The sequence below is a fragment of the Dysidea avara genome, chromosome 4 (assembly GCF_963678975.1).
Source record: "Dysidea avara chromosome 4, odDysAvar1.4, whole genome shotgun sequence".
Lineage (NCBI taxonomy): Eukaryota > Metazoa > Porifera > Demospongiae > Dictyoceratida > Dysideidae > Dysidea > Dysidea avara.
This window is the reverse complement of record NC_089275.1, coordinates 20025774-20147669: the sequence shown is the minus strand read 5'-3', so window position 1 is coordinate 20147669 and position 121896 is coordinate 20025774. Positions and strand designations below refer to the sequence as shown.

Here is a 121896-nt window from a genome sequence, read left to right as displayed (position 1 = left end):
TATGGTTTCAACTATGCTGTCTTATGGCTTCATGATTCCTTTGACCCAACTAATGTGTAAATCAACATGTCCTTCATATTTAAGGATTCCAACCTACTCTGGGGTTTAACTTCCATTCCCAGGGTTTAACTACAGTAGCTACCATATCCTCTTACTTTTTTACTTTGATATAGGGCTTCAGTAGGATAGAAGAGCACATAACGTTTTAAAGATCAGGATCACAATCAGGGATATATTATATATATATATATATATAAATGTATACAAAATATTGATATTAAATGTCACAGCTACCAATGTTCTAATTAATGTTGTACTGGCTCTCCACTTCAGTAAACTTTTGTAGAATCTTTTCCTTTAGTGATGCCCTTTTATCATCAGATAAGAAAGCAGCATCAACTGCATTCAGCACCTTTAAAATACCCACACATGTACAACTAAAAATGTTCTTTTTCATGTTTATTAACCATATGCAGACACAATGCACTTCATCATTGCAGCAATGAAGTAAACACTATCAACAAAATGTTTACTAAGCACTACTAAACAGGTGTTCACCGTTGCATTAATAAACATTTAGCTAACAGTGGGCCATGCTACTGAGATTCTACATGTTGCATTGTTAGATTGTATTAGTAAAAACTCTGTATCGTCTAAAATACCGAAATATATAAATAAAAAATATAGCTGCATACAAGCCCCTAGACCTCCAGAATGTCACTATATTTTTAATTGTATACAACTGCGTAACATTCATTACCAAAGATGTGGCATGCTTCGCTACTTTACTAGTTTTAGAAGTATTAGGAATAAAGAGTTAACAATACAGTACACCAACTTACACATTGTTTTATCTGTTTGTAGTCTAGTCCTAACACATCACTAGCCATGACATAATTATCAGTGAGGGTCTTCCTCATGACACAAGGATCATCAGAGTTGATGGAAAAATTCACACCATTGTCACTGTACCTGCAAATTATTAGATGTAGCAAGAACACTCAAAATAATATATCGTAACTTTTGTATTGCGTGAGGTTCACCCATTTTCTCACAACCAGTGTAAATGCTGGATATAGGAGATGTCTGCAAAGGTACAGAAATGAATAAATTTCTTTTTACAGATAATAAATTAATACAATTACTGCAATGAGGGTTTCATAGAACCCCCTCCTCTCTCTCTTTGGATGAGCCTTGAAGTTACCACTTTTTATTGCATTAACAATTTGGTGCAACCACAATTAATGCATCACTAAACAGTGTATAAGTGTTGGTGGCTAAAGCACTCGTCATTACCTATCTGTAATCACCAGTGTGGATCTGCCAATTAATTACCTCAATCATTACCACATATTAAAGGCAAAAGCCTCCAAATAATGCAAAACTGTGGTCAGTGTTAATTGGGCCGTTGCTGTTAAAAAGTAACATATTACTTATTACTTATTACTGCCACTGCGATGAAATGCATTACAGTCACATTACTTCAGTTTATAAGTAACTAGTAATATGTATGTTACATTACACATTACACAACGTATAAGGTACTTCTTATGTATGTAATTATCTCAATAATGTGTCAGTGAAGTAATGTGTTGGTGCATCAGTACATGTTACATAATATTGTTACAGCAACATTCTTTGTTACTGCATCAAGTAGTAATATTACGTAAAGTAGTGCACTACGCAGTGCCCAACACTGACTGTCGACTGCAAGTGCATGTTTATTTAACTACTTGTAATACATACATATTTTTGGGGAGTGCTTTAAGTTGTGAATGGTGCTTTACTCCATGTCTAAGTTTAGGATTTCTTTGCTTACATTCAGTAAGTCCACATGACACTTACATAACACTTGCATATAAATGTACTTGCAATAGCACGTTTTTAGTCTTACCTCGAAGTGAACATTTAATTTCTTAGCCATAGCTAAAACTTCCTCATCCTTTACCATCGTGTAGCCATGACCTATCCTGTCAGCACCAAGTACTTCAATGGCCTAAATGTGTATATACACTACATTTATTTCAATATTAACTTGCTTACTCTTTTGATATTAGCTGCAGGTCCAGCTTCCCCAGCATGAACAGTGATATTTAGTCCCAACTCCTTAGCTTTCTATAACAATGCTTTACATGATTAGAGCCAACAACATAATGTATTCTTACCTTAAAAGCATCAATGTGTAATTGATGCAAAGGTAGCCACTCACCACCACAAATGTCTATACCTGCCACACCCTTATTACGGTAACGTAATGCTAGATCAACCATTTCAGCTGAATGTTCTGTAGTAATTTTATGCATAATTTTTATATAGAAGACCTTAAGCAGATACAACCTGTATATACTGTATCATACAATCCATGTAAAAACAGCCAAGTTGTATAAAAGGTGCGGCCTTCAAAAGCCTGGGTGAAAAAATCAAAGGTGGCGGTCATGGAATGGATGCAATTATGCTAATGACAATATATTTTAATAATGGTTTTGCTTATTATTAAAAATCATTAACATCAATGCAGCCATTCCATGGCCTCCACCTTTGATTTCACAATTTTTTACCCATGCAGGCTTTTGAAGGCTGCACCCTTTTACATGGATTTTACTTCTTTTTGTATTGTACATACTCCAAAGCCAACCATAGAATAGGCTTTGAGGAATGTTTTTACACAGATCATTGCTCTTCTTATCTACAGATGCAATGATGATAGTAATACAGAATATCCCTATCAATCCGATACCAAAGCCAAAGGATCTAGCTAGCTATGCAATAACCAGCCACTTATCTAATACTGATTATTGCTCTTTAATTTTGTGCTTGCTTGTTTATGGCTGGCATTAGAGTGTCTGTATTTATGTTTTATGTTGTTTTTTTATGGCATTAGAGTGTCTGTATTTATGTTTTATGTATCCTGATGAGCAACTTGTTTGTATAATTCTGTTTTTACAAACCCTTTCACAGCCGAATTTTGGGGTTAACCTAATCTGAAATATGTGATAAATAACACTTCTACCCGGTATCCCCCATCTCCTAGTGCTACAAGGACCTTATTCTACATGGAACGCACACTGACAGTTCTATACAATGGCGATGACAACAGTGATGACACCAAAAGTCGACTAGAACACTCCATAGCATCCAGAACCTTTCCTCCTTTGTGTTATATCGCCATTTCCATGCTTGATTTATAAACAATTGTAACTCAATGATACTACCTCGCACTGTTTTATGTTGTTTTTTTTTAATGTTTTTGAGGGTTCAGCTCAATTTATGTTTTTTTTTTACAAGGTCTTTAGTAATTAAAACTATACAAGTACCATTCCTCGTATTTTTTGAGAAGTTTATTTTTCTCTCAAATACATGAAACAATCTACCACAACATCTTATTGAAACAAGCTCTATAAACAACTTAAGGCAAAGATGGATGTGTACTGGACTGACAAAATGTAATATAATGATTTGGCATACAAGCTGTTTTAGTCTTTTACAATAGTCATACAGTATTAGGGATCATGGAGGTTGGCACTATCTCACAAAAATATTGACCAGAAACCAACCTCACCTTTATGACACCTTGGTATAACCAAGCCCAAAAGTGTCTCCTAAATGCTACCAATAAGTTGCTACAATATTTTATTCAGTAGACTTTCTACTGACTGACTAACTGACTGATGCCTTCACAGCCGACTTTCGGCCAGCTGTGTGCGTGCACCTGGTTAAAAAATATACCTATGTAGTTCCCTGCTACTCTGCACATTTAGTGTGTGCAACATCATTAATGTTTTTGCAAAAAACATAACTAGAAAAGTATTTAAATTGTAATTTGAAAATGATAGAAAAATACATGAATATTTATTGACTTTAAATTCTCTGTACACGTGATTGCAGTTTGCATTGTTGCAAGGCCAGGCAAAGCTGATTCATAGTTTCTCATTACCTGCCTGCATCACCTTCTACCCTGCTGCCTCTAAATTCATTACTGCTATAATAGATCACATGTGCTAGAATTTCGATGTTTAGACAAACTAGCTATCATTTTCAGCTACTCGATTATGGCTAAGGCTACAGGCTTGATATTTCCCTGTTAGACGTTGCTTCATCCTAAAAGGTGCCATTTGGCATACTGAAGTATGTACGTACAATACATGCATCATGGACCTACCATTGTCCTACTTTGTGTCCCATCTATCTTTGCTGACAGCCCCAAGGTGTCAATTCATGGTAGCACATGATGGTTTCCCTATATTTGTAACAGGATTGACTGCAGAGACACTTCTTGTACTGCTCTTCATTTGTATAATGCTGTGTAACGGGCTGAACATAGCCGAAAACAACAAGTAATGCCACTTCACATAATCATACAGTACGATAGTACTGTATAGTGGGGACTACAAAGGTTTGGGTGTGGCCCATGAAAATATCACCCAAAAAACCAGCCTCACTTTCCCTGACGATGATGAAGCAGTATTGGTTAGGTAAAACTAAGCCCAAACAAGCCTTCAGATCAACCCAAAATGCTTTCAACAAGTTGCTATGAATTATATTTTTGAAAAAATGATTAAATGGAATTTTCTGGTGACTGACTGATGCCTTCAGACAAGTGTAACTCGATAACGGCTAAGGATACAGGCTTATTTTTTCACTATTCTACGTCGCTTCATCCAGACACATGCCATTTGGCATATCGCAGTACGTACAATGCATTCTTCATGGACTTACCAGTGTCTTCCTTTGTGTCTGCTGACAGCAAAAGGTGTCGATTTGGTAGTAGCGCATGATGGCTTCCCTTCATAACAGAAATTGTCCACAGTGGCTACTTTGATTGCAGAGGTGCTTTTCAAGCAGTTCTTGATTTGTAATGCTGTGTAACGGGTTGAACATAGGTGACAATGAAGCATAATGGATACTTCATTCTTCACTTTTCAAACAATAATTGGTAGATGGGATGTGTATGGAAATGTACAGTAGGAATATAACACATCTTCCTTGTTTTTTTCACTAGTTTTTATGACTATAGCTATATGATCCCTAGTCAAACTAAAATTTCCTAATTTCTCCTTGTACTGTTTTGTTTACATGTTTTGTAATATAATTATGACTGGTGAACCCGTGCATACTGCATCAAAGAAAGAATGGCACCAGACTTAAAATGATTTTGTCTAAATGCATGCCCCCAACAATTTGAACATTCAACTAGAGTAGGGACCATAGCACATCAATAAAAAGTACTGAAACAAGCTGGAGTAGTCCATGATATTAAATCACCGTAAAACAGTAAGAACTCCTACATCTGCAGATATACTAGTGGAAATTTAATCCCTAATTTAGGCATGGGTATAGGAATTAAATGTCCACTAGTATATCTGCAGGTGACCTCCCTAGTTCACTACTTCCTATTAAATTTAAACTTCCTTGTACTTGATATTTAAAACATGCTTAATACATAGTTACTATTTCACTGTGTAAATTAAGCAGCAAAAGTGGTAGACATACTGCCCTATTAAAGTTTTTTACAAGCAATATCCAAGAAAGTGGAAGGCCTTTTCTCATGTTCACTACCAAAGAACCGAATGTTTTAAGTACCTTAAAAATATCTGTATAGCTCTGACAGTTTAGGAGATATATTCCATAGGCGGCTCCAGGATTTTTGGTGGCTGGTTTCTGATCAGGAGCATAGCTAGACTTTTGGTGAAGACCCAAAAAAAAGGTAAATGCCTGCTGAGAATAACTGCCCTTCACTAATAGTATCACTGATAAAGTACATAAACTCCTTATCTATAGCTACATAGCTTGCTAAACTGTTTCTCTGAATATACTGCGACTACTTTGTTAGAGTGATTGACTGCTCTACATCTTGTACCCTTACAAATCCATGTAAAATATATTTAAATATACTTGACCGGTTTCTGGAAACATCAGGAGCCGCCTCTGTATTTAAATGAGTATGTGTGATTTAAAACAGCATGGTCATTTTCACATATTTCAGATACCAAAGTGGTTCACTAAATACCAATTTTAATTTAGCAATTACATTTTTCTTGTGGTTTTGTGATAGCCACATTCATGAAGCCAAACCCCATACCAACACTTTTGCACTGTAGACAAGCACTTATGTGTGTAGAAGTATAGACACATGCTTTGGTTACTATTGAGGTACTTTCAGCCTTATTTTGTGTACATTTCTCATTTTCTCTTACTAATAACACAGGTGTGGGTGCAAGTTGACATACTGGTCTTTTTGTGAATTTAGTGATACCAAGGTATTCTTCTCATGTTCTTCAAAAATGCATCTCTAACAAGATATATGAATGGCGCTATTGCAACATAGCCTGTGAGAATTTTGTTCAATGCCAAAGTATATATAGGCCAGGGCTATGTTGTAACACCATCACTCATATATCCAGTTACAATATCTTTTATTGCTTGGATCCTACTTCATTTTTAACTTGATACACTAGTTTGTTTAGCTTTTTTGTTACAGCATACATATGATATAAATGTGTGAGTGTTCTATTAGAATGACTTAGTTAGCTGATGGTACGTACCTGGTTTTTAGAACTAGCACAACATCAACTTGCTTTTACTATATAGTGGCCACCTTTCTCATGCATACTTGCCTTTTTTAAGGCTGCACCTTGGTTGATTAGTACTTCTTGCAATCCCCAAAAATCAGACATAGGATTTGTCCGTTCTTTCATACACGGGCATGTATAGCAAAGTAATCACAATTCAAGAAACAATGTGTTCACGTATACTGTGAACAGCTTAACTGTGTAGCTTAATTGTGTTTGTGTCTGTATACCAATCGCCAGCTCATTTACTGAACATTTGAACTGATGCAAGCATGTATCTCAATCATACTATTTAAACACATTAATATTTTTTGGCTTTTGTAGTAGAACACTTTTATGATTTTATGATATAGTAACTATTACTGAGACTTGTTTGCAACCAGCCAACCACTAAGCTATAATGAGTAGACTATTTGCAGACTGATATTCTATTAGCAGCTGCGTGACAAAATATCATCTCTTGTTCACATACCTCAGCCAGAAACTTTTCAATAGCTATAAGGACTACTGCCACAAGTCTTGACAATAGAATAGGCTTGTTATATTTCTATTACTATAGACACATATAACTATCATTTCACTGACCAGGTTTTGTGTACAGTAAACAGATAATCATGTTATATTCCACTCCAAAATCTTTTTTCCCCCTGTCTAGTCCACTCGCCACTGCATCAACAACTTCATCATAAGTAATTTGTGCAAATTGTGAATAGGAAAGCCATATAGGAGAAAACCTCAACTCTGAATACATTACTCCTGCCTCATGACTAGTCTTCAAAAAGTTATATGCTAGCATTTCTATTGCCTTGCTTGAACCACTGACAATAACAAAACATAACTAAGCAGTATAACGTACTACAGTATAACATACCCAACTATATCCACAGTCGTAATTAAAGGCTTTAAGTAGTTTTCCAAAGATGACTGGGGTCCACTCAAGGACACAAGGTTCTGAAATTTCTCTGTGTCATCAAAAGGTAAAGGTATTTGACGCTCCCTAGAATATATTATACATGTACGCACATACAAACAGAGACTGCATTACTTTGCTGTAGCCATCACCGTCTGTAGTTCACAAGCACCTTCTAAATGAACATGTAGCTCCACCTACACATGTGATCACACCAAAATGCGAACTTGAAATGCATATCAAGCATCATGACTCATCAAACAAAATAAGAACATTAATAATAATTATATTACAATGAAACACATCAAATTTGAGGAGTTTGATCTAACCTTAACTGCCAATTACAGTGCACATCATTCAATATTAGGGCTGGGGGATAGTATGTGCATATCGGAATATCGGGATAGTATCACTATCGGTATCGCCTGTATCGCTTGAAAATTTACTATCGGACAGTAATTAACAAGTAGAATACGGAGAAATATCTGCAAAATACTTTAAAATAATAACTTTTTGGAACAAGAACCAGTCTAAAAGGCTGTTTAATATCTTATGCAAAATACATGCATGGGTACATCCCTCCTTACAACTCTCTTTGAAGGCAACTAATAGGAAATAGGTGAATTATCACTATCGTTTTACTATCGTCTATCGTGAACAGTGTCTTGATATCGTTCGGACAGTGAAAATTTCACTATCGCTCAGCCCTATTCAATATTGGCCTTTTCAATTATTAAATTGCTTATCATAGTAATTTGCCATGCAGATGATTATTGAATATTATATACTCTCAGTACTACTTGACTGCTCTATTAGAGCATATGACTGCTCTATTAAAGCATATCGATCTAGTTCCCCTTTTGCTATGTGCACAACTAATTAACATTCAGTCATTCAATGCCTCCCTCTATCATAAAATGAGATCGGATTTACATTTCCACACATTTTACATGTCAGCAAACAAAATATTGTACCAGTTGACTTTTTACACTGATTAAGCTGCTTTTTGTATCAAAATATTTTTTGTCAGATACTGTAGCTTCACTCTTTGAAAGTTTCAGACAGTTATATGATAAAAACTTACAAAGTTTTAAAAATTTTTTGTAAGTGAAAACTATCTTTTTGCAAAACTAGTCACAAATAGTGATGAAAACGTGACTATTAAAATTCGATGTAGCTACCTTGACATTTGTGTGGGTGGTGAAATGGGAAACAAGCACTAATTATGGTCTAATCATGACCATAACCCAACTAAGCATTAAGCATAATGACAGCATTTGCTGTATAGAAGAGAGTTGTTAAAGGCTAGGTAGGACTGGCCTGCCTATGGAGGGTCATGCTCTCCAACTCTCACCTACCCAACTTTGACACAGCTGTGAGTACTGCCTTATGAATAAAATATTTTACCAGCACTTGTATGATCATAAATATCAGGATACATGATAATGTGTCATGTGGCTAAGGCAATTGGGCGTGTGACAGACAAATGTATACTTCACAGGAACCAAGAAAATGATATTTTCGCGCCTTCATACCTCAGTAACGGCTACACAGAAATAGCCTATTTTTCTGCAAAAATCCCTTGGGGTGGAACATCTTCCATTCCAAAGTTAAGCTAAATTGGTCCTGTGGTTGTTGAGATACACACCTTCAAAGTTCATCTTATTTTCTCTTATTCTTCTTTTGCTATTAATTTTCTTTTCTCAACACTTACAAAAATTGCCTAACTCATGCAAGTCTTATTGAATTCTTTTAAAATTTGGAGGGTGTAAAGAGCATAATTATTATTATAGCAAATGTATATTCCAATTTGTGCATAGATTGGTAGAAGTGGTGAAAAGTTGCTAGCGATTTCCAAAATTGTAAAAGCAAGAGAGAAAACCATCATGATTATGATTAAAATATGTGCTCTATTAGAGAAGTGCACAGAAAAATGTGAGCTCTACACTTTTGAAAAAAAAGCCAGTTATATACCAAACATAATGCACATGTCACATGATTAAGATACTCTAATAGAGCAGTCAGTTTCGCTGTGGTTTGTTGTCACGTCTACCAGTTAAACTACTTATGCAAACTAGTTGTAGAGAAAAAAAAGATAGACAAAATCCATCATAACTACACAAATACAAAAAGAAGTACGCAATCCAAAATAGCTTCAGCCCAGCTGTAAAAAAGGGTGCAGCCTTCCATAAATATGCTAGTATGAAAAGACATATCAAAGGTGGCAGCCAATGCAATGATAATGTGTATACTGCCACTTGGGCTTAAATTTAATTTCCTCTTCGTAACTGTACAAACAACAACAAAAAACACTGTTAGACCACAGAAAGGTATTCCACCAATGGCAGCAAGCAGACTCCAAAGATGGGCCATACTTCTGTCTGCATATTTATGACATCAAGTACAAACAATCCAAAGTACAGGGTAACGTGGAAATGCTGTCAGGACTCCCAACTGGACCTGATCACTTCTTTGATAGCAAACAGAGCTTGAATGTAGTTGTAAAGGACAGTCAAGTGCGTCCATTTCAGCCACCAAAGTTCAGAAGGCAACAAAGGATGATCCAGATTGAACTCCTCTCATAGCCATAAACTAAATGTGGAACTGATCTTTGGCACACACAAATAAAGACAAAGCTTGACTTGCTATGTACATCCAGAGGAGATCAAACATTCACAATTAACCAAGACTACTCCAAAGAATTTTCAGATAGATGACAAGGTGTGGGTTCGGAGTTATCATGCATACCACACTGGCTCCCACACAAAACGCTGGAACATGTAATTACTGTATCTTGTGAAAGTCAGGACAGAAGTGGAAGAGATATGTTGACAAGTCACAGCTACGCCACATAAAGTTTTCACTGACTGAGAACATTGACAGTTTTGTTGACTTTTCAAGCAATAGCATTAGTGAACAAATTCAAACACCACATAATGTTTCTGTAAAAAGAGTTTATTGGTCCACCTACTAAGATGTATCCTCTCTGCAGTAATAGACACATGAACCCCGGATAATTGTGTTAAAAAGGAACTTGATGTGGAGCGAAATGATATGCATTCTTATTGTGAAATCAGTGGCGGATACAGGGGGATTGCAATGGTTTCAGCTGAAACCCCCTCTAAAAATAGCGCGCACCCCAAATTTATTGACGACCCGTTGCGTGGGTGATAAAATCACCACGGGTTATACATAGTGTGTTATAGTAGGACTATCTACTGGTGTAATTTCATACTTTTGCCTTTGAAATCACAATTACGGCATCCAACAGCAGGTTGTGACTTTTTTTTTGGTCTTTGACTTACAGCTAGGCTGAACTTGAGTGGAATTTGAAACCCCCTCTGAAAATTTCTAGATCCGCCATTGGGAATACTTAGTATGATGTTTGTGTGAATAATTTCTTTCACTGTAAATGTCTTGAAGGCAGATGCAGTCACCATCTGGGTATTTGCGGTAGATACTGTATTAACTTGGTTACATGTTGCAGCGTTTGATAAAATCAATGCAGTGACTATTTACGCTCAATGTTTGAAAATGATGCTAAGCCCTTAATTTTAAAAACAAATATGACACCACTCAAGTGCAGCTACTATTGAAGGTGAAGTAAATATGGTAACTGTTCATTGCACTGGTATCCCAATTGGCACGCTTAATTTGCCAGAACATTTGTGGTTGTAAGGGCTACTTTCATTTGTCAAAACGGTTTCAGATTTTCAGTCCACTACCAATTTCGTAGGAAATGACCTCAAATGGTATTTGCTCATCTCAACCATTTTCCTTGATGTTTTTCACAACTTACTCTAGTCATCCTTTCTGTAACAAGAACATCATCAATATAACAGGCTCTTTATATAATCACGCAATGAAAATAGCTGGTGATGAGGCCTATAATTAGTCAGACCCTATTTCCTCAGGGGTGACACTTATCAAAAGCATTCCCTTCAGAAAGGGTCTGGTTGCCTGCCCATACCATTTTTGTTCTGGATTTTTGCTTTGTCATGTGCTAACTGACTTTTAAGCAGTCCGAGAAGCTGTTGATACTACAAAGTCAAAAAGTGCATTAGTTCAGTACCTCATGCCACAAAGGGTTTCTTTGTACTCCTTAGAAGTCAGTTAACAACAAACACGCGACAAAAGTTGACGATTTTACACAACAAAAATCTTATGGGAAGACAACCAGACTCCCGGAAGCTTATAATTTCTAATCCATAAGTGCCACTCTCGAGAAAATAGGATCTGGGGTACAAGACAATGTATAATCCTAAATACAACTGGTGATAAAAACATTAAACTCTTTGCAGGTGACCAGCTATTTGCTTCCTCATTTTGCATGTAGCCTTCTGATCAATTCAAACTTGTGAACTTTTGCCCACCATTCAAAGAAACATGAGGTAGGATATTGGTATTACATATCTATGGGTTGCTAATCACCACTTATAGGGCAACTTTACCAGAAGCCAAGTATGGTCTTCTTGAAAAATGCTACACTTACCACAAGTCTATATATGACAGTAATGGTCTATGGATAACTGACAAGGTCAGTCAGATAACTTGTATGGGTGCACACATAGTGATCATGTAATAAACACATATTTGTGCTTTGTGGTGCTTATGAGCTCCTGGTTATACTTTTACAGCATTCTGGGGCTGTTTGACGTTACTTGTAATGCTCACAGTGCTGTGATCATTTTGATCTGAAAATTAGCCATCAAATATCATAATTCGTCTTAAACTAATAAAATTTAATGTATGGCTATTGAAAATCACATAAGCAATGCTACAGACCAGATAGGATAGGAGTTCAAACTGAAGTCAATGCAACAGTAAGCTACAGACCCCAGCAAACTATGGATGATTCTCATGACAGCCAGTTGCACTGAAGCCATCACACATTACCGCAAATTACCACAAGTGCTAGGCTGTTCAGTTGTGTGGACCACATCTTCTCACTAACAAAAGATGCTGCTGCTCCTGCATCGAGTTCCATGTCACCAGGGGTTTGCCATTTAGTTCAACTGGCACTTCATAATTTTTTCAGGAACAGTTCATGACACATGAAGTAAATCAGAGGGGGCAACTTTATCAGATTTATATGTCTCGACATCCTGCTGTAGGGAGTCATTGTCAATGCAATCAACATGTTAGCGTTTTCCAGTTCTTTGGCATCTTTTCTATTATTGGCTCTGTTGTGTTCTCATTGTGGTGGGAGCTTTGCTTCTGCAACCTTTGGCGATATGACCAGTACAAAAGTACTTGTTGCATTTTGCAGTTCCTATAGGCACTAACTGTACTACAGGGTTTTGAGCTTCCGGTTCCTATTCAGTTTGTTAAGCTCTCGTTGCTCACTCCAGATGGGTGTGTTTGCATCTCTTTAGCATCTTTCTGGGTGACTTCCATCCCCTGAGCTAGCCTTAGGTTTGGTATTGAGAGTAGCCTTCATTGCATCAGAGGTGACTAACTGACTCCACAGACAAATCAGTTACACAAAGCATCATTGAGAAAGGCACCAATTTCAAATTAGTCTGCCAAATACTGATTCTGTGGAAAGTTGAGTTATGCTCACAGAAATGGAATTGCTCTGCATTTTTTATAGGTTTGGGCTTGTAGTGCTCCTTCAACACTTTGTAAATTTCTTCATATGTTACTTCACCAGGAGCTGCAAGGTTTGCTAACAGTTTAAATGTTGCTCTACCCATCATGGTTAAAATCAAATGTTTCCTTGGATCATTGTCCTTGATACCATTTGCCAATAGAGACGTTTTTAGCAATATAAAATCCAGTCATCTGTTTCACATCAATAGGTTTGGGTGCTCCAATGTACTGCTTAATTGTTACCACTTGTTATTTTAGGATTTAGAGTCCTAGATACGGTAATACAAAGTCACAACATTTGCAAAGTCTAACACTGTTTTCACATGTACATTCAAAAAAAAGAATTCAATCCAAGTTGAATAACCCACTTTCAACCCAACCCATGCAGTTTCTGTTCACAACCAATCATCAGATGATGGTATTCATTGAGTGATAATTGTCTTCTAAGCACTTTATGTATTCACCAAAAAACACAACTTGCTTTCACTTTTGCAGACCCAAGTTCAGGGTTTAACCCTACTGCTTTTTTAGAGTTGAACACACTAATGATATTTTATGAGGTTAATACATTCATAACAACAACTGAAACCTGTTTGCTTGATCATTCTGACCTGAAAACTGACCTGTAGTTTATCTTACACAATGACTTTTGATAAACTTCACTCTAGACAATAAGTTCCACACCTTTTGCATCGCCACTCATAATGTCACTGTACGACTGGTGACATTATCCACACTTTGTACAAGTGACTAGTGCCTTGAGGGCTACCAGTGGTACTACTGTCCAAGGGTAAGGATAACTGTTCTGCATGTTATAAAGATTTTTAAAAATGTCAGCAGTTACTGAAAGTCATGTAGTGGCACAAGTTGTGCATCTAAAATATGGAACAATTTCCAGTGCTTAGAAAGTAGTGTTGCTCAGCTAAGTACTCAGTGATCGGCCATGGCAGATACTGATTATAACGATAATTCATAATTTCTAGTGCTCGATAATGGCAATTTCTTTAAGACATAGTAGAACACCTTATTTGGCAGTTTTCCTTGCCTAGTGTAAGTCCTATATTTTCTGTGCCATTTTTTCAATACAAGATTGCACGTTTCGCACAACTTGCCACCCATCGAACAGGGTCAGAAGATAGTAACCAATAGCTGTATATTGATGGTGTGTAACATACTGAAGTGGGAACTGTGCGACTTACAGTGGTGCATGACTTACGGCCCTATGCTACATTAGCTATTACAGTAAAAAATGAACTAGTGAAGGTCACTACTAAATGTAGTGAAGGTCACTATTGATGTCTGCCACAATACTATTTTTGTGTAGTGATGTTCACTACTATGTAGTCAGGGTCACTACAAAAGAGTATTGAAAGTCACTAAAAAAATAGTGAACGTCACTACACAAAAATAGTGAGTATTGTGGGTTCATGGCAGAAAGTAGTAGTGAAATTCACTACATTTTACAGCGCATGATTAGCACCAGACCAAACAGGATAGCAGTTCAAACCAAAGTCGACTGTAGCTAACCCCAGCATTTTTATACACTGGTGCATGACTTACGGCCCTATGCTACATAGCTATTACAGTAAAAAATGAACTAGTGAAGGTCACTACTAAATGTAGTGAAGGTCACTATTAATGTCTGCCACAATACTATTTTTGTGTAGTGATGTTCACTACTATGTAGTCAGGGTCACTACAAAAGAGTATTGAAAGTCACTAAAAAAATAGTGAATGTCACTACACAAAAATAGTGAGTATTGTGGGTTCATGGCAGAAAGTAGTAGTGAAATTCACTACATTTTACAGCGCATGATTAGCACCAGACCAAACAGGATAGCAGTTCAAACCAAAGTCGACTGTAGCTAACCCCAGCATTTTTATACACTGTGGTCAATTCACCTTGTAGCTAGGACTGGATACTAATATACTATTATAGGTTCTGTTGACCCAGTAACAGGCTTATGATCTTGAAGCCATACTTCATGTTCACCTATGAACAAGCAATTTTCACTCTATCTGTGTCAATTTGTTCAGATAGTATGCTGTGCCCAATTTTCATTTCAACCAGTAGCCTGCATGTGCGACACTCAGTTTACAATCAGCTTGCAGTTCAGTTACACTGACATTTTACAAGTAGCTACCACACAAGTGGTGACGCACATAGAGTTATAATCCACAGCTAGGTCAATAGCTAGCTACTCTATGAGGTATAAAACGTCGCCGGCAGGGAAGGGGTCAGGCAGCACTGAGCTGAGATTCACTTGGGTGTGTTAATAATTATTTTACGCATACCTTTGGAATGGAACGGTAGAGAAGTGCTGTGTCTAGTGGCAGAGTTGTCATTTCGCTTGTTCTCGCGTTTGTTATAGTAGCCGGTAGTACTTATCAGCTATAGGTCTAACTCCTCAGTTTCTTCACAGTCGACGACTCGCCCGTTCTACTGCGGTATAAATAGAGGTGTCAGATTACAACAGTACCGATAGATTTTTGTTATGGACAATGCATGACGTCAAAAGGTGGCACCACTCTTCTGTCTATACCAGCGCCCGCCCCTTTGCATAGATTTACTAGGTTAACTGCACTGAATATTATTTGTGACTAATATATAATTATTCCACTTTCTATAGGCTAATATAGTTGGTATTTACACAAGCCAGTGGCGGATCCATGTAGAGGGGGCGTGGCTCTATCTCTCTTTTTTTTCCCTATGCATGATTGACTGAAATACTCTAATGAACAGTCAGTTACTATTAATAACACTATTAAGATCCTCCACTGAGCACAAATGGGCAGGCAGCTATGTGGCCTACTAGGATTTTTTTTTTTGTAATTTACTCTATACAGGGCCGTAGCCAGACTTTTCTCTGGGTAGGTTCTTTTAGAAGAAAAGTGGACCTTTTTATATGGCATGATGCAGATTCAGCATGCAAAGCATGCTGAAACTAGAGGGTCTGGGGGTATGCCCCATCCCCCAGGAAATTTTTTTGAAAATAAACAGTTGATTTAGTGGCATTTCAGTCAATAAAAATATTATGTAAGCTCAAGACCAGCTATATGGATGAAATCTGGGAAATATCTCTACTGCTACTGTAATTATATCACCTGTACATTCATGTGTCTAAATAATTATATTAGAATGTCACTGTGAATAAGAATGGGAAAGATTGAGCACTCTGTCGTGATGATCAATAGGGGCAGTGGAGCAGAATAAAGAGTGTCTTAACAATGAAATTTACATGGAGTTGAAGTGTGGATGTTATTAGCTATATGGGCTCTGCATGAGGAGGGGTTGCCCACCAACATTTTTTAATATTTTAATGAAAGCTCTAGTTTAGACAATCTAAATATGTTTTGAAGTAATTACATACAGCTTTTAAAAGAAAAATACTATTCTACTAGAGTGATTGTTCTATTACAGTGGTTGACTGCTCTATTAGAGTATCTCAATCTTACATTGCATTTAATACAAGCACTGAATGAGCTACTCGGAGCACACTTAATTTAGCTTCTCATTAGTGGTATTTATAGTAAACTGTAGCCAATGGACTTTTGCCACTGAAAATTTGCACTTGCATACTAAATTGTGGACCTTTTTAGTGAAATTGTGGATCTTTTTAGTGAAATTGTGGCCCTTTTTTCCAAGACCCCCCTCCCCCCCCAAACTCCTCCCAAACCCCCTGGCTACGGGCCTGCCATAGGTTAATTCAAAGCTGAATTAATTCATGAGTGCATGTCACTGATAGCTACCTGCAGTTGCATGCGGCTCTTGATCAATGTAGAATATACATGCATTTTTAAAAAAAAATTCTGATTTAGATATTTGTGCAAAACAATTATTCTACATAGCTATTAGTCCTGTAGCTAGCATGTAAAATATCCATTGCATCTGGAGGCTGCTGTTACTGATCAAATATATGCCTGGTTCAATATTTTCAGTCCAGAGTTTTCCCTTTTGTTTCTGGTTGCTACAAATAAAACTGCTACAAAACATAAGTTATTCTGAATGTCCAAAATGCATCCCCATGGCTTCACCAGAATTTCATAGCTGTCAAATAATAGTCCAGCAGTTAGAGCTGGCAGACAATCTAATTCCTACACCTCTCACACAAAGTGGAGTTATTTCTGTCAATGGAAGCAATTAAGCACCAGCCTGATTAGCTATGCTTTTAATTTCACCTGTTATTATGTGAAGCTGCGTTGCTCAAATTTAACTCGCCAAAGTCACTATGCCCATAATTATGCTCAAAAAATGATACCAAATTGATTAATTTCCATGTTTTGCCATGTCTGAATGGATAGTACTAACTACTTTTTGGCTTGCATGGAACTGCTAAAAATACTGTTGTCAATGAATGTTTAATCAGTTTGTGTATTACTAACAGAGTAAGTCCATAATATACTCTAATAAAACAGTCATGTCAATACTAGAGTTACTGACTATTGTATTACTGTAGATTGTTTTACAACCAATGCCATAATGCATTTCACCAGAATGGTTTTATAGTACCTATTATGTTTAAAATTATGCCAGCATATTATAATAGGCTCATTAGGCTGCTGTTAAGGCAAACAATGCAATACTGCAGATATTAAATTCCAGCTGCAAAACTATAGCTATAAACAATACAATAGCCAGTGGGTAGAGGTCACTTTTACACTGAGGATCACCTGGTGGATGACAATAAGGTTCATTGTTTAAATATTCATAAACACCCATCACTGCATGACTTAGAATGCTACGCTGTAAGTGATCATTAGTAACTTTTTCCTGCCGCTCTGAAAAATGAACAACTCATCTTCATAAGGCTCTTAGTCTACTTGGATTCTTCCAGATAGCTAAGCCAGCAATGTGTTGAGCCATAAATATGGGCTCAGAAAATGGAAATGTGGAACTCACACATTTATTTATACATGTATCTTGTCCCATGTCATTGGACCAATCAGTACTTTCTATGCAGCTTTTCAATTACTGTAGCTACAATATCATAAAAAATATAGAATATATTTAAAATACAAATAAACACTTCTAGGCATACCACCACCATGGGTTGTCAATGTTGTCATCGTATGACTTGGTATGCTTGTTGTGATTGACAATCTCCCACCTCTTCATCCACGGACCATAAATTGTCGTGTCAAATTCATCTTCTGTAGTCTTGCCCATTGCCTCAGCTTGCAGTTTTGTCCGATCAATTCCGGCAAACTTGCTCCAATCAATAACATAATTTGGATCATCTGCCTTACGCATCAGGATGCAGTCTTTTATGCTGTGGAAGCCATTTGGTTTGGACGGATTCTGCCACCTCAGATCTAAGCTCCAGCGTATCTTATCAGAGTGATTCTCAAGACTCCTATGGGGCACACAGTTGTTTAGAAACAAGACTCCTCCATATGGGACTTCACAGGTGACCACATCTTTATCCAAGTCAACACCCAGCGTCTTCACAATCTCTTCTTCACTCAGATCAACATACCAAGTGCCACCTGCACAGCATGTGTGTTTGGCGGTCTTTCCTAGCTTGTGTCCACCAGATACAACCTGCATGCACCCATTACTAGCATTAGTGTCAAGGAGTGGTATCCATGCTGTCGGCTGTAAGGTCTCCAGACATGTCTCATCCAGGTAAGCATTATCTTGATGCCATGGTACCGTCACTTGTTCGTTACGTGGTGTCTTTGTGCGCAAGTTCCAAACAGGATGGCCAGCAATATCTGGACCAATAAATTGTTCTATTACATTCAGTAAGCGTTCATTAGACCAAAGAGTCTGGAAGGCTGGTGGTAAGATTCCTAGTTTGTGAAGTATAACGGCTGTGCCAGGAAATTGCTTCTCTAGTTGTATCAGTCGTTGGTAAAATCCAGCCTTCTCACACTTGTCGTCAATCTTTCCACCAGCAAACAGTTTGTTAGCTAGTCCATCAACTAGTCCGCTGATAGCGTCCTTCACCGGGTCTAGCTCTTCGGGAGTGAAGAAGTTAGGAACCAGCACGTAACCTTTCTCGAAATACTGATCCACTTGCCATTGCTCCAGCTGGCCCGGTTTCTTCTCTTTTGGTTGAGGAGGTTGTTTAGTGTAAGTTTCCGGAGACGCTACTTTACAGGGCTTCGCAGGACTTGCCATTCTTCTACTGCCCTCTTACGTCATTGACCGAAAATCTGCAAGCGAAAGAAATATTTTTATTTTATAAAGACTCGAATTGTATAGGATTGATTGTGGGTTACAACGAGATTCAAACCTATCGATCCACCAGAAAATCGACATGAAAATGTAAGTGTCTATGTTTGTACTTCATTGGGATTTTGTCACTGTGCTAAGGTAATATTTGGCCTGAGCATGAAATTGTACCTTCATGTCAGCAGTTTCCACACCAACCACATAGAGGCTAAAATAAACTTGAGAGCTAGCATAACTATTTCTAACTAGCTGTATATTATTGTATTGAGTCAATCTAGCTTAGATTGCTCTAGTAGAGTATAACTAAAAAAACATTTGTGGGCGGGGGGGGTGGGTTCAACAACTGAAGATCTGCAGATGCAGACTCACACTGCAATTGCATAGTTTGTCAGTCCCATTTCACTTTATTCAAAGACTTTTACTTAGGTTCCTAGGCTAGTGATAAACACCTCGTACAGGGTCTGCCTTCTTTTGTTTGCTCTCCAGTGCCTATCTGGTAAAGTAAAAGTAGCATTTAAAAATTACAGGTTACTAGCCATGCTGTCTACTTAATACACTGTTAGAACATTCTATTGGGTTAAGAATATGACATGACATGACATGCATTTTGCATATGCTAGTGGTAACATCTGGAATTGTCTGTGGGATGGGATTTTAATGTGCTAGCTGCACACCCAGTGTCACTGTTTATTTGTAGTAAAGTGAACAGTCTATATTTACTTGGTTAAACGCCGCGGTGTTTATTACAGTACCTTAGTTTTAAAAATCAATGCAATGACTATTTGAATTCAACCACTACTCAACGCTCTAAAACTATGTTGCAGCCCTTATTTTCAAAACCGATCGTTGTACCACTTGAGTACGTCTATTGTTGAAGATGTGCCAAGTAAATACACTATGTCCTATTGGGAAATTTATTTCAAAAATTGTATGAATGTATAATGATATTAACACACATATTGTAGTTTAGTTGCTGGAGATGTGGAGGGAAGGTTTGAACAGCTCTTCACAAGAGTGGCCAATATCCAGAAGAAGTCCGGACAATTTGATGTGAGACATAAACACAAGATTTATGATGCTTAATTTTCTCTTTCTTCAGATGTTATTGTGTGTAGGAACATTCTTTTCCAGTGAAGATGAGTGTAAGAGTCAGTGGCGACAAATGGTGGAAGGCACCATAACAGGTGTGCGTACTTATTTTGTATGACAGACTTTACGTATGCCTGCTTGTCTACGTGATAGCCATAACTACAGTATACAAAATTATTTACAAGTGAAACGAAACTCCTTTATTCCCAGACCATATATGATATAGTGTTCTTATTAAAGACGATATATTAGAGAGGTGTCCTGATTTAAGGAATCTAAATGTATTGTGGTGGGATCATGGCAAATTTCTGCATTTCAGGGTGTCCTTTTTGAAGGTTCTCACTGTATAATAATTTTACATACATATGTAAATTTGAGGCTAGGCTATTGTACAACGTGTGTGTTGGCCACATGTAGTTCCTTTACCAACGTACATAATGGGTCCCACCTCCAAGGATCACATGAGCTACTATGGTGACCTAGACAGTGATGGTGGTGAACTGATCGATGACATCACCTTCCTTGGTGAGTACCATATGTGGAGTATGGAGACAGTGACTGTGTGTGACATATACAAGTTTTTAAATTTAAGTGATTATATCACACACAGATGGGTGTTGATGCTGAAGGTTTTTTTTGGTTTTTTTGTGGAGAGTGACCTCTTTTTTCCCACACAGGCCTCCAATTATATACCACAGTAAAATTTTGTAAACAAATCACACGCAGCCAATCAACCATGAAAATTGTGAAATTTATATGTTATGGTATTGCACTCAGATATGCATTTGGCCTCACATACTAGAGCTTGGTGTTTTTTAAATTATTTTGTCTGTCCATGTTTCTGTACAACATTTAGATCAAACACTGTACCACTTTAGCATTTGCAAATATCACGTTGAAGGTTCTTTGTTTTGAATGTCTGTGTCTGTGGCTCTGGTTTTTTTTGTGATGCTTATATACATTATTTTTGTGTGTTACCATCGTAAAATTTGGACTATCTATAAGACCAAACACTATTTGCTACTTCTAAACAGGGAATGGGTGGCCAGTCGGTACACTGTATAGGTGGAATAATGAAAGACTACTTTTTGCAAATATAATATAAACAATTTTTGCGTTTTTAATTCATGTCTTTCCAAAAACAAGACATTTTGTTGCTGCTACAACTCGAAAGTGACACTGTAACCTCACACACATTCACGATTATATTTTAATGAGGTCATTATTCACAAAATTCACAAAATTTGTCCCTCAAAATTTTGCTTATATGGTAGCCATCATTGCTACTGCTGGTGGAAGGTAGCTATATTGTTGTATGGTTATACACGTGTACTCTGTGTTCCATAATAATCAACTCACTTCAGGTCAGGCCGGAGTATTCACTACATCTTCTGATCTACGGATAGCCTACCTTAGTGGTCGTCATGACGAAAATAGCTACAGCTCAACAACAACTGGAGATAAATCACTTGTGAGTTTAGCTTGTGATGAGATAAAGTCTGCATCCATAATTTGCTGATAGAGAATCTTACTGAAACTTTGGAGTTTTGCTAATCACACCTAGCATACTTTAAAGCTAAAATAGTCTACCACTCTAGGAAAATTTCCCTTGGCTGGTTGTATTCTTTGTATTGCAATGCATTTATTTTTCATTACAGAGTGAGAATTTCAACCAATCAGATGTGGAGAGATTGTTTTCACATGCTGAGAAGAAAGACTATGTGGGTGTGGACATCCTTCTCTCCTCCGATTGGCCAAGTGATGTTGCCATAGGAACAAATCCACCTGTAAGTATGTAATGTAGTCATTCAAAATCACGTTATCAAAAAGGATGCATAGGCAGTGTGTTGAGCACCTGCTGTGTTGCCCTATTCATAATCAGACCTTCAAGGAGCTTGCTATACTCATTGTTCTGTTACCAAGTTAACAACATGCAATAACATCTCATGACCACAAAGGTATTATTAGCACGTGAAGGAGCTTGTTTCCAGGGAAGAAGGTTGACTGCATGGACACAAGCAATGTGTTATTGGTTATGCCCTCTAAAGAATTTTACCGGTTTTTTCTAATTGGAAAATCCAACTAAGTCTTTGTCTCTTAAAAAGTAATGTGTACAGTATGTGGCTTATGTTATGATATGTAGCCTCTGACTTATATTATATTCTTTAACATGTATTATTCCGTACATACGTAGGATGGAGTTGACATCAGCAAGGTTGGTTGTCAGCCATTGTCAAGACTTGCTACAGCACTAAAGCCACGATATCATTTTGTGTCACTTCATAAAGTGTTCTATGAGCGTCCTCCATACAGGTAAGCTATAAGTAGCCTGCCTACATCTGTATTATATATCATGATCCGTGATACTGTACGTGTTTCACATACACATTTTTTATACGTTGTATGCCAGTATACACTAGAAATATTGTTACATTTGTGGTGGAGACACTTGCTAACTAGATTAGGTGACCTCCTGTGTCTGCATACAGTATATCCCAGCTTTGAAATTAAAATATTTGCCTATAGGTGACCAAATTTGCTAATAAATACATTGTCTGTACAGTGTACAGAACGTATATACAGGCTACAATACAATGGGTGTTCTTTATCACAAAACAGCTGTTTACGTACCTAACACATGTACTCTAGGAATCACAGAGTATTACAGGAGCCAGCACGGCACTGTACTCGGTTCATCTCTCTGGCTAATGTCGGTAACCCGGACAAGAAGCAACGCTTCCTCTACGCCTTCAATATCACTCCTATGGCTAGTATGGAAGCCAGTGAGTTGACTGCTCAGCCTCAAGCATCCACCGATTGTCCGTATGTCAGGACGGTTGCCAATTATCGTCAACATTCACAGGTTGGTTTTTAAATCGATAATATTTAAAAATTAATATGTGAAAATTTTGTTGATAATGAGTTTGAACTATCAACTATTGTAAAATGTGTGTCTGTGTACAAGTATGTGCCAAGTAGAAGAAACACAACAAAAAAAACTTTCAAGGTGAAAAAAGAAATAGAAGATAAAGGGAAGTGGTAAACTTAGCAGAGGATGGTTTCGATCCATCGACCTCTGGGTTATGGGCCCAGCACGCTCCCACTGCGCCACTCTGCTTGTCTGTATGACTTTTGGATTATTTCACATTTAAAACTTTCTGTTTATGTGTCAGTCAGTTAGTCACGAGTTATCACATTATTCCACATCTAAAATGTGAGTTCAAAAAAGAAATAAAAGTGGAAATGCAGAAAAAGAAAAAGTAGCAGAGGATGGGTTCGATCCATCGACCTCTGGGTTATGGGCCCAGCACGCTCCCACTGCGCCACTCTGCTTGTCTGTGAGGCTCTGGTATATTTGTACTTCTCTATCTAGACAACCATATTAATGGTATAGTACAGATAATATTTTCAATGTACTGTACCTGTATAAGGGTATTATACATGTATGTGAACTGTATGTAATTACATACAAATTTGACTATTTAAACAAAAGAGTCCCGCTATATTATCATTGTGTGCATTATGGGTTACTAGTGACCTTTGCCTAGTATCCATGGTAACCACCCTAATGTATACTAATTGTTTGATCTGTTAATGGATAATGTTGTTAGCCAAATTCAAGGGGTGTAACCACCAAATTTGGACTCTACAGTTTACATAGGGTTATGTGGTTTATAACAAAGAAAACTTTACTGACTGAGTGAGAAACCACTTGTTACATATGTGTAGCTGTTGTGCTTGCTAGAGTACATATGTGTTATGCGTATCATGGGACCCCTTTACCTGTCTAAACCAACTGACTACTAGATGTGCATACAACTCTATCATCAAGAATCGAGTACAGATACTATTATTATATAGATTGGTTGTTAACACAATAAGTTTGATTGTATGTATCCTTGTGTATGAAATATTCATGTGCAATGTAAAGTCTCTGTCCTTATACTGTCATTGTGTACATTAATATGTCCACTGTTTATAGAGAAAAGTTTGTTAGTGTTAAGCACAGGCCTCGTACTTTGTAGTACAGGTTCTAGTACAATGTTTGACTACGAATATATCAAAATTTGTCAGTGATAGTTACATGCTTCCAGGAAGCACATGGCTTTTGTCTGATTAGACATGCCAGTATCCATAGTTACAAAGCCTTCGAGAGGAAAAATACCTTCGAAGATAGCAAAACCTTAGAAGGTTTTCCCCAGTCCTACAGTAATATGCATATTCAGCAACCTAAAAGGTAAAGGTGAACCAAAGAGGACAAAAACAAAAGAAAGAAAAACAAAACTAGCAGAGGATGGTTCCATCGACCTCTGGGTTATGGGCCCAGCATGCTTCCACTACGCCACCCTGCTGGTCTGTGAGTTGGTATTGTAATACTGTCACTTTATACATGTAAGCTACCGTATAGAAACTTTGCTGACTAGTTTTCTACTTTGAAATACAGCAGTTGCTTTACTCATGCAATAGCACTATTTAACATTCACGTTAGTAGCATTAATAATGCATCATTCAGCTGTGAAGTGCCACATAAGCATGTTTTTTTCCTTGCTAGGCAACACTCTGGAGACAACAGATATTCTTAGCAACAACAGAGGGTCTGTCACAGTTGTGCCTTGTTGCCCAGCAATAATGTACTTTATCAGTAAACTTTAATGTCAGCTTGTCATGCATAGCCTCACTGAGTCATCTTCAGAGATATTTCTTCATATTCCACAATGACAGCAAAAAATCAACTAGTAACTTTTTTTTCTGACTTCTGAAACTGAAATTGGTTTCATCTCAACTTTTGTTAGCTACATGTACGTTCATGCTATTTACACAATGTCACTGGCCACCATTTTAAACAGAATGCCTCGCAAACATTCATACCTCATCTGGTATTTCTTATGCAAAAGTAAAAAGACAAGCTATGACTGCAGGCACTTGGTGTTAAATTCCAAATAAGAGATCTGAGTGTTTGTTTTATTAGAGTAGTTTACTATAAAATGTGTGACTGTTCTATTAGAGTATTTTGTTTATTTTGAAGTGTTAAAAAGGCTGACTGGTTCCAGAACTAGTGAAACTCCTCTAGAAGTGCACCTGGTGTAATTGCTAGAGTGTGCACTGAACTGCTCGTCACGTAGAATGGAAAACTTAACTGATAAGATGTAAAGTACTTTTGAAAAGCAATGTGTAAATGACCTTTTGCAAATAGAAGCTCACTTGCCTATAGTACACCCTTGTACATATCTTGCTGTATGCATACATTTGGGCTTAGCTGCTGTTCAAGATTATGTATGCAGTACAGTGAGTATTATCAAGAGTTCATAATATATATACTAAGGAGAGTATCCTACTCTCATATACCCCTGTAGAAAGGCGTATCGTGAAGTTATGATGTAACACTTCTGAGTTCGCCCGTTTTTAATTAATGATGTCATTAGTTGAACATTGTATCAGTTGAACATGTGCCTAACAATGTCGCTAGCAACCAAATTAACTCCAGCTCTAAGCATTTCTCACTGAACTACAATCGTTCCTTCATGGGTTAAGACCACTTTGTAGGCGTTTCTTACTAGGCCGTTCATGAATACAGCTATCCCGAGCATTGCGAGTGTGAAATGGTGCTAACGATTTTTGCACTTTTACGGCTGCCCATACGTCACAAACCACAACATCTTGTCGTTATGTCATAACTTCACGATACGCCCTTCTACAGGGGTATATGAGAGTAGGATACTCTCCTCAGTATATAAATTATGAACTCTTAGTATTACACATTTACAAATCTTCGCTAGATGCATACAGTGTAGAGTGTGTACACATGAGATACATGAAAGTGTAACTGTTACACTCTCTATGTACATAGAGCTTGTTGAGTGCATGATGTGTACTTTCCTATAGGCATCTTCTGGTGATCCATCACAGAATTTCTTTTATGATGAGAGAGCCATTGCCAGTAGCAAGAGAAAACATCAAAACCAAAGAGGTACAGTATATATGTGCAGTGTTGATAGATTGTCTGAAGTATTCCAATGATTAAGCAATATGTAATAGTGAAACATCATTGTTAAGGTCGGGTCCCTGTATGGAACGAAGCTAATGAGTAGTCTTATTACTAAGGATCACCATGGGGCTTGCATTACTTGACATGGTCACTATAATGAGGTGGTCTTATAATGAGGTCATGAAGTACACCTTAGCTACTGTATGTTTTGTGGCCTACTTGACAGTTTCACTATAATGAGGTGGTCTTTTAAGAAGATTGTTACTCACTGACATATTTCACTGTATTTCTTTGTGTGTAGTGCATTGTGAAATATTTACTGGTATCCTCTCTCCAGGTAACGATCCAAAGAGACGTGCACCAGGTGAAATACTTGTTATTGCAACTTGATGATGCCTTACCATGTATTTGTTAAAGATTGGGGAAAGCCCCCTGTTGCTAAGGGACCATGCTGGTTCTGTTTGGGTAGTCCAGAAGTTGACAAACATTTAGTAGTGAGTGTAGGAGAACAGGTAATGTGCGCAGTGTAGTGTAAAGTAGTGCAGTGCAAATTTTGTGTATGTATGTATGTATATATTGCACGTGTTTTGCATGTGATGTGCTGTATAACACATCAGAATAGTATTAGAAATTTTGTGGTTATCAAATTGCAACAATATGAAAAGTTTTGTACATTCAACTTGAATAAAAATAGTGGTTTTGGTGGTTATTTGAAACTGGTTGTTTGCTACCAAATTTCCCAAACTTTCTTGTTGACTGGGGTCAGAAGTCGCTTTTGTTTAGTAGCAACATCAAAGCCCCATAGACACCATAGTTTGTATTTGAAGTACACACTGAATGGGTACAGTACGTGTGTTAGACAAAGTGTCAGTGTTAGCGTTTGTAGTTACATGTAGTATGTAGTTGGTGGCTGTTCATGGCACACTGTTAACTGCTATGATGAAACATACACATATGCTGTATTTACTTGGTTAAACGTCGCGACGTTTATTACCTTAGTTCATAAAATCGATGCGGCGACTATTCGAATTTTACTAACACTCAATGCTTGAAAACAATGTTGAGGCCCTTATTTTCAAACTCAATCATGACACCACTCAAGTGTGGCTACTATTCAATGTTTAACCAAATAAATACGATATTTGCCAGTACAAAATATACTCTAATAGAACAATCAACATGCTTTGCATGTTGCAATCAAACACTTGGTGATAACAATACTAAACATGTTTGTAGATTAATTGTTGTAATTCTCTCTCACTACAGTCATACCTGGCACTCCCTAAAGGAGGACTAACTCCTGAACATGTGTTGATCATTCCTATCAGTCATTATGCTTCCTTCACTGAGGCATCAAGGGTGTGTGTGTGTGCGTGCGTGCGTGCATGTGTGTGTGTGTGTGCATGCGTCCGTGCATGTGTGTGTGTGTGTGTGTGTGTGTTTGAGTGCATGTGAAATTGGAATGATTTGTATTTTTACGTACATGTGAATTGATCTGCCTGATGTTATCATCTGCCAACAGGGAGCCATGATTGAAATGGAAAAATATCCTTTAGATTTGTGTACATAATTTTGTTTCTCTTCCCTTGTTTGTTTGCATGTACACTACACTCTCACTTGTTACATGTACACTACACTCTCACTTGTTACATGTACACTACACTCTCACTTGTTACATGTACACTACACTCTCACTTGTTACATGTACACTACACTCTCACTTGTTACATGTACACTACACTCTCACTTGTTACATGTACACTACACTCTCACTTGTTACATGTACACTACACTCTCACTTGTTACATGTACACTACACTCTCACTTGTTACATGTACACTACACTCTCACTTGTTACATGTACACTACACTCTCACTTGTTACATGTACACTACACTCTCACTTGTTACATGTACACTACACTCTCACTTGTTACATGTACACTACACTCTCACTTGTTACATGTACACTACACTCTCACTTGTTGCATGTACACTACACTCTCACTTGTTGCATGTACACTACACTCTCACTTGTTGCATGTACACTACACTCTCACTTGTTACATGTACACTACACTCTCACTTGTTACATGTACACTACACTCTCACTTGTTACATGTACACTACACTCTCACTTGTTACATGTACACTACACTCTCACTTGTTACATGTACACTACACTCTCACTTGTTACATGTACACTACACTCTCACTTGTTACATGTACACTACACTCTCACTTGTTGCATGTACTGTACAATAGTGTGGGGTACAGTGTAGTGTTAACAGTGGAGAGAATAGTTCTACATTATTTAATCCAAGCTCATACTGTGTCTAGTCTTCTATGGTCACCCGTGAACTCTATCCAGAATAGTTTTCTTAACTCTCTGATTACATACAAGTCATCACTAAGAAAGTACTACCACAGTAAGGGTCAGACTTGTGTGATTTTTGAGAGGAACTACCGGTCACAGCACATGCAACTACAGGTCAGTTGTGGAAGATCCACCACTGATGACACCTTCAGTGGCTTATACTGTAAAATTAATGATGAACGTTTGGAAATTTAGTGTGTCATAAAAAATAAATTGGTGGATTAAATGTTGTGGTAAATTTACCATGTAGCCAATACTAACAAAATATCATAGTGTATCGGTGAATATAGTTTGGCAAATTTCACCAAACACGCCAGACTCATTGTTTACTTTCAAGTCACATTGTACAACGACACAATTCAATACTGTATGCATGCAGAGACTTTTGTAACAATTGTTCTCCCTCGTGCAAAATGTACTGATGTAGGTTGTTCCAGTCCCCAAGATGTCATGTGATACACTAAGAGAAGTGTTTGTGGCACACGGCCAGTCACAAGGAATAGAGTTTACTGAACTACCACCAGGAACATCTATTGTTGATGTGAGCTGTGTACTGTGGTGTAGTATGGTTTAATAGACAGTGGGACTAAACTGTAAAGACTGTTCTATTAGAGTAGTTGAATGTTCTATGGAGTGCCTGGCTATGTTTTTCAGCATTAATTATTTCAGAGTTATTAAGTTAACAAACACCAGTTCACCTGGAGGTTAAGGTTCCACTATATGTACATACAGTATATATAGAGGGTCTTCAGTTCTCCCTTATTGTTTGTTATCTGAATGAGTGAAATGGTCTGTTGCTATGTCTGTGTGCCATAAAACAATTTATTCAAAGTTTAAGCTACATCAGTTGACCAATGCATAGATTGTTTATTTTAATGGAAATTGTATCCTGTAGTGTATTACTACGTATTTTCATTAAATTGTGGGTAATGCATTAGTTACTCCAATGTCATACAGTACGATAGTATTGTATAGTAGGGACGATGAAGGTTTGGGCATGGCCCACGATAATGTATCACCCAAAAACTTGCCTTGATTTCCCCTCACAATGAAATGACAGTATTGGTTGGGTAGTCAAGCCCAAAAGTACCTTCAGATCAACCTGAAACAATTTTGTCAAGTTGCTACAGAATTTTTCAATTTATTCAACAGAACTTTCTACTGCCTGCCTGCCTGCCTGCCTGCCTGCCTGCCTGCCTGCCTGCCTGCCTGCCTGCCTGCCTGCCTGCCTGCCTGCCTGCCTGCCTGCCTGCCTGCCTGCCTGCCTGCCTGCCTGCCTGCCTGCCTGCCTGCCTGCCTGCCTGCCTGCCTGCCTGCCTGCCTGCCTGCCTGCCTGCCTGCCTGCCTGCCTGCCTGCCTGCCTGCCTGCCTGCCTGCCTGCCTGCCTGCCTGCCTGCCTGCCTGCCTGCCTGCCGGCCTGCCTGATGCGTTTAGTCAAGTGTAGCGCGTTTAGTCTACTTCTTTAACATAAATGCTTCAAATTTACTTAAGAAGAAAACTTTGGTAAATTTATAACCATACAATACATGTGCTATTGTCTTACTTTTACAGTATGGCCATCAGCCAAGCATAGTACAGCTTTCATTTCCAGGCATACACGTCATTACACAGTATTATTGCACCAACATATTGGAATAAATGTGTTCTTGAAATTCAGCCAGTGAGCTATAATTCTCCATTACAGACAAAATGCCACCTGCCATGCACACAGTTGTATGTATGAACTATACTACTGTCAGCTAAGACACTGCAACCTCATGTGTGCAGGTAAGTAGTCTGGCATAGCCACCAGATCCTGGTCTGTGTCAACAGTAGGTGCAGCTGGAATGTAAGCAGCCAGCCCTTGTGCTTTCTATGAATACAACTACATTATTAGATTCATGATCACTGCAGATCATGATCTTACTAGAATTGTGATATGTATATTCATGCATAATATATGCGAGAGTATTGGTGGTCATGAATTTACAAAAAAAGTTCTCAAACAAGTATAAGTAAAAAGGAATTTTAAACTAGAGTATAGCATCCCAGTAAAAAATATTGAAACAACCTGGATGGGAGTTGTGTGTAATGTCCAATTACTGTAAAAAATAAGAAGCAAATATCCCTTCTGTGCATTTCAATTCTCCATAGCACAGTAGGGATATTCACTTCTTATTGTTTTGTAGTAATTGTACATTACTCACTACTCCGATCCAGTACTCTTTATTGGGGTGCTGCATCATCTCCACTCTACTTACACTTGTATATATAATAGAACAGTCATTTGGTTGAAGAAAAGTTTTGAGATTCCACTCTACTGCACAATTTAGCCAAATTCGAATTAACTGGCTATCTCACATTATATATACGGTGTGTGTGTGTGTACATTCAGTTCATGTTGACGATAGTTGATGAGTTACGTATACAGTGAAACCTTTCTGTGCAGAAGGGTGAACAATCATGTTAAATGAGTCCAGGTGTGGGGTTTCACTGGTTTCCGGCATTTTGGGTTTCACTGGTTTCCGGCATTTTGGGTTTCACTGGTTTCCGGCATTTTGGGTTTCACTGGTTTCCGGCATTTTGGGTTTCACTGGTTTCCGGCATTTTGAAATAAAAAAAGGTAAAGTGGATAAACCTCACAAATTGGCACTCACCTTTGTCACGAAATCACTTCTCAAATGTTTAAGCACCTCTAAAAATAATTATTGGTGTTTCAACTGTGAAACAATGGGTATACAAACTGTTAACTAGTATACCATGCTACACCAGAGTAGAACCAAACTCCTCGATGTGTCAGTAAGGACTTTCCCTTATTAATAAGACCACCTCATTATAGTGACCATGACAAGTAGGTCCCAAACACGGCTAAGGTGTACGTCAATATTATCTCTCTCATAAGACAACATGTGTATTGCTATTGGGACCACCTTTTGATTTCTGTGTTGTCTTCATAATGTAGGCTGTTCAAGCTGGCAGATCATATTTCAACTTGGAGTTTGAAGATCCTCCAAATCTTTACTGTAACATCAGGGGAAAGTTTCCACTTCAGTTTGGAAGGTCAGTCAAGCATATCTTATGTGCAGTAAAGTGTCTTTTAATCAAAGGAAATTGTTCAGTTATTGAAGTGAAATTGCTCAGATTGGTGAAATACTCTAATAGAACAGTCAAGCATCAATTTTAAAAAACCACAATTTGTTAGATTTGTGAACACTCAGACAATAATCAGTCAGCTTGAATGATGTATTGTACCAGTGCCTACAGGTAGCCTTAGTATTCTACAAGGTTTTTCACAAAAACTAGATCTACAAAGACATTGGAAGGTCCCCATTGTCCTCTGATTTAAAGACATGATAAATATTATGACAATAGAAGTTGGTCCCAAAAGGACTTACTCAACATGTTTTATAAAGAGAATGACCTCTACAGTATAATTATTGCAGCAAAACTATAGGTCTAAAAGTGAGTGGCTTCATTGTATACACTACGTACATACAGAGACAATGTATTTACATTACATGAACATACACTGTACTGCTCACAGGGAGGTGCTAGCCAGTGGTCCAGTACTAGACATGACTGATAGAGTGGATTGGAAGGCTTGTAGCGTTTCTAAGGAACAAGAGACTAAGTTGGCCACTAACATGAGAGAGAATTTTGAACCATTTGATTTCACTGTAGATCTTTAGATGAACATGTATATAATATAATATATACATTGTACAATACATTAGTCATACTACATGTTATAGCTGAGCGCTGTTATAGTGCATGGACCATTTTTGGTACTAAACAAATTGATAGCAATAATGATATGCGAGTTGACATGGTCAGGTGGTTTTATTAACAAGGTAGCTCACTGCACATTCACTGCCATTTCTTTGTAAAAGAAAAAAAAGGCTCTGGCTGTGTGAGACTAAGTCAGTCATGTAGCAATTTTAGATTTTTAATTAGACTACTAACTGATCTTTAATAGAGAAGTTTGAAAATGGTAACTACGCCAAAGCTCTGAAACATACAAGTAGGCAACAATACAAAACTTAGCTACATTCGTAAAATAGTAATAATCAAGACATATGGTAGCGTGTCGTGCAGCCAAGAAAGCCGGTGCACCACACCATCTGTATATATATATTGACAGGAAGAAAAAAACATGATTTTCACTCATATATAAGCTTCATGGTCCCTTATTCAAAAATTTTGCATTATCACTGCAGGTTAGGCCACACAACAAATTTTGATTGAATTCACTCCAGCCATTTCACTACTGTGTCTCTTAGTAAGAAAAAATATGGGTCCCAAAGCCAGCCTATAGAGTACAAACATCCACACAAAAACGGACAAGCTGTAAAAAAGGTTGCTGCCTTCAAAAGGCTACAGGAATTAACATCATTGCAGCCATTTCTTGGCAACCACCGTTGATTTCACAACTTTTTCACCCAGGCTTTTGAAGGCTGCACCCTTTGACACATCTTTGCTTTTTGTGCAAATTAGATTATATAGTGAGCAGAGCCCTGCATGGCATAATGACTGAATGGTTGCCATGAAATCCCTGCATTCACCAGTGACGAGCTCTTTGCTACTGCTATCTTGCATCTGAAATAACATTATTGTTTAGCAGTAATGTGACGTGTTGTCAAAAGTTGGAGGACATCATTATGTTGTAGCTATATGCTGTGCTCCAAATGTTATTGAAGGATCAAGGGATACAACTACTCTAATAATCATTCACAAAGAGTAAGATAACCTGACCAGTTAGTGGAAACCACCCATATTTCATGCCTTATACATCTCACTAAACCAATTGCAAAAAAAAGTCATAGATGGGTGGTATACTCCCCCTATTATGTGACATTTACAGTAAGATGAACATTAATTCTATTGGGAAACTGGCTTGACGACATGCACATGAAAGAATGTAGCACATATCAAAATAGACTTGATTCAAGCCCAGTCCTGGTTTTGGTGCTTTCCAATTCACAGGGAAGCACTACAACCTGGATTATAATTGGACTGGACTTAGGGACCCGCCGATTATGCTGGCATATTAATGAGCATAATAGGTACCTGAAAGCATTGAGCATAATGCTAGCATAATAGGTAGAAAACTTGTGCAATGCTATAAATTCTTGCTTATCAAAATACATATCCGACAAAAAGATCGATATACTCTAATAGAACAGTCAGTAACTCTAATAAAATTATCATCTGACTGTTCTATTAGAGTATATCGATCTTTTCTGTGACATGCATTTTGACAAGCAAGGATTTACAGTCTGTGCTTCAACCACTTACTGCTTTCCCATAAAGTGCAAAGTTATTAGAAAAACATGGGAAATGAGGTAAAAATATTGAGCATAATTTGAGCATAATAGGTAAATATTGAGCATTAATTTAAGCATAATGGGTAAATTTTTGAGCAGTGCAGCATAGCATAATAGGTAAAATAATGAGCATAATCGGCGGGTCCCTAACTGGACTGAAATCTATACTCAAGTCTATTATTTCACCATAAACTACACTCTCCTAAGTATGTTCTAAATGCACTAGGAAGTTTCTTGAAACACTATGAAAGTTCAGAATTTTACTGCCAAAATCACTTGTAATCTTCATTCATTGTGATTGTTTTATTAGAGTATTTATTGCCTGCAGCTGGTGTACAGCCAGATACTTTTCTTGTTTTGTCACTTGGTTGGGAAAGAAAGCTTCCCGACTAAATGATAAAAGATCTGGCTAACCGAGACTTAAGTCAGCTGCATAGCAGGCTAGCTTAAATATTCTAGCAAAACAATCACAAGGAGTGAAGGAGATTACCTGTGGAAATCACCCATGCTGCAACTACATGCCTTACAATTTCTCACTAAGCTAACACATGTTTATGCTCATAGATAGTAGCATAATCCATAGCTATCAATGACTTTGGTAGTAATAAAAATTCTGAACAATTAGAGTGTTTCAAGAAACTGCCCAGTAAATTTTGATTGGAATAGACCGTAATGTAGGATTGTTTTACCTGGCTGGGAAGGTCCGGTCTTAGCTGTAAGATAAGACCAAAGAAAATCTATCAATACTAAACCAGCTCTACAGTAAAGTGAACATATTGCATGCCACTACAGTATGACAAAAGGTTATAACTTTTTACTGAGCAGAGGAGTACTGAGTGTATAGAGCTATATACATGCATGATGCTGGCAAGAATTGTGATTGGAAAACTGAAGATTATTCAGTTTAGTCTAAGACATAGTTTCTGGCATAAATATGTCTTGGCACTCCTCTCATAAGTGTGAATTAAACTTGTACTAGTAATTAAGTTAATTACATGTCAGACTTCAAGTAATAATTTTTGAGAGTCAGAGGAATAAACACTGTAATCAGTTTACCTGAGATTGACTTGTAATATGATTGACTTGATCTACAGATTGACTTGTAATGTGTATATATATACATTACAAATCACTCTGTAGAAAGTTCAGCTACATTAAAAGTCACCATGTAGCGTAGCAGAGAGTTCAATTCACCCTGTAGAAAGTTCAGCTAAGTTACAAGTCACCGTGTAGTAGAGAATTCAGCTACATTAAAAGTCACCCTTTAAAGAGTTCAGTTACATTATAAGTCACCCTGTAGAGAGTTCAGCTACATTACAAATCATACTGTAGAGAAATAGTCACCCTGCAGCTATACAAACAAGTCACCCTGTACATTCAACTGGAGAAAGTTCAGCTATACTACACGTCACCCTGTAGAGTGTTCAGCTAAGGTAAAGCCACCCTGTAGATAGTTTCTACGTTACAAATTACCTCGTAGAGAGTTCAACTATATATACAATGTGTACATTACAAGTCTCTGTGTAGACAGACCAATTCTACTGCTTAGGAATATCACTTAAGATTTAAGTGACTGGGATGAGTTTGTTAATCAGAGTCAGATAAAGACTAATCTTTTGACTTGTATCTATACTACATGAAAACATGATTCATTTTCAATATACAGGCATGATGTAATTATTAAGTTATATGATAGCTTTCAAAACTTGATAATTTTCACACTGACAGCAGAAGTGTACTATACTCATGTGCACACTTCCTTCCTCAAAGCAAGATGAATATAACAATGTTTTAATATGATACAAATGAATGAATGTGGCAATCATAATAATAAGTCCGCCAGGACAAGAAGTGCATGTCTGAGCTTGTCAGGAAATTTTTCTTATCATAGTCCTGGTCAAGACGCATGTACATACGTACATACCAGTATGTATGTTAGCCCTTTGCAAGACTATTCTTGGATACATAACACAAGTAAAGTAAATACATTGTTAACTCCCTGCACTCACTGCATGATGTACATGGCTATAAGGCTTGACACAACAGAACAGCTACAAGTATATAGTGATATATATAGGAGTCCACTGGTCCATTTGGTAGCCAAATTATATCAGCCATACTGGCTGGGCTGATGAAATTCTATAGCAATGAGTTGTTGATCATCATCTATATATTGCATTTTAAACTTTAAATCAACCCTTTATCCCAGTTAGACAAATTGACTACATTAAGTTACATCATGCATGTATGCAAACCTACAACTGCAAAAAATTGAAAGGTGTGATGATGTACAAAACAGCAACAAATGCTGCCACAGACTACTCTGTGGTTGTGTGCATGTCTAATCTGATTTGCCAATAATAAATTAAATTTTTCCATGCTGATTATACATACATCTCATCACCATAGCATGTAGCATTATGAAGTCCAGCTTTTTCCAAATGATATTATTATAAGCTATCATGTATGTATACCATGGATGCATTATCTTCTCTACTGCTAGCTGAAGTCTGCACTATATTGCTCAGTTACAATGCAATGCCAATAGCTGGTGTGGTGTGACCAGTCAACTGATCATAGTGGACTAGAGGAAATAAAAAAAGTAAAAGCCTGAGAGGAGTCTGTCCATTATGACAGTGCAACTTCATGTGACCAGCCAGACCAGGTAAGCCAAACGGACTGAAAACACTATACTTGATTTAATTTGTGTACAGCTTTCTGGTACATGTTTACATGATTCAGCAGCATCACAGTGAGCCAAAACAGTTGTCTATAAGTGCAGCCCTCAGTGCAGCCAACCATTCATGTCAGTTTTAAATCCATTCATAAGGTTACCTGTCCACATGCAGACACACACATGTAGCTACAACAATAACTATTGCTGTCCCTATTCAATGTAAGGCCATATGATTGCTTAATCCACAAAACCTGTTTACCCTGTTTTTAGCTGGCATTTTGCAACTATAAAACAGCACTGACATAGCACCTAGCTTCAGCTTGTCACTTTCCAAGACTGCAGGAGCTGAAAGATGATCAACATTGTAGTATATGCTACAGTGTGCATGTTTGCAGTATGTATCACAACTGCAGACGAAAGTGCGGAGTATAACAGAATTGGAACATGTGATGTGAGCAATAGATCAGCTACTTTCATTGTGTAAAACTGTCTGTTCTTTCCAATACAGTTCACCCAAGAGTGTATTTACAAATACACTTCAACACAACACAACTATGGTGAAGAAGATCGAGAAGTGACTCAACTTTCTGCAGATGTTAGCTGGCACTGTGAAAGCAGTAAGATATTAGGCTTTATAGAGTATAATTATACAGTTAGAATAGTGCCATAATGTGGTTACTGCAGTATAGAACCAGTTATATAGGTGGTATGCATATACAAGTACAGTATAGTTACAAGATTTTTTTATTTTCTTCAGGTGGTAGCTTTGGTTCAGAATCAGCTAATGAATTCTGTTTCACCATATCCAGTGCAACTATGAGAATTTCAACTGCTAAGTATATATAGTGTGTGTGTACTGTGAACACTTATTATATCTTTTATTGTGCATGTACTACTGTTATGTGCACTGGTAGTCCAACATGTTGAGGTGTATATGTATCTCTGTGTGTGTTCCAGGTTCGATACTCACTAATACCAAATTTATGTTGTTTTCTTGAACAAGAAACTTTACTCACATTGCTCCAGTCTACGCAGCTGTTTAAATTAGTAGTAGGTGACCTAGTGTCAATTGGGGAAGCAGCCCACCTAACGGTAACATCTATGGGTACCTGGTGTTAACCGGGGGAGCAAATGCCAACTGTATAATTGGTGGGGGTAACTGGGGTTCAGGTGTGACTTTGGGTGCTCATATTCTCATATATAAGGTATGGTACAACCTCCTGTGGGTTGCTAGTCAAAGATTTTGCTGGTGCTGACTTATAGCCACTGAGTATCGAGTAGTGCACATGTGCTGGTTCATTGGGTAGGCATGACCCGTGTGTGTGTACATGCGTGTGTTTTTGATAGTGTGTGTATGGTGGATGAGCATGATGTATATTTCTAACACATTTAGTAACACGGTCAACTACACATCTGATGAACAACAACAACTTCTGGCAGATGCACTTAAAGGAGAGTTCTGCTATGTCCAGACATCTGATGGGAAGATCGTCTCTGTACACTATGGAACTACAGATAATAATGATGCCATTAATATCAAGAGAAGCATTACTAGTACATTCCAGGCAAACTTTGTAAATAACACAGGAAATGTTGAAGAGGTTGATGCTGGCTCTATCCATATCTCACATTATGTGTATGTTAAATTATAGATGCAATATTAAATTAAGCTGTGCAGATGTACGTAATACCTTACAATTGAGTATGTATACTGTTAGAAGCAACTATTATTATAATTATTTTTCTAACAGCTTTGATACTGAATCTAATGGTATAAAGTTCACTCGAACGGTTAGAACCAGTGATCTCATCACAATGGTTGGTGAAGTACCACAAAATGCCCTTGTTTATGACAAGGTTGAAGAATCTGCGTTTGTTGGTCTGATCCTCCAAGAATCACATGGAAAATTGGAAGTTAGAATCAACTTTGGAAATGGTGAAGAATCAGACGAAGACAACAATGACAGTACTTATGATAACACTATGGATTTTAGTAAGCAATTTCAGTCTAATGCAACTTACTCAATGAAAAGGGCTTACTGTCAAAGTAAAAGTAAAAGAGGTGCTATCTTCACTGACCTTTCAGCATCTGATGTTGAAAGAGGGAGCCTGTTAGCAGTCATTGATGTAGGTTAGTATGGACAGGTAGCATGCAGTGATTTTGCATGCAAAAATACAATCATTTTCATGTATATAAGTGTATTTAGTACACTCGCTCTTGTATACACAGCCAAATTTGGACAGTTGAAGATTAGAAAAATCAGAGATGCCATTCCATCAGTTAACGGGCTGTTTGAAAAACTTAAGAAGAATCCCAATGACACTGCACTAGGTATGGTTACACGATGTGCTGTAAAGCTAATATTAAATCGTTTACTCTAATGTAGTGCACAGCTTTAGAGAACTACTAAGGTTAGAAGCAGAACATGGTACTCCATCACACTATACTCCAGCAATTGATCAGTTGATAGAGTATTACAAGAAGGTACAAGCTTATTGTATGTATTAGACTATTTCATGGTCCAAACTATGTAGATGCAATTGTCTCACAAGCCACACAATGTGGACATGGAAACAAGACTACTGATATATTCTTTCCTGGCTGTTGATGGTAGCCTGCGATCACAACAGGTATGAAAGCATGGAGATTCATTGGGAAAACAACATTTGGGTGGGTCTAGGATTTTGCTAAGGTAAGGGAGGATGACACACGGGTAAGTCACCGTACACTCTGAAATGCAAAGCAAGAGTATTCTAAGGAGTGTAGGGAATGCCCTTCAGAAATTTTGAAAAGTCAGCTTATGAAATTAGATCTGGTCATGATCATGGGTAGCAGTTTTGACTGAATTTAACATTGCAAGAGGGTAAATGTCATGCAGTCTGAAAAAGAAAAAATAAAGAATGCATGAACTAGTGCCTCTTAGGATATTCATGTAGGCAAAAGGATAACTCAAGATACTGTAATGTAGCAGTCACCTTATACAACTGTCATGTATGATATAGAAGTTACACTTGTACATCATAGTTATTATTATGGTATAACAAAAAAAAAAAAAAAACTGAACAAACTAGTGCATTTAAAAATTACATTTTATCACAAACTATACTTTTTATCACTAGTGACAAAAAGCAGTGAAACAAGAGATTAATGATGGAATTACAGCATAGCTTGGAGGAAAGTCCATATATACTTAGGCACTGAACAAAATAAATGTCGAGTTTCCCACCGAGCTATGCAGTAATACCATCACTCGTCTCTTACTTCATTACTTTTAGTCACTCAGACCCCTACTTCATTTTTAAACCAGGCGCACGCCCACAGCTGGCCGAAGGCGGCCGAAGGCCGGCTGTGGGCGTGCGCCTGGTTTACTGAAATTGTTTTCGTAAAAGTGTGTGTGTGTACCTATCTACCTATCTACCTATCTACCTATCTACCTATGTTTGTCCGTACGCACCCACGTGAGCAAAATCGTTAATAACGGTAAAAGCAGCTTTTACGTAAGAAGTAAAAGTGAAATGAAGTCTGTATTAAACTTTTGCACAGGTGAACTTTGCTCTGAGGTGGTTTATTTTCGGCGGACTGAAATACGGGTGTGGTGACTTTCCTCAGACTACCTTCCCCTTGAGGTTTTCAGGCATTTAGCAACTGAAAAACAACGGTGCAGGCCTCGTACACTGCCAGGAATAGCCTATCGCTTACGTACGCGAACGAAAATGAAGAGTAGCTTTGAGGCTTTGTCGAGAGAATTTGTGGGAAAAAACACGTTAGTCACACTATAAAACAGTTTAGAAGATAGTTTTGTGCGTAATATGTTGGTAAAAGCGGTTTATTTAACAAACGCTTCCTTAGCAGTGCATAGCAACGTAATTGAACGAATTACGAATATTTCATGAATTACGAATATTTCATGAATTACGAGAAATAGCTAATTATATTATTGCACAACCCAAACTACCCTATTGTAAAGTAGTAATACATAGTTGGTTAATTCATACTAGCATATACTGTCTATAGTTATTCCAGATGAGTTAGCTAGCTGCATGGCGCCTGGTTTTTAGAAGTAGCACAACATCAACTTGTTAAATATACTATACTTCAGAATCTATGGGTATTTGTATAAAAGCACACCTGTTTGAATGATGCTCTGATACAATGAACAGCACTATGCAAAATTCTGAAAGGGAGGGGGGAGGGGAGGGCACTGGCCTTTCTGCCCCCTCTACTACATGGCTACTAGCTTGCTGCTGCAATTACTCCAAACTAATTGAAAAGCTATAAATAATGCATACATACAATATACAAGCCCTGCCATTTCAGTGTGTATATACCACTATCCTGCAATACAAGACAGTGGCAGATTTGTGAATAAGCTTACATGTAGTCTTACTTCATTTTGCCATAAAATTCACTCACAGATCTACAGAAGTAGTAATTCACAATTAGGACACATCCTTCTGACTTCAAAAAGAGTGTCTCATTAAAGTTATCTACTACTGAGCAAAGCCCAGGACAAATCTCTATGACTGTCCATGCATTAGCTAAAAACATTACCCCAACAGTAACACATGCATAATAGCTATACCACTACACTTTTGCAGATACTGGGGTCACTGCTAACAAAGAGCATGGGAGAAGATGAACGAGACATCTTGCTATACCAGTTGGTTCAAATTAAAAAAGCTGTACCTGAATTAATTGATACTGTCATTAATATTAACCCATCAAATGATGATGGCCTACTGCTGGTACTAGGAGCACTAGCTAAGAACAATGACCATGATATTCAGACTGTCGTAGTGGGGGAACTTCTTAGGAGACTTGACACAGCTAAATCATCTACCAATAACACGGATTTAATCATTCTCTTAAACTATGCCCTTGGAAACACTGGCTCTAGATTAGCCATTGATGCTTTACTGTCCAGTCTTGGTCATAATGACACTGACACACAGATTTCAGTCATAAGAGGACTTGGTGTTCATCTTGATCAACTAGTTGTGCAAAAGGCTTTGATAACCTTATTGAATGGAACCAAAGAAGATAATGTCCTTGAAGAGGTCATAGTGGTACTAAAAGATGCGTATGGTAATAAAATACTAGTTAATCCCAGTGAAGGCTTACTGGACACCATAGTGAAGACTGCCGTTAGACTAGAGAACCCCAACCTGTATGAATTGCTCATCAAGTATCTTACACTGGTGGGTACTGATGGAGCACAACAGCATATCAACACAATAAGACAACAGTTGAACTATGGACAAGTTGTGCGTGATAAAGTGAGTGACAATGCAAGGATAAAACGAGGATCAGACTGGGATGAATCCAATTCTGATTACAACTTGATAGCAAGTTATTATCAACGTAGAAATGATGTTACAGACTATCCCTACCACAAAGGATATTTATGGGAAAAAACATTTGGTATCAGTGACCTGAATATGAAGATAGCAACTGGCACATTTGTTGGAGGTTACTGGAGAGACTACACTAAACGGCTCAAATTGTACACCAAAGCTGTAGTCAGAGCTAATGTGTTAGGCTATTCATTCCATATAGCAGATATTGAGTCTTCTGATCGTACTTCTGGTTCTAGGCTGTATCACAGGGTTTATGTAAAATTGGGATCAACTGTATTTTTAAATGTAAACAGTCAACACACTGTTTGCACAAGCTCATCTGGCACGTTATTTTCACGTGATTACACTGTTTTCTCGAAACGCTATCCTGTGTTTGTGTACATAACAACAATTTGGTTTACCCTTAAAGGAATAGTCAGTGTCCAGTTGGATGGTGGTCGCTGTGTATGCCCTTTGGAAGTAAAAGCCTGTGCTAACCTTGTTCCCTCTCTAAGTTTAACAGTTAAAGGAGGAGCATCTGCTTCATTAGCAGTAAGTATAGCAAACTGCCTGAAATAGGCAGATGTGTTATACATGGTCTCCATGCACTATAGGAACTTGTACAAGGAGGAATTGATGTATCCACAAGATTCACCTACTATGTGGAAGGCAAAGGATGTGTTGAAGCATTCGCTAGTTACAGGCCAATTAGTGTTTGTGCTTATGCATACCATGGATATCCTGGGAATTACGTCGATTTTGTTCCATGGTACCAGATTAAAACGGTCTACTTTTCTGGATGGGTAATGAATTTTGACTATTGTGTGTGATGTTACTGCATGCCTTTTGTTATGTATAGTCACTTCACTACTCTTGGGGTAGTCGAAACACATGGAATCGTCAGAGATGGAACATCTATGGCAGTAGCAAATACCTACTATGGAGCTCTTGCACAGCTTTAAGTATCACACCTTGTACTATCTAGCTGGAACAATATGACACTAATAGTTATTTGTGTATGACCACCATAGCCATTTTGTTGACATTAGTATGTGCACACATAAGTAGCTAGGAGAGGCTATTGTAGTAGTTTTATATACAAATAATCCTATTTGTGTAACAATGTATGGATACTGGTAAACTAAAAGAAAACTAGTTACACTATAAAGTGAAGTTGCATTGAAACAGAAGAACCAAGTATGACATGAAACTATACTGACGTATGTCGTACGTATCATAATTAAGGTCCAACAAAGTTTATGATCATGATCTTTCAGTAGGCCAATATTTAACAATAACTACTTAACAAATCACACAGTAGTGCATTCAGCTTCACAATTAGAATGTTCATCTCTTTTAAATTAAGTACAAGCAACAAAATGGTATGAAAAATAGGTACGTACATAGATTGCAACAAAATAGCTTCATTCTTCCTCATTCCAGTTAGGCTTATGCCAATTATACTGGTATAATTTCAAGCATAATAGGCTAGCAAAAGCATCAAATGTTTTGCCAGCATATAGACAAAACTTTTAATTAAATGTGCAATGCATGCACCAAAAATACAAACACACTACACCGTGATGTCTAAACAAAAACAGCCAAGCTGTAAAAAAGTGTGTGGATCTCAAATAGGGCAGAAGTTGTGAAATCAAGGTAGTTCCAAGATTTAAATGGCTGCAATGATAATGCCAATTATTTCTGATGATCTTTAGATTATAGCAATGTTTATCTACTGGTTTGAAAAGGCTTCCCACCTGATCTGTAAAATCTTGCAAAATAATATTGAAATCTTTTAAAACCAGTAAATTAAGCAATCATGCACACAATATTTTGAAATCTGTATACCTATATGCCCAGTTGGTGACCCCACCTCCTCAGGACCATTATTTGTTAGTGAAATGGTCTGTATCTCTTTATCAGTGTGCCTAAAACTACCTGAGTATTTTTTTATTGAAAAGTATGTCAAAACAGCCATGCAAGGGTGTGGCTTTCAAAAGGAATCTATATGTTTAGGAATAACTAACTGCAATAATGTTAATGCCAGTGCACCAGTCATGCAACTGATTGACACTGAGTGGTTAAATCTATTTCAAGTTTTTTGAAGATTTTTCTCCATTCTGAATTTTTGCTATATGTGTGTTCTGATTTCTGTTTTATCTCTGTAGCTAATGCTCTAAGTACAAAACATTAAAGCTGTAATGGTTAAACGATGTGTAGACTGTGTATTTCTACTAAAAGTTTATGACAAAATTGCATTTGTAGTTTTGAAAATCAATGCAGTACTTATCTGATCTATACACAATTCCAATGGTAATGTGCTGCAATATACCCAAAGGCTTTCTTCCCTCCAAGGTTGTTGCAAATTGATTACAGTATGCTTGAGCTATAGCGACTTTTGTGAGGTGCACAAAAAATTAATAGAAATGCAGGACGACCCTTGAAGGAATATATCTCATGCTGACCTCAAATCTGGTATGGAAGTTGTCACCACCTGGAGATACACAAGTGCTTTGAGTGCATTAATTTTAAGTTGTTCATGTGCTTGAGCTCTAGCTTTCACAAGTGTTTGTTTGAGCTGTAAGTACTAAATTATTGCCACATGTCTGACATGCAATGCTTGTTGAGGATGGTTGATAAGTTATGAAGTGAACTTCACTGTGCAGAAGTGTGAATATATACTAGTCCCAAAAGTGTACTTCATGACCTAATTTCATTAATATGACCATCTCATGACCTCACAAATAATACCACCTCATTATAGTGACAATTAATGTCTGAGTAGGTCCCAAACCATAGGTGGTGGAAACGGAGAGCCGTGGACCCCTATACTATTGTTGGGCATTGTTTGCAAGAAGAAGATTGAGATACCCTAACTTAATTTCTTTTAAAGCTGTAAGTAATTACTTTATTTATAATTATTTGCAAACATCTAGTGAAATCATGTACATAATGCAGTGCTTCAATTATTATTAAAATGTTCCTGCAGACCCCATAAATCATATTCGTATTACTATGCTTCAAATTTCACTGTGTAAATTTTGTTGTCATTTATTATTTATTTATTATTAATACTGTGCAGACCTCCATTAGGGAGTATAAAGCACAGATACATGCAAGAAAACAAAATGTACAACATTTTAGACTATATAGCTGGATTAATACATAAATAGTCTACAATCCTTTTCTGAAAGTCATCTACATTGGTTGCTTCAATTGCAGTAGCTGGGAGGCTGTTCCATATTTTGATAGTGGCAGGGAAAAAAGAGTGCAAATAAATGTTTAAGTGGGCTGATACCTGTCTGAATCTGTAAGAGTGCCCTCTTGTACATGTGGTTATTGGCATAGGAAGGTGGTAACTGGAAATGGATGTTTCATTATGTAATATTTTAAAAAGCATGATAACCCGTGAAATTTCTCGCCTACACTCCAAAGATGTCCATCCAAGTGAGTTTAACATCCCTGTGACACTAGACATAAAACCATAATCACCAGTCACAAATCTTGCGGCTCTACGCTGCACCGACTCAACTAAGTTTATGTTTTTATTTGTAAAAGGTGACCACACAACACTAGAATATTCAACAACTGGTCTCACCATAGATATATAGCAGGCTTCTTTCACCCTAGCTGGGCAAGAACTAATGTTTCTTTGTAAAAAAACCCTAACTTGGTTTGCTTTATTAACAATTTTCTTAATATGTTCATTAAATGTTAAATGCTCATCCAGAATAACTCCCAAATACTTTGCATTAGGCACTGATCTCACCTCCTCACCATCCATATGATAACAATACCTTGAGGGGTTTTGTTTGTTTGTAATGCGCAGTAGCTCACATTTGGATAAATTAAACGTCATTTGCCATGTTTTTGCCCATTGTGTTAGTGAATGCAGGTCTTGTTGTAAAATATCATGATCTGCAGCAGAATGTATTGCTCGATAGAGCAACACGTCATCAGCATAAAGTCATGCATATGTAGTTCCCCCCCCCCACCAACACACACACAAACTTTTCATATCAGACAATTCAATGTATTTTAATGTCATTCAGCTACAGTATGAAAATGTACTGTTTGTTCAATTAGAATTTTAAAAATAAAACTGATTCTACAAAAACCTGTTAATTTTAGCAACTTTTATATGCTCACCTGTATAGCACGTATATCATATAGGGGATGGGCGGGTGGGAGGGTGCGGAGGGGAGGGGTGGTGGGCCGTCCCACGCACAAGAAGTGGTTGACAGTGAAAAAACAGTCTATAAGTATCATACAACTGTTTAAATATATACGTTCTTTGATATTGTATATGCATTAGTTTGCCAGTGATAGTTATAAACGACGAACAGAATGTAATGAATTGCCTGCCCATGCCCAATTTGCGCCTTCATTAAAGCACCCAAATGGTGTGTACGAGACTCCAAATCTTTATGTATTTTTAAAAGCATTCAGTGAGATTGCTAACTAGTAACTACCTGTACAGTTGTTGATCTACATCTTGTTCTAGTTATTCATGATCGATCAATGTCTACTTTGTTAAACTCACTTTCTCCATTACTTTTACGTGATTTTGGATTTAGGATTTGGTTTCTAATATATTGGTGTATTTCTGATTGGATTTCTCACATAGCATACAAGAGTCCCAAGGCATTGGCTACCCCTCGCTTTTTACCAAAAGTCAGTTCATCTCTAGTTGACAAAGGTAGTCTGACCATCTAATTGTGATATTAGAATCTAAATTAAATTCTTGATCACAGATACACATTTCCCTTGTTGCTATATGTGGCGCACCACAAAATTAACCAATGTAAACAACCATTACCATACCTTGTAGTGTTTTATTTTGATGTGAATGTGTGTGTGCGCGTGCGTGCGTGCGTGTGTGTGTGCGTGATAAAGATTTTTTTTTAATTCACCAATTTAAATGTGACTGTTTTTTCCACAGGTTTATATGTTGGAGAACTGCAAACAGCTAACTTGAAATTTTTATAAGGTTTGTTGTTAAAATGATCACTGATGGGACCAGAATGTGGTCTCAGTAGTACAGTAAACTTTTATTAATGAGGTCATGATGTACACCTTAGCCAGCTATGTTTGGGACAGGGACAGTGGAGCCAGCTAGCTATACCGTTCGTGACGAACATTTTACACGGTACAAATAATTTTATAAAAATCACCATCTCAATCGGCATACCCCAGCTGAGCACTGATTATTAGCGACGCGCGCGCTATATTGCGTGGGCGAGTTGCAATGGAGAAGCATTCCGTTCTTGAGTGTTTAATTCATCAACTTTTCAATGGTCAATAGTCCTTGTCAATCATGCCATGTATACAATATTAGCTGTATGACAAACAATGAATCCTTCGGAAGCCTGTTTCTTAAGAGGAAACTTTGACTGAATGTGCCCTAGCTCTTTATGACTGCCACATATTGTATGCTCTGGGGTTGGGGCATGACTGATATGGTATACTGTAGGTGCATTATATCCTTTGTAACCATACAGTGTCACATAATATGTGTATGTATGCATATAGGATAGGACCTTAACTTGTTAGCTACTTCAGAGGAAGGCTGATGTTCTATATATCCACTTACACGTAACCATACAAGCTAAAGCTACAGTACATATTGCCAGTGTTGGGAGTAACGCGTTACTTATGTAACGCGGTACGTAATATTATTACTTTTGTGGTACCTAAGTAATATAACGAAATACGCTATAAAAACAGGTAATATAACTCAAGTTATTTTATTTACAAATGTAACACGTTACCTAAGTAATATAGACTAGTTTATACTGTAACGAGTCTAATATTACGTAATATTATTACTACAAGTAACAAAGTTACTAATCTCGTTAGTTATCCTCTGAGTAACGCCTAGCCACAACGAAGTAACGAAGCCTTCTGAATGAAGCTTATTCACCAGCTTCTTACTTATAACCAAGATTTGCACATGGTCCAACAACGCAATCATGTCACGTGATAAGGTGGTAGTTTCACACGTGACGGCTTAAAGCTGTGAACACAAAGTAATATAACATGTAATATTCGAGGTAATATTATTATACGGTTACTTTATTTTATGGATAACATGTAACTGTAACTAAATAGTTCAGCTGCAAGTAATATGTAACTAGTTACTTTAATAAGTAACTTGTCCAACACTGCATATTGCACATATTGTAGCTATAAATGCTAGATACTGCAAAAGTAGCTAGTAGTGAAAGTGTTATAATGCAGCATGACGTGTGTAGAGTTGCACGTGATATTAATAGACGATATGCACACTCTATTACTCGAACAAAAAATGATCAATTAAGCGTAGACGGCGCAAAACTCGACGGTAACTTAAAAGCGGAAGTCCCATACAAAAGTATGGGAAGCAAATGCGGCTCGAGCAATAACTCACCACTCGAGGCCATCTCGCTTGCCATACACTTCTTTTGCACGGAAAGAAGTGTATGGCAAGCGAGATGGCCTGTCCTTAGCTCGAGTGGTGAGTTATTGCTCGAGCCGCATTTGCTTCCCATACTTTTGTATGGGACTTCCGCTTTTAAGTTTAGTCTCGTGCCCAGACCGCTTTTTTCTTTTTGTGTGGGGGCGGAGAAAAAAAAAAGGCGGTCTGGGCACGAGACTATTTTCGAGTTTTGCGCCGTCTACGCTTAATTGATCATTTTTCGTTCGAGTAATAGAGTGTGCATATCGTCTATTAAGTAATTAATGATGGCATCCGGAGAGGACATTCAGCTTGAAGTGGAAGTGGCAACAGCTAAGCCAGTAGTGGATGAAGACGTTCCGATAGTATTAGTGACTGGAGCTACAGGCTACGTCGCCACTCATACAATCCAGCAACTCCTGATCTCTGGGAGCTATCGAGTGCGCGGTACGGTGAGAAGCCTGAAGAACGAAGAGAAAGTAAAATCACTACAGGAGCTAATTCCTGACGCTAAATATCCTCTTGAACTATGCGAGGCTACCCTGCAGGACAAAGAATGTTGGGTAAATGCCGTTAAAGGGTGCAAATACGTTCTTCACATCGCTTCGCCCGTGCCTGCTGGCGTCCCAAAGAACCCGGATGAAGTGATACGCCCTGCAGTTGATGGTACCATAAACGTGCTATCTGCCTGTTCTGAGAGTGGAGGTGTAAAGCGAGTAGTCGTGACAAGCTCTTTAGCATCAGTGTCTTGTGGCTTCATAGGCCACCCACAGCGCCAGGACCATACGTACACTGAGGAAGATTGGTCCCCACCAGAAGCTTGTCCGCCTTATGAAAGAAGCAAAACCTTGGCAGAAAAGGCTGCTTGGGATTTTGTAAAGGATCTACCAGAGGAAAAGAAATTTGAACTTTCAGTTATCTGTCCGGGAGCTGTTATTGGTCCCATTCTTACCAAATCATCTGCCGGAACTTCCGTTGGATACATAAAAGCTATGTTAGCAGGAGAGGTCCCTGGATGTATCGATCTGGCTGTGCCAATAATTGATGTTCGTGATGTTGCCCGAGCTCACATTGTTGCTATGGAGAATCCAGAGTGTAATGGAAAACGTTACCTCCTGGTGTCAGAAAGTAACGTCCTATTTCAGACACTGTGTCAGATGGTTAACAAAGAGTTTGGCCCTCAAGGGTACAAGGCTGGCACGATGAAGATACCCAAGTTTGTCGCCTGGGTTATGTCAAAGTTTAGTGGTGAGATGAGTTTGATTTACCCAGGGATTGGTAAGCGACTGACATATGTCAATGACAGAATGGTCAACGTACTCGGTATTCAACCACGAGACACAGAACAATCGGTCATTGAGACAGGTTACAGTTTGATCGAATTTGGCCTGGTTAAGAAGACACCAAAATATTATGGCCCTGGTGGTAAACCAGAAGCAAAGCAAGGTGATGATAAAGAAGGGGACAAACAACCTGCTGCTGAAGTTCCTCCCACTGGTGGACAAACTAAAGATATATCAGAGACCACTACTGAACAAAGTAAGGAGGAGACTACAGAACAATCCAGTAGTCCTGATGAACAGCCAAAAACTGGCGAGACTAAGGTGGGTGAAATTCAAACCACTGATGACCAAGCTAAAAGTGAAGACAAACAGGAGACTGTGGTCAAGTCCCAAAGTCCTGATGAACAGACTGAAACTGGTGATAAGACAGAGGTCACAGATGAAACTCCAAAACCTGAGGATGAATCTGAGCCCCTGGATGAGTCCAAGCCTCAGGAAGACTCATGAGACAGAAGTAACTATTGTACAGTGAATATGTATGTGTACTGTAACCTTGTACATTTTGTGTACTTTTATAGCTTGCGTGTTTCTACTGTGGAGGTAATGTGTACTGTATTTTTTCTATTAAAAACATTCAAGTAATAAATGTCCATTGCATTTTCCAACTGAGTTGGAAGAAAAAAAACATAGCACACTACTGTCACCAATGTGAGTCCCATTACATTCAGAAACTTCTTTCATCTAGCTACCTTTATTGGTGGTTCCATAGGAAATTTGTATCGGGCTAAAAAGCAGTGAAGAAAAGTATTTTTACAGAAGGTATACAAAGTTGATGCATATATGCATGTACATGTGGTACCCAAAAAAAACCCTGAAATGTAGATACTGATAATCGGTCCATGTCATGGTATTCTTTATGTACATACAATAATAAGACCCCTGAAAACCAGGGCACTTCTCCAATAAGGACAGTCACACTTAGAATGGTCCAGAATAGAGAGGTTATGAGAAACATAAGTGTTAGTTTGTACACACAGTAGCTTCCAATGGACATAATCTTAAAAATGTCAATGCAAGCTTGTACCACAAATCATATCAAGGGATTGATACAGTGCACATATGAAAGCATAAACATGTGATCATTCAGATTTGCAAAAAGGTGTCATTGTTTAACAAATCATCACCATAAACATATCCCAATATTGGCCTGATATAGTACAACCAAACAGCTCGAAACATTTGATAATATAATGCGCTACCTGATGGCTGACAAGTGATGTGGTAGGTCCAGTTTGGGCTTTCTGTGTACAATGGTACTTGACAAGAACTATCCAGCTAACTGCTGCTTGGCCAAGCCCATACCAGCTAAGCCACATGTGAATACAAATGTCCGGCAGAAGTGCTCAGTATACATAGTTGTGACGGCTTAATTATCACCACCTTGAATATATTGTGCAATCTGCACAGTACATAAGAGACTGACACACACACATTACAATATAGCTCACTGTTCATTTCTGTGTATACACTTTATCACACTAAGGCCAGGCAAGGTCATCCACAAAAATTCGGATTTCCATGCAGGCGGGAGGTCATTTTTTATTATTCATTATTAAAGAAAATACTCCAAATCAAGCTGTCTGTTACTATAAAGGTTAGCTAAAGCCTTTTAAGAACTAGTACTTACATTTTACCACCATTTCTGAGGTGCAAGTGACATTTGCTGTGCTGTAAAATGAAAGCCAACCTTCTTAGTATCAAAATACATATACATGTGATTAATAACAGCAATAATGACATTAGAGGTGGTGGGGATATAAAGAGATGCATGTGGGGATGAGAAACAATTAATCAAGTTTGCCTGGCCTATAAGCATATTTTAGAAAAATGATAATGCATAAAATCCCTTGATCTTTGGCATTGGAGATAATGTCACATTCACGACACTCAGCACAGCTGTATTTGCGAATACCCTAGCAAGACATGCCAACCCAGTTACGTATCTAAACCCATTAAGGTATGCTTGCAGTTCAGTGCTTTTTTCTGGTCAGGACCACAACTACATTTTTCACTACAATAACATTCACTTGATGTACAAGCTAGCATGGCCTGCTTTCTTGTCTCAGCAATAAGCTAGTGTACAAAAGTAGTCAATAACAATAACATGCACACACCACACAAACACACACAGTGACAATAAGTGCAAGCGCGGTAATGAGCCTCCAGCCCAGGGACCGTAGTCTTAGAGAAAGTGCATGGCAAAATGAGTGTTTACCTTCCTCAAGATCAGGCGCTCATTAGGGTTACTAATCACCACATGCACCGAACACCACAATCGATTGGCGGTGTGCGTGGCAACGGAAGAAAATGTTGAAGGAAATGTTGAAGGAAATGTTGAAGAGGTTGATGCTGGCTCTATCCATATCTCACATTATGTGTATGTTAAATTATAGATGCAAAATTAAATTAAGCTGTGCAGATGTACGTAATACCTTACAATTGAGTATGTATACTGTTAGAAGCAACTATTATTATAATTATTTTTCTAACAGCTTTGATACTGAATCTAATGGTATAAAGTTCACTCGAACGGTTAGAACCAGTGATCTCATCACAATGGTTGGTGAAGTACCACAAAATGCCCTTGTTTATGACAAGGTTGAAGAATCTGTGTTTGTTGGTCTGATCCTCCAAGAATCACATGGAAAATTGGAAGTTAGAATCAACTTTGGAAATGGTGAAGAATCAGACGAAGACAACAATGACAGCACTTATGATAACACTATGGATTTTAGTAAGCAATTTCAGTCTAATGCAACTTACTCAATGAAAAGGGCTTACTGTCAAAGTAAAAGTAAAAGAGATGCTATCTTCACTGACCTTTCAGCATCTGATGTTGAAAGAGGGAGCCTGTTAGCAGTCATTGATGTAGGTTAGTATGGACAGGTAGCATGCAGTGATTTTGCATGCAAAAATACAATCATTTTCATGTATATAAGTGTATTTAGTACACTCGCTCTTGTATACACAGCCAAATTTGGATAGTTGAAGATTAGAAAAATCAGAGATGCCATTCCATCAGTTAACGAGCTGTTTGAAAAACTTAAGAAGAATCCCAATGACACTGCACTAGGTATGGTTACACGATATGCTGTAAAAGCTAATATTAAATCGTTTACTCTAATGTAGTGCACAGCTTTAGAGAACTACTAAGGTTAGAAGCAGAACATGGTACTCCACCACACTATACTCCAGCAATTGATCAGTTGATAGAGTATTACAAGAAGGTACAAGCTTATTGTATGTATTAGACTATTTCATGGTCCAAACTAATATGCAATTGTCTCACAAGCCACACAATGTGGGCATGAAAACAAGACTACTGATATATTCTTTCCTGGCTGTTGATGGTAGCCTGCGATCACAACAGGTATGAAAGCATGGAGATTCATTGGGAAAACAACATTTGGGTGGGTCTAGGATTTTGCTAAGGTAAGGGAGGATGACACACGGGTAAGTCACCGTACACTCTGAAATGCAAAGCAAGAGTATTCTAAGGAGTGTAGGGAATGTCCTTCAGAAATTTTGAAAAGTCAGCTTATGAAATTAGATCTGGTCATGATCATGGGTAGCAGTTTTGACTGAATTTAACATTGCAAGAGGGTAAATGTCATGCAGTCTGAAAATAAGGAAAAAGAAAAAATAAGGAATGCATGAACTAGTGCCTCTTAGGATATTCATGTAGGCAAAAGGATAACTCAAGATACTGTAATGTAGCAGTCACCTTATACAACTGTCATGTATGATATAGAAGTTACACTTGTACATCATAGTTATTATTATGGTATAACAAAAAAAAAAAAAAAAAAACTAAACAAACTAGTGCATTTAAAAATTACATTTTATCACAAACTATACTTTTTATCACTAGTGACAAAAAGCAGTGAAACAAGAGATTAATGATGGAATTACAGCATAGCTTGGAGGAAAGTCCATACTTAGGCACTGAACAAAATAAATGTCGAGTTTCCCACCGAGCTATGCAGTAATACCATCACTCGTCTCTTACTTCACTACTTTTAATCACTCAGACCCCTACTTCATTTTTAAATATACTATACTTCAGAATCTATGGGTATTTGTATAAAAGCACACCTGTTTGAATGATGCTCTGATACAATGAACAGCACTATGCAAAATTCTGAAAGGGAGGGGGGAGGGGAGGGCACTGGCCTTTCTGCCCCCTCTACTACATGGCTACTAGCTTGCTGCTGCAATTACTCCAAACTAATTGAAAAGCTATAAATAATGCATACATACAATATACAAGCCCTGCCATTTCAGTGTGTATATACCACTATCCTGCAATACAAGACAGTGGCAGATTTGTGAATAAGCTTACATGTAGTCTTACTTCATTTTGCCATAAAATTCACTCACAAATCTACAGAAATAGTAATTCACAATTAGGACACATCCTTCTGACTTCAAAAAGAGTGTCTCATTAAAGTTATCTACTACTGAGCAAAGCCCCTATATGACTGTCCATGCATTAGCTAAAAACATTACCCCAACAGTAACACATGCATAATAGCTATACCACTACACTTTTGCAGATACTGGGGTCACTGCTAACAAAGAGCATGGGAGAAGATGAACGAGACATCTTGCTATACCAGTTGGTTCAAATTAAAAAAGCTGTACCTGAATTAATTGATACTGTCATTAATATTAACCCATCAAATGATGATGGCCTACTGCTGGTACTAGGAGCACTAGCTAAGAACAATGACCATGATATTCAGACTGTCGTAGTGGGGGAACTTCTTAGGAGACTTGACACAGCTAAATCATCTACCAATAACATGGATTTAATCATTTCTCTTAAACTATGCCCTTGGAAACACTGGCTCTAGATTAGCCATTGATGCTTTACTGTCCAGTCTTGGTCATAATGACACTGACGCACAGATTTCAGTCATAAGAGGACTTGGTGTTCATCTTGATCAACTAGTTGTGCAAAAGGCTTTGATAACCTTATTGAATGGAACCAAAGAAGATAATGTCCTTGAAGAGGTCATAGTGGTACTAAAAGATGCGTATGGTAATAAAATACTAGTTAATCCCAGTGAAGGTTTACTGGACACCATAGTGAAGACTGCCGTTAGACTAGAGAACCCCAACCTGTATGAATTGCTCATCAAGTATCTTACACTGGTGGGTACTGATAGAGCACAACAGCATATCAACACAATAAGACAACAGTTGAACTATGGACAAGTTGTGCGTGATAAAGTGAGTGACAATGCAAGGATAAAACGAGGATCAGACTGGGATGAATCCAATTCTGATTACAACTTGATAGCAAGTTATTATCAACGTAGAAATGATGTTACAGACTATCCCTACCACAAAGGATATTTATGGGAAAAAACATTTGGTATCAGTGACCTGAATATGAAGATAGCAACTGGCACATTTGTTGGAGGTTACTGGAGAGGCTATACACTAAACGGCTCAAATTGTACACCAAAGCTGTAGTCAGAGCTAATGTGTTAGGCTATTCATTCCATATAGCAGATATTGAGTCTTCTGATCGTACTTCTGGTTCTAGGCTGTATCACAGGGTTTATGTAAAATTGGGATCAACTGTGTTTTTAAATGTAGACAGTCAACACACTGTTTGCACAAGCTCATCTGGCACGTTATTTTCACGTGATTACAATGTTTTCTCGAAACGCTATCCTGTGTTTGTGTACATAACAACAATTTGGTTTACCCTTAAAGGAATAGTCAGTGTCCAGTTGGATGGTGGTCGCTGTGTATGCCCTTTGGAAGTAAAAGCCTGTGCTAACCTTGTTCCCTCTCTAAGTTTAACAGTTAAAGGAGGAGCATCTGCTTCATTAGCAGTAAGTATAGCAAACTGCCTGAAGTAGGCAGATGTGTTATACATGGTCTCTGTGCACTATAGGAACTTGTACAAGGAGGAATTGATGTATCCACAAGATTCACCTACTATGTGGAAGGCAAAGGATGTGTTGAAGCATTCGCTAGTTACAGGCCAATTAGTGTTTGTGCTTATGCATACCATGGATATCCTGGGAATTACATCGATTTTGTTCCATGGTACCAGATTAGAACGGTCTACTTTTCTGGATGGGTAATGAATTTTGACTATTGTGTGTGATGTTACTGCATGCCTTTTGTTATGTATAGTCACTTCACTACTCTTGGGGTAGTCGAAACACATGGAATCGTCAGAGATGGAACATCTATGGCAGTAGCAAATACCTACTATGGAGCTCTTGCACAGCTTTAAGTATCACACCTTGTACTATCTAGCTGGAACAATATGACACTAATAGTTATTTGTGTATGACCACCATAGCCATTTTGTTGACATTAGTATGTGCACACATAAGTAGCTAGGAGAGGCTATTGTAGTAGTTTTATATACAAATAATCCTATTTGTGTAACAATGTATGGATACTGGTAAACTAAAAGAAAACTAGTTACACTATTAAGTGAAGTTGCATTGAAACAGAAGAACCAAGTATGACATGAAACTATACTGACGTACGTCGTACGTATCATAATTAAGGTCCAACAAAGTTTATGATCATGATCTTTCAGTAGGCCAATATTTAACAATAACTACTTAACAAATCACACAGTAGTGCATTCAGCTTCACAATTAGAATGTTCATCTCTTTTAAATTAAGTACAAGCAACAAAATGGTATGAAAAATAGGTACGTACATAGATTGCAACAAAATAGCTTCATTCTTCCTCATTCCAGTTAGGCTTATGCCAATTATATATACTGGTATAATTTCAAGCATAATAGGCTAGCAAAAGCATCAAATGTTTTGCCAGCATATAGACAAGACTTTTAATTAAATGTGCAATGCATGCACCAAAAATACAAACACACTACACCGTGATGTCTAAACAAAAACAGCCAAGCTGTAAAAAAGTGTGCGGATCTCAAATAGGGCAGAAGTTGTGAAATCAAGGTAGCTCCAAGATTTAAATGGCTGCAATGATAATGCCAATAATTTCTGATGATCTTTAGATTATAGCAATGTTTATCTCCTGGTTTGAAAAGGCTTCCCACCTGATCTGTAAAATCTTGCAAAATAATATTGAAATCTTTTAAAACCAGTAAATTAAGTAATCATGCACACAATATTTTGCAGCACATTATTTGCAGCACATTATATTGCAGCACATTACCATCAATTCCAATGGTAATGTGCTGCAATATACCCAGAGGCTTTCTTCCCTCCAAGGTTGTTGCAAATTGATTACAGTATGCTTGAGCTATAGCGACTTTTGTGAGGTGCACAAAAAATTAATGGAAATGACGACCCTTGAAGGAATATATCTCATGCTGACCTCAAATCTGGTATGGAAGTTGTCACCACCTGGAGATATACAAGTGCTTCGAGTGCATTAATTTTAAGTTGTTCATGTGCTTGAGCTCTAGCTTTCACAAGTGCTTGTTTGAGCTGTAAGTACTAAATTATTGCCACATGTCTGACATGCAATGCTTGTTGAGGATGGTTGATAAGTTATGAAGTGAACTTCACTGTGCAGAAGTGTGAATATATAGCTAGTCATACTGAACTAGTCCCAAAAGTGTACTTCATGACCTAATTTCATTAATATGACCATCTCATGACCTCACAAATAATACCACCTCATTATAGTGACAATTAATGTCTGAGTAGGTCCCAAACCATAGATGGTAGAAACGGAGAGCCATGGACCCCTATACTATTGTTGGGCATGCATTGTTTGCAAGAAGAAGATTGAGATACCCTAACTTAATTTCTTTTAAAGCTGTAAGTAATTACTTTATTTATAATTATTTGCAAACATCTAGTTTTTATTTATTTATTTATTTATTACTGTGTAGGACTCCATCAAGGAGTATAACACACAGATACAAAAACAAAATCAAAGTAGATTCAGATGATTTAACAAAATGTCCTTAAAACAGTTTATAGATGGCTGATTGACCACATCTTCTGGCAAAGTGTTCCATAATTTAATAGTGGATGGTAAAAAGGAAAATAAGTACGAGTTGATTCTTGCTTGTGGGATTCTGAAACGTTGTGAATGACCTCTGGTAACTGATGACATTGATGTTAGTGAGATAGATGGAACTTCCATTTGACAATTGATTATCTTATAAAACATGACTAGTTTGCAAAATGTACGTCATGATTCTAGAGAGGGCCAATTAAGTGATGTGAGCATGTTAGTAACACTACTTCTCCAGGAGTAATTGTTCATTGTATACCTTGCAGCACTACGTTGAATCTTTTCTATGGCAAAAATATCAGATTGAAGGTGAGGAGCCCATATAGGTGAAGCATATTCTAGTATGGGTCTGACAAGGGACTTATAGCAATGAGATCTTACAGAAATTGGACAATGATTGACGTTCCTCCTCAGAAAAGCTAAGGCTGAATTGGCCTTATGACAGATGTTATGAATATGATTTTTCCAAGTAAGATGTTCATCAAATGTTATTCCTAGATATTTTGCCTTGGAGACCTTTTGAATTAGGTGATCAAATAAGTAATAGTTATGTTCAATAATATGATGTTTATTTGAAGTTGTAAGATGTACACATTTAGCTGGGTTAAATTCCATTTGCCATCTCCTGGCCCATGCTTGTAAAGTATATAAATCTTGTTGAAGATGCTCAGAGTCATTGGGAAAATGAATGATGTTGTAAATTAAGATATCATCTGCATAAAGTCTAACAGTACACTGGAGATCTTGTGTAATATCATTTATAAATATTAAAAACAATAAGGGTGCCAAAACTGTGCCTTGTGGCACACCGGAAAGTACTGTAGAAGGACAGCTATTTTCTCCATCAATAACAATTGATTGCGTTCTTTCTGTCAGAAAACTTTTGATCCAATCTAGCAAGTGGCCATTTATTCCATAGTGTGATAATTTGTGACAAAGTCTTTCGTGAGGTACCTTATCAAATGCTTTGGAGAAGTCAAGAAACAAAGCATCAATTTGTTCTCCAGAGTTCAATGCTTTAGCAAAATCGTTCACTGCACCCAGTAGTTGAGTTTCACATGATCGCTTGGAACGGAAACCATGCTGATTGTCACATAGAATGTTGTATTTATTGAGATGCGTAAAGATACAGGAGTAAATAATATGTTCAAGGGTTTTACAGCAAATGCTGGTTAATGAGATAGGTCGATAGTTACCCGGATCACTTCTAGATCCTTTCTTGTGAATTGGCACTACATTAGCTTTCTTCCATTCATCCGGGACAGTACCTTGTTGAATAGAGGCTTGGAAAATAAGAGTCAAAAGAGGAGCCATGAGACTAGCAGTTTCTTTTAGTAATCTTGATGGTATATTGTCTGGTCCTGATGCTTTATGTATGTCCTAGTCTTCTAAAAGTTTTTGGACGCCAATAGGATTAATGTCAGGAGTTGAAATATCTGGTGTGTGGGATCCATGGATAGTGGGGAGTGAATCCAAATCCTCTTCAGTAAATACTGATGAAAAATGTTTGTTTAAAATATCTGCTTTGTCTTTACTATCAGTATACACTTGTCCGTAAGAGCATAGTGTATTGATGCTAACCTGATCTTTACGTTTGCCCTTAACAAAAGACCAAAATCTTTTAGTGAGTTTGTTATGTGAGTCCAGCAGTGATGAAAGATAGTTGTTATGAGATCTTCGACATAAACGTTGCAATTCTTTCTTCAAATTATGATAGCTTTCCCAATCTTTTGCAAGGTTGGATGAGCGAGCAGTGTTGTATCTACGCTGCTTTTCCTTGACAATCTTTTGATTTGGGCAGTTATCCATGGAGTTCGAAACTTGGTTGATGTCTGCTTCTGTGGTACAAGGGCTAAACAGGATTCACAAAGATATTTAAATTTATTCCAAAGAGTATTAATAGGAGTATCAAGGGTATAATCATTTAAAAAACTATTATTGAAGTTTAGGATGACTTCTTCAATTAAATCAAAGTTAGCCTTATGCCATAGAAAAACTTTTCTTGAGTTTAATTTACAAGGTGCTGACACATAAGTGGAAATATGCACAATTTCATGGTCACTAAATCCTGGGATGACCTAGTGAAATCATGTACATAGTGCAGTGCTTCAATTATTATTAAAATGTTCCTGCAGACCCCATAAATCACATTTGTAATACTATGCTTCAAATTTCACTGTGTAAATTTTGTTGTCATGCATAATTGCATATGTAGTCCCCCCCCCCCCCCCCCCCCCCCCCCACCAACACACACACATACTTTTCATATCAGACAATTCAATGTTTTTTAATGTACAGTATGAAAATGTACTGTTTGTTCAATTAGAATTTTAAAAATAAAACTGATTCTACAAAAACCTGTTAATTTTAGCAACTTTTATATGCTCACCTGTATAGCACATATATCATATAGGGGATGGGATGGGTGGGTGGGAGGGTGTGGAGGGGAGGGGTGGTGAGCCGCCCACGCACAAGAGGTGGTTGACAGTGAAAAAACAGTCTATAAGTATCATACAACTGTTTAAATATATACGCGTTCTTTGATATTGTATATGCATTAGTTTGCCAGTGATAGTTATAAACGACGAACAGAATGTAATGAATTGCCCGCCCACGCCCAATTTACACCTTCATTAAAATGGCCTTGCTCAAAGACGATTAAATGTCTATGACATAGTTTTCTGTATAAATACTTTGGTTTGTTTATCATGCTGTAGTATTGTGCTGCTGTGTTACGCTATAATAATATTAATGCTTATATTATTTAATGATGTTTGTTTCTATTACTTTAGTGCACGGTGGGAGGTGGAAGCGTCCATGATGACGATTGGGCAATGTGCAAATAAGGTGAGTGTATGCTTTGTAAAAAAGAAGCCCACGTAGCTGTGCAGGGCTCATCTTCTGTACAGATCAGCTTCTGTACAGTCTTTCATTATTTTTATTTTTCCCGAGGGGTAGCCAACGCTCACGCAAAACACCGAAATGATGTACCAGAGGGGTTGCCAACGCCCACGCAAAGCATCCAAATGGTGTGTACGAGACTCCAAATCTTTATGTATTTTTAAAAGCATTTAGTGAGATTGCTAACTAGTAACTACCTGTACAGTTGTTGATCTACATCTTGTTCTAGTTATTCATGATCGATCAATGTCTACTTTGTTAAACTCACTTTCTCCATTATTTTTACATGATTTTAGATTTAGGATTTGGTTTCTAATATATTTGTGTATTTCTGATTGGATTTCTCACATAGCATACAAGAGTCCCAAGGCATTGGCTACCCCTCACTTTTTACACCAAAAGTCAGTTCATCTCTAGTTGACAAAGGTAGTCTGACCATCTAATTGTGATATTAGAATCTAAATTAAATTCTTGATCACAGATACACATTTCCCTTGTTGCTATATGTGGCGCACCACAAAATTAACCAATGTAAACAACCATTACCATACCTTGTAGTGTTTTATTTTGATGTGAATGTGTGTGTGTGTGTGTGTGTGTGTGTAGTGTAGTGTAGTGTAGTGTGTGTAGTGTGTGTGTGTGTGTGTGTGTAGTGTGTGCATGATAAAGATTTTTTAAATTCACCAATTTAATTGTGACTGTTTTTTCCACAGGTTTATATGTTGGAGAACTGCAAACAGCTAACTTGAAATTTTTATAATGACCATTTTTAAAAATATTTATTTGATTACATGTACAAAATACAAAGATGTATCACGTGATCAAAATAGTTATTAGCATGATTGACAAGGACTATTGACCATTGAAAAGTTGATGAATTAAACATTCAAGAACGGAATGCTTCTCCATTGCAACTCGCCCACGCAATATAGCGCGCGCGTCACTAATAATCAGTGCTCAGCCGGGGTATGCGACTATTGGATTGAGATGGTGATTTTTATAAAATTATTTGTACCGTGTAAAACGTTCGTCACGAACGGTATAGCTAGCTGAAGTATTCAAGAAAGGATAGATCTAGCCTGGTATAACCAGGATTCGTTAAAAAGTTCGCGCCTGGATTGTTGGGGTGAGCCAATATTATCTGGTGTTCCTCAGGGGACAGTCCTCGCTCCCCTATTGTTCCTTTGCTTTATTAATGACCTGCCTAACCGAATTACATCTAAGATAAAACTTTATGCTGATGACGTGCTATTGTATACTATGATTCATTCCCAAGATGACTGTCACAGATTACAACAGGATCTTAACACTTTAGAACAATGGGCAGCTGACTGGAAAATGTCATTCAACTTACAAAAATGTGAATTTCTTAGAATCACTAACAAGAAGCACCCAATACTAGCTCAATACACACTGCAAAGTAAAACTATAAAAGAGGTAACACATGCTAAGTATCTAGGTGTAACTATCGACAAAAACCTATCCTGGTCAGAGCACATTAAACAAATTACTAAAAAGGCCAATAACACCAAATGCTTCTTGCAACGTAACTTGAGCAAGTGCCCTCTCCAAGTCAAAAGTAACTGCTACAAAGCCCTGATTAAACCTATCTTAGAATATGCAGCCACAGTCTGGTCACCCCACACGCGAAGAGACATCGATGCCATAGAAAATGTCCAAAGACGAGCAGCACGGTTTGCATTTAACAACTACTCTAGATATTCCAGTGTCACTGAAATGTTATCTAACCTTAATTGGCCTACCTTAGCCAGATGCAGGAATGAACAGAAGGCTACAATGTTATTTAAAATTATATCTCACCAAATCGACATTAATGCTGATGATTTCCTTTTTTCTAATCCTAACCTACATCACACCAGAGGCCATGATAAGAGATTTTTAACCCCAATGACTAGAATTGACTGTTATAAATTTTCTTTTTTCCCCTCTGCAATCAATATTTGGAATTCCTTACCCCAACACGTGATTGATTTAACAGAGATTGACCAATTCAAGCACAGCCTAGCTGGACTAGTAACTGTTTAATAATTTATCAATGTGTATATATGGTCTTGTGTACAGTAAATATTGTATAATTGTATAAGTTTGTTTTCCTTTTGTAATTGACAGTAGCAATTGTACCCTTTTTGTGCACCATACTCTTTTGAGGTCTGCACAACAATCAATAATAATAATAATAATATTTTCATTGCCAATGGTTCTATGTGTAATGTTAAACCCCCTACTTTGTACCATGAAAAAGGCCGTATTAAGCTGTTACATTTTACGTGAAAGTAGATGTCATGCTGGCCATTCCTGCTAGAACCAGGGAAAGGCCCGGTTTAAAAGTTATCTGACGCTCCATAACAGAGCCTTGAAAACCTGCTTCCAGTGTAGACGCATGTATCTTGTCAATAAAATTTTTTTATTAAAAGTTGCTTAATTGTTGTGAGACCACATTCTGGTCCCATCAGTGATCATTTTAACAACAAACCAAGGTTTGCATGTAAACAGACATTCATGCCTGACGTGTATTCAGTTGTACCTATAGGATAAGCAGGGGTGTAGCCAGGATTTTTTGAAAGGGGGTTCCAGCACCAGCATTGAGTTACTAGAAGCTGGGGTCTGGGGGCACAGCCCCCAGCTGCTGAGAGACTTTCAATATTTTAATAAATCAAAACTCAGCAAATTGCTATATTTTATGCAAAAAGTACATTAATTATGATGCATTAAGTGCCCCTGGGATGAAAGTAGTACTAGATAAAGTCACCTAGTGGAAACAGACAGCATAACACATAGAGACACATATAGTAATCTGTAAGTGATGGTTATATCTCACTGTGGTATAGGGGCCATGAATCCACTGATACAAATGACAATCAAAACAATATAACTATACAAATATGCATAGTGTGAATTCATTTTGCATAACACAAGTGATAAATTACTGGAGCTCTATATCTTTAAACACTGCACACCAAAGCTATAGCAGTATAAGGTCATGCTAAGTTTTACATTTATTGTTGGAATGTCTGAAAAACTTCATATGGACATGGATATTTACATACATGTTCTATTAGAGTATACCTGACTGCTCTATTAGAGTATATCGATCTTTTAAACAAGTTTTGAGGAGGGCTCATGTTACCTCTGTAAATCCTTCCCTGAGAGATGAATGTAAGTTTTATCAATTGTTGTGCTGTGCCATTACACTATATTGCTCACTCATTTTGTCCTGCCACACTAAATGGTGTGTTAGGATCCTGCTTGCAGAAGTCTAAATTTTACAGGGAGGGTTCCTGAACCCCCCAGAACCCCCCCTCCCTACGCCCCTGATAAGTATTGTACAATAAAGTCAAGATCTCTAGTTTCACACATGTATACAATATTAGCTGTATGACAAACAATGAATCCTTTGGAAGCCTGTTTCTTAAGAGGAAACTTTGACTGAATGTGCCCTAGCTCTTTATGACTGCCACATATTGTATGCTCTGGGGTTGGGGCATGACTGATATGGTATACTGTAGGTGCATTATATCCTTTGTAACCATACAGTGTCACATAATATGTGTATGTATCAGTGCATATAGGATAGGACCTTAACTTGTTAGCTACTTCAGAGGAAGGCTGATGTTCTATATATCCACTTACACGTAACCATACAAGCTAAAGCTACAGTACATATTGCCAGTGTTGGGAGTAACGCGTTACTTATGTAACGCGGTACGTAATATTATTACTTTTGTGGTACCTAAGTAATATAATGAAATACACTATAAAAACAGGTAATATAACTCAAGTTATACAAATGTAACACGTTACCTAAGTAATATAGACTAGTTACTGTAACGAGTCTAATATTACGTAATATTATTACTACAAGTAACAAAGTTACTAATCTCGTTAGTTATCCTCTGAGTAACGCCTAGCCACAGCGAAGTAACGAAGCCTTCTGAATGAAGCTTATTCACCAGCTTCTTACTTATAACCAAGATTTGCACATGGTCCAACAACGCAATCGTGTCACGTGATAAGGTGGTAGTTTCACACGTGACAGCTTAAAGCTGTGAACACAAAGTAATATAATATGTAATATTATTATAGTTACTTTATTTTATGGGTAACATGTAACTGTAACTAAATAGTTCAGCTGCAAGTAATATGTAACTAGTTACTTTTAATAAGTAACTTGCCCAACACTGCATATTGCACATTGTACATATTGTAGCTATAAATGCTAGATACTTAAAATGCCAGCAAAAGTATCGTGCTGATGGTTACGGTGGAGTTCTTATAGGAGTTACTTGTGACATTTTGTCTGATTTGATTGATGCACCTCCACATTTGGAAATTTGTTCTGTATCGCTTAAACTATCTAGTAATGTTAAGTTAATAGCTATCTATGCATATAGGCCACCTCGTGCGGATGCAACATACCAAGCTAACTTGTGTAATTACATAATTGACATAGTTGATAAACATCCAGAGGAAACTGTATGTTGTTATGGTGATTTTAACTTACCAGACATCGACTGGGAAAACGGATCAGTTACATCTCACAGATACCCTCTCGAAATTAATGATCTTGCCTTAAACATGTCCACAGAATGTGGATTCTCACAACGGGTCAATTTTCCCACTCGAAGACCCAATACACTTGACTTATTTTTTACCTCCCACCCATCTCTTGTGGAACAGTGTATGCCACATCTCTTGTGGAACAGTGTATGCCACTGCCTGAAATTAGTGATCATTGTGCTATTTTGACTACCATGAAATTATCAATTACCTACCAAAAGTCTGTGGGCCACAAAGTTTATCTTTGGAAGCAAGCTAATTTACAAGAAATGAAGAAAAGTATGGTGGAGTTTTCCTCCAAACTTACACAAGATTATTCTATTGAAACACCTGTAGAAGTACTATGGTCACTATTTCATAACAAATTATTAAGTCTGTTAAACACATTTGTCCCATCAAAGATCAAACACACTAGCAACCGTAAGCTTTGGATAAATCATAAGATCAAACAGTTGAGAAGACATAAACAAAAGGCCTACAACAAGGCCAGACAAACGAATTTATCACTACACTGGACACAATTTAAAGATCTTAAAAGACAAATGCAAAGAGAATGTCGTAAGTCTTATAACAAGTATATGTCTGACATTATCCATGATTCATATGTAAATAGTAAAAAGAAAAAGTTATTTAGTTTCATAAAATCCCTACGGAAAGACTATTGTGGTGAACCAACTTTACAAAAAGATGGACTTCGGCATGATGATAACCAAGCTAAAGCTAGTATTTTAAACCAGTATTTTTCCTCAGTTTTTAGTAATGATGAACATCTCCAACCACCCCCGGATATGGGGCCTAGCCCCTATCCAGATATACCTAATATTGAGATCTGTTGTGAAGGAATCACTTGCTTACTTAATGATCTAGACCCATCAAAATCCCATGGTCCTGATGAGGTACCTGCTAGATTACTGAAATCCATGGCTGCTGAAATTTCTCCTAGCTTGAAGCTGATATTCTCTGCTTCCCTTCATCAAGGTGCCATCCCACAAATTTGGAAACAGGCTATCGTGACACCCTTATTTAAAAAAGGTGATAAATCTAACCCCTCAAATTATCGACCAATATCACTTACGTGTATATGCTGTAAAGTTCTGGAACATATTGTACATACAAACATCATGTCTCACTTCTCTGACCACAGTGTACTCTCTGAATCCCAATTTGGATTTCGTAAGAATTATTCAGCTGAATTACAATTAATAAAAACATCTATGATTTTGCTTCTAGCTTAAACAACAAAGGCCATGCAAACTGATGCCATATTACTAGATTTTAGCAAGGCTTTTGACCGAGTACCGCATCACTTACTGCTCACAAAGCTTCAACATTATGGTGTAAGTGGTAACATCTTGAACTGGATTACTGACTTTTTGGACAGCCGTACTCAGCGTGTGGTATGTGGTGGTGTCACCTCTAAACCTATAAACGTAACTAGTGGCGTACCTCAGGGAAGTGTGTTGGGACCATTATTATTTTTAGCATATATTAATGATATCACCACCAATTTATCATCTTCCTGTCGTTTATTCGCTGATGACTGTATTTTGTACAGAAAGATTGATACACCGGATGATGCTAAAATACTTCAAGAAGACTTGAGAAAACTGGAAATATGGGAAGAGACCTGGGGGATGAAATTCAATATAGAGAAATGCATGATAATAACAATCACATTAAAACATAATCCTTACATTATGGGATACACCCTCCATGGCAAAAAACTGAATCCTGTTGTAAATGCTAAATACTTGGGTATCAATTTTGATAGCAAGCTTACATTCAACCATCATGTGGACACTGTTTGCCAAAAAGCTAATAACACTTTAGCATTCTTACGAAGAAATCTGAAACACTGTAACCAAAGAGTTAAGCTAGATGCCTACAAGATATTTGTTCTACCAATTTTAAACTATGCTGCGACAGTTTGGTCCCCACACATGCAATACTACATCAATAAACTAGAAGCTATTCAGAAGCGTGCTGCTCGTTTTATTGTGTCAAATTACCGCAGATTAAGTAGTATATCACATATCCTAAATTCACTAAAGTTAAAATCCATAGTGTACCACCATACAAGGCTTCGTCTCTTGATGTTCTACAAGATTGTCAATCACCTAGTAGAGCTTCCTATCCCTAGTTATATTGTACATTCTACAAGATGTTTACGAGGAAACGGCCAGGATAAATTCATCAAACCATCTGCTACTGTTGATGCATACAAATTTAGTTTTTACCCAAGATCAATTACCCTATGGAATCAACTACCAATCAATGATATTTTTTCCCTAAATGATTTTGATAGTATTCTTCAATCAACACTGACACATTCAATGAAAAACAGTAATTAATAATCTAAAGACATTGTTTTTATACTCAAATTTGTGAGTTTTACAATCATAAATATATATAAGTAGCTAGTAGTGAAAGTGTTATAATGCAGCATGACGTGTGTAGAGTTGCATGTGATATTAATAGACGATATGCACACTCTATTACTAGAACGAAAAATGATCAATTAAGCGTATAGACGGCGTGAAAAAGAAGTGTATGGCAAGCGAGATGGCCTGTCCTTAGCTCGAGTTGTGAGTTATTGCTCGAGCCGCATTTGCTTCCCATACTTTTGTATGGGACTTCCGCTTTTAAAATTACCGTCGAGTTTTGCGCCGTCTACGCTTAATTGATCATTTTTCGTTCGAGTAATAGAGTGTGATTAATTAAAGGATGGCATCCGGAGAGGACATTCAGCTTGAAGTGGAAGTGGCAACAGCTAAGCCAGTAGTGGATGGAGACGTTCCGATAGTATTAGTGACTGGAGCTACAGGCTACGTCGCCACTCATACAATCCAGCAACTCCTGATCTCTGGGAGTTATCGAGTGCGCGGTACGGTGAGAAGCCTGAAGAACGAAGAGAAAGTAAAATCACTACAGGAGCTAATTCCTGACGCTAAATATCCTCTGGAACTATGCGAGGCTACCCTGCAGGACAAAGAATGTTGGGTAAATGCCGTTAAAGGGTGCAAATACGTTCTTCACATCGCTTCGCCCGTGCCTACTGGCGTCCCAAAGAACCCGGATGAAGTGATACGCCCTGCAGTTGATGGTACCATAAACGTGCTATCTGCCTGTGCTGGGAGTGGAAGTGTAAAGCGAGTAGTCGTGACAAGCTCTTTAGCATCAGTGTCTTGTGGCTTCATAGGCCACCCACAGCGCCAGGACCATACGTACACTGAGGAAGATTGGTCCCCACCAGAAGCTTGTCCGCCTTATGAAAGGGGCAAAACCTTGGCAGAAAAGGCTGCTTGGGATTTTGTAAAGGATCTACCAGAGGAAAAGAAATTTGAACTTTCAGTTATCTGTCCGGGAGCTGTTATTGGTCCCATTCTTACCAAATCATCTGCCGGAACTTCCGTTGGATACATAAAAGCTATGTTAGCAGGAGAGGTCCCTGGATGTATCGATCTGGCTGTGCCAATAATTGATGTTCGTGATGTTGCCCGAGCTCACATTGTTGCTATGGAGAATCCAGAGTGTAATGGAAAACGTTACCTCCTTGTGTCAGAAAGTAATGTCCTATTTCAGACACTGTGTCAGATGGTTAACAAAGAGTTTGGCCCTCAAGGGTACAAGGCTGGCACGATGAAGATACCCAAGTTTGTCGCCTGGGTTATGTCAAAGTTTAGTGGTGAGATGAGTTTGATTTACCCAGGGATTGGTAAGCGACTGACATATGTCAATGACAGAATGGTCAACGTACTCGGTATTCAACCACGAGACACAGAACAATCGGTCATTGAGACAGGTTACAGTTTGATCGAATTTGGCCTGGTTAAGAAGACACCAAAATATTATGGCCCTGGTGGTAAACCAGAAGCAAAGCAAGGTGATGATAAAGAAGGGGGCAAACAACCTGCTGCTGAAGTTCCTCCCACTGGTGGACAAACTAAAGATATATCAGAGACCACTACTGAACAAAGTAAGGAGGAGACTACAGAACAATCCAGTAGTCCTGATGAACAGCCGAAAACTGACGAGACTAAGGTGGGTGAAATTCAAACCACTGATGACCAAGCTAAAAGTGAAGACAAACAGGAGACTGTGGTCAAGTCCCAAAGTCCTGATGAACAGACTGAAACTGGTGATAAGACAGAGGTCACAGATGAAACTCCAAAACCTGAGGATGAATCTGAGCCCCTGGATGAGTCCAAGCCTCAGGAAGACTCATGAGACAGAAGTAACTATTGTACAGTGAATATGTATGTGTACTGTAACCTTGTACATTTTGTGTACTTTTATAGCTTGCGTGTTTCTACTGTGGAGGTAATGTGTATTGTATTTTTTCTATTAAAAACATTCAAGTAATAAATGTCCATTGCATTTTCCAACTGAGTTGGAAGAAAAAAACATAGCACACTACTGTCACCAATGTGAGTCCCATTACATTCAGAAACTTCTTTCATCTAGCTACCTTTATTGGTGGTTCCATAGGAAATTTGTATCGGGCTAAAAAGCAGTGAAGAAAAGTATTTTTACAGAAGGTATACAAAGTTGATGCATATATGCATGTACATGTGGTACCCAAAAAAAAAACCTGAAATGTAGACACTGATAATCGGTCCATGTCATGGTACTCTGGGCACTTCTCCAATAAGGACAGTCACACTTAGAATGGTCCAGAATAGAGAGGTTATGAGAAACATAAGTGTTAGTTTGTACACACAGTAGCTTCCAATGGACATAATCTTAAAAATGTCAATGCAAGCTTGTACCACAAATCATATCAAGGGATTGATACAGTGCACATATGAAAGCGTAAACATGTGATCATTCAGATTTGCAAAAAGGTGTCATTGTTTAACAAATCATCACCATAAACATATCCCAATATTGGCCTGATATAGTACAACCAAACAGCTCGAAACATTTGATAATATAATGCGCTACCTGATGGCTGACAAGTGATGTGGTAGGTCCAGTTTGGGCTTTCTGTGTACCAATGGTACTTGACAAGAACTATCCAGCTAACTGCTGCTTGGCCAAGCCCATACCAGCTAAGCCACATGTGAATACAAATGTCCGGCAGAAGTGCTCAGTATACATAGTTGTGACGGCTTATCACCACCTTGAATATATTGTGCAATCTGCACAGTACATAAGAGACTGACACACACACATTACAATATAGCTCACTGTTCATTTCTGTGTATACACTTTATCACACTAAGGCCAGGCAAGCTCATCCACAAAAATTCGGATTTCCATGCAGGCGGGAGGTCATTTTTTATTATTCATTATTAAAGAAAATACTCCAAATCAAGCTGTCTGTTACTATAAAGGTTAGCTAAAGCCTTTTAAGAACTAGTACTTACATTTTACCACCATTTCTGAGGTGCAAGTGACATTTGCTGTGCTGTAAAATGAAAGCCAGCCTTCTTAGTATCAAAATACATATACACATGATTAATAACAGCAATAATGACATTAGAGGTGGTGGGGATATAAAGAGATGCATGTGGGGATGAGAAACAATTAATCAAGTTTGCCTGGCCTATAAGCATATTTTAGAAAAATGATAATGCATAAAATCCCTTGATCTTTGGCATCGGAGATAATGTCACATTCACGACACTCAGCACAGCTGTATTTGCGAATACCCTAGCAAGACATGTCAACCCAGTTACGTATCTAAACCCATGAAGGTATGCTTGCAGTTCAGTGCTTATTTCTGGTCAGGACCACAACTACATTTTTCACTACAATAACATTCACTTGATGTACAAGCTAGCATGGCCTGCTTTCTTGTCTCAGCAATAAGCTAGTGTACAAAAGTAGTCAATAACAATAACATGCACACACCACACAAACACACACAGTGACAATAAGTGCAAGCGCGGTAATGAGCCTCCAGCCCAGGGACCGTAGTCTTAGAGAAAGTGCATGGCAAAATGAGTGTTTACCTTCCTCAAGATCAGGCGCTCATTAGGGTTACTAATCACCACATGCACCGAACACCACAATCGATTGGCGGTGTGCGTGGCAACGGAAGAAAATAAATACATTCTATTTAACGATCACCTAGTACTATCAGAGGCGACACAATGCCAATACCATCAGGACAAGATAATCAGTCAGGTGCTGCGCGTGGAGTTGATAAGAAAGGAGCCAAAGATACGGGACCAAGGTCAGGAAGTAAATAACAGAGCAAGTTTTTAATGTGCGGAGCTAGTGTGGAGGCAGCAACATTTAAAATAATCAGAACGCCTTTTGAGGCGCGATGTGTGTTGTGAATGTAGCCAGCAGCCGAGCACTTGCATCTTAGATACGGCTGGAAGCTCCTGAACATACCCAGTCACTGTGTTTGTGGGGTCCCATTTTCTGCGGATCATGCTATGATTTGCAGACATGGAGGCCTCACATTTGTTCGCCACAATGTTTTGCGAAACATCACTGCAGAGTGGCTTTCCAAGACATGTCATGGTGTGGCCCTTGAGCCACCTTTACAGCCACTTACTGGGGAGATCATTGCACCTAAGACTGCCAACCGTCAGGATGAGGCTAGGGCAGACATACATGCTAGGGGATTCTGGGGGCAGCGGCAAAGTGCCTTTTTTGACGTAAGGGTGTTTCATCCTAATGCACCAAGCTACTGCAACACCAGTGTCCCCTCTTTGTATCGACGTCACGAGGCACAGAAGAAACGTGAGTATGGTGACCGTGTCAGAGAGGTTGAGCAGGCCTCCTTCACTCCCCTTGTGTTTGCGACCACTGGAGGTATGGGAAGGGAGGCAATAGTTTTCTACCGTCGTTTGGCTGACCATCTATCTCGCCGCGGCTCTACTAGTTACAGTCAGACTCTAGCTTTTATCCGATGCACATTGTCTTTTTCTCTACTTCGGTCAGCTACAATGTGCATACGTGGAAGTAGGTCCATCTCGCATCGCTCCTCTGATGCCTCTCCTGAGATGGGCCGCATTGATGAGCACAGGGACTTTTAAACTTTTATCAATCTGGTCCTTTTATTCAGTTGTCCAGCACGTGCTTTCTTTGTGCTGGGGGTGGTAGGCAAGGGCAGTCCATCCAGCCCGGGGAAAAAAGAAAAGAAAAAAACTGGCCTGGGGTTGCAGGATAGTTTACTGACATTGCTCCAGTCTATTCAGCTTAAAATGGGGACCTGGTGTTTACCATATATGGTGTTTACTCAAGTCCAGTCATGGATTTTTTCTCCATTCTCCACCTTTTCAAATTAACAACTTTAAACAGACTGTAGGACCAGGTGTCCTACAGACCTTCAGCACTTGTGCTGTAAAGCTAAATAAATAAACACCAGCTGTCCATGCCTCACATAACAATTGAGGTTCACACCTTCACCTATGAGACACGATACAATCCAACTCCCAAGTATTTGCTAGATTTGTGTTTTGCCTTCTCTATACACAGTATATCAAAGTTTTAACACGCAATTCTTGTTTACACAGGATTACAGTCAAGTACATTAAGCAGCTGTGCAAGGAACATGGCCTCTACCAGACCCCAGAGTTAAATGATGTCCTATACTTGCACTACAAGGGTGAGTTACATGTATTATCTATATCATAACAATGTACTGTTAATGTGAAATGTGGTGTGGAACTTCTCTATTAGACAGTGTTTACTTGATCAGGGAGACTTTGTTTAAGTGCCCGTATTAGAGAGATGTCCTAATCTCAATATCTAAATCCATATAAGACCACATAAACTTAATTATTAGTTTCTCATCGCCATTTTTCTTACCTCATCAAAGATTTTTGGCACCACTGGTGGCTAAGGAAGGCCAATTAGCACCTTTTATAGTTGGTACCTTGCTAGAGCAGTCTAAGAAAATAGCAATTTGAATCATTGTAGCTAGCTAATTCAGCTATTTAGTTAGTAAAAAAATAAAATAAAAATCTGCCCTCCCGCACTGCTATTTTGAGTACAGGAGGATGAGAAACTAATAATTAAGTTTATGTGGCCTTGGAGAATCGGAGAGACTTTGTTTAAGTGCCTGTATTAGAGAGGTGTCCTAATCTCAAGATCTAAATCCATACAGTAGTTGGAACTATAGGAGATATTTATAATCAGAACATGTGACTGGGCCAGACAAAAATAGGACATATGGACGCAAAAAAAATTGCCTAGTTTTTAAAACTTCCATGACACATAACTTTGTATTAATTCCATCATGCTATGGCCATGCAATTTGTGTCTTTATAAATATTTTAATTGGCTTTATAATACAAGTTACAGAATACAAATATTCTATTCCAGTACTGGTATATGACTGGTTGTGTGATGGGGTGTAGTTTGTGCCACATGCCCTATTTTTGCAAGCCTAGTCACATATAGATAAATGCGTGGTGCACGTTGAGACTATACTGACGTGTGTCAGCTTCTGGCTATCGAGGTTCAATATTTTAGGGTGTCCATATTGATGGGTTCCACTGCATGCAAAGTCAAGAGTCTGTGCACTGGCAGTTCTAAATTGTTACATATAAATTACTTAATTTTTAAGTTGAGAACACTGTCAGCTTTTAAAGCAGTATACTTGCAATATTTATGATTCGATGAGCATACAGAGCATCAGGTGCATGTGAAAGAGTCCATAGACATTTTTAGTAGCAGCAATTTTACTTAGTAAGTGTATTCGCTTGACCAAAAATTGTTTGGTGAGATTTGATGGTGCACATGTTTAGAAGAGATAGCTGGTTGTAAGGTGAAGAGAAAAAAAAATCATTTCCCAGGGAAAAAATCATCCCAGAGAAAAAGAATCATCCCAGCAAAAGTTCATCCCTTGTGGGACTCGAACCCACGACCTTTGAATTATAAGTCCAATGCGCTAATCCATGGGACAACATACTGAGGTTTGTTTTGTATATATTTTTGTGGTTGTCCCTCTTGACTGGATTGTTGTTGAATATCACTATGCTTGGGACCTACTGGTCACTCTAATGAGGTGGTCTTATTGATGAGGTCATGAAGTATACCTTAGCTATGTTTGAGACCTACTTGATGTGTTCACTATAATCAGAGGTGGTCTTATTGATGAGGTTATGAAGTACACCTTAGCTACCATATAGCAAGAAAGTTTGGATGAATTTGCGAGCTGTGTTTCACTAAAGCAAAATCTGCCAAAATGTTCACCCAACAATACACATCTGCCTCTAACAAATTTACCAAAGTTTTATCCTGTCAAACTGTCCAGCTATACAGTACTGTATGTGTGGAACTTACTTGACATGGTCACTATAATTTGTGTCATATGTAATATGTTTAGCTGCTGATATGACAAAATTTCTTCTCACCAACAAACTACGTACCTGTATATTTCACAGATAAATCACTGTTTTGCGGTAATACGACCCCTGAAAAACATTGCCTTGACAAAAGCCACCACAAAACAGTTGCTCCTATCCATATATGTATGCATAAAAACAATACATTCCATATTATTGTCCCAGTGGCACAATAGATTAGTACATTGGACTTCTCATTCAAATGTTGTGTCCCACCAGGGATGAAAGGTCTCAGTTAGACTCTCAGTTAGACTCTCAGTTTATAGTAGTGGTGAACTCTTGGATCCCCCTGCAATGATTTCAGTACGATATAAACTGTGAACCACAAACCAAGTTGGGTATTGTATTTGGTCTAGCCCTTGAGATTCAGCAACAGTGAAACAATTTCGAGGAGTGATTTTTGGGTAACAATGCTGTAGCTATCACTGCCATGTCCCAGAGTATGAAACTCTTATCTGAATCCTCCACTGGTTTAGTAAAGATAAATAGAGAACCAAGCCTCCTTTGGGATTGCAAATTTGGATGAATGGTCTTATTTCACAAAATACTTATATGTTTGGGTAACTTTGGGTTTTTGGACCTACTTGATATGGTCACTATAATGAGGTGTACTTGTGCATGATTTCTGATGAATATCAAATTCATGGGTGAAAGCTTACAATTGCCACAAAACGTATACTTCTACTAATGTGAATATGTAAACATACAAAACAACTTACTTGCAGGTTGTCCCTGTGGCGCAATGGATTAGCGCATTGGACTTCTAATTCAAAGGTTGTGGGTTCGAGTCCCACCAGGGATGGTTTTTTTTTTTTTTTTTTCAAATCAGTCTATGTAGTTGAATTGGCATCAAGCAATTTGGGTAAGGTGGTTTATACACAACACACCTACTGTATAAAGTACTTGACATGATCACTATAATAAGGTTTAGTTGCACATGGATGTGAAGTATTATTCACTGTCTTGTTTTCTTTCAGGTTTCTCTCACATTGAGAACCTAGAGTTGTACACTGGACTGAAGTGCCTCTGGCTGGAGAGCAATGGGATTGAAAAGCTTGAAAACCTTGACAACCAGAAGGAACTGAGATGTCTGTAAGTATTTTGCATGCTACAGCATTGACTGTGATTTATTACTAACCTGTCACCAAAAATTAAATATTCTACAATATGCAATATTGTAGTTTGCAGTAGGGATGCAACAATACGGGTAAATACCATATTGCGTATTGCCTTTAAAATACAGTAGACCCTCGGTTATCCAGCCCCCATTTATCCGGAATTGAAAATGACTGTTCTATTAGAGTATTTAGAGTATAGGTGTGCGTTCTATTAGAGTATTTCAACGGAGCTCTGTATATAAATGTATGGGCTTCAATTATCCGAACTATTCACTTATCCAAACACTTTTTTATCATTGCCTGAGAACAAAGGGGTTTGGATAACCGAGGGTCTACTGTATTGCAATATATTGCTGTATTGCAATATTTGGATTAGGGCCTTTGATGATGTTGAAGTGCTATACTTGTGTAAATAACTCATGGATTTAGACACAGCAGATAGCATTAGTGTCGTGTGGTGTACACCCACCAGTCTAAAGCTGTTAATGGCCAACAGTTATTAAATAGGTAATACAGTACAAGTAGGCAGTACTACAACCAGCACTGTTTGTTTAGGATATGTGGCTTCTAAAACATCAACAATTACATTCTGGTGGCTTTGATACCCGCCCTCCAGGAGGGTGGCAGCTGAATATGCTTATTATCCACAAGCCACAGCCCATTACAACCCTGCAATATTACACAATATATTGTAACACAGCAATATATTGCTATACGCAATATATCGATATGTTTCATCACACATATTGTATTGTGATAGAAAATGTTGCAATATATCGATATATCGATCTATTGTTGCATCCCTAGTTTGCAGCTGCCTCAGTATAAGAGAGCTTAAATGAAGATAATTTAACTCTGGATAGGCTGTAGGACCAAGTGTCCTACAGACCTTCAGCACTTGTGCTGTAAAGCCTTAATAAATAAACTAATGTCCATTTGGTTCCACAAGGGGTACTTTGGATAATAAGTCACTCTCTAGAGTTTCTATGGATATATATACTTGAAATTGACAAGGAGAAAACATCCTGACCGCCTGGCAGACTCCTGTAAGCGTTCGAGCGTGCTGCAGGTTCAAGGCTGCCCAGGTCCAGTCGATGGATTTTTTATCCTTTCTCCACCTTTTCAAACACACTTTATGTAACAACTCTGGATAGGCTGTAGAACCAAGTGTCCTACAGACCTTCAGCACTTGTGCTGTAAAGCCTTAATAAATAAATAATAGTTAAATATTCTAATAGAGTAGACACACCATGCAGTCATATTACCTCACCTACTGATAGAATGAAGCAGTAATTTTGTTAATTTTGTGCAGTAGTAACAACCCAAACAGTGACTCCTTACAAATCATGTGTACTGTGTGTATAGTGTGGGGCAGGTAGTAGTCAAGTGGTTAGAGCATTGACATGGTAACCAAAAAATCACAGGTTTAGTGCCCAGTTACATATTCCCAGATAGCTGGTTACTGCAGCTGTAATTCCTTACCTGAGTAACTTTACTGCTCACTTTTCCAAATGGAAACCTGCTGAAACATAATAGGGGGAGATTTTAAGTGACCACACTTTCACCTGTGAGAGTGTCAATGGTACAGCCTCCTGCGAGATACTATTCTTTCCCCTATGGATTTAAAACCCACTTGCACCATCTCCAGACCCTAAGTAATGCACACATTACAGAGTTTAACTGGGTAGGCAACTAGCAGCTCAAAGGTTTTTGTTTGTATAGTGGATGTGTTTTTAAGGGAGTCACATCATCACTGTTGAGTCTAATTTGTGCACACCTGATAGGTTTCTTCATCACAATCTGATTCGTAAGATTGAGAGCCTTGACCACCTCCAGTATCTGGACAACCTCAACCTCAGCCATAACTCCATCAGTAAAGTGGAGAACCTTAGTGAGTGCTACATGTTACTGTATGGTTGAGTGCCATTTACATACTCATGTAAACAAGTACAATACATTTACAAATACATGTGCATGCGTGGAAGGTGTACAAACACGACTCAGAACACACATTCACATAAATGCATGTACACCCTGTATGCACTACACACGCACACATACACACACACTATGCACGCACGCACACTACACACACACACTACACACACACACGCACGCACACACACACACTACACACACACACACACACTACACACACACACTACACACACACACTACACACACACACTACACACACACACACACACACTGCACACACACACACGCACTGCACACACACATACTACACACACACACACACACACACACACACACACTACACACACACACTACACACACTGCACACACACACACACACACACACACACACACACACACACACACACACACACACACACACACACACACACACACACACACACACACACACTCACGTGCACACTACACACCTCTCATTGTACTCTAATACAATATACTGTACATACGTATATTAATCATTGTGTATGCTATAATTATTTTGCTCCAGGTTGTCTTCCTGTTCTTACCACACTCAACTTGGCTCGTAACAGGTTGTGTACAGCTGATGACGTCAAGGAATTAGCGCAGTGTCCTAAATTAAGGTATGTATGGTGCTAAACCATGTAGACTAATCTATATTGATAAAAGTACCTAATAACTGATTCTGTGAAAGGATATTTGTGAAAGGATATTTGTGAGTAGGCCTGCAAAATCAGGGTACATGAGCACATGAAATTTGTCTACTTCTTCAAATTTTCATGACTCATAATTTTTTGTGGTATTATGCTAATGAAATACAATCTTCAGTCCCTTGTTAAATATTTAATTGGTTATATGATACAAGTTACAGAATGAAATATTTCATTTCAATACTGAGATATGACTGGTTTTGTTGAAGGGTGTAATTTGTACTGCTTTTGCAGGCCCCATCACATTTTATCTTTTTCCATTTCTATTGTAGCTGTGTGGATCTATCTCATAATCGTTTGGAAGATCCTGGTATAATTGATGTGTTCTCTGCCATGCCATGTGTGGTAAGTGACTAGCCTGTTTATAGTGGCCACGTGGACCTCAACATCTCCTACCAAGAAATTTGTATAAGAGTTCACTGGTTAATATGTCCCTTGTGGCCCAAAAATGGCCTGTACTATTCTATAGTACATTTGTGTATGTGAAAAATATATATGTCCTGATATTAAGGGTCGAAATGTACACTATTACAGCAGAACCTGTTTAAGCTAGTCACATTCAGGCCGAGTCAGGATTATGGCACTGTTTTCAATGTGTCTATTTTAAAAGTTCCACTGTACGCTACGTCACAAGTTGTTGAATGAACTGGTCAAAAATACATTATTGTTTCTCAATACAGCGTGTTCTCTACCTTATGGGAAATCCTGCTCTAGGTAAGATCAAGAACTATCGCAAGAACATGATCACCTCTGTTGTAAGTTCTTATGACAGTTCAGATAAGTGCTTGAAGTGCTGTCCTTCAAACAGAAATCCCTCACGTACCTGGATGAGAGACCAGTGTTTCCAAGGGACAGAGCATGTGCAGAAGCATGGTAAGTGTGGTGTGTTATTTGTAGGTGAGAACAGTGTGTAATGTGGCAAGTCCTCAGTCAGTATTATGGTCAGTGCATAAGTTGGTGTGAAGCCTGGTCAGATCACTTTGTTTACAGTAGACAAAATACTCTAACAGAACAATCAACTTTACATTTTATTTAAAGCTTTGTAGCATATACAGTACTTTGATCCAGTTTTCTATGTATAAAATGTAGGCATCCTATGCATATCAACCATTTAGAGGTTTGTATGCTGAGCCCTTATTCCAGTGGACTATAATTCACACCTCGCACCCCTGAATTGTGTACAGCCTATTAAGACAGTGCTCTTGGTCCCAAAATTACTAGTGTTTTTCACCAATATGAGATTATGCTGGTATTATTCCGATAACCAATATTGGATAAATTTCCAAGCTAATAAACGTAGCCAATCCAAATACTACTGCAGGCAAGGGCTGTCTTCAACAGCAGGTTTTACTACAAGCATATTATAAGGTACCTGTTTAGCTTGTTTATAGTGGTAGTAGTGCTACAATATAAGATGTATTTCTGTATCTGCTGCTTTTACCATCATGGTTCCATAATATATTATTTTTCCAACAACCAATTCAATTATTGGTGCAACACTACAAATTACTATTTTACAAACCCCTTAACTAAAGGCATCTCTTTACAAACGGCCAAATATACTCCCCAGTGATATCTAAAGTTCTACTAATAGTGTAGCATAGTAACCTGCCCTGTGTAGGTTACAAGGTGGCATTGAAGCTGAGAAGGATGAGCGGGAGAAATGGATAAACAAAGATATGAAGAAAATGATGGATTCAGTCAAAGGTATTTTGCACTTATAGTAACATAATAAAAGGTAATTGCGTGATCAATAAAAGACTCATGCACACCTTACACATAAACACACACGCACGCACACGCACACACACACACACACACACACACACACACACACACACACACACACACACACACACACACCTTATAACAGGTTAGAAGTTTAATTTGAAGGAGTTTAATTTTCAAATGATTCGAAGAACAGTGGTTCTATGAAAATTTAACTCTTCAAAAAAATGCTTATCAGCACAACACAACTGATTTAAACTTTTAACTACGTCTGGAACTCACTCTGTGCTTGCTACTACATGTGAACTAGTGCCACAGAAGTGTGTAACTGTTGGACTACAGTTTCAATGGATGTGTATACATACTGTGTAACTACACTAGAACAGTAGAACATGTATGCGTGTTCATAATGTCATCGACACTGCAGCGTTGGAGAGGATCCGTCAGAGGGCACAGCAAGGTACTGCCACAGATGACAACCAAGAAGAAAATGACGAAGAAGAATCTTCTTCTGATCGTGAGGTATGTGAATTGCACACTACAGACCAAACTCAACCTGTCTTGATATGCCATACTTATGGCCATTTTGTTAAGGTCCCAAACATTGTAAGGTACACTCTATATGGGCAGTTGGATTTATATAAATTGTCTGCTGGTAAAAATTACCATAAGTTTGAAATGGAATATGCTATGAGCTTGCAACAAGTATCAACTTGTTTCTTGGCTAAAGATCTTCAATTTGGCACCTAGTTTGAACAAATTGAGTGTTGTATGGGTGATATATAGACAAAGGTCACTATTTTCAAGCATAAAATGAACTGTAGAGGATACCAAAGGTCAAATCTGTGATGGCTCCATATCTCAAAATACACTTCATGGTAGGTAGGGACTATGTGCAAAGTTTTGTACTTTTGCACAAAGTGCACAATTTACTCATTTTTGGTAGCTAAGCCGCTCTACTATTAACCGTACAACCCAGTTTCAATGGTTGTAGGGTCAAGGTGATTTTATAGTGGAAACGACTATAAATTGCTGGTGTTAGTAGTTGTAGTAGACATTGTATTCTATTTTACTTGTTTTACAGGATCAACTGGTTTCTCCCACTAGCATATTTGATTATGGGGAAGAGGTATGTAGGTGTGTGTTGTGTGCATACACATGTAATGGACTTCTATACATGCCAAGCCTATGTTGTAAGCATTGATATGTGGAGCCATATTGATGCATAATATGTGTTTGAATTTTTATTTCACCAGCAAGTTCCAGATTTGGAAGATGATGAGGATGATAGTATTGAACAGCAACAGCAACTCAGTTCCAATGAGGTGTGTTATTGTGTCACGATGTCCTGTATATAATCTGACCGGACTGTGTACTAGCTTAACTTACTCTAATAGAACATACAGTTAGGAGTGAACTGGGTTTGATGTACTTGTTATGCCTTACAATTATCTCAAATGTATCACATATCTAAACAGTAGGTAGTCCCCTTTGAGTTTGCTTTATCAAACCCTCTGTATCCTTTTTGCAACATAGTTCACCCGTTTGCATGGTTGTCTTTCTGTTGTTTACTATGTCAGTTTGGGCTGTAGTCCTTCCCTCAACTCCACCCCCATCCCTCACACTGGACACTAGGCCTACGTCAAATATGCCAGCATAATAATAAGACTGTGCCTAAAGTCACAGCACCATGACTGGACATTTTGCTGTTAATGTCATGGTGCAGTCACCCAGAATTCACACACTAGTTGTATGAAGGTAAGTTTTTGTTGAGTTTGAGGTAGGCCTGCGCCAATTATGCCAGCATAATTTGGGACATAATAGGAAGCCAAAAGCATCAGCATGATGCCAGCATATTAGGCAAAATTTTTGTGCATTGGTTATGTGAGAAGCTGAAACTCTGCCTATTTTGCATAATGCAGAATGGGATAGTGTGCAAACATGGTAAAAATCAGATTTACAGCTACGTTGTGAAGAAAAGATTCGTTGAAGATCGATATACTCTAATAGAACAGTCACCGCATAATGAAATATCCTAATAGAATGTTCACAGATGCATTAGGTACTCTAATAGAGCAGTCAAGACACAATTTTATATGAGCATATTTGGAGCATAATGGTATACTAGTGGGCATAATTGGAGCATAATAGGGGAAATTTTGGAGCAATGCTCAAAAGCATAATAGGCAATTTCAAAAGCATAATAGGCTCAGGCCTAGTTTGAGGCGAGCTAGGGTTGGCACGCATCTAGTATTCCCCGAGCATTCTACTTTAGGGCATGCGCCTATTAATATTCCCCAAGCATTCGACTTTACGGAACGTGTCTTGTACTTTAGAGTTAGAGTTAGGGTCGGGGTTCAGGTTTAGTTTCTTCTTTATTTGTATATAGGCTTCTTCGTGAATGACATATATACTAAGGGTGTAGTGTAGCTGGCAGTGCTGGGATAAAGTGGTTAGAGTACTAGGCTAGAGTATGGGAGGTCCTGGGTTTGAACCTCACTTTAGTCAAATTTTTTCTTAGGTTTTTTGTCTAAGTTTTTTTTATTCACGTGACTGCCGTGACTCTAGGGAACGGCCTAATAAACACCATAATAGGCTGGAGTGCTATGCAAGCATAATGCTAGCATAATTACTATGCGGATATTTCAAACTATGGAGCTTAAGTCCTTGAAAATAGATCGATACTCTCTAATAGAATAGTCACTTTGTAGTTAAATACTCTAATAGAGCATTTACTGATTAAAACGTTCCAAGATTATGGTAAGAAATGTTGCTAACCTAGTATAATGCAAGCATAATGGGGGAAACTGAAGAGCATAATAGGTAAGAATTTTGGGAAATTCCTGAAAGCATTTTGGGCAAAATTATGAGCATATTTGACTCAGGCCTCCAGTGGGCTCTTGGCATTCTCTGGCCAACCTTTCTAGATCAACTGTATACATAGCTAACCTATGCTTATAATAGATTACTTAGTAAATTTTATTGTTACAGGAACCAGTGAAACCTGTTATTGAAGACAAACCATCAAGTGATGATTCTATTAATGCCATTAAAAGTAAAGAGGAGCAACCTCCTAGTGAAGAACCAGAGTGGCTAATACCAAGGAAGAAAGAGGAAGATGTTGACAGCCATGGCACTCATCAAAGTCTTTTTTCTACCACCACAACAACTGGTCCAGTCACTAAAGCACCACTGATTGTGGACATGACACAAACTGGTACTGCTCCGGATACTGCTCAGGATACTACACCTCAAATTACAGAACTTCTGTTACCCTCAGAGTTTACTTCATCCACACAGCCAGTACACAAGGGGAGACCATTGATAGAAGAAATAGAAGAGACAACCACTGACAATCCCCCAATGCTGTCTTCTCCCACTGGTAGCTCTAACTTCTTCATAACTGAGTCACATGTCACTAAAGCTGCTAGCTTTCATTCTAAACCACCAGAATCATCACCCACTGTATTCGGAGGTGAATGGGCACATCGTACCAAACCACTTATTGAAGAGATTGGTGATGATGACACTACAAAAACATGTACAGAAAAAATGAAAATTGAGGTTATTGAAGACTTGGAAGATGCTGATAGCTGTGAAATCACTTCACAACATACTGCTAAAGACCATCTGCCATGCACAAGCAGTGAAAATGAAAAGGGAACAATTTCCACTGGCCAAGTTATTAGTGAAGAACAGAGAGATGAGATTACCAAACTAGCTGAGAAAGCTGGTTCAACACTGGATCCAGTCACTGTAGATCAAGACCTACTACAAACACTAAGACAAAAATACCAATAAAGGCTGTATAGTTAAAAGTGTTAACTAGAGTTATACCTCTAAGTATACATGTAAAGGATTGGTGTATCCCTCTGCGGTGTCCATCTTCTATTATATTGTATGTACTGCACACTATACAGGTGATATATACGTACATGCTATGTTCAGGTAATTGTCTTGATGTTATTTTACCTTTGTTTGTAGATGTGCGCAGCTCCGATACAGTCATACGTTTTCACATGTGTAGCAAGTATCATGGTGTTTATGTATAGACTTGATTTCTGTTCACCAATGAGTAACAACGAGGTGGGCAGGAGTGCTATGCCAGCATAATGCTACTATATTAATTAGGTGGATATTTCAAACTATGGAACTTAATTCCATCGATACTCTCTAATAGAGCAGTTGGTAGAAACTGCAACAGAGTACTAAAATGCTCTTTGTAGTGAAATATTCTAATAGAGCATTCACTGATTAAAATGTTCCAAGATAATTGTAAGAAATGTTGCTACCCTATAATGCAAACATAACGGGAACACTGAGAGCACAAATTGTAAAAAATTTGGGAAAATCCTTTGGGCAAAATTTTGAGCATATATTTGACTTGAGCCTACATGCATGACATACATACTGTAAGACATACAATAATATCCTTGATACTTTGGGCATGAATTATGCTCAATTAAACTAGTTGGCTGATGCCTAGCTGATAATGACAGTCCTGTATAGAGTAGTTGTCTGCAGTTATTTAACTAGATAGTATATCGGTTGAACAGGTTTGTTATTTGGGGTCAATAGTATCCCTAAGCTCAAGAGGAAAAAGAATGTCAACTCTGCTGCTTCCCATGCCAAAATTATTGTCAACAAATCATTTTGTTGCCTTATAATAAAGATGAAACTCTTAGAAAGAACACTCTGAAATGTGACATCTTAATACCCAGGAAGCTATCCATTTTAAAGTGTACATACATGAGTACACAAAGAGTACATAATAGGTAACGTCTGTAGAAAGGACACCCTGAAATGTGACACCTTGATACCCAGGAAGCTTCTCCATGACAACACTTGTATCAGTTTATACACAAATAATGTATAATATTACTATATTATGCAACAAACTCTTACATATATGTACACTACCAACAGGCTACTCACTGAGGCATTCTGAACTCAGAGAATGATTCTAGCTTAATACGATGGCTATTGTAAGCCCTTAAAACATGCTATTACTTACATCATGTTGAAGTGTAAATAGCTACTCTTGATTTGTATGACTGTCACTACATGTGTTAATGCTTCCGTTATCACATGTGCAATGACCAGTGCTGGCTATCCCTTGGAGTTACCTAATACATGTACACTTTGTAGATGACTGGATTTTCAGATTGCACTAAACATTATAATCATAATGTTGTAGTTACGAATTTGAAATATATAATTATATAAAATAGACCACAGGACTGCTATCAATTTTAAAAATACATACAATAATATTTTATATATGATTAACTGCTGCTACATAATATAATTATTTTAAAGTAGAAAATTGATCATAGAAATAATTATAAATCACATGAAGTATATCTCTGTACTGATCACTGTAATATTATACTGTTAGCTGTAATGTAAATTAGTGTTGTGACCCACTATAGGTACAGTTTATCCACCCTAAACTGAAACACACCAATTTCTTAGTCTCATGTAGCCAGACCATATTTTCCTTTTGTGTGGGGATGGGGAAAAAAGGAGAAAGGCCCACACAAAAAAGAAGTCATGTAGCCATGGTCCTATACACATTCGAAAGACCTTCAAGTCACCACTGAGTCTGGGATTGTTCAACAGTTTTTAATGCCAATGTTTTATTTTAGACTTCTCGCAAGTCCCAAGTGGGATAACAGTTTAATAAAAGTATATACTTACATGCTCTATAGGTTTGTTAATGCACAATGAAATTACCAGATTATGCTGATACTCAGAGGCAAGGGGGAGTGCTAAGCTAGCAGTGTGAGAAGCACAGTCAGCATGAGGTGTGTGTTTTATCTAGGGGATCTTTGGGGCATGCCCTCACAGCAAACTTGATTCCTTGAACAGATTATATAGCTCTTCTCTTTTTATTCTTACCATGTTTTCATTGGCAATGTATGCTTTAGATGCAACTGCGCCTGGCTGTAGCTTCTACTATCTTTCTATCTAGCACAATATAATAAAAATTTGGAAGGGGGAGGGGGGAGTGCTTCAGCCCCCCATGCACCCCCCTTACTAAATCCACCCTTGGATACTTCACTGTTAATTTGCTTGACTCTCCTCCATATACTAGGCCTACTCCATACCCTAGTGAATATCAGGTAATTATTCACACAAACAGTTGCAATTGCAGTATCCAATTCTAGGTTGTACTATACCATATGAAATTCAGTGATCATGTAGTTGTTTTTTTTTAAATTCCTTTACACATTCACAATTTGTATTTATTTAATCAGTCATGTGTTAATCTTCAGAAGTGAAAATGTCTGTTTGTGGATGATTTTTGCTGTAGGCTGGTCCTGGAACAAGAGTGTCCTCTCCTACATCAGAATATATGATGTGTATACAGTGGAACCTCTCTTATCCGGGCGGTCTGGTACCTACTACTGTCCGTATCTCAGAAATGTCCATAACTAAGAATAACATGCTATTATGCTAAAGTGACTAACTTAAATACAAGTAATGTTGTTATTGCTATCAGTTAGTGCCATGCAGTTTAGTGAAGTCACTACAGAGCAGTCATGGTCACTCCCCTGGGCTGTAAAAATGCATTATCACCTAGCAACCAAGTGGTAGTTATTAGTAGTAGAATAAACAAGCCATCAAACAGGTAAACAGCAGCCTTTAGGCTCCCTCCTTTTGCTTTCATCTAAACCAAACTTCATTATGGTCAATAAACTACAAGCCACATGACTAATTTGGGCTGTCCAGACAATGAAGGTGCCCAGATAATAGAGGTCCGGATAAGGGAGGTTCCACTGTATGTATAATGTTGTAAGACCTGTTGTTGGCTTTCAACTTGAGACTATAGCTAATGCAAGGGGTCCGGAATGCCGTTTGAGACTTGCTTACCCTGCCTGACCATGGTCTCCACCACATGATCAGGGCCAGGAGTGTTGCTATCAGCCATACCACCACCAAGTGGCCATGGTGTGCATGTATCAAGCCTGCTACAAGGTGGCTGACAGCATGGGCTAATACGATGTTATGTATACCGACCATCATGTCATTAACACCATAAGCCAGGAAACTAGAACAATAATATAAGGAGTCATTTACTGACCAAACAACCCATGCCATACTCTATATGGCATACAGGAATGACTGTAATAAGATTATGACATACTACAGTATGTTTTGGGATTTTGAGTAATCTAACTTCTTATAATTGGAATAATAAGAATGACAAATATTACACTTATTGAAGTAACAATTACTCAGCAGTTAGTCATACAGGAAATTAAATGAACAAAAAAATTGATGTTTACCAACTTACGTACATAAAAGCAAAATAAGATGTATCCTTTGAGGAGGACAAAGTGTTATTGTAATCTTATGGTAACAACTGAGCTACGTAGCTGAAAACTTTGTTTGCATCAGTTACTACAACAAATTATCACATCATAATGGAGGTGACTATAGCTACGTAGTTGTTGGCCATCTACACAAGGGAGTTTGTAAAGTGTGGAATATGGAAAAATAGAATAAGCAAAACTTATCTTTTACAGATTATACAATTAATAGTTATATGCTCTATATACTGTATACTTTGTTGACAATACATGACCAGATAATTAAAACAAAATTAAAAGCAATCATATATAAAGGAAAAAAATTGGAAAAATCTATAGGAATGAAATGTTTGATTAAACTACTTCTGTAAGGAATCATTGTTATCGGATAACTTCCCCAAGTGGCATACAACATACATACTCTGATAACAATAGTTTTATCCTTGTTATTACCTCATAACTGCATGACCTTGAATCACGTACTACCAAATGTTATCTACACATAATATATACAAATTTTAGTTCATGATATTGCATAACAATGACTGTTAGCTGTACAGCCAGTAGAAATTTCCAGAAATCCAGTAAAAACATGCCATATGTTATATCACCAAAAGTTGATCTCTTAATGCTGACATCTGATGCAACTATCCTGTAATTCTTTTTGAAAAATTGTAAAGGTAATGTGTATGAAAGGAAGGAAAACACATCATAAGTAAACTTCCTCGCTAACAATTAGTTATATGTATAAACATTCACATTAGATTCTATAACAACATAACAAACACATTCTGGGATTATTCTATATACGTACTTCTACTGGCATAAAGCATCTGCAACATCTAGGCTACTAAAGCTATATCAGGAGGTGCACGAATTTTTACTTATGATCAATAATGGTTGAAAAATGACACTTGGTTTGATTCTTGCTTCTTTTGTTTTTCTGCGGTCTCTATTTTAATTATCATAGCTAAAATACTTTAGCAAAACACTTACAAATGTACATACACTATCATGTAATTACGACATTGAATTATATTAATTGAATAGTTTGGTAATTTCATACAAATATTCAGCTGTTACTATGCATGGCAATCACTACACAAGATGAAGCCCTAGATTTCATAAAATAAAGAAGTTTGAAGACAGAAATCATACATATACGTAATTAATGTAAGTCTTCAGGGCTAGCTATCATTATTATGGCACATGTAACATTTTGAATAGCAACTTTTGCTTTCTACTTGTGCAGTGGTAGTGCTATGACCAGTCCTGACTTGGTCAGCTGGAGATTTAAGAAATATGCTCACACATGACATGCATCCTCAAGCTAATCTTCACTCGCTGGCCCTCAATACAAAATAAAGATAGCTATTTGTAGTTCTTAACATTTCAAACAGATTACGTATAATGTTATATTTTCGTTATATCAAGAGTTCATAATATAATATTATATATATTTAGGTATAGTTATTATGAACTCTTGGTTATATACAATAAGAAAGTAGATCACTTCCCATCTAAACCCCATGCACCCCTTTATCTGTAACAACTCTATAATCTTGTCACATGCACTCCTAATCTGAACACAAACATTCTAAATTTGAAATTCATCTGTCAAGCACAAATATGCCTTTTGATCTTAGCTGGTAGGATTGGTTGTCAGAAAAAGACACATAGGATTGCTGCCAGGCATTGCTAGCTATGGAAGGTAAACTAGCATGACTACTAGAGAACATGTGACATACATTCCTTTGTGTGTTTAGCCTTTACGTCTCGGTCTTCTTTTCTTAGCATGGATAAATGTTGTTGACTCACAAGGCCCATTCTCTAATGTGGTCTCCTTCATTACGCACAGTACTTTTTCAAGAGGTGGAGGGTGTTTCCTCCTCTATTATTGTGCCTTTTTTTTCTTTGTTTGTGGACGGTGAAACTGGTGCAATGCCATTGCGCACATGCCATTGCTCACTTCATTAGATGTGGTCTCTGAGAACATGGTAACACCAGCTAGGCTCTGAAGGAATAACAGATGTAGGGAGGTCAGTGTCATTCAGATTATCAACCTTATAAGGTTGTTTGAGGTGGTGGTAATTTTTAATTATTCCAAGCAACGTCACTAACAGGTGAAGGTTCTGTCTCAGAGAGTATTTTGCAAAATGATACTAGTTCTGTGGACCATGCGTTTGTTGTTTCTTTTTCATTCTTTGCCTTTTTTTCTTAGCCTGTGGAGGATTTTTCTGTGGTGCAACTGTTGCATTGTTTTTATTTAAATCACTGAAAAGCATAGTAACATTGAGCTGAGGAAAATTAACTTGCCAATGGAAGAATTGTCAAAACTGACAAGTCAAAAATTGCCAAATTTGGCCTTGTTTCATACCTGACTGAGTAGTAACAGTCTCCAATGGTAATAGATGTAATAGATGCCATATTATGGTCCCACAGGTGTCAAAAGTATCTTAGCTTTATACAGCAGTTATTCCCTTACTTCAGTGTTGCATAATGGCATTAACAAACAATACCTCACTTAATAAGAAACATGTTGTATAGGATTAGTTTAACATGCAAAAGAGATACAGTACAAAACATACACATCAGTCTTTCTGTCTGTTATCGTTGCATATATCATTATATTCTATAGCCCAAATTTGTGCAGCAGTAGTGGTATCATGCTTGAAACATGATGCTACAACTAGCCTAAAGGTTTGCTACCCTACAACAGAAACAAACGATGTTACGTGTGTTGTTTTCTGTTATTTGTGCTGTTTTGTATTTTGAAAGCTATATGCTACATGGGATAAGTATAATTGATAATGTGACATGATTTTTTTACTTCAGTGAAGTAACTTAGGCTCTAGTTGAAAATACATATTATCAGAAGAAGGCAAGAATGAGATAACAAACCATCTCCGTTCCACACATGTTTATACAAGAAGAGTGTCTCACAAACTATTAGAGAGAGCTAACTATAAGGGAATGTTTTGTGTCGTATGAAGGTCACTTCTAAATCCTGTTATTGGCACATTCAGAATATAACCGCAAGTTATGTACAAACAGGGTAACAATTTGTGGGGCAAAGCCGCAGTGTATTCTTAACAATTGCATGTACAGAACCACAACACAGACACTGTTGAACCATTGAATGTTGAATGTGCCTGAGGTAAAGAATAAATATAAGCTCTTTTCTCAAGGCCTTGTTTCAATATGGAACAGTAGATGGCAAGGTGATATTGTCTAATCAAATTTCATTTTGATAAGTTAGCTGTTCACAAGCCAATTAACAGTTTGTTATGTAAAAGAGGACTCCATTAAAATGCTAAAAATGTGGCTAATGATTTACTTGTAACTGATAATACAAATTATGCTATTAATTTGTTTCAGTGCATATTTCTTCATTAGGTAAAACATTTCAAAACTCAGCTAATTCAGAATTTAAAGCAGTAGAATGTCTCTCCAAATATATTCACTGTTCCTGATGATGCATTCTACCACCAAAGTGCACTTATTCACATATAGAAAATCTAATAAGTACAAAAGAATGAAATATACATTACAAGTGAAACCATACAGTCTTAAATATAACTGAGTTACTCTATTGAGTTTGTAACAGTATCTTGCTTCTTATGTTACTTACAGTAAATAGATAAGTAAGTGTAAATTAGTAATTTCATTAAGAACTGAGATATAGTTTTTATTGACAAGTGGTTTCATTTACCACAGCCATACTAGTATGAAGCCACTATATAAATTATAGAACACATGTTGCTAGACAGTAATGCTATAGTTTACTCATGCATACAGCGTTAAGCTGCACAAAATATGTTGGAGTCACAAGTCAATCATCTTTGAACTGTGGGTGACATATTTGCTTCTTTCTCACAATGAGACATACATCATTCTGATTATCAGATGCACACAGAATGGAATCAATAAGATAGATAGCATGACCAGCAATGCTCTCATATAATTTTATTCTGTACCACTCCAGTCATACCAGGGCTCCTATGACTTATGATACTGCATGGTCCCGAATAAAGGAGGCAAGCTGGAATTACAAATTAAAAGCACAGTGAGTAGTTTTTTCCTTATTCCATCATCTGACTTCAGCATTGCAACAGTTTTATCACCACAATAATAAAAACCTCACACTTCTCATTACAATAAATTTAGTGAGTCATGACTATACTAGCAGGTTTCTGCTGGTGCCTTTTTGTAAACTTCGCCAAGTTAAGTTCCCTTATGTCACTACAATATTACACCATGTGATCATGATCCACTGTCACTGTCTGTCATGCATAAAAAGCTAGAAAATACACTGGGAAGCTCCACAATTTGAATTCATCTACTCCTGATACCAATCACATGATGCACTAGTGACCAGTGCATATGCCATTAAAAAATTTGTCAACAAAACACATAAACACTTTACTATTCAAAAATTCCTGCAGCTGTTAAAGAATTGAAGAGACATTGAATTATGACGTTTACCACTACATTATGTGTCTGAGAAAACTTTTGTAGATCAGTTTTTGTAGCATTGTAATAACTAAGGCATATTATTAGCACACTGGTAACAATATTCACTGTTTGCTTTTCTAATAACAGCATCCGTTGTGAAAATTATTTTAACAGACCAAAGAAATAATATTACAAAACGTTGCATATAATAGTATACACATCTAGCAGTGCATGACATTGAGGAAAAGAGTGTCTAGCCACAAAATTGATTGCTTTAATCATACACTTCATTTACAGAAACATGTCTGGAACAGAAATTAAGCCTTGTTAAGAACACGACATGGTGAATTCACTAGTATCATTATATTGTTCAAAACAGATGACCAAATTTGGCATTTTCATATTAATAATAAAACGAATTTCATATATCTTAAAGCTACAACTGAAAGAACCCGTACAAGTGATTTAAACTGTTACACATTGCTGTCAGGTGTAGTGTATCTGGAGGTGACCTGTAGAAACTTTCAAATGGCAACCTGCAGGCACTGAAATGCTTGAATTGGCCTCCAACAGGTTTGCAACCTACTCTGCTATGGTAGATGACAGCATCACCAGTCTTATATTTTACTACCTGTAATTCACTATACGCCAACAAATGCGATAACCACTCTGACAGGGCTTTACTAAAAACACCATGCACACACTACAATTCACTGTACAGTGACAATTATTAGATTGGCAGAGCTAAACTTGGGCCTACAAATCTTTGTCACTGTGTCAGCAATGAACTGTAACCAACCATTAACACCCAAACCTGATCTATTTGGTAATGCCTTTTAATTTAGTAGTCAATGTATTATACATTATAGCATATGTGAACGTGAAACAGATCACACCAAACTTAAAGTCAGCATTGCTGAAAACTAAAACACACAATAGCTACACACCTACTGATATACTTGGTACTTAGCTTGCATGTAGCTCTGGCATCATAATGGTACTCACTTGATACTTAAATGGCAAAAGCTATAGTCACAAAACACGTTTGCAGCAAACAGAGTTGTGTAGGTAATTGCATTTAACATGTTTCACTGCTTTTGAGGGTGACCAAAATGAAGGGAGGTTGTGTGTGCTGCTTCAAATTGATAGCCCTAAAGTTATTGGAAACATGATTAGGAAAAAAAGCATCATAACACTTGATGTGTACAGGATACTACAACCCTCTATACCATATATGTACCATCAGGTTTCTATTGAGACAATAAAATCCTAGTACGCAGGAATATGACCATCATCACTAACTGGTTACCATTTATAGTTACAACAAATTAAGCATTTCCATGAACTAGTTTTACTTTAACAAATTCAGAGCTGACATCTACTGCTGGTTGTCATATGCAAAACTTGTTAAAAGGTTTCAAATATGCCGGTCTTTACTTTTTAGAACATTTGGACAACATATTAAGAGTATGCAAAAAGCATCATGTGTGTTTTAACCTATCATACTCTCTTTTTGGAAAATTCCTCACTACAGACTTGTTGCAGTCTTCCATTTAATGAGATATTTCACTTTCAAAATACTTCTAGTTACTGCCACAATAAAGCTACAGGAAAAACACTCAATGTAAGAGCTGCAATGTGACAAAGCTCTACTTTAAGATTTGAAAATGAAGATTTCAGACATACCACATTCTAAGAAAATGAAACCATGATACATCATTTGGAGGTTTCAGAGTTTCATTGTAGGATTGCCTTAATAGAGTATTTCCACAATGAAATTGATGAGGTAGTACATGTGCTACCATTAACGTGATGGTCTGCTCACAATTCACTATCAGATATCTATACGTGACAGGATGTTACTGAAAAATGTGAATAGTTGAAAAGCATGTTTTATATCTATACAAGAAGTACAGTTGTAGTACTGCATGTATTGGCCATATACGTATAGGCATACGTATATGTGCACTGCAAAACAGCATACTCATAGCTAAATAAAATTAAAAGTGATGTATCTGATTTGAATATTTACCACATGCATACGCCTGATGTGTTAAAACATTCATGCTTCTATGCAAACTCTAATAGTCTGCCTTAAATCAGCAGTACATTTTAGCATGCACGCAAAATGTTCCAGTGGTAGCAGAAAGCACATGCAGTTGAAAGGACAGTTTAAATAAATCCACATCACGGTTATTGACGGCTATCATATATAGCAACTATTGCTATTACATCTCAATTAGCAAATGATTACTAAGGGTACCCATACAAATGCAGTAGAAGACACATTTTTACACCCACTCAAAGCTCCAACTTTTGCATATCTAATTTCCTTTCTGTGATCACCATGTACACTTTGAGCTATTGCATTCATTCTATTCACTTCCTACACAGCATAATTCATACACAAATGCTGACTATATTTATTCCATCTATGTTTTGCTGTTGGAACTAATAGTCCAAAAATTCTACATCAGCTTAAACAAAAGCAGATCACAGGTCACTATAATAGTAAATAACATTGTAGTCATTAATAGATTTGAGGTTTGTTTTGTCTCATCATAGGAAGTTTTTAAAATAGTTATTTCAATACTGACTATAGACGGGGTTAGTATACTACGTAGTATTGGAACACTATTTTTGCTGTGCTATCCATACACACACACATGTGTGTGTGCTTTTTGTGTTCTCAAAATACATCACTTCCATTCCATTATGCATCAACGTGGTACAAGTTAGGCCACAAAAGTGAAGTAGTGAAGGTTCTAGAAATAAATTGAAATGAGTACACAAAATGACACCGTCTTTTCAATGCACACAAGTTTCACCACTTCCATGCTGTGACATCAATGTTTATACAAACTGAATAATTATACTGATTCTAAGGCCATGAAGAGAAGAGCCGTGAACCTTCTAGAAACAAGCTATTGCAGCCTCATGCTTATATAATACATGCAAAATACTTCCATGCTTTCACATGAATTCACAGACTATACAAAAACTCTGAAGTGCTATACCAGAGACAGGTCTATGCCATCTCATATGTTTATACTAGCCAAATCAGTAAAACTCCATGAATATGACTTGCATTTAATATAAATAAAATCATTTTATGTGTAGAAAAATAAGATTTATAAATAGCACGCACTTAGTATTCACAAGTGAATACATACTAACAATGTAAACCATAGCAACCAACAACTGTTGTCAACTTTTGGTTGACAATTGAATCAAATGTGGTAATCACCCAGACACTTGATATACTCTATTTGTAGTTATATAACGATGAAGTCAAATTCAGAGTACTGTGAATTCAGTGACTTAAATTAACAAACAGTTCTAAGTTTAGTACAAAGTAGTCAAACAACAGGTCATCCATGGATGATAAAACAATTTGTGTAGAATATAATATACATTATATGATTAATTGAATACAATAACAATAAGCTAACATAACTATGTACCAGTTAACATGCAGGAAAATATGCCTGGATTGTAAGAGCAGACTATGCTTTTAAAATACAGGCATATTTTCCTGAATTCAGTCATAAAGAAGTCTTCAATACTGGCAATAAAATTATAGCCTTGTACGATGAACCACCTACCATTGAGTTGATGTGCCATTATATAATACGTACTTGTGCCTTTTCAATGTGAAAGTTCTAATTAATACTATCCTATATAAACACACTATAGAATAGGAACACTTTAAAACAATGTAACACAACATCACATGTACATAACAGCTCAATGATGTAATGCATGTAAGGTTTCCTTTTTACACACAGTGAAGTCAACCTTCTTCTCTGTTCTAGATATTGGAACTCATATAAAAAGGCCTTTTACTGTTTTCAGTCACAAGTAAGAATTCAATTAACACCTCAACATAACATGTAATGGACAGATATGCAGTATATATTTTCTATTCCATATTTAGATAATCAATTTCAACTTATCTGTTGCTCATCATTAGCATGCTTCCCAATCATCACATATATGTACAGACACATACATACACACGCAACATCACGTAGTAAATGTATGTGTAATATAAACAGAACAAGCAGTTACATGCATACGGAAGTGTCAGCTTAAATAGCATCCCTGATGCCAATGTGAAGGAGACATACATGCCAGCAGACATACATCTATACTATCAAAAAATGTAGTAACATTCATGTACATAAATGGTACATGTGGTACACCATCATAAGTATTATTATATACATATCGTGTACTTTAATTTAAAACTAACTAATTGTAATAAAAAGTTCATATATCAAACTGTATTAGTAAAGCTGGACTATCAAGGGTTAGGTTGTCATGCAGTGACAGTTCCCTTGTTCAACACTACCAATTACTGGAATAGCTACACATGTTTAACAATTCAGTAGTGGGAACTTATAGTAGGCACTGGTAACTTACCATTAACACATAACACCACCACATACAAACATACACACACCACACACTTATACAGACTACACTATCATAATCAACAAACCACAACACAGGTCTGTTATGCATACAGTTTATACACATATGGCACTTAACACATCATTCCAAATAAAAGAATTTTCCAGCCCTTCATTATTCTCTCATTATTGACACCTCAAACCATTAAAGTACATTTAATTCATCTTACATGTCACATAATCCACAAATTGCTGGTCTTCTGCCTAAAATTCATTGTTTCTTCTACTGTTTGGTAACAGGTTGTGGTCTTCGTTGAAATAGCAGACCCCATTCACCATTTATCATCATCAACTGATACTTGAAAAGTTCCTAAATTAAGTGCAATAATCCATCAAACAATGGGAAGATATTCAATTACATATAGCAGGGTTTCATTAAGTAATGCTAATACGTAGATGCCTATCCACATATATTGCTCTTCACACACAGGGCCGCCCACAGGAGGATGGGGGGGGGGGACAACTGGGGAATTTTTCCCTGGGCCCCAGCCTGAAAGAGGCCCCAGGAGGCCCCATAAAGGGCTTCTTGACTACTTGTTTAAAAGATTGATATACTCTAATAGAGCAGTCAGATCTAAATACTCTAATAGAGCAGTCACAGTATTCTTCAGAGGAGCAGTGTAGCAAGCCTATAAATAAGGAGGTATGGTTGGTGAGGGGTAGCTATTGTCATTGTCAGCATGTAATGACCTTTTTCTTTTTTTTGGTCTTCAACTTACAACTTGAGCGAAGTTGTGATTCAGAATGGAAACCTCCTTGTTCCAGGGGCCCCACTTTAACTCTTTGCCCTGGGCCCCCTAATTTCTCTGGGCGGCCCTATTCACACACAATGGGCCATTGCTGACTGTATGGGTATATAGAGAAAATCTGAAATTTTAAATGTGATACACAAGCTTACGTAAGCTGCATGGCTCTTTCATGTGACAGAATAATGTAATCTAAACGAACACATTTTCTTTTCTGTGCACACAACACTTAGCTAGTTCCATTTCAAGTGTTCTTCATTTTACAAACACTTCCTACTTGTGATATTTGAAAGAGAAAAAACTTAGTAGGTGGTTACTAATTTGTGCAGTTTGATTGTCAACAATGTTCAACAAGTATTGAAACTACATTAATATAGAGTTTTCCCCACAAGTTAATTGATATTAAAGCCATTCATCATTTGCATTGTTTTGAAACAATCAATTAATGAAAGCATATTAAATAAAAGGTATCTATTCTGACATCACAAGTTTTCCATTGCTTAGCTCCCACAACAGTAGAACTGCATGCAACTACTTAAAATGATACCAAGTCCTAAGGTTTCTAGTAAACTATATTGTGTTCCTGTAGAAATCAAATCCACTCAAAAACAGCCAAGCTGTGAAAAAATGGTGCGGCCTTTAAAAAGCCTGGGTGAAAAAAGTTGTGAAATCAAAGGTGGCGGCCAAAAAATGGCTGCAATGATGTTAATGTTAATAATGCCACCTTTTATTTCACAACTTTTCACCCAGGCTATTGAAGGTTGTGACACCCTATTTTCACAGCTTGAATGGCCACTATTGCTTGAACACCAGGAAGTTAATAGATGTCGTGTGCCAAGAGTGGAATTATTCACATAATAGCACACATTTTTTCGAGTGGGCAAATGAGAACTGAAACTTTATGTAATTTAATAGGTTCTGACGACTGAAATGTAACATGTTCTGCCAAAATGTTGAAGTTTAGCTAATGCAATAGTGCAACAAATACTTATATATTTGGCGAGTAGGTTTTTGACACTGAAACCACCAACAAATTATTAGGGCTGATGGGAAAGTATGTACATCATGTAAGTAAGTTTTCAACAACTCTTAACACTAACACACTCCAGGTTTAGAAGCTGCAATGCATGAGCAGTTATCCTCTACACCAAAGGCTAAAAAGCATGTGAAACAAAACTAGGATTGTTTTGATGTTAGTCAGGAAGCTAGTCACTTGACTACGGCATACATGCAGTCAGCACCCGTTCAATTGGCATTTATTAAAACAGGAAATTGACTTCAACTGGTGAACCCTTTGATGTACATCTTATGCACACATGTGTTAATGACCACTATTTACCGCTTAGTTTGTGCTTGTTTAATATGATATGGATCTGGTATGCATATCGCATGCATATGTATATAATCTTAAATCATCTCCTTGGATGCAAATAAAAATTATTGTGAAAGTTTACATTTATAGCAAGGACACGCAAAAGGGCCAGGTTTACAAGCTTCAAAATGCTAAGCCAAATTTTCTACAATCAGTTTCACAGCAATTAGATGTGTAGCTATTCAGAGCTGTAACATGTGAAAGTCATGGCATCAACAAGGTACGTATGAGAAACATTATACTAACATACTGATACAAATACGTATATAGCAATACAGTGAAAGTGGTCTGACCCTGAGTAACTACATATGGTCTGTGTCTTTTAATAAATGTCTACACTTTAAACTTTTACAATTGTTTAGTAACGAGCTAAAACTTATGTGGATCCTATAGAGATTTATTGCATTAAATAGTTGTCAATGGTTAGCCACTACAAACTGGGTATCCTGCAAGACAATTATGTAGTTAGGTACTCCAGAGTTGTGAAAGCAATGATAATATAAGGAATTAGCTGGCATGTGTGGTATAGAACATGCCATCAGTTAGTTTTCACATATGTGCCAATAAACCCATACAAGTACAGGATTATAAATCATGGAATGGTGATACATTGCTTGCAGCTGAGAAAACTCTAGTACCATACTTCAGTTCAGAAAGTAACAATGTAGAATTAGCATCATAATGAGTGCTTATACAGTTTATAATGAAATTGAACAATTCTGGATAATTGATAAACAGAACTACTGTTGCTAGGCATGGTCAACAAATTCCATTGTTATTGGTGCACACAAGTAGAAAGTTTTCACGTGTAGCTACGTACTTGCTGTATATGCAAGTACAACTCTTATGTACTTCACTTGTGCAAATAGCACATGACTAAATCATGATCAGGCTCTGCTCCAATTGCATATAAGTCCATCAATCAATTTCAACTGTTTTGATATAGCACTAAATATGGAGTGCAGGGCCGCCCACAGGGGGGGGGGGGGGGGGGGGGGCAACTGGGGCATTTTGCCCCGGGCCCCAGCCTGAAAGGGGCCCCTTGAATACCTGTTTGAAAGATCGATATACTCTAATAGAGCAGTCAGATATAAATACTCTAATAGAGCAGTCACAGTATTCTTCAGAGGAGCAGTGTAGCAAGGTTATAGATAAGGAGATATGGCTGGTAAGGGATAGCCATTGTCATTGTTAGCAAGTTATGACCTTTTTTTTTTGGTCTTTTTTTGGCTTTCAACTTACAACTTGGGTGAAGTTGTGATTCAGAATGGAAACCTCCTTGCCTCTGGGGCCCCACTTTAACTCTTTGCCCTGGGCCCCTTAATTTCTCTGGGCGGCCCTGATGGAGTGTGGTTTACTACTCACAGCCGGATGTCAAGAATAGGAAGCAAGTAAACAAAAACATACCTGGTATGCCACATATAACTTTGCACTGCAAGCATATTTCCCCTTAGTGAGGTGTTGAAAAAGTCTGATAACCGGGTAACACAACTTCCTCCATTAACATCTACAACATGCATGACAAATACAATAAACCTGCACAGTAGTGCACTAATGTTGGGTGTGTGCAAAGCAGACAGCTGCAAACAATATATATATAGCCTGCAGCATCAATTATCCCACACAACAAAGATGTTTATCTCAGACTGAATCGATGCACACGCATACACAAAAATGGGAGTTTGCATACTCCTTTTGTTAAGCATTATCAAAACTAAAAGTGTTTTTACTAAAACTAGTACTCACATAGAATCAACTACTTCCCACAAATGATCTTTAACTTTAGGACTTTAAATGAAATTAAGGGATGACTTTAACCAATACAATTAAAGGCACCCACTCATTACATCACATGTTTTTACAAATGTTTCTTTGTTCACTCACACACTTGCAAGAATCCCTATAAGCATATAGAGGATGCGTGTTCATACTTTGTAAGCCTACATGTTGAACTAGCATTCAAATTGATATAAACTAAAGGTTGATACGTACCCATGGATTCTTCCTTGCCAACAGTTTACTAGAGTGTCCTATCCCATAATGCATCAGCCTAAATGTTAACCAACCAATAGTCACCAAAATGTAATTGCACCTTGAACCACATACATTGTAAACAAAAACGCTAACAATGCCTTATCAGTATGAATCGTAAATGTTATTGTAATATATTGCACAAGGTTAGACTAAATTTACTGTAGAACTACGTACTATACACAATTAAAGTCATTGATTATATTGGCCAGAAAAAGCCCAAACCTTCATGATTCCTAATATACAGTGCTATGTAACAGTGTATTTGTGCATTATATGATGTTATAATAACTAGATAGTAAGCAAGTACATATGCATACAGAATATCTTACGTGTTATGTACATCATATTTGATCAGCCGAACAGTCTCTGATATAGCTAGCCAACACAGGAATAGCAACTAACCTAATATTCCTAAATGCGTTAGCATATATTCGTAGTCAGACTGGATTATTCCCCTCACATACTGAAACTTTTAATGTAGTAATACACAAGTGATATCATTCTGCCCTGTCTACAAGCTAGGTAGACAGAGTGTCTATAATATGAGTGTGTATTAGAAATGTGCAACTGCTGTGTGTACGTTTTGTAATTGTAATAAAAGTGTACCAGTAATCTTATAGAGGATAGCCAGATCTGTTACATAGGAACTTGAAAATGGCCAGTTGTATGACAATAGTTTAAAGGTATAATCTAAGCTCCGTTGTTATGCGTGTTTTTTTTTACTTATATAGAAAGTGAAACAAGTACATATCACATTACTGTGCGTATATCACAGCTTAAGTCATTGGTAAGAAATGTTGTGGGGTACCACAGAAATCCTGATGGACACATATTGGTTTCACATAGGTCACGTACAGACCTCTTTATGTAATTACATAAGACAAACAAATATTCTAATAGAGCTTCTAGTATTACAGCAAGGAGAGGACCAGTGTAAACTGACTATATGTGTAACTTGGTTAACATCATCAACTTAACATAAACTAAAAGTTCTACGTGGTTCATTCAATGAGGAATAACTTAATTGAAGCCTATGACATTTCACACATAAGAGATAATGCATCCTTTATGAAAGACAAGTCACTTGACAACCTATTAATCTACTAAGTCCATGCTTGTGCAATAATCTTCGTAAGTTGATTATATTATTAAATATCATGTGCATACAACCATTACAACTGTTAATAGTACATGACTCCATGACCAGTACCACAAATAGATGCATGCAAAATATTAAATAAACAGGGTGGACGTATGTTTAGATGTAAAACAGCCATATGTATTGTATCGGTTTGAAGGTTTCAGTTGTGGTTTCTATTTCAATGGGATATTTGTGTGGAGCTCAGCACATTATTCTTAACAAAGTTATCATACATGTTATGAAACTACGTACAGCTACAAAAAGGGCTTGCAAACCTAACAAAATGCATTTTGAATAGCAAAACATCGCACATATTATTTAAGATGCTTCTTTTAACAAAATCAACACTTTAAACATGAATCCACCTTACAAGCTGTCCGACTACAAAAATCTAATTAACCAATGGGAGAAAATGTATCAAGTTGTACAGGAAACTAGGTGAGTCACTACATTTCTCGCTGAGACACAATGCCAATTGATAGCCTAACTTGCTTTGTCAATGAGCACTTTTCCTGCTTCACTATTTCGACTGGCACATAATTGTCTACAATCCATACACTGTATGATGCATACAAACAAAATTATTGATAGTGCACACACACACACACACACACACACACACACACACACACACACACACACACACACACACAAGTTCATGCTTATGTTGGTAACATGTTTTTCCATGTGCACTAGTGTCATAATCTATTTACAAAATAATGCAGAGCATCCCTTATTACACACGTGTACATGTATATAAACCTAATAGAACTAAACGTAAATGCAAGTCTACTCTATAACATATGTAGTTAGTCAATAAGGTGGTAAGGGACTGATAGGTACATTAACAAAATTCATTGTTGACTTAATATCCTAATTAATGTATTCATGTTAGGGAGCACTGTCTTACATAATAGACAGAAAATTGCAACAAAGAATTGATCAATAAAGATTTCAAGGAATAAAGATTTCAAAATACAATGAGAAAATTTTGTCTTAAGGAATAGTGGTAACGCAACATATATTGCAGATACAAGCTTGACAAATAATGCTCAACGTATACATATGTTCAGCATATACAAGTCTGTTGTACTGATTCCAAAACATGTTTAATACCGACTAAATGTATGGCTACTGCTGCTGTTATTGGCTTATTGCGACGCAAACATGTGGAAGTTTCATAAATAACTGAAAATTGTTTACACATTTTTGGGAAAAAATGCAGCATGTACACATCATGATATGCACTTGTCACGTATGAATAACAAAGCAATGGTTTAATCATTACCAAGTAGCACTATACATAAATTACCAATTGCCTGTGGAAGCCGTCATGTCAGACATGACATTGATGTCAGGTTGACATCAGCACCATTTCCTTAAGTGGTTGTCAGACAAAGTGGTGCTTGGTAGTGTAGAACTTGCTGTGACCTTCTTTTTTAAAAAAATGACACATACGTACAAACAAATATTAAAGATCTTTTAATACCACCGTGAACCTGTAAACAAAGCACATGACAAGACAATGAAATGTATAAAGGGGTGTAAAAGCCATTTAAACACACTGGAATGAATGATGTCATCACATGCAAATTGTATTGCATTAGTCTGCAGACTCAGCTGGCTCCAATACTACACTGAATGACACAGCACTGCACGTACTAGTGTACATACTGTATAGCTGGGACAGTTTGGTGGGAGGAAACGTTAGCAGTGAATTTGCCATGATAGGATTTTAAGAGAAAAAGGTTTGGCGAATTTGTTAGTAGCTAATATTGGACAACAATTTGGCGGATTGTAACTCACTTGCCAAACTTTCTGGCTATACTCTACAGCAATACAGCAGAACCTCTCATCCAGTACCATAAAGTATTGTATAGGCTTTCTGACCAAAAATACCACCCAAAAACCTGCCTCACAATACCTTCACGGTGCCTTGGCAGTATTGGTGAGATATAAATCTCAACAGAGTGACCAAAAATGCTTCCAATAAGTTGTTGCAGAATTTTAATTTTTTTTAATTTAGCAGAAGTTTGCACTGACTGACTAACTGCCTGCCTAATGCCTTCAGAAAAACTTAACTCTGGTCCAAGGCTATACGGGCATGAGGGAATTGTTTGAGTTTTCTGTTGTGACTGGATTGATTGCAGAGGTTCTTCTTGTAGTGTTCAATGAGGTGTAATGAGTTGAAAATGAGGAGTAGTGACACTTCGCATTTTAGTAGTTGAGGCACACATTCAGATGCAAAATTAATTTAATGCCATGCCAAGCATCGTTCTTCCTTTTGATGCAGCATGCATGGGTTCATTGGTCATAATGATGTTATTGGTAAACAAGTAAGTAGAAGGAAAATTAGGAATTTTGATTATGTAGGGATCACTATCATAAAATGTAGGGAAACAAGGGAGGTTTTCTACACCTGCAGATATACTAGGAATGGACATTTATTAAATTCCATCATGAGTAGCTATAGACTGAAGTAGGGATTAAATGGCCACTAGTATATCTGCAGATGTAGGCGACCTCCCTTGTTTCACTACTTTTATAGCTATGATCCCTATATAATTAAACTGAAAATTCCCCATTTTTCCTTCTACTTGTACATGTATAAATTTTGTCATGTAGATGCTAGATATCCTATTTTTCAGAGGTAGTGCTAACTGCATTAATGTCAACTCAGCAAGGATAGAAGTTTATCCCTAATAGCTACAAGGCTTGTCTACTGTCTGAATTATGAGATTTACATTAAAGAGAAGTTCTGCCATATACAACATGTTCTGCTACAAATCTTTTAATTATTTGTCACAATAAAACTAACCACATATAGAAATAATTGTCACATACAGAATTTAATGGTAAGCGATTATTGCCTTTCCTCGTAAGAATAATTATGCTATAAACAAACATACAACTTTACCCTACCGATTGTTGCTGTTGCTGTTGTGCCTGTTGGCTTAAAATAGATTTGGCATAAAGTGCTGCCTCATCTTCAGTAGCCACCTCTGTGTTGTCTTTAGATTCCCTACCAAAATGAAACTAATTCAATAAAAAAGCTGAATAATGCCCAAAGCAATTTCATACAAAAATTGAAACACAAAATTATACAATAAGTGAATACCTCTAAACTAAATGGCTATAATAGCATACAACCTTATAAGGGAAACAGCTGGTACATGATGTAATAAACTAACAGAAGAGAACTGGCTGGGAAAGATACCTCTCTTAGTACACAAGTGATCTTTTAGAAAGATTCACTGTAATAGCAAATACCAAAAATCCAGAAACACTCACATGAATGTGGCATGATCAAACTCTCATCACAAACAATGTAATTCAAAGTAATCCATGCCATAATCTTTCACAAATTTTCATTTTACCATCAAGTATTACCAGAACAATTATAAACCACCATGAAATACCTTGATACCTTACAACCTCTGCTAAAAACATAAAAGCTACGATGGTACGATATGATGGGGAAACTAACTTGTTTAATATTATGAACAAGAGAACAGAGTTGTACAAATTACATTATACTCAGCAGTCTCTAATTTAATGCATTAATTATTCTAGATCTTTCACATTAGGCACAATTTATTTAACTGCATGTATAAGCTAGCTAATAAGACCAGAAGGTTCATTATCAACAGAGTGTTTGGGGTTTTACTACTGCTCAGGGGCGGTGGAGCAGGCCAAAGAGTGAGGGGGCCAGGCCAACTGTAAGTTGAAGACCAAAAAAAAAAAAAAGGTCACAACCTGCTAACAATAGCTGCTCTCCACCAATTATATCTCCTTATTGATAACTACACATACGTAGTTAAGTAATTGCTACACTGCTTCTCTGAATACTGTGACTGCTCTATTGGAGTACCTAGATCCTGACTGTTCTATTAGAGTATCTCGATCTTTCCTTGCAAACAGTGTCCCAAAAAAGTGGGGGGACCATGGCCCCCCTGGGCCCCCCCGTCTCCACCGCCTATGCTACTGCTCCTAGCAGCATGTGGGTTCTTATCAGAATGAATATTGGATCTGTTGACTCAGCATCTGATGCTCCACTGGTATAAAGTTCGGACCACTTCAGGGTCTGTCGTAATGATCTTATACTGTAAAATTTGATCTAATTTCCACAAGTTCAAAACTTTCTTGGGAAAATAACCCTGGGCCTCCTAGTTTTAGTTAACTTTACATACCTTGAATTAGAGCACCCAAGTTCCCCATTCACATATGTACCCTGGCCTGACAAAAATCACCAACCTGATATTATATACATATAGGGGCCTATGTATTATATATTTATTCCTTATAATTACTTTGTGTTTTCTGTAAATAGCTTTAGTTATCATTTCCTGAGTGTAAAAACTGTTCAATTGGCAGCTTTATAAAATATTGCTCTTATAAGTTGGATGTATCTTGAAAGTCTGTTCTATTAGAATATTATGTCAAATTGTTTTACATGTAGAGGACATGCAATAGTATGTTGATAGTTTGGACATGTGTTATGCTCAAATTAGTTAGCTGGTGCCTAGCTGATAATGACAGTCCTATATAGAGCAGTTGTCTACAATTATTTACCTACAGATAGTATATCTGTTGAACAGGCTTGTTATTTAGTGTCAATATCCTATAAAGTTCAAGAGGAAAAGAATTGTTGGCAACAAATCATTTTGTTGCCTGACGATTATGATGAAACATTTGTAGAAAGGACACCCTGAAATGTGACACCTCAATAATCAGGAAGCCTGTCCATGATATCACTTGTATCAGTTTATACACAAAGATCAGTTTCTATACAAATAATATATAATATTACTATATTATGCTGCAAACTCTTACATTACCAACAGCCTCCTCAGTGAAGGCATCCTGAACACAGGGAATGGCCCTACTGTTACAGGAAAGCTATAATATGATGGTTAAAACATAAGTCCTTAACATTTTGGTTGCTGGGGGCCACCCCTAGGAATAGTGGCAACCGTCACCATGATTTATTGAGGATCAAATTACATATACGTATGTACTCATATATATACATATGTACCACTTTCACACCTCAGATCAAAGGAAAGCCAGTGCATATATATCACATATTGCACTGGTTCAGAAAAGTTAACGAGATATACACACTGGTACAGTGCATATATCTCATTAAACCAGTGCATATATCTCATTAACTCAAGATATATTGCACACCTAATAGGAGTGCACACTATATCCAGAAATCATTAGATTTCTTTGGCATTATACTTTATCTCTCTTCTCATATATAGGGAAGCAAGCAAGCTGTGATTGTGGGTTTGAATTTTTCCAAACAAGCTGTGATTGTGGGATTCAATTTTAATACATCAACAGTAGTTTGTTTTTTGCTTTTGTAAATGTAGTGATTAAAGTAACATAATTAACACTATAGTCTCCATTGCTATATTAGCAAAAGTAAAATCAAACTACTGTTTGATGTATTAAAATTGAATCCCACAATCACAGTTTGTTAGGCAAAATTCAATCCCACTATCACAGCCTACTTGGTTCCCTATATAAGAGAAGAGTATAGCAACTAAACATTTTGCCAATTAGGCAAATCTGCATGCTAAAGTAGAACATATTAATTTAGTTATACCATGGGCACTCGTGGTATAACTATTACTTCTTTACCTAGCTATCCACCCTTCCACTGCACCAAGCTCTATATTGCCTACTCTTTTTTCTTAATGCTAATCACATAACATTTTTCTACAAAGCCAGTAGTGTACGTGACAATACACAACAATCATGCAACAAGAACACAATGACACCATAATAGCAAATGAGATTATATGTACATAAGATCATGCATGACATGACAATATATAGATTATATAATATATGATATAGAGAGAATGAGTTTGGATGAATAATGGGCAACTGAGGAAATCATAGGGTGGGCAGTAAGCTCTTCCATAAATAGGGTAGATGAATGAACATAGCATTTGCGACTTAAAACAAGCGATGATAGCAAATTGCTAAGACACGTCAAATTGATGACTAGCAACCAAAAATGACAGACAAAGCTATATCATGAACATTACTATTGGCATAAATTAATAAAGCATTACAGCTACACAACTAGCATCTAATTCACCCAAATTCCTACAAATTTTCCCAGTTGCCTAAGCTTGCCATACTCAACATATAAAAAATTATGATAGTACACAGATAGTAATATTATTGTAGCTAGTTAGAATAACTATACATAGCACAGATATACATAAAGCAGATGACACATCCAGATGGTATATAGCAAATTACGACAATATTAAATGAGCATACAACTAAGTGAGCCTGTATGTGTACCAATAGTGGTAAGCAACATACTAAGCAAAGTTGTTGCAGGACCAGCAGGGACTATTGCCCGAGAACCTATGAGTACCAAGGAGTGTGCAAAATAACATGAGTATAAAGGAGTGTGTAAATATACTGTATATAGCATGAATGTATACAGGTCTGCCAATTGGTTGTATGCAAGTGTCAGATAGTATATCTGTTGAACAGGCTTGTTATTTGGTGTCAATACCCTATAAAGTTCAAGAGGAAAAGAATGTAAACTGCTGCTGCTTCCCATACCATGTTTTTGTCAACAAATCATTTTGTTTCCTGACGATTATGATGAAACTTTTGAAGAAAGGACACCCTGAAATGTGACACCTTGATACCCAGGAAATTTGTCCATGGTAAAGTCCACACACATATATGTACACAAAGAGTACATAATAGGTAATGTCTGTGGAAAGGACACCCTGAAATGTGACACCTCGATAATCAGGAAGCTTGTCCATGATACCACTTGTATCAGTTTATATACAAATAATATATAATATTACTATATTATGCTGCGAACTCTTACATTACCAACAGCCTCCTCAGTGAAGACATCCTGAACACAGGGAATGGCCCTACTGTTACAGTAAAGCTATAATATGATGGCTAAAACATTAGTCCTTAAAACATGCTATTATATTACTTGCATCACGTCAAAGTATAAACTATACATTCTTGATTGAGTCACGTAATGCTTCCATGATCAGATGTATGCATTGAAAGTTGTTCCATGCAGTTATGGTCATCCCTTGTATAAATGCCTACCTACATGCATGTATGTGTACATATATAGTCAAGACCATAACAATTTGTAGGTGACTGGATGTTTAGACAGGTTGCACTGTATATTATTGTGTTATCATTTTATTGAATACCATAATTATGTATTTTAATTTGGAGTTATGGATTTAAACAAATATAAAAAAGACCACAGGACTACAATTAATTTATTTAAAGGCACATACAATGATATACACGGTTAACATGTGATATCTGCTGCTGTCTATGCCTTATGTGGCCCTCCATAATTTTAAAGTAGAAAATTGATCATAGAAATAAATCACATGAAGTATACCTCTGTACCGATCACTGTAATATACAGCTAACTGTAATGTAGATTAGTGTTGTGACCCACTATAGGTAGGTACAGTTTATCCACCTTAAACTGAAACACGCCAACTTCTTAGTCTCACATATATATAGCCATACTGCTTTTTTTTCTTTTTTGTAGGGACAGAAAAAAAGGAAAAAGCCCACACACAAAAAAGAAGCAGTCCTACACAAAAGAACTTTTCTACCCATCTCCACACAAAAGAGAAAAAAACAGTGTGGCTATGCAAGACTATACCACCTTTCAACCAGCTAAAGTGTTTATACTTTTAGCTATCAAATGTGTATAAACGTTTAGGTGGCAAGAAGTCAATTTGTTTACAATAGTTTAAGTTGAATTCATGCAGAAGTTGTTGTGGGCTCCTTTGCCAAACTTCAGTTCACCTCTGGGTCTGGCATTTTTTTGCATTTAGCAGTTTTAATGCATACAGGCTGTATGGCCTTCTCACAAGTCCCGACTCCCAAGTGGGATAACAGTTTAATAAAAGTACTTACATGCTCATAAGAGGCCTATATTGGTCTGTTAATACACAATAGAATGACAAGATTATGTAGATACTCCACTGTTAGTCTCCTCCATACCCCATATGAAATTCAGCAATCATGCAGTTTTTTTTTATTTTGAATTCCTTTACACATTCACAATTTGTATTCAGCTGTCATGCATCAATCCTCAGAAAGTGAAAATGTCTTTTTGTGGATGATTTTTACTGTAGGGACCTGAGCCAGTCAGTGACCTGGTCCTGGAAACAAATGTGTCCTCTCCTACATAATAATATTATATGTATGATGCTGTAAGACCTGTTGTTGGCTTTCAACCTGAGGTTATAGCTAATGCAAGGGATCCAGACTTGCTGATCCCACCTGACCATGGTCTCCACCATATTGTCAGGGATAGGAGTGTTGCTATTAGTCATAGCTACCATCAACAAGTGGCAATGGTGTGTCATGTATCAAGCCTGCTACAAGGAGGCTGACAGCATGGGCTAATACATTAGCCATCATGTTAGCAATAATATTGAAGCCAGCTGGAAACTCATGTATCAAGCCTGCTACAAGGAGGCTGACAGCATGGGCTAATACATTAGCCATCATGTTAGCAATAATATTGAAGCCAGCTGGAAACTCATGTATCAAGCCTGCTACAAGGAGGCTGACAGCATGGGCTAATACATTAGCCATCATGTTAGCAATAATATTGAAGCCAGCCAGAAACTAGAATAATATACTGACCAAGCAATCCCATACTCTATTTGGTGTAGTTAACACATGCAGGAATGGTTGTAATAAGATATGATGTACATGGTATGTTTTGGGATGTTGAGTAATCTTACGTACTTTCTTAATTGGAGTAATAAGAATGGTAAATATTGCATTTATTGATGTAACATTTCCTCAGCAGTTAGCTATACAGGAAACTAAGTGTTTCTTATGAAGAAAATTAATGTTTACTAACTTACATAATCAAATATTGACCACATAATGTATAACATGTATTCTTTAAGGTTGTTATGTTATGGTAACAACTGAGCTACTGTATGTAGCTGTAATAAAAACTTTGTTTGCATCAGTTACTGCAGCAATTAAATCATAATTATTACACCACAATGGAGGTGACTATAGTTGTTGGCCCACTGCATGACCGGATAAGAAAAAACAACATTAGACAAGACAAAACTTATATGTGTGCTGGGAATGAAATGTTTGGTCGAATTATATATTTCTGTAAGGAAACATTATTATCAGGTAACTTTGCCCAAGTAGCATATAACATATACTTTCATAACATTAGTTTTATTATTGCTATTACTCATTATCTGATTCAGCTGCAAGTTTGGCCATAACTGACCTACTGTAGTTTACATGTTGTATACATGTACTGTATATCTCATGTATATCTCATGTATTATCAAACATTAAATATTAGTTCATAATGAAATTATATTGAATAAAGACTTGTAGAAATTTCCAGAAAAATCACCATAATGTGTTATATCACCAAAAGCTGATCTGTTAATGTTGACATCTGATGCAACTATCCTGTAGTCCCTTTTGAAACTTTTCTGTACACTAAATGTAGTGTGTACAAAAGGAAGGAAAACACATCATATAGTAAAGATAACTTCCTAGCTAAACAATCACTGCAAGTTGTTGTATATACGTACATCCATATTTGATTCGTATCTATAACAACACAACAGACATGTTCTGGGGTCACTCTACTTGTGCTGGTATAAAGCATCTGTAAAGTCTAAATGGCTACTGCATGGAGAGAGAAATTATAGCTTTATATCAGGAGGTTGCATGAATCTTACCCAAATGGAGACTCTGAATGTACACACATACTTGATGTTGTGCAGTATGACTTTACAACTAGCTCTATCATCATTTACTACTAGCCACCCAAAGACAAACCTTTAGGGAACATCTTTTAGCTCCTGATATTATTTGCATACAAATATTCAGTTGTTACTATGACAATCACTATACAAGTTGAAGCCCTAGAATTATAAAATGGAGAGTTTGAAAATAGAAACTGTACATATAATTAATGTAAGTCTTCAGGGCTACCGTTATTATGCCGTAACAGGATAGCAGGACATGCGTTAATGCAACAGGTAAGCTAGACAGTATGGCACATAACTTTTAGTCCTATGGTCAGTCCTGCCTTGCCAAGGATCATGGCATGTTCACATTAATTTTGTATTACATACGTACATGCATATGTTGTAGCATCTATAGCTGGAGTAGAACTAAATAATAAAATATCATATGTACATACACATGACACCTAACAACTACACTAAAGAAAGCAGATCGTTTTCCATCTGAATCTCATGCCCCTCATCACTACAATAGTACTTTTTGCTTGTTAAATTACATATTACTCTAAAATAGATCTTGTCACATGTAAGTAAATAGCTCAATTCTGAGCTTGTATAATTGTAGCTGATGTGTTGGAACTTATAATTGATTATCACTGAGAAAAAAGACAAATAAATCCTGCCAAGTGTTGCTAGCTATGGAGGGTAGTAAACTAGCATAACTAGTACTCTACCAAGGAACTTATAATTTTCAGCCCCCCCTAGAAAGCTCATACTTCGCATTTTGTGGAGTGTGCTTCACACACTGTGGAGTGACTTCTACCTGTGTGCCCCCCCTTAGCAAAATCCTGGATCTGCCCCTGATAGCAATGTACATACATTTAATAAAAGACCCTTAAAATCAGCAGTAACATAGGACATCTAAGCATGACCTTAAGGTGTCCACTATAATTCTATTGTATAAGTTATTGTGCATGTCATTAACTATAGGGAATCAACGAATCAGGTTCACACCTATAAATGTGAAAAGACAACATTTGACTGTAAACTGCATCATGTGTACATACGTACATACACTAGAATGTAACCTGTCTTTAACCATGGTCACACCTATCACTTAGCCATAGTCCCTGTATGTATACATCTCTCTAAATGAACTAACTGTTCTATACCATTTCACCCTTCACCTATATAAAAGAGCACGAACCTTTTATCTGCAAGTGACTGGACTCTGTGGATATGACAAGTAGTCACTGTATAATGCATCATTTTCAAGAGGTGTAGTTACAATTTTTCAAAGAGGTCTCCAACTCCAGTACTGAGTTACAGATGTAGGGGCTGGGGTGAAGCTCCAAGACTTTGAACATTTAATTGATTCAAAATTCATGATCAACACATTTCCATATTTCATGTGTAAATTTGAAATTGTGTAATTATCCCTCAGGCTCTAGTGGTCTATATAGACTATACACAATGTACTGACAACAAAGAATAACCATAATTTGAAAATATTATCTTAATTTCTAACTACAATAATAAGGATGCATGCATCTTCAGTTGTACACCCTTGTGATTTTTAAATTGAGGAGGTATATTCTTCTGAGACACAGACTAGTAATATTAGCACATATTCTGACCTATGTTTCAGTGTCCATGCATGGTCTGTAAATATTCTTTCATAAAAATTAAAAACTCCATCAGTGAAATACTCATGTTGAGTTTGTACATTATTGATAAATAAATAAATAACTGCTATATATAGATTATCATAATACTGTATTAAAGTATACTTGACTGCTCTATTAGAGTATCTTTATCTTTCAAAAAAAAGTGGTTCATTCTAGATCATTCCCTGAAGGATGAGTGCAAGAGTCATGCTGCTGTGCTACATCATGAAACCAAACAGCTAGTATAACATGTACAGATAGGCAATCCATGTTTATGAACAATGTAATGGTTTATTATGTTTAAACATTCTTAACTTCCTTGGAATGATAAACAAAGTGCTAAAATGTTGCATCATATCAACTGATGCATCATATCAACTGATGCAATAACACAACAAACAGGTAGTACATGCAGGTAGACCAAAAATTGATGTTTACCAACTGTACTTCTATTTAGTATTAGTTACACAATCATATATTTACCACATATGAAATATGTATCCTTTAGCAGGACAATGCTGTACAAATATTTCTGTGTTACCATAATCTTATGATAGCAAGTATAATGTTTCCTGGGAGACCAATTCAAACAAAAAAGAAGTCATTATAATGCAGTATACCGTTCTGTGTATTGTGTAACTTTTATTGCAAATATTTGGAGGATGAAAATTACATGGCCATGTGCACAGCAGACTTCCATAAAGTATTGTATTATAAAAAGTAAGCAAAGTTCACCCATGGATATGCATGGTAAGTTTCCACAAGCCGATACTATAACTTTTAAATTGGTAGTATCATGTATGAATTGTATATTTTCCTGAAAGCTGTTCAGGTGCAAGCTATGTATTCAGGTTTCCATGTCAAACTGAAATAAAGTTATGTTCTTTCAACTTTACAGAAATGGCTGAAACCCAGCCCCTTTCTTGTAAATCTGATCTCTAGGAAACTGTACACCTGGCTCACTTAGTCATGTGATAATAAAGGTACGTAATAACTTATCCTGGAAGCATTATATAAAAATGGCGGTTTACAATGATAGCATAGTTATATCACGAAGAGGTTCCCAGATGTAATTATATTATAATGATGTACAAAATGCATGTGTTGCCATCTACAAGTCCTTTGTGAAAATTTACTTTATAAGGTAATGTGAACTTAATAGGAAAAGAAACATTATAAATAGTGCATGTGGTTTATCAGGTTTTCCTTTCTTATGACATGACTTATAATTATATCAATCTTACTTTGTCACTAGTTTGAATGCACACATTAGGAGACTTCATTGTACTTAATACACTTAAACTATTTTAATAAAGTAATCGACAAAACACACATACAGTTATTTGCATACATGCAATATAGTTGTTTAACTGGTAGACACTAAAGAATTATTATTTTTTCTGTTCTTTGGCTACCTGAGTCCTGACTATGTAGGCTTGGAATGAATTTCATAGCTATGTATATAATTTATTACAATCATTGCAGTAATATTGGTTTGGCAATTTGTTCTCATCTCAGTTTTAATGTTGCAGAATTTGGTTCACTTTGATATCTGGAGTCTCTTCTTGAGTAAGGCACCAAAGCACTTGTGCACGCATAAAAGTATCTTTCAATAAACACATCATGTCATAATCACACCCACCACTAATTTTTCAATACATTCAAAACATTGAATTATTGAAGTATTAACACACCATTTCTTCAAATGACATGTTGCACAATGTTTGCATGGACACTTATAATGAAAAAACATCAGCTCTATAGGAAACTTAACTAGTAATTAAGTACACAATGTTTCACAAATTAAAATAATAGTATAATGCATTTCTGATCTGGTTTAAACTACTCCTCAAAACACCTCCTTATTATGTCTATGGCAATATCATCCTCATTGCTATAGCACTGTGGTAATCTTGTAACCTGTGCTGGCATATATAGACAGTTGGTCCAAACATTGACCACTGAGCAGAACACATCCACATTCCACAAACAGATCATTATAAAACATTGAATGATACTCACTAGCAAAATTTATAATTAAAATTAATTATATTTTGACCAGGTTTGTGAAAAAGTACCCTTTATACAAGGAGTCAACTGTTAAAAGTTTGGTGTTTGCTGGTAGCACAATGTGTGTAAAACCTAAAATGTTTTCAAATCTGATCACATTATACCTATCATATTGAAGTGATACAGTGGGTGATTACAATGTATGTATTCAGATGCCCTAGTATTGCAATAAGGAAACATCTGAAAATAGAAACCATAAATGTATGTCTTCTAAGCAGCAACACTCTGTAACAGGATTATATCCCAGTGTGGTGAACACACAAAATCCTTGCATACACTATTACCAAATAATTTATTAGAGTTAACAACAGAGGAGAGGATGATATGGCATTATATGTAATAAAAGTAGCTGCAATATTAATAATAAAGTAAATTAGTACAATAGGTGCTTTTTGGAAGTAAGATCAGAAATATAGCTAGTATAATTATAGTGCATAATTTATCCATTTTACTACTATAATTGTCTGCATATTTATAGTGGGATCATAATAGATCCTATAGAAAAATACCGCTGTAAATTGAACTGTGATTTGCAAACATGTCTGTTTACAACTTAGATATCAAGTATAAGTTAGTACGAAGATATATACACAAGAAAGATACTATCATTATCTGATCAAGTGATTATATAATACTACAATTATCCTCATAGGTGCAGTGTATTGCCTTCAAAAATCTTCGAGACTCCAATCAAAGTACTCAACAGACAAAATAGCTATTGTCTACTATTGTCTACTTTTATGGTGGTAATAGTGAGGCAACATGGTGATACCCACCATAGTGTATATATAACAAGTTTACACTGCACCGTGTATGTTGTAGCGTTCAGTTGGAGAAGACATATTGACACATACCTATATATATTTACTCTAACCCACTCTATAAACTCTGTGGTTCCTAGCGTTACACATTTTACGGAGTCCAGGTGGACTTTTCACGATACAATTTTATTAATACATTAGCCACATACCACTCCAGACATGCATACGCAGCTAAAAGTTATTGATAATGTACGAGTAACAATTTACTATTACTGTACTAAAACATGGCATTGTAAAGTTATTACAACACCGCATCTAAAATATCAACACTATTTGACACTAATTGGTCAGGCACAAATCCGCCTGTTGATCTTAGTTGGTAGGATTGGTTGTCAGAAAAAGACACATAGGATGGAAATAGATCCTGCCAGGCATTGCTAGCTATGGAGGGTAAACTAGCATGACTACTAGGGAACATGTGATTTTCAACCATTCTTTCTTCATACATTCCTTTGTGTGCTTTGCCTTTACGTCTCAGTCTTCTTTTCTTATCATGGATAAATGTTGTTGACTCACAAGCTGCATTCTCTAATGTGGTCTCCTTCATTACACATGGCTCTAATTCAGAATGTGGAGGGTGTTTTCCTCCTCTTTTATTCCACCTTTTTTCTTTGCTTGTGGAGGGTTATTGTCAAGTGGAACTGGTTTAATACAGTTGCTCACTTCATTAGATATTGTCTCTGAGAACATTGTAACACCAGCAACTCTAGGCTCTGAAAGAACAACAAATGTGGGGAGGTAAATCTCATTCAAATTTTCAACTAAGGTCGTTTGAGGTGGTGGTAGCTTTCCAAGCAACATCACCAACAGGTAAGGCTCTGTCTCAGAGGGTATTTTTCAAAATGATACTAGTTCTGAGGTCTGTGAGTTTGCTTGCTTCTTTCTCCTTCTTTGCCTTTTTTCTTAGGATTTTCTTGTAGTGCAATTGTTGCATCATCTTCATCACTGAAAAGCATAGTAACATTGGGCCCTATCAAAGCTTGTGCAACAGGCTGAGGAAAATTAGTTTCTATGTCACACTAATCTCTCTCCAAACCTCCCCGAGGAGGCAGTGGCAACTCAGAAGTACTGTCCACAATGCTATCATCAGCTAATACTTCTGATGACTTCTCTAACTTTGTCTTTTTTGATTCTAATTCAGTGGGCTGTGAGTTTATACGTTTTTTTCTTCTTGGCCTCTTTTTTCTTAGGATTCTCATTTGGTACAGCAATTACTACAGAATCATTATTCGATTCATTGGCGGTATCAGAGAACATAGTAACACTAACACCAGTAACAAAGGGCTGGGAAGTAGCATCTGATTGTGGGAAGTCTATTTCATTTTCATTAAGATTTGTATTTGACTCATGTTGAGGTTGGAATGCATTATCCTCACTTGTTACAGCATTGTTTACATCTGCTAATGGTTCAGTGTCTATAGGAGCATTCTCAAATTTGGTCTTTTTTGCATTACATGGTTCTGGTTCTGTGGGCTGAGGGTGTCTTCATTTTCTCCTGGTCTGCCTTTTCTTTGTAGCTTTTGGAGGGTTTTCTTCCTGATTACAAGGCTGCTCTCTCCCTACCTCACCTTCTGGAGTAGTTTCAGGATGCTCTGTCTGAGTATGTGTGGTTTCAGCCATCCCATCATCAGAGGAGGCTGGATCCTTTTCTGCCAATGCCAAATTTGGAAGTTTGCCCAGATATTTGATTTGTTTTTTTCCTGTATTGTTTGACAAATGGATAACATGGCCTCCTTCCACCCCAGATTTCAGCTTCCCTACATTGCTGTAGACAACAGAGAAGATACCTCATAATATGACAAATTCAGCCACACAGTATGCATTGAAATTGTATCTATGAGTACAATAACACTTTGCTGTAGAGATTACCAAAACCCATGACTTAATGCTAACCCATGTTCAGTATCTAACGGTGGCAATTAGCATTAATTGTGGGACTAAACTTATATATATATAGAAAACTATCGTTTGATGTCTGGTGGCTTAATGAGATAACTATGTTATATGTAGTTACAATGTGCTAACATGATTTTTATGGCCTTTGGAGACCTGAGGACAATGTGGTTGAGGGCTATCACAAATTAATTACCAAGGCCACTGGCCAATTGGCATTGATTCACTAATGTCACAGTGTGGCCCTGATACTAATTTGCAGGTTAAACATCAATACTAGCAGCCAGTTTGCTATAGCAAATTTTTAGTACAGCAAGGATTCCAGTCGTATTGATAGGATGGATGGAATGTTATTGCTCACAAGGGATAAATGTTTAATGCTAGTGGTCCAGTTTGCTTTTTTCTCTCGTATTCCTTTGACCATTTAGCTCAAGAAAGTTGGAAGTACCGACAGTTTCTATGCAATGAGGACGATGTAGGTGAGGCTATCCACAAATTAATTACCAAGGCTGCAAGACACATTCCATCTGCTATAGATTGACAGTAAATGTTGAACTAAATACAATAAAATGTTAAGTTTGGGTTGCACCATTGAACTTTTTATTAGTCTTTGGACCAAATGTTATATTATTGCTTTATAATATAGTCAGTGTAAAGAATTATTAGTTATTTTTACTTATGCTATCACATTAAATGACATCATTGTTTCCATTATAGTCAGCCAACTAAAAGAAGAAAAACATACTACAATGCTATGCCACATTTTATGCCTTAAAATGACTTACTGGCTTCCACAGCGATAAAATACAATGCCATGCATTTCACTAAGGTTTCTACTACCTATGTAACATAGAGTCATTTCTTCACTACCATCAGGCATGCAAGCAGAACAAGGTGTATACATAGTATTTGCTATGACTATGGAAATGCATTGGGTTACTTTACAACTCATCACAACTGTAGTGGAGTCCATAGTGTACAAAATAGTAACAAATAGTCAGTTCTTTAATTGTTCTACAACACAGAGAACTTTAAATAAATTCCCATACAAGTAGCAATGTCAACAGACAAAAATCATAAATCAGCTTTGTTCATAAAGATTATGCATGTTCTGTAAGATAATTCAATTACACACAAATCTTAATTCTGTATTACTAAGAGTTCATAATATCAGGAAGTGACGACATATAGAAATGTAATGAACTCTCAGTAGGTCTTTGGAATGATCCAATTCACTTCCATTTGTAATGAGGATCAGTGCATGAGGATGCTTTATCATGTGTTATCCTGGAGACTCATCCTCAGGAATCATGCATCACTAGCTAATGCAATGGTTGTTTGGCTACTATCACCTAATTAGGTAATAAGTTAAACATGCACAGCTGGTACATGTATAATAAATCCTTTTACATAATGGACACATTCAGAGCACCGAATCTTATACCACTTGTAAATTTTCCTGTTATAGACAAAAAAAACAACTTTCGAGGCCAAATACTTAGTCTGACTTCATTATGGAGGACTGGTCACTATTTACTGTTAATTCTGTAGATTTGAGTGAACAAAGTCCTACAGTAAGTATTCTATGAGCAACATAAAAGCAATAATAAGTAGCAACTTCAGTAAGTAACAACTTATAAGTAACAACTCTTTTGTCAACAAGCTTTCTGTATGTGCATAGGGTATGTGAAATGGAAAACAGAATGAGCACACACACAACAATTAAACTTGTACACAGAAATCATTTGTGTAATTTCCATGCTACAGTTCATTATTCATTTTTGGTGATGGGATTATGAAGGTATGTTAATGGCCTATAACATGCAGCCATGAGTAAGTGGAGTGGCCAACAAATTACATAACATGTTGAAATGCTAGTGGTTGATGCAGGTTCCACCCATCAAGTACCAGTGTTTTAACAGGTTATAATTTAGTCAGTTAATACACTTGCGCATGACTGCATTATTTTCATGAAGGCATGAATTCAGGATTGAACAGAGAAATGCAAAGTTTATAATTTTAGTTATAAAATGTTAAAACTACATGACATTTTATGACACAGTGTAAACTATCTTAGCAGCCACCCATATAGAAATATCTCTTTTATATAAGACAAAAATTTCCCAAGTGATAAATTTATACAGTACACCACCTATCTAACACACGCACCCACTCACTAAGGCCATAACATTTCGGACCACGAGTAGACAGGTTACACTGTATTAAACTAATTGCGCACTATCTCACACTTACGATGGTATTATGAAACTGCCTCCAAGAATCACCACATATCTACATAGAACACAACTGTTATTCCGGCAGTCTGCCCTTTATGCACAAACATGTCAGGTAGAGATTTTACAACCAACTCATGTTGACACTGCAGTGTATTCTTTAGAGAGGGAATTGATGTAAAGTTTATGAGAATGCTAATATGCACATACAGACTGTTTACCCTGGGAGTTTGAGGTGACAAAAAATTCACACTAAAAATAAAATTGTATGTATATTACACATTATAAATATTGCTGCTTTACAGTGACCAGCGCTGAAGGTCTGACAAAAACTTGTGCTGCAGCCTTTGACATGGAGCATGTACACACATGGCAAACTTCAAAATGAACATCCCATTTTTACAATTATGTAGTTTTGTAGTAATATGACATTCCAATATGCACTTGCAGGGGTGTAGGAAGAATGGTTGCCATGGGTGCTTGGGCACCCATAAATATTTCCAGTGGTGTAACTAACGGTTGTCAGCACACTGTACTACGTATATATTACTGAAACGATCGGGATACAGACTAATAGAGCAGTCAATGGCTCTAATAAAGCAGTCACAGTGTTCTTTCAGAGTAGTGTAGTCAACTATGTAGTTATAAATATTGATTTTGATTATCAACAATAGAAATATGCAGCCATTGCTATCAGCTTGAGACCATTTTTTTTTTGGTCATCAGCTTTACTACTGGGCATCCATAAGTGAAATATCTACCATTTAAAGATTACCAGTTAATATTTTCAGCAAATAGAAATATTTAGCATATATGTACCAGTCTGATATGTACATATTCAAGGAATGCAAACAATGTATACATTATCATGTGAAGACATATGTGGGGACATACAGATATGCACATTGTGCAACTACATAAATTTGGCACCCTAGCAGTGATCATGGCATGTAGATATGCTTTCCTTAACACAGTTAAATGAAATGCTCTACACCAAGAACTTAATTCTAATGATTTATTGACTATACTAAACAATACAAACACAAGTTTCTCCTGCTGCATAAACCGTACAAGCCACTCAGTGGCAATGACAATAACAAATACAACATAGATTACAAGGCCTTCTTTACTACGTACTTGGATCCTACACCCCTGACTTGCATACTCAATTGTTAACTTATTTATCATCTCATAGATTCACAACACACAAAAGCAGTAATGCATATATATACATGTGCATTACATCATGACATAGTATAAAGCTCATAAGTTATAGTACAGGAACTAGAAGACATACATGTGTCATAATGTAATGGTTGCTATGCAATAATGAGGTGATTAATTTCCTATATGTTAATGATAAACATTTCTATAGTGAAATAATTACACTGTTGACCCACACAGGGAATGAAAAATCTTTCAATTCAATTACCACAAGTGACATTCATTAGCTGTAACAATGTCAACCTAAAGACGTAATGATAATCGTTGGTGAGTCATATGACTTGTGATGTACTTTTATTAGTACTGTGTAGTGTATTTTTGATATATACAAGTAATGAAACAACTCAATCACTGACAATATGTAATAGTGAAACATCAACGAAAGGTAGGTACAGTGATGTATGACAGCACAAAATAATGTAACCTTAGCCGTTATGGAGGAATTATGCTTATTGGAAGCATTTTGAAAACACAATACAAAGATGACTAATGGCAATGTAGCAGTAATTTGAATACAACTCCAACAGATTTACAGAATTATGTCATAAATTATAATTTAGTATCCTATTACAAGG

General features: G+C 37.2%; 7 protein-coding genes, 3 non-coding genes and 1 pseudogene across 10 annotated transcripts; 7 read left to right on the top strand and 4 right to left on the bottom strand.

Moving 5' to 3' along the window:
- Positions 1-218: 218 nt before the first annotated feature.
- On the bottom strand, positions 219-15584 carry LOC136254148 (adenosine deaminase-like). The gene is made up of 10 exons (XM_066046823.1): positions 15367-15584; positions 7615-7676; positions 7441-7566; positions 7155-7387; positions 2166-2284; positions 2044-2115; positions 1895-1996; positions 1022-1086; positions 843-972; positions 219-412 (listed from the first exon to the last, which is right to left on the bottom strand). The coding sequence occupies exons 1-10, from the start codon at positions 15415-15417 to the stop codon at positions 302-304; spliced, it is 1071 nt and encodes a 356-aa protein (XP_065902895.1). The 5' UTR covers positions 15418-15584; the 3' UTR covers positions 219-301.
- Positions 15585-18050: 2466 nt separating this feature from the next.
- Positions 18051-19247, bottom strand: LOC136254146 (phytanoyl-CoA dioxygenase domain-containing protein 1 homolog). The gene has a single exon (XM_066046821.1). The coding sequence runs from the start codon at positions 19193-19195 to the stop codon at positions 18101-18103; it is 1095 nt and encodes a 364-aa protein (XP_065902893.1). The 5' UTR covers positions 19196-19247; the 3' UTR covers positions 18051-18100.
- On the top strand, positions 19218-32421 carry LOC136254144 (CWF19-like protein 1). The gene is made up of 17 exons (XM_066046820.1): positions 19218-19342; positions 20215-20299; positions 20349-20433; positions 20756-20863; positions 21703-21809; positions 21997-22125; positions 22533-22651; positions 22988-23201; positions 26222-26306; positions 26662-26688; positions 26742-26836; positions 27591-27683; positions 27847-27872; positions 28724-28814; positions 29128-29241; positions 31642-31739; positions 32224-32421. The coding sequence occupies exons 1-17, from the start codon at positions 19335-19337 to the stop codon at positions 32366-32368; spliced, it is 1629 nt and encodes a 542-aa protein (XP_065902892.1). The 5' UTR covers positions 19218-19334; the 3' UTR covers positions 32369-32421.
- On the bottom strand, positions 23385-23456 carry Trnam-cau (transfer RNA methionine (anticodon CAU)). Its single transcript has one exon. It is a non-coding gene; the product is annotated as a tRNA-Met (tRNA).
- Positions 23600-23671, bottom strand: Trnam-cau (transfer RNA methionine (anticodon CAU)). Its single transcript has one exon. It is a non-coding gene; the product is annotated as a tRNA-Met (tRNA).
- A 4550-nt stretch (positions 32422-36971) lies between the features above and the next one.
- On the top strand, positions 36972-43185 carry LOC136254143 (uncharacterized). Its single transcript, XM_066046819.1, has 11 exons — positions 36972-37131; positions 37189-37297; positions 37438-37516; positions 38074-38316; positions 38432-38811; positions 38911-39012; positions 39068-39165; positions 39216-39311; positions 41280-42569; positions 42632-42820; positions 42877-43185. Exons 1-11 carry the CDS (start codon positions 37033-37035, stop codon positions 43000-43002), a joined length of 2811 nt encoding a protein of 936 aa, XP_065902891.1. The 5' UTR covers positions 36972-37032; the 3' UTR covers positions 43003-43185.
- Positions 43186-48699: 5514 nt separating this feature from the next.
- LOC136254142 (uncharacterized) lies at positions 48700-50386 on the top strand. Its single transcript, XM_066046818.1, has one exon. It carries the CDS (start codon positions 48738-48740, stop codon positions 50241-50243), a length of 1506 nt encoding a protein of 501 aa, XP_065902890.1. The 5' UTR covers positions 48700-48737; the 3' UTR covers positions 50244-50386.
- A 1966-nt stretch (positions 50387-52352) lies between these two features.
- Positions 52353-55419, top strand: LOC136253650 (uncharacterized; annotated as a pseudogene).
- A 12570-nt stretch (positions 55420-67989) lies between these two features.
- Positions 67990-69492, top strand: LOC136253649 (uncharacterized). The gene has a single exon (XM_066046310.1). The coding sequence runs from the start codon at positions 67990-67992 to the stop codon at positions 69490-69492; it is 1503 nt and encodes a 500-aa protein (XP_065902382.1).
- A 1794-nt stretch (positions 69493-71286) lies between these two features.
- On the top strand, positions 71287-84059 carry LOC136254139 (dynein axonemal assembly factor 1-like). The gene is made up of 13 exons (XM_066046817.1): positions 71287-71446; positions 72741-72832; positions 75554-75668; positions 77479-77585; positions 78180-78273; positions 78633-78705; positions 79041-79115; positions 79169-79233; positions 79982-80067; positions 80516-80610; positions 81173-81217; positions 81345-81413; positions 83080-84059. Exons 1-13 carry the CDS (start codon positions 71364-71366, stop codon positions 83887-83889), a joined length of 1809 nt encoding a protein of 602 aa, XP_065902889.1. The 5' UTR covers positions 71287-71363; the 3' UTR covers positions 83890-84059.
- Trnar-ucu (transfer RNA arginine (anticodon UCU)) lies at positions 75305-75378 on the top strand. Its single transcript has one exon. It is a non-coding gene; the product is annotated as a tRNA-Arg (tRNA).
- Positions 84060-121896: the final 37837 nt, after the last annotated feature.

What these genes read in the sequence shown, in the direction of transcription:
- LOC136253649 (XM_066046310.1), top strand. Translation starts at nt 67,990, where the DNA reads ATGGCATCCGGAGAGGACATTCAGCTTGAAGTGGAAGTGGCAACAGCT.
- LOC136254144 (XM_066046820.1), top strand. An exon ending in ATTATCGTCAACATTCACAG is followed by an intron (nt 23,202 to 26,221) that starts GTTGGTTTTTAA and finishes ACTTTCCTATAG; the next exon opens with GCATCTTCTGGTGATCCATC. An exon ending in ATGATTGAAATGGAAAAATA is followed by an intron (nt 27,873 to 28,723) that starts TCCTTTAGATTT and finishes TCTGATTACATA; the next exon opens with CAAGTCATCACTAAGAAAGT.
- LOC136254148 (XM_066046823.1), bottom strand. Translation starts at nt 15,417, where the DNA reads ATGACAACTCTGCCACTAGACACAGCACTTCTCTACCGTTCCATTCCA. An exon ending in TTTACTGTACACAAAACCTG is followed by an intron (nt 2,285 to 7,154) that starts GTCAGTGAAATG and finishes AAATTACTACAG; the next exon opens with AACATTCAGCTGAAATGGTT. An exon ending in ACAAACAGATAAAACAATGT is followed by an intron (nt 413 to 842) that starts GTAAGTTGGTGT and finishes GGTATTTTAAAG; the next exon opens with GTGCTGAATGCAGTTGATGC.
- LOC136254143 (XM_066046819.1), top strand. Translation starts at nt 37,033, where the DNA reads ATGATCAACATTGTAGTATATGCTACAGTGTGCATGTTTGCAGTATGT. An exon ending in TCCCAATGACACTGCACTAG is followed by an intron (nt 39,013 to 39,067) that starts GTATGGTTACAC and finishes ACTCTAATGTAG; the next exon opens with TGCACAGCTTTAGAGAACTA. An exon ending in TGATAGAGTATTACAAGAAG is followed by an intron (nt 39,166 to 39,215) that starts GTACAAGCTTAT and finishes CAAACTATGTAG; the next exon opens with ATGCAATTGTCTCACAAGCC.
- LOC136254142 (XM_066046818.1), top strand. Translation starts at nt 48,738, where the DNA reads ATGATGGCATCCGGAGAGGACATTCAGCTTGAAGTGGAAGTGGCAACA.
- LOC136254139 (XM_066046817.1), top strand. Translation starts at nt 71,364, where the DNA reads ATGCCAATACCATCAGGACAAGATAATCAGTCAGGTGCTGCGCGTGGA. An exon ending in CAGTAAAGTGGAGAACCTTA is followed by an intron (nt 77,586 to 78,179) that starts GTGAGTGCTACA and finishes ATTTTGCTCCAG; the next exon opens with GTTGTCTTCCTGTTCTTACC. An exon ending in TCTCTGCCATGCCATGTGTG is followed by an intron (nt 78,706 to 79,040) that starts GTAAGTGACTAG and finishes TTCTCAATACAG; the next exon opens with CGTGTTCTCTACCTTATGGG.
- LOC136254146 (XM_066046821.1), bottom strand. Translation starts at nt 19,195, where the DNA reads ATGGCAAGTCCTGCGAAGCCCTGTAAAGTAGCGTCTCCGGAAACTTAC.